The sequence below is a fragment of the Oncorhynchus mykiss genome, chromosome 3 (genome assembly GCF_057628025.1).
Source record: "Oncorhynchus mykiss isolate SJ-2025 chromosome 3, ASM5762802v1, whole genome shotgun sequence".
Taxonomy (NCBI): Eukaryota; Metazoa; Chordata; class Actinopteri; order Salmoniformes; family Salmonidae; genus Oncorhynchus; species Oncorhynchus mykiss.
Window position 1 is genome coordinate 38,513,380 of NC_143024.1, and position 141,840 is coordinate 38,655,219.

The 141,840-nt window shown below is 43.0% G+C and overlaps 10 protein-coding genes and 2 pseudogenes across 22 annotated transcripts; 5 read left to right on the forward strand and 7 right to left on the reverse strand.

The window, feature by feature from the left end:
- Positions 1-824: 824 nt before the first annotated feature.
- phldb3 (pleckstrin homology-like domain, family B, member 3) lies at positions 825-27,286 on the reverse strand. Of its 2 annotated transcripts, XM_036973700.2 has the most exons (15): positions 26,670-27,286; positions 15,115-15,263; positions 14,748-14,858; positions 14,296-14,433; positions 13,579-13,707; positions 12,337-12,519; positions 11,050-11,160; positions 9,476-9,577; positions 9,236-9,323; positions 8,359-8,536; positions 7,934-8,021; positions 6,150-6,296; positions 5,683-5,890; positions 2,469-2,554; positions 825-2,305 (listed from the first exon to the last, which is right to left on the reverse strand). In XM_036973700.2, exons 2-15 carry the CDS (start codon positions 15,259-15,261, stop codon positions 2,171-2,173), a joined length of 1,851 nt encoding a protein of 616 aa, XP_036829595.2. In that variant the 5' UTR covers positions 15,262-15,263; positions 26,670-27,286; the 3' UTR covers positions 825-2,170. The 2 variants fall into 2 exon arrangements, with proteins under 2 accessions (XP_036829595.2, XP_090085369.1); XM_090229243.1 differs by lacking the exons at positions 11,050-11,160; positions 12,337-12,519; positions 13,579-13,707; ... (2 more) ...; positions 15,115-15,263; positions 26,670-27,286 and adding an exon at positions 10,316-10,492.
- A 1,292-nt stretch (positions 27,287-28,578) lies between these two features.
- Positions 28,579-33,345, reverse strand: LOC110516644 (persulfide dioxygenase ETHE1, mitochondrial). Its single transcript, XM_036973701.2, has 7 exons — positions 32,616-33,345; positions 31,242-31,386; positions 30,876-31,024; positions 30,496-30,625; positions 29,833-29,922; positions 29,350-29,466; positions 28,579-29,012 (listed from the first exon to the last, which is right to left on the reverse strand). The coding sequence occupies exons 1-7, from the start codon at positions 32,805-32,807 to the stop codon at positions 28,966-28,968; spliced, it is 870 nt and encodes a 289-aa protein (XP_036829596.1). The 5' UTR covers positions 32,808-33,345; the 3' UTR covers positions 28,579-28,965.
- Positions 33,346-34,303: 958 nt separating this feature from the next.
- Positions 34,304-37,173, reverse strand: LOC149984536 (transmembrane protease serine 6). The gene is made up of 5 exons (XM_090229244.1): positions 37,011-37,173; positions 36,655-36,833; positions 36,066-36,161; positions 35,592-35,734; positions 34,304-34,698 (listed from the first exon to the last, which is right to left on the reverse strand). The coding sequence occupies exons 1-5, from the start codon at positions 37,127-37,129 to the stop codon at positions 34,381-34,383; spliced, it is 855 nt and encodes a 284-aa protein (XP_090085370.1). The 5' UTR covers positions 37,130-37,173; the 3' UTR covers positions 34,304-34,380.
- A 4,351-nt stretch (positions 37,174-41,524) lies between these two features.
- Positions 41,525-55,791, reverse strand: LOC110516667 (dopamine receptor D2.L). Its single transcript, XM_036973704.2, has 8 exons — positions 55,484-55,791; positions 49,195-49,582; positions 48,759-48,868; positions 47,854-47,990; positions 43,580-43,794; positions 43,336-43,419; positions 42,688-43,054; positions 41,525-42,511 (listed from the first exon to the last, which is right to left on the reverse strand). Exons 2-8 carry the CDS (start codon positions 49,549-49,551, stop codon positions 42,315-42,317), a joined length of 1,467 nt encoding a protein of 488 aa, XP_036829599.2. The 5' UTR covers positions 49,552-49,582; positions 55,484-55,791; the 3' UTR covers positions 41,525-42,314.
- Positions 55,792-58,033: 2,242 nt separating this feature from the next.
- LOC110516655 (DNA repair protein XRCC1) lies at positions 58,034-81,569 on the reverse strand. 2 transcript variants are annotated; one of them, XM_036973703.2, is made up of 17 exons: positions 81,187-81,569; positions 80,756-80,848; positions 76,588-76,695; positions 76,301-76,459; positions 72,970-73,047; positions 72,367-72,490; positions 72,063-72,175; positions 71,162-71,330; positions 70,734-70,989; positions 70,056-70,172; positions 63,611-63,683; positions 63,346-63,454; positions 61,783-61,819; positions 60,549-60,685; positions 60,168-60,258; positions 59,849-59,924; positions 58,034-59,098 (listed from the first exon to the last, which is right to left on the reverse strand). In XM_036973703.2, the coding sequence occupies exons 1-17, from the start codon at positions 81,235-81,237 to the stop codon at positions 58,991-58,993; spliced, it is 1,899 nt and encodes a 632-aa protein (XP_036829598.1). In that variant the 5' UTR covers positions 81,238-81,569; the 3' UTR covers positions 58,034-58,990. The 2 variants fall into 2 exon arrangements, with proteins under 2 accessions (XP_036829598.1, XP_021450709.2); XM_021595034.3 differs by having other exon boundaries at positions 61,783-61,822.
- Positions 81,570-84,602: 3,033 nt separating this feature from the next.
- On the reverse strand, positions 84,603-89,847 carry LOC110516678 (sialic acid-binding Ig-like lectin 13). The gene is made up of 7 exons (XM_036973705.2): positions 89,742-89,847; positions 88,461-88,859; positions 87,369-87,680; positions 86,847-87,119; positions 86,245-86,344; positions 85,787-85,952; positions 84,603-85,539 (listed from the first exon to the last, which is right to left on the reverse strand). The coding sequence occupies exons 1-7, from the start codon at positions 89,794-89,796 to the stop codon at positions 85,306-85,308; spliced, it is 1,539 nt and encodes a 512-aa protein (XP_036829600.1). The 5' UTR covers positions 89,797-89,847; the 3' UTR covers positions 84,603-85,305.
- Positions 89,848-92,352: 2,505 nt separating this feature from the next.
- Positions 92,353-95,316, forward strand: LOC149984537 (NACHT, LRR and PYD domains-containing protein 3-like; annotated as a pseudogene).
- Positions 95,317-114,020: 18,704 nt separating this feature from the next.
- Positions 114,021-115,049, forward strand: LOC110505196 (uncharacterized). Its single transcript, XM_090229246.1, has 3 exons — positions 114,021-114,214; positions 114,353-114,452; positions 114,535-115,049. The coding sequence occupies exons 1-3, from the start codon at positions 114,177-114,179 to the stop codon at positions 114,922-114,924; spliced, it is 528 nt and encodes a 175-aa protein (XP_090085372.1). The 5' UTR covers positions 114,021-114,176; the 3' UTR covers positions 114,925-115,049.
- Positions 115,050-115,241: 192 nt separating this feature from the next.
- Positions 115,242-126,764, forward strand: LOC110516690 (B-cell receptor CD22). 10 transcript variants are annotated; one of them, XM_090229250.1, is made up of 12 exons: positions 115,276-115,379; positions 117,721-117,797; positions 120,348-120,443; positions 120,994-121,353; positions 121,615-121,908; positions 122,030-122,293; positions 122,586-122,873; positions 123,788-123,875; positions 123,970-124,014; positions 124,116-124,160; positions 124,296-124,470; positions 124,725-126,764. In XM_090229250.1, the coding sequence occupies exons 3-12, from the start codon at positions 120,419-120,421 to the stop codon at positions 124,764-124,766; spliced, it is 1,626 nt and encodes a 541-aa protein (XP_090085376.1). In that variant the 5' UTR covers positions 115,276-115,379; positions 117,721-117,797; positions 120,348-120,418; the 3' UTR covers positions 124,767-126,764. The 10 variants fall into 10 exon arrangements, with proteins under 10 accessions (XP_021450736.3, XP_021450745.3, XP_090085376.1 ...); XM_021595061.3 differs by lacking the exon at positions 117,721-117,797 and having other exon boundaries at positions 115,242-115,379; XM_090229254.1 differs by lacking the exon at positions 120,994-121,353 and having other exon boundaries at positions 115,347-115,379.
- Positions 126,765-127,781: 1,017 nt separating this feature from the next.
- Positions 127,782-130,048, forward strand: LOC110504003 (free fatty acid receptor 2-like; annotated as a pseudogene).
- A 3,750-nt stretch (positions 130,049-133,798) lies between these two features.
- Positions 133,799-135,516, forward strand: LOC110505200 (free fatty acid receptor 2-like). The gene has a single exon (XM_021584265.3). It carries the CDS (start codon positions 133,799-133,801, stop codon positions 134,762-134,764), a length of 966 nt encoding a protein of 321 aa, XP_021439940.2. The 3' UTR covers positions 134,765-135,516.
- Positions 135,517-136,027: 511 nt separating this feature from the next.
- lim2.5 (lens intrinsic membrane protein 2.5) lies at positions 136,028-141,690 on the reverse strand. Of its 2 annotated transcripts, none has more exons than XM_021595082.3 (5): positions 141,426-141,690; positions 139,091-139,302; positions 138,468-138,617; positions 138,131-138,265; positions 136,028-136,304 (listed from the first exon to the last, which is right to left on the reverse strand). In XM_021595082.3, exons 2-5 carry the CDS (start codon positions 139,263-139,265, stop codon positions 136,243-136,245), a joined length of 522 nt encoding a protein of 173 aa, XP_021450757.1. In that variant the 5' UTR covers positions 139,266-139,302; positions 141,426-141,690; the 3' UTR covers positions 136,028-136,242. The 2 variants fall into 2 exon arrangements, with proteins under 2 accessions (XP_021450757.1, XP_090085381.1); XM_090229255.1 differs by lacking the exon at positions 141,426-141,690 and adding an exon at positions 140,434-140,576 and having other exon boundaries at positions 136,034-136,304; positions 139,091-139,295.
- Between the last annotated feature and the right edge of the window lie 150 nt (positions 141,691-141,840).

The window sequence follows — 141,840 nt, forward strand, 5'->3', positions numbered from 1 at the left end:
GAAACATCATGCTCTGGGGCTGTTTTTCTGCAAAGGGACCAGGTCGACTGATCCGTGTAAAGGAAAGAATTAATGGGGCCATGTATCGTGAGATTTTGAGTGAAAACCTCCTTCCATCAGCAAGGGCATTGAAGATGAAACATGGCTGGGTCTTTCAGCATGACAATGATCCGAAACACACCGCCCGGGCAACGAAGGAGTGGCTTCGTAAGAAGCATTTCAAGGTCCTGGAGTGGCCTAGCCAGTCTCCAGATCTCAACCCCATAAAAAATCTTTGGAGGGAGTTGAAAGTCCGTGTTGTCCAGCAACAGCCCCAAAACATCACTGCTCTAGAGGAGATCTGCATGGAGGAATGGGCCAAAATACCAGCAACAGTGTGTGAAAACCTTGTGAAGACTTACAGAAAACGTTTGACCTCTGTCATTTTCAATAAAGGGTACATAACAAAGTATTGAGATAAACTTTTGTTATTGACCAAATACTTATTTTCCACCATAATTTGCAAATACATTCATTTAAAATCCTACAATGTGATTTTCTGGATTTGTTTTTTTCATTTTGTCTGTCACAGTTGAAGTGTACCTATGATGAAAATTACAGGCCTCTCTCATCTTTTTAAGTGGGAGAACTTGCACAATTGGTGGCTGACTAAATACTTTTTTGCCCCACTGTATATACAATTGTGGGTGCCAGTTTGTATAGCTCTATAGCTGTCTGGCAGGAAAGTAAAGTTAAAATAATAAAAATAAAAAGCATAATTAAAAAGTTGTTTTCAAGTAGACATTGAAGTACGCAAATCAGTAAGGGAAGGTTTTCACCAAAAGTGTATGAAAAACCTTTAATGATCATAATAATAATGACAATATTAATAATACATATTTATAAGCATAGTATTTCTGTGTTTATATTGTAAAAAAAAACAACAACAAAAACAATCCATTTTAAGAACTGAACGATCGTTCAGTGTTTTGATTGACTATGAACAGCCCTTTTGACAGATGATAAATATACCAATGTTCAATACAGACATACATGTACAGGTAACTGCCAAAAGAATGGAAACACTTGAGTTAATGAGGATACAAAGTATGTTGAAAGCAGGTGCTTCCACACAGGTGTGGTCCCTGAGTTAATGAAACAATTGATATCCCATCATGCTTAGGGTCATGTATAAAAATGCTGAGCTGGCCATAATTTTGTCTATTTATTTTTTCTCCCATGGCTATGCCACCATAAGATGACAATGCCCCCATCCACAGGGCACGAGGGGTCACTAAATGATTTGATGAGCATTAATACGATGTAAAGCCATTTTCAACTCAGTTACCAGATCTCAAGCCAATTGAACACTTATGAGAGATTCTGGAGCGGAGCCTGAGACAGCGTTTTCCACCATCAAACAAAACACAAAATTATCAAATTTCTTATGGAAGAATGGTGTCGCATCCCCCCAATAGAATTCCAAACCATTGCAGAATCCATGCCAAGGTGCATTAAAGCTGTTCTTGCTCGTGGTGGCACAACGACCTATTAAGACACACTATGCTGGTGTTTCCATTATTTTGGCAGTTACCTGCATATTTCAATGGAAGCTGTAGTACTTCAATACTTTAATCTGGCCACAAGAGGGAGCTCAAACACAGCGGCTAGAGAGACACCAACCATTAAATCCTGATTTGAGACTAATAAAAAGACATCAGGTTTGTCTGTCAGTATATCATGGTTGGCACTGACTCTAAGATGTCAAATGGTTGCTCCAGCTTGCACTTCCACGTCTTTATATTCCCATGGCCTTGTCCCTCCTCCAAATGTCTCTTGTTCCACACAGAACCTGTAACAGTCTGCCACTCAGTCCCATGTCATCAAAGCTCCTAAGAAACTATCCAGAATCAAATGTCAGTTCCTTCAGGAAGAGCTTTCCTGAACGTTATGTTCTGCTCGTCACTCCTCACCTCCACCACTCATGTGACGTAAAGTTCAGGCAGCAAAATGGCAGTCTTGCTAGGTCCTACACGCATTGGAGGGTGGAGGTTGAAGATTGCAGTTTTCCCCACATAATGTAAACTGCTGAAACTGTAGCCAGGTTAGCCAGATCAGCCAGGTGAATGGAGGTTCAGTCCAAGGGGGAGGTCAGACAGACACAGGAAAGGGGACAGGTGTAAAGTCAAGGTCAGTAGCGGCTGTGCTCGTCTGTTGCTGTGACAATGACGTCCATCCAGATCCTCATGGCCTCGGCGCTGGGTGCCACCAGGAAGAAGAGGCGCTCGTACGTCTTCACACAGAACGTAAGGCTGGGCCGCGGAGACTGAGAGAGAGAGAGAGAGATGAATGGTGGGAGAGCGATAATTTTGGGGATTTGGTTTCAAGCATTGAATGCATGAATGGATCATCTCTTTAACAGTTGTGGTGATATCATGGGCACATTGTTCCCTCTCTATGGGGACAAAATACTGTATATGAGGACTCACTGAAGTGGCTGTGCGCAGGTGATCATAGTAGACTTCCTCTATAGCCTGGAAGTAGATCACCCCCTTCAGCTTCCTCTCATCACAGTCTAAAGGTAAACAATAGTCAATTTGAGGGAGAACGAGAGAAAGAAAGAGAGGGAGAGAGACAGACAGACACAAATCACATAGGCATTTAGTAGGGCTGTGGTCATTACATTTTGTCAGGTGGTTATTGTCACGCAAAAGACTGCCAGTCTCACAGTAATTGACCGGCAATTAACATAAACACATTTAGCATCTCCAGGCCTCCACGCATACAAGCCGCTGATGTGAGGCCTTTGCAACATCTACATTGAAAAAGGATTATAATAAATCAATTGAATATACACCATCACAATAAATCCATTTCAGAAGAACAGAATATGAGTTGGCCTACTGTAGGTCATCTGGCTATGCTCAATGTCATAGGCCAGGGATACTCAACTCTTATCCTACGAGGTCCGGAGCCTGCTGGTTTTCTGTTCTACCTGATAATTAATTGCACACACCTGGTGTCCCAGGTCTAAATCAGTCCCAATTAGAGGGGAACAATGAAAAAATGCAGTGGCACTGACTTGAGTTTGAGGGCCATGGGATTTAGGCTTGTTTATTGAGCTGACAAGATATGCTTCTAAGTCTTATGCCATTATTTTATATTATAAGATTTTATAGCAAGAAGAATATAATTGAACTTATCTGAATAAAATAGAAAGAATATTTTTCCCATTCCCGAGCGAGTGGGCATATGAAGTGGCTATGTTGAGCGTAAAAGTGATCATTTCGAAACAGGTCCAATATTATGCTAGATTCAGAGTTTTGCAACTTTAGTTGCGAAGCACAGCCACAGGCTGCCCAATGACACAAGCCTACCAGACGAGCTAAATAACTTCTATGCTCGCTTCGAGGCAAGTAACACTGAATCATGCATGAGAGCATCAGCTGTTCCGGACGACTGTGTGATTACGCTCTACGTATCTGATGTGAGTAAGACAAAACAGGTCAATATTCACAAGGCCGCAGGGCCAGACGGATTACCAGGACGTGTACTCTAAGCATGCACTGGCCAACTGGCAAGTGTCTTCACTGACATTTTCAACCTTTCCCTGTCTGAATCTGTAACACCAACATTTTTCATGCAGATCACGATACTGCCTGTGCCCAAGAACACTAAGGTAACCTGCCTAAATGACTACCGACCCGTAACACTCATGTCTGTAGCCATGAAGTGCTTTGAAAGGCTGGTCATGGCTCACATCACCATACTTATCCCAGAAACCCTAGACCCACCCAAATTTGCATACCGCCCCAACAGATCCACAGATGATGCAATATCTATTGCACTCCACACTGCCCTTTCAAACCTGGACAAAAGGAACACCTATGTGAGAATGCTATTAATTGACTATAGCGCAGCGTTTCATCACCATAGTGCCCTAAAAGCTTATCACTAAGCTAAGGACCCTGGGACTAAACACCTCCCTCTGCAACTGGATCCTGGACTTCCTGACGGGCCACCCTAAGGTGGTAAGGGTAGGTAACAACACATCTGCCACGCTGATCCTCAATATGGGGGCCCCTCAGGGGTGCGTGCTCAGCCCCTTCTGTACTCCCTGTTCACTCATGACTGCATGGCCAGGCATGACTCCAACACCATCATTAAGTTTGCCGATGACACAACAGTGGTAGGCCTGATCACCGACAACGACGAGACAGCCTATTGGGAGGAGATCAGAGACCTGGCCGTGTGGTGCAAGGGCAACAACCTCTCTCTCAACGTGATCAAGACAAAGGAGATGATTGTGGACTACATGAAAAGGAGGACAGAGCACACCCTCATTCTCATCAATGGGGCTGTAGTGGAGTGGGTTGAGAGCCTCAAGTTCCTTGGTGTCCACATCACTAACATTGTCAAAGCACGCCAAGACAGTCGTGAAGATGGCACTGCAATATATTTTCCCCCTCAGGAGACTGAAAAAAATTGTCATGGGTCCCCAGATCTTCAAAAAGTTCTACAGCTGCACCATCGAGAGGATCCTGACCAGTTGCATCACTGTCTGGTATGTTAACTGCTCGGCATCTGGCCGTAAGGCGCTACAGAGGGTAGTGCGTACTGCCCAGTACATCACTGGGGCCAAACTTCCTGCCATCTAGGACCTATATACTAGGTGGTGTCAGAGGAAAGACCAAACATTTTTCAAAGACACCAGTCAATCAAGTCATAGACTGTTTTCTCTGCTACCGCACAGCAAGCGGTACCGGAGCACCAAGTCTAGGACCAAAAGGCTCCTTAACAGCTTCTACCCCCAAGCCATAAAACTGCTGAACAATTAACCAAATGGCCACCGGATTATTTACATTGACAGCCCCTCCATTTGTTTTTTACACTGCTGCTACTCGCTGTTTATTCTCTATGCATAGTCACTTCACCCCTACCTACATGTACAAATTACCTCGACTAACCTGTAACCCCGCACATTGACTTGGTACCGTTACACCCTGTATATAGCCTCCTTATTGTTATTTTATAGTGTTACTTTTTATTATTTTTTACTTTAGTTTATTTGGTAAATATTTTCTTAACTCTTTCTTGAACTGCACTGTTGGTTACGGGCTTGTAAGTAAGCATTTCACGGAAAGGTCTACACAATTTGTATTCGTCGCATGTGAAAAAGAAAGTTTGATTTGATATTGATGCATAAACTATAATATGCCTATGGATGTTTTGAACTAATCCTCAACTTAGAAAGCTGTCCATTTCCTTGTTAGGTTTTGAAAGAACAACTGCAATGATCATGTTTTACACTGTTTCAAACTGCTGTTGAACTTCCTTCTTCAAATTGATCATCACAGTGAGGTTAGTTTTAAAAGCATGATGAGCATTTTGATGATAAGTGTTTGATGTGATTTTCGATGGCATTTGCCATGATGTCAGAGTGGTTAGAGGGACAATAGAGCCCTGAGTATCAGGCTGTTAAGACCTGATGGTCATTAGCAAGTTGGGTACTACCAAAGCATGTCCAGAGTGCATAACAGGAGATTACGGTGACTCCACGGTCAGGTGGAATTTTACCGCGGTCATGACTCATGACTGCCGGTGTGGCGGTAATAGGGTCACCGCAACAGCCCTAGCATTTAGGCTTATACACACCAACATCCAACACACACACAGTCTCTCTCTCTCTCTCAGCCCCCTCACCTGTGTAGTAGGCTAGCCGCCTGTGGTCCATATCGAAGAGGAACCACCTCCTCCTCCAGGTCTTGACCCGCCCGCCACGCTTGGTCAAGAAGCCGGCACAGCGGCGCGGGGACATACGCAGGCCCATGCACCCCGCCACCCCGTGACCCAGCGACTCCACGTGGGCCCGCAGGTCAAAGTTCGCAGAGAGGAAGAGAGGTAGCGAGCGCTGAGAAAAATAATGAGTATAATGTATATCATTTCACAATAGACATGTCAAATAAAACAGGTCAACATCACAAGGTTAGTGAGAAGGAGACAGAAAGAAAGACAGATTGAGAGCAATAAGCAGGGGAAAAGGAGAGGTTGGAGAAAGGATGTATAACGCTATGGAGCACACAGACAGACAGACAATACAGACAGCCAGAGCAACCAGACAGACAGACAGTACAGCCAGACAGAAAGACAGAAGAGCCAGACAGACATACCTCAGAGGAGCTGGGGACAGGACTGGTGGTTTTGGGCTTCTCCTCTGGGTCAGGGACTAGCCTGCTCTGGGACTTTACTGGTTCTGCTGCTCCTCGGCCCTCCAGCTCTCTCTGCCTCCTCTCCTCCACCACCTGCCTCCTTTCCTCCTGGATCAACACACAGGCTCCATCTCAATGATCATTTCTGTGCATCCTATCTCCTCGTGTCCTTATCAATCATATTGGAGGAGAAGGTGACTCCCTTCAAAGACCATCAATTAGTTTTTCTTTTTTAGAAAGAGGCATACTTTTATTGACAACAGGGGGATAAGATGAAGTACAATATCTAGGCTGAGGCATACTACGTATTTATTTGGACAGTAAAGCTAAAACTTCATTTGTCTCTATACTCCAGCATTTTTGGATTTGAGATTATATTTTTATATGAGGCGACAGTACAGAATGTCACCTTTTATTTGAGGGTATTTTCATACAATTTACCATTTAGAAATGAAAGCACTTTATGTATCTAGTCCCCCCATTTGAAGGTGTCATAAGTATTTGGACAAATTCCCTTGAAAGGTTGGCATGTTTTGAGGGCATGATACTTGTGCACCTAACTTTCTCATTCATCATTAATTCACAATTCATTCGTGATTATCCGTAATCATGGTAGCATCCACATGAATGTAGAAGTGTTCAGAAACATATTCTATTCTTATTTACAATAAAAGTGAGTCCAAAATGACACCATTCTAATGAGCACAACATAATCTGAAACGTAACCAAAAGAAACTGCAAATGCATCCAACATGTTTGTAGAGTCACAATCTTGATGTAGTCATTGTGTGCTAGGAATATTGGACCACATACTAAACTTTTGACTACATTTAATACACCATAAGTGAATTTGTCAAAACACTTATGACACCTTAAAAATGGGGACACTAGACAAATAAAGTGCAGTCAATTCTAAATGGTAAAACAGATATGTATGAAAATACTCTAAAATAAAATATTCTGTACTGACGCCTCATATAAAACAAGTTTTTAGCTTCTAATAAATACATAGGAGAGTATGTTCGTTTTCTATGAAGTGTTCTTCCATTTCACAGTGTTTTTTCTTCTGGTGGTAATGTTAATTATGTACGGTAATCAGTAAGTGGTCACACAACAGGGTTGTGTTCATTATTAAGCAACAAACAGAAGAAAACTGACTGAAACAAGGAGGGACTACCTGAATTAACTGTCCAATAATAAACAAATTGTTTTATTTTATACGCCCCTTTTCGTGGTATCCAATTGTTAGTAGTTACTATCTTGTCTTTTCGCTACAACTCCCGTACCGGCTCGGGAGAGACGAAGGTCGAAAGCCATACGTTCTCCGAAACACAACCCAACCAAGCCACACTGCTTTAAGACACAATGCCCATCCAACCCGGAAGCCAGACGCACCAATGCGTTGGAGGAAACACCGTGCACCTGGCGACCTGGTTAGCGTGCACTGCGCTCGGCCCGCCACAGGAGTCACTAGTGTGCGATGAGACAAGGACATCCCTACCGGCCAAAACCTCCCTAACCCGGACGACGCTAGGCCAATTGTGCGTCGCCCCATGGACCTCTCGGTCATGACCCGGCTGCGACAGAGCCTGGGCTCGAACCCAGAGTCTCTGGTGGCACAGCGCCACCCGGGAGGCCAACAAACTGTTTTTAAACGTTGTGTTATGGTATGCCCTAATGAATATGACCTGGCACGTCTAAAGCTGTGTCTGAAGTGATTAGGGATATTAATGGTGGTGACTCACCCTCTCTTTGAGAAGCCTCTCTCTCTCCGCTTTGGCCTCCCTCAGTCTCCTCTCAATCTCCACCAGGTTTAAAAGTCCCAGATTTGGGCTGGAGGGAGAAGGAAAAATACATATGTCAGCAGAGTTACTGTCATTATTGTCGTCAGAGACGCAGACGTACAAGCATACAGACACATGCACACACAGACTGAGAGCAGCATTTATATTTCACTCACACACACCTAGAAAACTCACCTGACCAGTCTATCCCACTCCACCTCACATCAACTACATCTCCACGCTGACCCAATCACCCAATCAATCTTCCACAGACAACTCATCTCTTCCCATCTGACAGCCAATCAGATACCTCCTCTTATTCACAATCACACTAACATGTTCCTTTAAACGTTGTGATTTTAGACGTTTTTTTCCCCTCCACTGACCTGGCAGCACGGGAGCTACTAGCACTGTTACAGGGGGTGAGGAGATCACTGCCATTGCTGGGCCCAGGTCTGTGCCCATTGATGTGCCCGTTGCTGTGCCCGTTGCTGTGCCGGTGGGAGGGGAGAGGGGAAGTGAAGCGCTCTGGGCTCGGACTGTCAGGTACCATTCTCACCAGCCCTGTGAAAGAGATGGAGACAGAGAGAGAGAGAGAGAAAGAGGAAGGGACACAAAAACAGTACACAGCACGTATTATATTATATAAGAGACAGGGTAAGGAGAGCATGAGAAAAGGGGAGAGAATGGAGAGTGCAGAGGAGAGAAAATAGAGGGAGAGAGAGGATGACAGCGCACACACACAAACACACACACAGTGGGTTAGAGAGAGATCGTGGAAATGGGGTATAGGCAGCAGCGGAGCAAACAAACAGAATTTCTAAAAAACAGCCATAGACTAGTAGCCCCACTGGCTCATCCAGTTCATACAGCTATATCCTGCTCACGGCATGGTAATAACACACAGCTACATCTGCTACTGACACGTCTTAGCAGAGACTGAAAAGGCAGAGTGAGAGAAAGAGAGAGAAGCAGAGAGAGAAAGAGAGAGAGAGTGAGACAGGTGGAGAGAGAGAGAGAGAGAGAAAGAAGGAGAGAGGGGGAGAGAGAGAGAGAGCGAGAGAAGGAGAGAGGGAGAGAGAGAGAAGGAGAGAGGGAGAGAGAGAGAAGCAGAGAGAGAGAGAGATGGGGTAGAACCAAACAAATAGACAGACAAAGACAGAGGATCAAATAGAAAGAGAAAGCAAATATGTAAAAATGCTCTGAGGTAAAGCAAATAAAAAAGACAAAGGAATTCATAATTAAACACCCATCATAGCTCACCTTGCGCCGAGACCGGTCTATCGGCGAGCTTATTGTTGCGGTGCGAGCTCCGTCTCCGGGGTAAACTGACGGATTCTTTGGCTTGTTCCTGAAGTTAGGGAATAACACTGTGAGTTTGTGTTTCAGTACATTACTGGGAGTAAAACAACAAGTGAATCAAATCAGTGTTTATGTACAGTATGTGTCACATACAACTGGAAAACATGATCCGTGTCAGTGGTAACGGCCCGGCAACAATACCTGAGGTGATTTGTGAATGGTCAGCGGCGAGAGTGACATCATGCAAGGGACCGAGCTTGGGATGTTGGACCAATCAGCGAGTGGCTTCTTCTCTTTCAAGACCTGATAAGAGATGGGAGTATGACCGTTATATAACCGGTTATGGCATAAACTCAGCCGTGAAGAGGAGAGTGAAAAAATAGACAAGTGAATGTTGTTGTTATAACCTAGACATGTCAGTTAGGTAGGATAGGCCGTCAGTCATAAGACCTGGATGACCACACGACACACTAAGATGGTTGTGTCAACATTTAGCCATGACACATCATGAAATGACATAGTAGGAGTGTAACAGGTAGTAAAAGACATTCTGCAACTCACTGAGAATGGAAAACGCATGCCAGCTCTCAGGCACCACTCTAATGAGTTAAAAAATGATCTCCCTCTCACTATATCTCGGTTGCCCTCCCACCCCTTCTCCCTGACTCACAGACACATAAGCAATTCGGAAGCGGTATGCATTCTCTGTTAACCCGTCTCAGTCTCTCTCTCTCTCTCTCGTGTCTGGATGAGCAATGAAATCAATTTCTCTCTGCCAAAAACAGTTCCATATGTCTTCTCATTAGTGACTCCCACCCATATGACTACCCTAGCATGTCATACAAAGTCTTATTGTATTCAGAAACAGTTGTACAGAAACACATTGTCTGTCCCTCCTTTCTCCCCCTATCTGCCACTCCCTCCCTCCCACGTCCTACTATTAACTGACACACTTAGCCTGTATTAAATCCCATTTCTGATTAACCCAATCTACAGACACTTGAAGCGTGCATATTTGATTTGTGGTGTCTCTCCACTTACCGGTGTTGCAGCGACGCTTTTTAAGTTCTCTCAGCTTATTCCCTCTCTCTCTCCCTCACAGTCACCCTCCCCTGTTCTGCTTTTCTCTTCCCTGTTTCTTCCTTCCCTCCCTTTCTTCAGTCATGCCTCTCTCTCTCTCTAAGCTCAGTTGTGCTCTTTCCCTGTCTCTAACTAGTCTCCTCCCCCTTTTCAACTCCCCCTGTCATAATTCTAATCAAAGGCATGCCATTGGTTCAACAACAAACCATATCACTGTCCAAGCAGGGAGTTGACAAATCACACGCTTTGGCACTTCAGACAACCATTATGAATATTGAATAAAAACACTGGCAACAACAGACATTCTTATCTAGCTTCCAAGCACTTCATTTACATTTTACATTGTAGTCATTTAGCATACGCAGTTTGTGCATTCATCTTAAGATAGCTAGGTGGTACAACCACATATCACAGGCATAGAAAGTAAATGTTTTCCTCAATAAAGTAGCTATCAGTAGACCAGTAGGGTGACATGAGAGAGCTTGGGAAGGTTGAAAACTAGGCGGGCTGCAGTGTTCTGGATAAGTTGCAGGGGTTTGATGGCACAAGCAGGGACAATCATTGAATGTATCATATTTATCATACTTGAACCACCGGGAATATACGACATCATCCTAATTTCCCTGACAAATAATCAATAAATTAAGTTAAAGTTCTGACATTTGCTGATCATCAGTCCCTGTTCCCTTCATTACCCTTTGAGTGGTGTGGAGCAATTCTCTCCTCTCCTTCTTGAAGGCATTCATCTCTCTGTCCTTCTCTCGCTCCATCTCCTTCAACTGCTTCTCAAGCTGCTGGACTCGGTCCTGAAGAAAGATAATGAATAAAGAAAAGAAATCGACCAATGAAACGCCAGACACTTAACATTAAACACCGCGCCATTCTGTCTCCTGTCATTCATGTTCTGTACGTCCAGTGGCATGTTAGCCAGACGGTGTTGTTGTTAGCATTATAGAGTTGTTGTGTTAAATGTGCACAGCATCTTATCTGTTATGTCTCACGACTTATGTCAATAGTCAGTTACTCTAGGGGTGTTCAATCGCACACCTTCCAACATCCACTGGAGTTATGAGAGGAGATGAGGGACGATTGACAGAGGAGAGGAGTGGGAGATGACAGGGAATAGGGAATCAGTGATGTCAGCTCAGCACAGTTAATATGTCAGAGAGGAGGAGATAAAGAGAGAGACAGAGAGAGGGTTATAGAGATGAGCTGTCAACCCAAGCAAGGCCACAGTGCAGCTGAATCAACTCTCTCTCTCTCTCTCTCTCTCTCTCTCTCTCTCTCTCTCTCTCTCTCTCTCTCTCTCTCTCTCTCTCTCTCTCTCTCTCTCTCTCTCTCTCTCTCTCTCTCTCTCTCTCTCTCTCTCTCTCTCTCTCTCTCTCTCTCTCTCTCTCTCTCTCTCTCTCTCTCTCTCTCTCTCTCTCTCTCTCTCTCTCTCTCTCATCACATGATATCCTAAGTTTATCCTCTTTCTTCTCGCTCCCTCACGATACAATCCTTCCTTTTATCCTTCAACCCCTCCCCACCGCTCTCACCATACCCCTTTTACCATCTCTCTCCATTCTCTACTTTCAGTCCCTCTCCTTTCCTCATACATTTCCTCAATTGACGAGCTCTCCCTTCATCTATACATCTTTCTCCACTTTCCCTCCCTCCCTCCCTCCCAAAGTGGCCTCTGATGCAATTGCCTAACTTGTTTGTGCAGTCATGTGACAGTGGAGGGTGATACCGTAGAGTGTGAGGAGAAGGGAGAGTTCACGCTCATGTCTCAGTTTAAGAAGAGGAGGATGGGGGGCGGGGGGTTACTTGTGAGGAGCAGTTTCCAAACAGAGAGTGACTACCGTTGGGGGGAGAGGACGGGGGCATTTAGAGAGAGTCTGTGGTGGGGGATAAGCTTCTAACCAAACTAGTAGAACCAGCTTGGAGCTGTGAGATTCTCTGAAATGTTGTCGTCTTCTTATTTGTCGACCCTGGCTTACCTGCGCTGAGTTGACAGCATTCTTTTGGCATGAGATCTCCTTCTCTTTATCTTCCTCGTTCCCTCTCTCCTTCCCTTCCATCTTTCCTTCACTCTCCTCCTCCTCTATTCCGGCCTCGCTCTCCAGGACACGGAATTCCCAGTCCTCGAACACCCGGCCGGCTGCATCCACCGTCTCTTTCTCCTGGAAGAGAGAGAGAGAGAGGGACAGAGGGGAAGAGAGAAAGAGAGCGGGATGGAGGGAGAGAGCGGGATGGAGGGAGAGAGCGGGATGGAGGGAGAGAGAGAGATGGAGGGAAAAAGAGAGTGTGATGGAGGGATGCAGAGAAAGTGATGAAAGAAAGATGCAGAAGGAGAGGAACAGACAGAAAATGGAAGATAGCTGAAAGAGTACAGAAAGAGCCTGCGGCTTAGAACACTAAACCAAAAAACAACTGGTCGGACCACTCCATTCAAGACCATTAAACCAAGTCGTAGCTCTCAAGCTTGTGTCCCAAAGGTCGTCCTATTCTATATATAGTACACTACTTTTGACCAGGCCCCATTGGGCTCTTGTTAAAAGTAGTGCACTATATAGGGAATAGGGTGCCATGTGGGACACATCCACTGTCATCAGAATGACACGCCATGTCAGTGTCACTGCCAAAACGCACAACGAACCCTTTGTCTGCCTGCCTGCATGTCTGTCTCAGATACCTCGATGACACTTTGACCTATCAGGTAGAAGAGGTACTACAAAGATAACTAGTACCGCCGACAAGAAAGAACATGCAATCCTTTATAACCATGACCAGAGAGGCTAGAATTAGAACACATGATGTTAAATGGGTTCCAACCAGAGGCAGTGTGAAACCATGCCGTCACTAGCACCTGAATTCAACTGTATATGAGGCTAGACCAAAAGCTATCTCTCCACTGCACAAAGTTGACTTCACTTCAAGTTTCAGGGCGGGTGTCACTCTGCTAGGCTACCTGTGAACTACCCTAACTACATCTAGACAGACAAACAGGTAGAAGACGCAGTGCATTCTCTTTTACACGCGGTCTAGTGGCAAGGCATGAAATCAGTTAGCTGGGTACTATTGATAAGGTACCGAACGGAAGAAAACGACCTGAAACAGGTAGGGACAACCTGGACTTAAAGAAGCTCTTTTTGTTTTTGTTTTGCAAAACGTTTTAAAACATTGCGTGTCTTAATGAATACTACCCCAGTCATTGGACTGTTCCTGGATCAGTAAATCACCTGTTGTAGTTGGATCAGTAGCTGCTCTCTCTGGTCCTCTGGCTGACTGGGGAGCAATGTCTCCTTCTCCTCCAACCTACTCCTCAGCTCCTCAACCCGGGCCCTCTCCACCTCCAGACTGGCTCGCTCCTACAGAGACAGAGACAGAGACAGAGACACAGAGAGAGAGAGAGAGAGAGACAGAGACAGAGACACAGAGAGAGAGAGAGAGAGAGAGAGAGAGAGAGAGAGAGAGAGAGAGAGAGAGAGAGAGAGAGAGAGAGAGAGAGAGAGAGAGAGAGAGAGAGAGAGAGAGAGAGAGAGAGAGAGAGAGAGAGAGAGAAAGAGAAAGAGAAAGAGAAAGAGAAAGAGAAAGAAAGAAAGAAAGAAAGAAAGAAAGAAAGAAAGAAAGAAAGAAAGAAAGAATATGAGGGATGAGAGAGGGAACAGTCATCCCTTTATATAAAGTTCCATCTGTTTGTCAGCTCATTCCACTATCACATAGCTTAGGCCTATAGTGTCACATGAAGTGATTCAGTGTCTACCTCTCTGCTATAGCTACTCATGTACAGGCCATATAACTCTCCGGTCCCAAACCATGAGATTCAAACATACCGCCTGAAGACAGGATGCTTTGGATGGTATTGAATGGAGCTCTGTCTGTGTACCGCTAACCGTCCATCCGTCAGTCTGTCTGCGTCTGTCTGTCTTTCTCCTTGTGTGTACAGCACTACTGACCTTCTGTCTGTCCGTCTGTCTGTGTGTCTCCTCCTGCCCGCCTTCCTCCTGCAGTGTCTGTAGATACAGAGTGTGTCTGCGCAGCTCGTTCCTCTCCTCCTGCAGCTCACCCTCCAACAGGGCTATCTCCAGCTGCAGCTGGAGTGGCAGACAGGAAAGAGAGAGAGACAGAGACAGAGACAGAGAGAGAGAGAGAGAGAGAGAGAGAGAGAGAGAGAGAGAGAGAGAGAGAGAGAGAGAGATGTTTAGTCCCACAATGAAGAATGTAGAATGTGCCTTTGAAGGAGACATTACAAAAAAGGAGTTGGTTTGTTGTGAACAGTTCCAGAATCAGACTTCATCAGATACATTTACTGAACACCCACCACTCTCCATAGAAATGGTTTGATATGAGACACAATCAGGCCCTTGAGGGTTTAACTTGTTCATTCATTAATCCATCAGTGTCTCACCTCTATCTTTAGCTCCTCCCTCTGTTGGTCAATCTCTGTGATTCGCTGTTGCAGCATGGAGGGCAACGGTAGTATCCTCGGTGACCGCGCCTCTAAACGTTTGGCTGGAGACTGAGAGGTAGAGAAGAGACACACAGACGATTGAAAAGAGACTATTCAACCTGGATCAAAAAGTCATTCCGATGGCTCAGTTGGTTAGAGTGCGATGACTGTGGCACCAAAGTTACTGGTTCAATTCCAGCGTTGGACACATACACTGATGTGTACGTCGAGTCGCTTTGGCTAGCAGCGTCTGACTCTGACCACATTACCAGTGTAAACAACCAACCGCCTGATGCTAGTTAACGTGAGACCCACTCCTCCTTACCCTCTCGCTCTCTGTGCTGCTGCTCTCTGTGTCTGACTCCACCCCTGAAGAGGCGGGGCTTTGCCCTCCAGACAATCGTGCGACCCACGGCGGCCGCAAGCCCTGCTCCCATCGGCTCCTCGGGGTGTCCATATTGTGGAGGGGCATTTCTGTAGGATAGAAAGAGATGGAAGGTGGGATGATGAGTGGTACCGTATAGGATCCGGGATCCTTAACCTTGAACAGCACCCTTACCTTGCCAATTTTAAATGTGAACTTCAATGGGGTATCGTCAGAGTTGGAACGTCCCAAGGACCCTGAATGTAGTGGCAATTCAATACACTGCATTGTTAAGAGCTAAATTAACCAGGTGATACTACACTATGAGCAGTACACCAGTGTGTCAGCAGCACTAAGCACTTTAAAGTACTTCCAGAAAAGTTGTTACTGGAGAAAACACCCTGGAAGAAGCGATAGTGAAAGAGAGGAGAGAACGCAGGATGTGAGAAGGTGGTTTGGCATTGTATTTCAGGACAAGGACTGGCTTTTGCTGTATGGACAGAGGGTACTGTACAGTAAACAGTAAACAATGGCGATTCACCTCCCAGCTTTGGAAGTGCATTGTGGAGAAGCATGGCACACAAATTTGAGTCAGTGCAATGATGTGGTCTTACAATAACCATACACAGATATACAGTGGGGCAAAAAAGTATTTAGTCAGCCACCAATTGTGCAAGTTCTCCCACTTAAAAAGATGAGAGAGGCCTGTAATTTTCATCATAGGTACACTTCAAAAAAAGAAAATCACATTGTAGGATTCTTTATGAATTTATTTGCAAATTATGGTGGAAAATAAGTATTTGGTCAATAACAAAAGTTTATCTCAATACTTTGTTATATACCCTTTGTTGGCAATGACAGAGGTCAAAAGTTTTCTGTAAGTCTTCTTAAGGTTTTCACACACTGTTGCTGGTATTTTGGCCCATTCCTCCATGCAGATCTCCTCTAGAGCAGTGATGTTTTGGGGCTGTTGCTGGGCAACACAGACTTTCAACTCCCTCCAAAGATTTTCTATGGGGTTGAGATCTATAGACTGGCTAGGCCACTCCAGGACCTTGAAATGCTTCTTACAAAGCCACTCCTTCGTTGCCCGGGCGGTGTGTTTGGGATCATTGTCATGTTGAAAGACCCAGCCACGTTTCATCTTTAATGCCCTTGCTGATGGAAGGAGGTTTTCACTCAAAATCTCACGATACATGGACCCATTCCAAGTGCTTGGTTTCCAAGCCGGTCACGGGTGCACCTCAGCCACGCTCAAGGTACTAAACGATATCATAACCGCCATCGATAAAAGACAGTACTGTGCAGCCGTCTTCATCGACCTTGCCAAGGCGTTCGACTCTGTCAATCACCATATTCTTATCGGCAGACTCAGTAGCCTCGGTTTTCTGATGACTGCCTTGCCTGGTTCACCAACTACTTTGCAGACAGAGTTCAGTGTGTCAAATCGGAGGGCATGCTGTCCGGTCCTCTGGCAGTCTCTATGGGGGTGCCACAGGGTTCAATTCTCGGGCCGACTCTTTTCTCTGTATATATCAATGATGTTGCTCTTGCTGCGTGCGATTCCCTGATCCACCTCTACGCAGACACCACTATGTATACTTCCGGCCCGTCCTTGGACACTGTGCTATCTAACCTCCAAACGAGCTTCAATGCCATACAACACAACACTCCTTCCGTGGCCTCCAACTGCACCCTGGATGGTTCCGACCTAGAATATGTGGACATCTATAAGTACCTAGGTGTCTGGTTAGACTGTAAACTCTCCTTCCAGACTCATATCAAACATCTCCAATCTAAAATCAAATCTAGAATCGGCTTTCTATTCCGCAACAAAGCCTCCTTCACTCACGCCGCCAAACTTACCCTAGTAAAACTGACTATCCTACCGATCCTCGACTTTGGCGATGTCATCTACAAAATAGCTTCCAATACTCTACTCAGCAAACTGGGTGCAGTTTATCACAGTGCCGTCCGTTTTGTTACTAAAGCACCTTATACCACCCACCACTGCGACCTGTATGCTCTAGTCGGCTGGCCCTCGCTACATATTTGTCGCCAGACCCACTGGCTCCAGGTCATCTACAAGTCCATGCTAGGTAAAGCTCCGCCTTATCTCAGTTCACTGGTCACGATGGCAACACCCACCCGTAGCACGCGCTCCAGCAGGTGTATCTCACTGATCATCCCTAAAGCCAACACCTCATTTGGCCGCCTTTCGTTCCAGTTCTCTGCTGCCTGTGACTGGAACGAATTGCAAAAATCGCTGAAGTTGGAGACTTTTATCTCCAACTTCAAACATCTGCTATCTGAGCAGCTAACCGATTGCTGCAGTTGTACATAGTCTATCGGTAAATAGCCCACCCAATTTTGCCTACCTCATCACCATACTGTTAATATTTATTTACTTTTCTGCTCTTTTGCACACCAATATCTCTACCTGTACATGACCATCTGATCATTTATCACTCCAGTGTTAATCTGCAAAATTTTAATTATTCGCCTACCTCCTCATGCGCTTTGCACACAATGTATATAGACTCTCTTTTTTTCTACTGTGTTATTGACTTGTTAATTGTTTACTCCATGTGTAACTCTGTGTTGTCTGTTCACACTGCTATGCTTTATCTTGGCCAGGTCGCAGTTGCAAATGAGAACTTGTTCTCAACTAGCAGCCCCAAAGCATGATGTTTCCACCCCCATGCTTCACAGTAAGTATGGTGTTCTTTGGATGCAACTCATCATTCTTTGTCCCCCAAACACGAGTTGAGTTTTTACCAAAAAGTTATATTTTGGTTTCATCTGACCATATGATATTCTCCCAATCTTCTTCTGGATCATCCAAATGCTCTCTAGCAAACTTCAGACGGGCCTGGACATGTACTGGCTTAAGCAGGGGGACACGTCTGGCACTGCAGGATTTGAGTCCCTGGCGGCGTAGTGTGTTACTGATGGTAGGCTTTGTTACTTTGGTCCCAGCTCTCTGCAGGTCATTCACTAGGTCTCCCCATGTGGTTCTGGGATTTTTGCTCACCGTTCTTGTGATCATTTTGACCCCACGGGGTGAGATCTTGCGTGGAGCCCCAGATCGAAGGAGATTATCAGTGGTCTTGTATGTCTTCCATTTCCTAATAATTGCTCCTTCAGTTAATTTTTTTCAAACCAAGCTGCTTACCTATTGCAGATTCAGTCTTCCCAGCCTGGTGCAGGTCTACAATTTTGTCATGGTTGAAGTGTACCTATGATGAAAATTACAGGCCTCTCGTCTTTTTAAGTGGGGGAACTTGCACAATTGGTGGCTGACTAAATACTTTTTTGCCCCACTGTACATAGAAACAAGGGGATTCACCTTTGAGGTACTATACACTGTACATAGTACTATACACTGCTCCCACACAACACAAAGCCACATTATGAACGATATGCATCACTGCTGAGGTCTTGGATGGGGAATTCTCAGCAATAACTAGGTTATTTAATGTCTATATGTCACTTGCTCATACGAGTGTAAGCAGTAGTAAAATAGCAGCAAATATGAAGTAACGACCGAGCAAACCGAGTGCACACACTCACAGGCAGCAACCGAGTACACACATACACAATCACATGCATGCACACACACACACACGTGGGAAAATCTGGATTCCCATTGTCCAGACCTTTCCCACCCTATCCTTTTTCCCTCTCTACTCCATCTCCCTGAACTCCTCTTTTCTCTCTCCCTTTCTCGCTCCTCTCCTCCTGCTCTCTCTCTCTCTCTCTCTCTCTCTCTCTCCCTGTACAGGCCTTATTAGGCGATGGGGCCTGGAGAAGTGGAGGCATGGAGATAAATATACAACTCTGATATGAGTGAGGGCTTCCAAACACAGACTGGCACACTGACACAGAGACAGACAGAGGAGGGAGCGAGAGAGGGACAGAGAGTGGAGGAAGAGAGGAGACGAGTGGGGGGAGAGAGGGGGGGGAAGTCGGTTCTAAAATGTCAGAGGCCAGTGTCATATTTCCAGTGAGGAGATGGGAAACAGTCCGACTGTGTGGTATATAACTTCACAGAGCTGTACACAGGACACACAATACTATGTTGTTTATAGAAGAATAGTGCATGGTTGCATGCAGGAATGATGTATATACTGTGTTTTTAATTGTGTATGTGTGTGTGCGTGTGTGGATGTACGCATGTTGAAGAGGATGGCTACCATTCATCAATACCCATAATTACACATACATTTTTGACAAAGTAATACCGTATGCCAAATTCCATATGGTGAAGTTATTATTACTTCCATTCCAGATATGACATGTAATGGACACCACATGGAGGTCGTGCTTTGGGAAGAGGGCAAAATTAGAGTGAATGCTGGTGAGGAGAAATCTTTGTTTAAACCAAGACTGACTCACATCCATATGACCCAAACGTACGTTTGCATTATCCGGTTGAGATACACTATCAACAGTAAGAGAGACTGTAGTGTTGGAGAGAGAGTCACGCAGGAGTAAAGTCCATTATTTCATGTCAACACAGATGTTATTCAAAAGCAACAAACAAAGGCTAAACAAACACACCAGGGTTGAGGCTGTAATGGCACCATATTGCCTACTTTTGACCAGGGCCCATGGACAACAATACAGAGAAAAGATTGGGAGGGAGGGAGGGAGGGAGGGAGGGAGGGAGGGAGGGAGGGAGGGAGGGAGGGAACACAAAGAGACTAATTTAAAAGGATGGAAAAGAAAGTGAGTGGAAAGGGACATAATTAAGGGGAAAGGTATGATAGAGAGGAAGAGGAAGCTGAACATGTGTGTTAATGAGCTGAAAATAGGTCTTGATTGCAGAGGAGTGGCAGGAGCGATAAGAGAGTGGAAGAATCAGAGGCGGTCCCAAGAAGTGAGTGAGTGAGTGAGTGAGTGAGTGAGTGAGTGAGTGAGTGAGTGAGTGAGTGAGTGAGTGAGTGAGTGAGTGAGTGAGTGAGTGAGTGAGTGAGTGAGTGAGTGAGTGAGTGAGTATTAAAGCTGGGCGATCCAGTTGCTCTAAATTTCCTGAATTGATGCGATACCAGTAAATAGATTGATACGTTTATAACATGAATGTGCACCAGTTGTTTTTGTATTACTCTTTAAACTACTACTACTACTAGTTTGATGGTTGTAGCATCACGTGTCCCATTAACAATCACCCAAACTAACAAAACGTATTTCATTTCAAACTTCACATTTCTCTAGTATAGGCTACTTATCGTAATGAACAATATCAGCATGGTCGGTACGGTCGTGTGGATCATTTTCAGTTTATGGCCCCAGCTCTAGTGTGTGTTATACAACTACTGTCCTATCCGGAGGTGACACAATGCATTACCCTCAAGTCCGAGGTCAGAGGACTCAATCTCTCACACTGCAGTGCTAATCTTTCCCCTCGACTCAGCAATAACCAGCAACAGTTGAAGCGTCATACAACTAGTACACACACATTACACACCCGAGAACATACACGCTCTCTCAACAGTGATCGATCATACACAAACAGAAGCAAGGATTCCACAATCTTTACTACCAATCACACAGAACTAGAGAAAGAGATAAAGAGTACACAATCAGAGTTCATTCACACCTGTCCCTTCTCCCTCTCACTGCAGGTAGTAATCTGCATCCATATCTTAAGAAGTGGAAGTCTGTTCACTCTTGACCCACCTGTGTTGACAGGATTACAGGACTGGGATTTAATTCAATCAACCTTATTCATCGCTGAGGGGCAATTACTGCCAGCAGCCATAGGATACTGATTGATTGGTGTGTGTGTGTGTGTGTGTGTGTGTGTGTGTGTGTGTGTGTGTATGTATGTATGTATGTATGTATGTGTATGTATGTGTGTGTGTGTGTGTGTCCTCTATCTCATTTGACCACTTGAGGTCAGGTTTGGATCCAGTTAAACTTCAGCTGACGGAATCATCATCAACCCCCTTACTGGGTGACAACGCTCATGTGTCGGCCTATCAGCCTTGTCTATCCGAAGAGGACAGGCTGCAGCCACAGTCATAGATATACAGTTCAACAAACTCTGTTTGATCATTTGATGGCGGCCATTTTGGTACCATAAGATCCAAGACAATTGTCTTGGGTTGGAATGTTCATGGAACGTTTTGTGTGAACATGGAGAATCATTTGACAAACTCAGCGACAACAAAGTACAGCAGTACTGCTACAATAATATCTCGCAACCGGGCCGTGCACATAACTTTTTTGGGGGGGGGGGGGAACTAAAAAAGGGGACCGCCCAATTATTTTTTTACCACAACCACTGACTCACTGAGCAATTATGACTTTGATTATAAATAAATTAAATTAAAATGAAATTAGAATAAAAATTACTGATTATTTAGTTACATTAAAGCAACAGACGGCAACATCTTAACGGGTAATTTAATGACACATATTCACAAATTGAACAACGACTTGCAGGCAGTGGATTCAGAACAACAATGACAAAAACTGTGGGGAGCCTGAATGCAGAGGGTTTGTTTTCACTATGGGCTCAATGCAAGGGCACCAGGGAAACATGCTATACACACAACACTAGAACAACTGCCCTGCTTGGGGTTGACCTGGGGCTGCCATTCAATTCAAGGGACAGTCCACACTCTCTCTGTCCCTGGTGGCCAGACCAAGTATAAACACAAACAAACAAAAATATTTACACCAATAAGTATAAGTATATTCTTTGTACATGTTTGGTCATATGTCTTATTCTTTGTTTTTTTTAAAGAAGGGTACACTAGCAAGCACGTCCAACCCCTTAGTCCTCCAGAGCATTTCAGGGTGAAAATCAAATGTATGGACTGTGCCTTTAACATTTGTCTGGCTGATATTGAGCAAGAGCTGCTCTCACCTGAGAAACATAAAAACACCTGTATTTTCTGCTTTGGTGAGCACTTTGCTGCCCTATCCTCAAGAAAGGCATCAGGTGTTACAATGTCACATACATAACCCACTAGCAGTTCAAGTAGCTAAAGTGTCTCTCTTCGTTGAGTCCAGAAGACTTAAAAAAGGAAACTTACTGTTATCAGTGTATGCCATTCTGCATATTGAGGGAGAAGTATGTAATCAACATACATACACATACAAGTTTGTGCTCCATTCAAACCCACTAGTCTGTCTAGAGTCTAGTCTGCCAGCCTCACTATGGGCTAGCACACAATATCAATAGCGGTCAACTGTAACAATGAAAGACATTTTCATCAGTAACAATAAAGGGCATTTCCATAGAATACAGGTACTGTACTGCTCAGGTCTCTAGTACTCTCCAGAGGATTACAGCTGAACTATCCAACGCTGACCTGACCTGTTAGCCATGAGCACATTGTGACATCTGACAGATCAGGTGCCCTGGAATAGGATGCGTTCAAAATGATTAATTTCACGTTTTATTTCTTTCATCACATTCCCAGTGGGTCAGAAGTTTACATACACTCAATTAGTATTTGGTAGCATTGCCTTTAAATTGTTTAACTTGGGTCACATTTTATGGGATTGAAGTTAGGGCATTGGGATGGCCACTCCAATACCTTGACTTTGTTGTCCTTAAGCCATTTTGCCACAACTTTGGAAGTATGCTTGGGGTCATTGTCCATTTGGAAGACCCATTTGCGACCAAGATTTAACTGATGTCTTGAGATGTTGCTTCAATATATCCACATAATTTTCTTTCCTCATGATGCCATCTATTTTGTGAAGTGCACCAGTCCCTCCTGCAGCAAAGCACCCCCACAACATGATGCTGCCACCCCCAGTGCTTCACGATTGGGATGGTGTTCTTCGGCTTGCAAGCCTCCCCCCTTTTCCTCCTAACATAACAATAATTATGGCCAAACAGTTATATTTTTGTTTCATCAGACCAGAGGACAAAGTACGATCTTTGTCCCCATGTGTAGTTGCAAACCGTAGTCTGGCTTTTTTATGGCGGTTTTGGAGCAGTGGCTTCTTCCTTGCTGAGCGGCCTTTCAGGTTATGTCGATATAGGACTCGTTTTACTGTGGATATAGATACTTTTGTACCTGTTTCCTCCAGCATCTTCACAAGGTCCTTTGCTGTTGTTCTGGGATTGATTTGCACTTTTCACAACAAAGTACGTTAATCTCTAGGAGCGGTATGACAGCTGTGTGGTCCCATGGTGTTTATACTTGCGTACTATTATTTGAACAGATGAACATGGTACCTTCAGGCATTTGGAAATTGCTCCCAAGGATGAACCAAACTTGAGGTCTACAATATCTTTTCGGCGGTCTTGGCTGATTTGATTTTCCCATGATGTCAAGCAAAGAGGCACTGAGTTTGAAGGTAGGCCTTGAAATACAGCCACAGGTACACCTCCAATTGTCTCAAATGATGAAATGTGACATCATTTCACATCCTCCAATTGACTCAAATGATGACATTTGACATAATTTTCTGGAATTATCCAAGCTGTTTAAAAAGGCACTGTCATGTTAGTGTATTTTTAACTTCTGACCCACTATAATTGTGATACAGTGAATTATAAGTGAAATAATCTGTCTGTAAACAATTGTTGGAAAAATGACTTGTGTCATTAACAAAGTAGATGTCCTAACCAACTTGCCAAAACTATAGTTAGTTAACAAGACATTTGTGGAGTGGTTGAAAAACGAGTTTTAATGACTCCAACTTAAGTGTATGTAAACTTCCGACTTCAACTATGTAGACAGCTACGAAAAGTACAGATGAAAGCTCTCTAGGTAGATAGTGTGGTCTAGTTTATCATGAGATACTCTACCTCAGGCGAGTAAAACCTCAAGACTTCCTTAGATATCGTGCACCAGCTGTTGTTTACAAATATACATAGACCACCACCCCTTGTCTTACCAGAGGCTGCTGTTCTATCCTGCCGATAGGGTGTATAACCTGCCAGCTGTATGTTATTCATGTCGTCGTTCAGCCACGACTCTGTGAAACACAAGAGATTACCGTTTTTAATGTCCCGTTGGTAGGATATACGTGCTTTTAGTTTGTCCCATTACTTCCCAGCGATTGTGCGTTGGCTAATAGTACGGATGGCAAAGGCAGATTAGCCACTCGTCGCCTGATCCTCACAAGGCACCCTGATCTCCTTCTGCAAGATCTCTCTCTTTTTCTCCTGCGAATGACGGGGATGAGGGTCTGTTTGGGTGTCTGGAGTAAATCACTCTCGTCAGACTCATTAAAGAAAAAGGATTAGTCCAATTCAAGGTGAGTAATCTCTGTTCTGATGTCCATAAGCTATTTTCAGTCATAAGAGACAGTAGCAGCAACATTATGTACAAAATAATTTATAAACAATGCGGAAAAAAATAAAATAGCACGGTTAGTTAAGAGCCAATAAAATGGCAGCCATCCTCTCCGGCGCCATGATACATTTGTGTATATCAGAAATGACACCCTATTCCCTGGTCAAAAGTATAGGGGATATGGTGCCATTTTGGAACCTACCTACTGGGCACAGACATCAATTCAACATCTATTCCATGTTGGATCAATGTAAATTCATTGAAATTATGTGGAAACAACGTTGATTTAACCAGTGTATGCCCAGTAGGAAGTGACCATACAAGTCTGTTTGACCTCAGAGCCCACTTAGCAATGCTTCGTTAGTCTATGGAGGGCTATCAGGAAACTGTCATCACCCCACTGTGTCTTGACACATCAGGTTCCCAGGAATACCTGGTGACCAGTCTGAGCTGTATGACAGAGCCCACTGAGATAGTCCCCCTGTATACCACCAAAGCCTATGGAGGGCTATGGGCTGAGAGAGGAAACTGTCATTATCACAAAGGGGCCTGAGCAGGAAAAGCAGGTGAGAGGGTCATATTCATTAGGGCACCCAAACACGTTTTAAACATGAGCGTTTCTTATTGGATAAGTCCAGGAGGTCCCTCCCCATTTCAGTCTGTTTTTTTTTCCGTTTGGTACCTAATGAATACAACCAAGGCTGGACAGCTCTGTGTGGCGTATGTCTGTCAGATGAGAGGTGAGATATCATGACTAACTGTCATCTAGGTGTGAGGCCAGATAGGCCTATTGTTAGACTCCTAGAATGATACTGTAGCTGGACCAACTGGCTTCTGTTGGGGAAGAAATTGTTTTTTTGTTTATAGGGGACCAAAGGGTTGAAGATTAAAATACAAGCTAGGATCATTGATTGTTAGGGAAGATGATTCATTTTATTTCCTGTAAGTTAATTAGCAAGTAAGTTACCCTATAGGCCTAATTATTTCTCCAATAAAGTAGATTATCACACTATGATACCACTGCATGAATAGAATAATTCATGCAAATGTTACTTGTGCACATTTCAACACTGCAAAACTGACTGGAATGGCTTGAAGACACCACTAATTACACAGACTTTGAATATATGCTAGTTCAACAACATTAGCAGAGATTCCAGTGGGCTGAGCAAATCTCTCCGTTCTGAGGTCAGCGAAATAACGACCCATTAATGACAGGCTAGGTCCCAGCTATAGAGCTGTCCGTACAAGTGCAGCCAAAAAGAGGGCGTGGGAGAAAAATAAACAAGGAGAGATTGAAGACAGAAGATAGATATGTGCTCTGGACTCCCCTGAAGGCAACCCTCCCAGGCAATATTTTCTCTCCACCTATTTCAGCTTCATCCTATACTCCCCCCCCCCCCCCCCCCCCCCCCCCCCCTTTGTTTACACTATGAGCCAATGGAAATGATAAACAATGATAAACAACAGATATCAGAAGAGTCTGGTAAACAAATGTGAGTTTACATAAACTGAGGAAAACAATGCCCTGGGAAAGGTGGTTTGGGACATTAAGAAAAACATGTTTGAATTAGAACCAGATATGGTCCTCTCATCGTTTCAGAATGAAAATGACACATTGAAAAGCTATAGGCCTGAGGACATTTTTTAGCCCATCTAACTACTTATGCTCAAGCACAAAAGTCCCAAATATTGGGTAATCAAATACAATGGTGTCATAGAATCTTGAGTATCTGGATGTTGATCATCATACAACCATGCATTCTGACATTTTAAAAACGAATAAACCGCCCAAAAAGTTTTTATTTAAGTTATGGTATGTACACAATTTGCAAAAATAGTTTTTTTTAAAAAAGTAGGCTTTTTGGCTTAGTGTGAACTAATAGACTAATGATAGCTGTATTATTTAATATAGTCCATTTATATAAATGGCATAGACCTATATTTTATTTATATAAATAGTTTAGAAAGTAGGCTACAGTAGCCTACCGGCTTTCTGTAAACATAAGCGATTATGTGTTCCATTTATTTACATGCTATGTCAAGTTCAAATTGACTTCATTAGTGTCATGAGATGGGATGATGTCAATTTATAAACAAACGACCACTTTCAGTAGATAAGTAACACTGTGGGTAGCTACTGTGGAAATAATAAGAATCATAGTGTTATCAAATCGCGATCATTCACCAGTTACAATGTATCAAACTACAGTGACCCAGAACAGAAACAAAGAACTCATGCCTTACCTGAGAATACGCCGCTTTCTATTCAAAAGCGTTCTTGTTGTGGGGAATGTGTATTGTTGTTCTTGAGTTTGAATAAAATAGACGCTCATAAAAACAGAGTGACTAAATAACGAAGTGATGGGTTTAAACGGGAAGCGCGCTTTCGCTTTCAGTCACTACATCCAGAGAACTTTCAGAGTTTCTGTTTGCTGTCATATAACGTCTGAAGACCTTTGGTGTCTATGTTCTCCTCTCTCTGGTTTGATTCAATCATTTCAAATCAATCCCACGATAAATGACAGATCGCAGTCGTCGTCAACAGGTAAAATAGAATGCATGTGAGGCGGGCACACTGACCAACACAAAGTTAGTGTGAAAACGCGACTGAGCGCGTCACTAACTGACTATACAGTTTCTGTGGTCTATTTGTGAGGGGGCTCCGCACCGAAATGAGAACTCTATTCTGGGATTTCCCGCGACGACATGACTTTGTAATGCCCTCGTTATAGGCTCGCTATAGGCTAACGCAAAAGCAGTTTGGCTTGGCACCCGGCCAACACACCTCGCGGGTGGTCTTGTGTCGCTGTCAATGCCAAGGGCCATTGGAAAGCGTCAATAGCTGCCACGTAAATCTCTCCACTCTCTTTACTATATCCAATGGCCTTTATCGGCCCCTGCCCCCCTAACAGTTCTGTCTCACTGAGCTGATAGGTTATTCTCTCAGTCTTCCCCTAAACAAGGGCATGTGGACAGGGTGAGAGAGAATGCCTGCAGTCAGGGTGGGTAGTAGTGCGTGAGTGGGCAAAGAAAGAGTGAATGGGGTAAAAGCAAGAGCAGATGGAAGGGGCAGGGTACAGACTGGGTGAAAGAACAGCTGCGGACTTGAAAAAAAGCACAACAAAGTCAAAGAATAGGTCATTTTTTTTCCACAGGCGAAACATTGTGCCAATTGTTTTTGTCTGTGTATGTTTTTGCTTATATATATATATATATATATATATATATAAAGTTTAAAATAAAACAATAACACATAGCTTAGGTGTGATGGCAACACTGGTTACACCCTGTGCATTTCAAAACAATGAATGCAGGTGTGTCTGTCAGTAGGTAGAGGAGAGAAGAGTTGCCTAATGTGGATGTTTTGTTTGTCTCCTGCGGTGACGGACAGTCCAAACCAAGCTGTCACTTTTGTCACAGCATCAAAGGCATGAACTGCTCAAGTAACCATCCTCAAATATTTACATACAGAAGGGTATAGAACCGTTGAGATGTGTGAGCTCACAGTACACCATTATTATGAAATGATCAGGCAGGTTCAGAAAAAGAGACATGGTTGAGTCAGAGCCAGACACTCCCATCTCCCCAAACCTGTCTCCCAGGTAGAGGCTAGTCAATGGGCCGTGGGACAAACATGAATGTAGTATGCTACTAGGCTAGATACACAGCTAAGTGGAATCCTAAGGCTAAGCCGATCATGGTGATGTGTTCAGAACATTACAACATGGTACTATATAAAGAGGGTGAGAGAATAACAGGATGATACCGGATAAATACAGAGGTAGATAGAGAAACAAGCACACAAAGGCACGGCAATGACGAGTTTCGGACTCTTGCATTGGAAACTTGGCCCACAGTGATTTCAAATGCAAATATAGGAGTTGGGTTTTCCTGGTATGCAAAAAGGCCATGGCTGGCAACAGTCAGAGTACTGTGTGTGTGTACGGTATGTGTTTGTACAGTGTGTGCGTGCGTGTGCATTGCCTTGGCTAGGAGATGCTGGAAAGGCCATGTGGAAGAGCTCAATTGTGTCAGTCCAGCATTCATGAATACTAAACCATGAATGGAACCTTCGACCAGAGCATATTCCATAAGTTACACTGCAATTCTGCAATTTATACAGGTGTAGTCAAAGAAAGAGTTAAGTCAGACATTTACATTTGAACAATTTTGATTTAATATAAAACTAGGTCATTTTACTGTTCACATTTCTCCAGGAGATTGTATTAGAAATGTCACAATGTACATGGGTATGTTTTATGATCATGTATTTGAATGCATCTTCTACTATACAATTTCAGTATCTGTACACCCACCAAATCATGAACACTGCTTTTTTTCATAGGCAAACAAGGAGGAATTTATGTTCATATTGGAAATGAAATATATACATTCTTAGATTTTTTGACAAACTTTAGTTTTGGTTACTTCTTAGATACAAAATATTGCATTTAAAACATGAAGTTGTGGGCGGGTGAAAAGAATTTCCCTCTTCCTCCCAATAGTGCTTAAAGTGAAATCCTAAAAATCGATTTGACATTCAAACCTCATGGAGTCCACACACCAGGTTTGCAGGCACCGCAATATCTGGCAGAGAGAGAAATAACAAATCAACATCTTGTTTCTATCAGTGAGTTAAGAACTTACACTAACAAGTAATCAAACTGATGCGCAAAGGACAGTTTGAAAGAGTACAGTGTGTGTAACATATTGCAATCTCGTCACGAATAGCTTTGTCATGCTCTTTCCCATGATGAGGTTTAAGCGAGGTGAAAGACCACTGATAATAACTCTATTGTAATAGAATAGCTCCATATAATCTAGATAATAATAGGCCCTATAGTAATAGAATAGTATTATATCATACACAACAACAGTTTCCATTGTAATAGAATTGCTGCAGAGGGGGGACTGTCTGAGATACCTATCTTAGCAGGCTTGGGGAGGTTCAGGTTGGTCATGATATCCACAAACTCCTCCACGCTCTTGGTCAGGCGGGGGTTAAACCTCCTCTCCTCGCCCACTGTGGAGGCCGTCTGACCTGCAGTACAGGGTTAGCAGACCTGTTAGCAATACAACACAATGATGATTCAATGACTACACTCAACTGTAGAACACAGTCTGATCTGGCTTAGGAATGACTCCGAAGAGAACACGGAGTTGAAAATGAAAGCAGACAAATGGTGAAGAGTGGTGGTACAGTACACTGGACAAGTTAACTTCGTAAAGTCTATGGAAAGGATAGTCATAGCATTGTGAGAGTATACAAGCCTTCTGGGTATGCTTGTACTAAATAGTTGGTGAGGCTATCCCCAAGAGCAGATGTAAAAAAATAAATCTTGCAAGGAAAGGGGGTCAGGGAATACACAAGGATATACACATTGCATAAAGAGGATGTCTTGTCAACCTTTGTAGTCATGTGCAGGGAAGACGAGACACTGAGGAGGTAATGTAAAGATCTTCTGGTGGACTGATTCATAGAGCCTCCTAGAGCAGCCTGGGAAGTAGAGAAACAAACAGATCAGGGTTGTTTTCATTGGACCCCAAACAAACGGACTGAAACAGGGAGGGACTACCTGGACATGTCCGATAAGAAACAATCATTCACGTTTTGCCCTATTGAACATAACTCATGAGTAGGCTACAGTACAATCACTATTTGTGATCAGAATACACTGAAAAAAGGTTACAATACTGCCACCTTGTGTCCACTAAGCATAACTACAAAACCAATGTAACAAGTGTGGGTGAGGCAAAGATCCAGAAACTTTTCATGCATTGTTTAAAATAAGTCCTGACCAAAGAATTGGGAAACAATAGTGTATAGGGATGAAAGTCTATGATATACCCTGATAATATCTCCATGGCTAGATAAATCACCACAGAGGTCAAAAATCAGAGAGAATATGACTTGAGTCACACTGTAGTACTGTGTTGGCATAGATACTTTATTTTCACTTTGTCATGTCCAGCATGGATTCAGCCTGGTGGATGCCCAACCAGGCCAACGCATTACAGTAAAATGTGTCTTGTTCTGCTCGGTTTAGCTATGTAGTGTGGAAAAGGTTACCCTGCTGGAAGTCTGTCCTTCCACAGCCCCTGATTAGCAATGTGTCCCCAGTGAAAGCCATGCTCTGGTCCCCTGTCACCAACGTCACACAGCCGTCTGTGTGTCCTGGAGTCTCCCTCACCGTCAGACACTGAGGGACGAGAGAGGCAGTAAGAGGGTTTACAGACATAAAAGCGAGGGGAAGTAAAGAGGAGAAAGGGAGTGTGAAGGAGAGATGAAGGTGAGTAAAGCCAAAGCATTTAGAGCAACAACCCTGATGCTGGAGAGTAACATTACATGATGTGTAGGCTTTTGTTCACAAATTGACCACAAATTGGGGTAGGTCCAAACCCATACTGTATTCTCTATAGCTATATGGCTGTAGGTAGGTCTGTCCTCACATGTTTGCCAAAGCTGATCTTATCTCCCTCTGATAGCAGGATGTCTGCACTGGCCCCGCTGTGCTTGGAGATGGCACTCTTCATCCCAAACAGCCTGTTCTTCAGCTGTCCCGTGCCTGTGATGTGGTCTGCATGGCAGTGAGTGTTCACTAATTCGGGGGGGGGGGGTACAGTGTGAGTTGTATGTCATCCTAAACAAGAATACGATAAACAAGTAGATCAAAATGGATGTAGGATTAGTGCGTGTGTGAGGAGTGAGTTAGTGTGTAAGTGAGTGAGTCAGTCTGTGCATCTCTATATGTGTGTGTACGTGTTAGCGAGCGCATGCTTGTGTGTTTGTCCATGTTTTAGAGACATCTAAGTTACCTGCAACTTTCAGGTTGAAACCCAGTTCCTCTATGAGTTTCAGATCCCTGTCCACTGTCTCCAGTACGGGATCAATGAGGACTGCCTCCCTGCTCTCTGTATCAGCCAGCAGATAGGTGTAGGTGCTGCTCACCGACTCAAAAAGCTGTAAAAGGTTGGAACAAGCAAGGACAAGTGAGTGAGTAACCACGGGTTATAAAAGGTGAGGGGGCAGTACAGTATGCTATTACATAACACACATCCTGCCTGTATATTAGTCATGGATGATAACATACGGGTGTGGTCTTTTATGGTGATAGGTTTGCTGTTTTCTGTGTGAAGTGTCACTGTCAGGGTGGATTTTCATACAAGAGAAGGGTGCAATTGCAGCCAGCAATTGGAGGCAGACCTGCATGTGGGCATTCCTGCATCTACAGGAACCCCCGTTTATCCTTCTATTGGTCCATTTTTAAGCTAGGACTCCCGTACGGAGGCGCTCATGTACAGTAGGTGGCGGTAATGCAGCATAAAGTTAGATGCCAAGCGCAGATAAACACCACCGAAGAAGAGGCGGGAGCTACAACCGTAGCTAGCTAGGACAACAGTAGAGCGTCCTTCGCCCCTGCTCTCCCGCATTTCTGCTAACGAGGATAGTTGTTCAGTAGACGTTTAGGACACTAACAAGCTAGGACTCCGGCACAAAGCCGGTGGGAGAGGTAGCCCCCGCGTGTCGGGCACTGGTTTCCCGCAGTTCTGCTAATGACTGCAGGTGTTCGCAAGCGAGAGTGAACGACGCTTCGGTACACAGCAGACGCCGGTAGCTAACTAGCTAGCTAGGACACCGGTAGACAGTGTCATTTGCCCCGAAAAACTCAGATAACACTTATTTCCGTTTTGACACAGAGGGTGGGGTGGATTTGAATCGCATAGACAATCAGGGGAATCCAGAATATCAAGTGTCACACAAGCATGAAGATTGTGTGCTTGTGTTATAATGTAATAGTTATCTAGTTTGGTTTGTTTAGATTTGAGTTAAATCTTAGGTGGGGTTTTTGCTGCCAGAAAATGTGTAAACATTCCCTTTTGAATACGCCCCCTCTACCGCTACAGTTCCGCTAGCTTTCCACATTGTTGTACAAACAATTGTTTGAAAACAATAAAACAAAGGATGTCTGGAAAATACGTATTACCTTAATTTTGTGAACTAAGACTCATTTGAATGAATTCTCATGTTGACCTATTGCAAAATACTTGTTTACATGCAGTGAAAAAAAGTATTGATATTTTCACTGTGCTTCCAAAAAGTCGGCGCCCAATTGAAACTTCAGCCTATAACTTGCCAAACCTTGTCCCAAAGCAAAAAATATATATACATTATTGCAGCGGCTAAATCACCTGCCTGAAGAAAGGCCCTTTTCCCAACTCCATCCTGGCGCAGTAAGGTCGTATGATGACTGATTCCAGAGGCTGCTTGCTGGTGCGTAAGCCCGGGCCCATGTGGGCTGGAACTTTACGCAAGTGCCCGGTTGTTTGGAGGCGCAGCGTGTAGGCCAGAGCAGGTTTCAGTCGGTTTACAATTGAACACATTTTTTCTCCAAGGAGATTTAACTGACACTGCGACGGGCAGGGTAGAAATCCCAGAACTGAGCCAACGAGTTTGTGTCCCAATCCTTTGTAGAGGTCCGTTGCCTTTGCAGTATATTTGGCTATAGCCTAAAACAAAATTAGCATGGTAGGCACAAATGTTGTAGCTATACTGACTTATTGTGCATGTAGCCAGGAAGTCCAAAAAATCTGATAAGGGGAGCCTACTCCTCGCGAACCTCCAAGCACTAAACAAGAGCAGTGGACATGTGCAAGATGTCAACACTTTCAACGCGCGCACACATACACATAAACTCAGCAACAACAAAAAAAGAAAGAAACGTCCCTTTTTCAGGACCCTGTCTTTCAAGGATAAATCGTAAAAATCCAAATAACTTCACAGATCTTCATTGTAAACACTGTTTCCCATGCTTGTTCAATGAACCATAAAACAATTAATGAACATGCACCAGTGGAACGGTCGTTAAGACACTAACAGCTTACAGACTGTAGGCAATTAAGGTCACAGTTCTGAAAACTTAGGACACTAAAGAGGCCTTTCCACTGACTCTGAAAAACATAAAAAGAAAGATGCCCAGGGTCCCTGCTCATCTGCGTGAACTCTGGAGCGATAAGGAGGTGGAGGGTCACAGCATCATCGGACTGAGCTTGTTGTCATTGCAGGCAATCTCAATGCTGTGCGTTACAGGGAAGACCTCCTCCTCTAATATGTGGTACCCTTCCTGCAGGCTCATCCTGACATGAACCTCCAGCATGACAATGCCACCAGCCATACTGCTCGTTCTGTGTGTGATTTTCTGCAAGACAGGAATGTCAGTGTTCTGCCATGGCCAGTGAAGAGCCCGGATCTCAATCCCATTGAGCACGTCTGGGACCTGTTGGATCGGAGGGTGAGGGCTAGGGCCATTCCCCCCCAGAAATGTCTGGGAACTTGCAATTTCCTTGGTAGAAGAGTGGGGTAACATCGCACAGCAAGAACTGGCAAATCTGGTGCAGTCCATGAGGAGAAGATGCACTGCAGTAATTAATGCAGCTGGTGGCCACACCAGATACTGACTGTTACTTTTGATTTTGATCCCCCCTTTTTTCAGGGACACATTATTCCATTTCTGTTAGTCACATTTCTGTGGAACTTTTTCAGTTTATGTTTCAGTTGTTGAATCTTATGTTCATACAAATATTTACACAAGTTATGTTTGCTGAAAATAAACACTGTTGACAGAGAGAGGACGTTTCTTTATAGGGTCAGTTTATAGGGTCAGGGTTAGTCAGAGTTCAGTGTGTCACTATGACTGTGCACATAGGTGTATTTATATAACACGTTTTCTGGCACTGCATTCTGCCCTATGTGATTATTGTCAGCAACTCCAGAAAGGCAACAAACCCAGTCCCAGCTGAATCCAACAATCCATGCATTATTATGAGTAATTAACCATAATGGTTTGAATGAGAATGTGCTTTCAATAAAATTACAAATATTGAATGTCAAGCAAAAAATACATAATTCTTTAATATTTTGCATACATGTAATTGGTCGCATTACTGCTAATAAAATCTAGCTGTCAGAGGTATAATTCATTGTTGTTGGGGTTCCAGATTCTTCAAATGTATCCATCTGTAAAAGAGTCAAAATGATGACATGGAGTGGTGCATTTTCACATTCAGAGAAGCACTGACCCAGTTCTGTGTGGCTGGTGCATCTACTGTAACTATGTACCTCTACGTATTTGTACATCCAGGGGAGCAGCTGGGTGATTCTGGTGTAGACTCCTGGTTTGTTGGGCCGACCACAGCCATCTCCCCAGCTCACTATCCCAGCCAGCCTCCAGTCCCCCTTCCCTGTCTCACACACCAGCGGGCCTCCACTGTCTCCCTTACAACCAGAGAAGACCACGTGAATTAATGCCTGCATGCATAAACCCCCACCCTCCCCCATTTTGCTCTCAGAACAGCCTCAATTCATCTGGGCATGGGCTCTACAAGGTGTCAAAATCGTTCCACAGGGATGCTGGCCCATGTTGACTCCAATGCTTCCCATAGTTGTGTCATGTTGGCTGGATGTCCTTTGGGTGGTGGATCATTCTTAATACACAGGGGAAACTGTTGAGCGTGAAAAACCCAGCAGCATTGCAGTTCTTCACACTCAAACCGGTGCGCCTGGCATCTACTACCATACCCTGTTCAAAGGCAATGCAATCATTTGTCTTGCCCATTCACCCTCAATGTCACACATACACAATCCATGTCTCAATTGTCTCAAGGCTTAAAAATCCTTCTTTAACCTGTCTCTTCGCCTTCCTCTACACTGATTGAAGTGGATTTAACAAGTGACATCAATACGGGATCATAGGTTTCATCTGGATTCAACTGGTCAGTCTACATCATGGAAAGAGCAGGTGTTCCTAATGTTTTGTACACTCAGTGTACATGCATCAATCAATCAATCTGATATTTTTTATATGCATATTGGTGCGCTGCATGCACTGTGATGTTAGTTTTCTTGTTAAGATGTGTTCTATCATATAAATCGAAAAAAATAATTACACACATCAAAATATGCCATATAGAGTATAGGTCTATTTGGTGCCAGCTAAGTGGATCTGCTTAATAGACAGGGAACCATTTTGATATGTAGAGAGCATAGCCCAGCTGAGTATAGCCATTGACATCTGGAGTAAAAGAGAGGCTTTCCTTTCTCATGGAATAAACAGATTCCTCAGCATTTTGAGTATTTTGTTTTGCAGTTCTTGGTGTGCGTGTGTGTACCTGGCACGAGTCCACCCCTCCCTCCATGGTGCCAGCACAAAGCATCCTGGGAGTGAGGTAGGAGCCGTAGACATTCGGGCGGGAACACATGGACTGGGCTATCACTTGCACCTGAGCCTGTCGCAGCTCAGATGATACAGAGCCTGAGAGTGAGAGAGAGAGACAGACAGACCGAGGTGGAGTAGAGAACGGAGGGTTAAAGACAGATGAGAGAGATGAAGGAGAGATTATACAAATAGGAGTGTATTAATGGGAAGAGAATGAAGAGACAATTGTCAGGTTACTGAATGAGATTATGGGATGGAAGGGAACATTGTCTTCATTCTGCGACAAATGTCAGGAAATTTGATGTGATTATGGAAAAAGTGGTAAAAATGGAAGACAAGTAAGGCAGAATGATTAGAGTGATCATCCAATCAGTTGAATTGAAAATTATAAGGAAGTGGTGTGGGAATATTTGTGAACATGACTCACCCCCTTCTTTAGTGAAGCCCCAGCCAGTGACCCAACAGGGAGCACCAGGAAGGAAGGACTCTCTAGGACTGGGCATACACACTGGTCGAACCCCACCTAAAGCAACACATAACCCAACACCAGGGTCATTTTCATTAGGACACACCGTAGCAAAACTTCTTGCAATGGAAAACTGGTTCCTTATTAAATAAGTTCAAATAGTACCTCCCCATTTCACTCAGTTTCTGACAGTTTTCTCCGTTTTGTGCAGCACATTGACTGTACTGCACTGACGATAAGCTCACATGTACCCAATAAATCAGTGGTTAAATCAAAAGCGATTCTGTGAGGTAGTATTTTCACATTCTACTTATTTCACATTTAATATAAAGAATCGAACCCACCATCTTAGTTTTGCAAGCACCATGCTCTACCAACTGATATTCTTTTTGTGTTGACATAGTGTTAAGTTGTCAGTTAGATTTCATCCTTGAGAGAAACCATGAACATGACAAATGCCAAACAGGAACAGGTTAAATCAGAATATGAGCATCTGTACATATAGCCATATAACCTCCGCTGAACAACTTTCATCATTAATTCCTCTCACCTCCCATGTCTATGTCAGCCACGGTGCGCAGTAGCCCCAGGTCATAGTCGTTGTTGTTTACGGAGAAGCTGGGGTGATAGAGGATCTGCAGTGCTCTGTAGCGTTGGCCCACTGATGTGTCCGTCAAACTGAGCGTGTCCACAACCACCTGCCACTCTGACTCTTGCAACATGTTGTACCTGGGTTATGGAGAATGCAGGGATATAGAAGGCACATATTATCTAATGTAATAAGTACAGTTGCCATATTAAGACAGCCTCAGAGTCAAAAGGGGTTGCTGAGGATGTCCTAAGATGGACACCGTAATGAAAATAAATCAATAGGTAAAGCATTTATTCTCTTTCCCTCCCCCTTACTGGATGAAGCAGTGGGCTGCAGTAATGATCCAACGTGGGGTGACGATGGCTCCCCCGCACACATGTTTCCCTCTCCAGTGTAAACTGCTCTGCCAGCCCCACTTGTCTTCTGCTAACATCCCCCCGACAATCCTCCAAGCCTTCCGACCAGCACCAACTGGACCTAGGCAACCTGAGGCAGAGTGGGATGGGGGTGCTTCAACAAATTAACTGTCAACACAGACATAACCTGAACACGTTATTCGGTTATGCAAGACATTGTTCAGTTTGTACAATATTGACTTGTGGGATCCGTTACTTATTGTCATTGTGTGATAGCAAGTCATTTGGCCAGTTGTCTACAGATTGCTTGTGCATTTGAATGTACCAAGAAGACCTATGCAATTCGGATGTATCAGCGGATCGGATGGCATTACCTGCACTGGCGTTACCTGTCTGGTTGATGGGTTGCTTGGGCAGCAGGACTGGCATTGGGACACTGCAGTTCCCTTTAATGCCACATGGCTGCACCATGTCTGTCAGGTTGGGTGGGAAACACAGGAACTTGACTGAGGAGGAGACAAACACGATGCGAAGGAGAGTGAGCGAGGACAAGGTAAAATGGGTGTTTGTTGAATGCTTGCATCCTTTTTTTTACTGTCAAATGCATCTTGTCTTGGGCTGCAGGTAGCCTAGCGGTTAAGAGCGTCTGTCTGCAAGCTTTCATGGTTGCCCAGGAATAGGTTGGAACATTTATACAATCAACAATGTGTATTTTATTATACAACTGAAAGGTTGCTGGTTCAAAATCCCTGACCCGACTAGGTGAAAAACCAATCGATGTGCCCTTATTGCGCCTGTAAAATCTGTCAATGTAACCCTAATTGTGCCTGCAAGTCGGTCTGGATAAGAGTGTCTGCTAAACGACTGTATATATAATAAGATATGACATTGTGTCTGTAAATGTTACTAGCCATAAAATCCTTGCTTTCTCAAAGCTTATTGGAGGAGAGGATGCAAGGGACCTCCTCCCCCAGCGAGCTTTGAGAGGAGTCGAGTGAAAAAGGCTTGTGACGTTTTCAGACAAAGCCAGAGTCGACAATGCCAAGCACTGTATTGTCAGTGAGGTTACCTAAAATGGCGAAGAAGATGAAAAGAATGGTGAAGATGGCGATGAAGGTCGTCAGCATTGTCAGGCGTGAGGGGCAAGTGCACCGCGGGGGCTCAAGATCTACAGTAAGAAGGGAATGGAATAAAGCATATGTTATTTTGAATAAACTGCTGCATTCTTTGGATACCTTGGACATTCAAGTGCTTTTAACAAGTACGTAAATAACCTTTATAGAAAAGTACAATACGTTTCAGAGAAGTATAATATCTGGCCCTGTGTGGTTGACATGTCGGCAAGCTGTCATGGTTGCCCAGGAATAGGTTGGAACATTTTCTGCAATGAACAATGTGTATTATACAACCGTGGAAAGGTTCGTGGTACAGCCAGGGAGACTGTGGTGCTTGACATGAACACAAGCTAATCAACCAAAAGCCCAGTATGACTTGGGGCATATTCAATACTCCAATTCTGTTGCATAACATTGCAAGAGTTTCATTAAATGGAAGCAAACGGAACAAAACGGGAAGGGACCTACCTGAATTTGTCCAATAGAAACTCTTGTTTTGTTCTGTTTGCTTCCATTTGGTTTTTAAACGGTAAACGGTTTCCGTAATGAATACGCCCGTGTATTCAAGTCTCTCTCTCCAATACTGCACAGTAGCCTACCTGGCTCTTCATCAGGGCAGTCTTTGGGGAGTGCTAGCCCAACAGATCCTTCATCCACTTCAGATGGCTTCCTCTGTTGGACCTCCAGAGAGCCACCATCACAGGGAGGGAGGGGCGAGGAGGTCTCTGAATTTGGGTCCTCTGAGCAGGCCATGTCCGGGGGTTGGAGGGGCGAGGGGACTACCTTTTGGGGTTGGGCCTCCATGGGTACCTCAGAGGAGGATGTAGGGGGATCAAGTCGTGCTTCAGTTCGGGGCTGTTGGGCCTTTAGATTCACCTCAGAGGGGTGAGGTGTTGGGGTTGTGTCTGTCTGATGGGCATTGGTAGGTGGTGGTGGTATGCCCATTCCCATGTGGTAAGTGGGAATTCCCATGAGTGCAAAGAGTGTAGAGAATGGTTCCTGGAATACCCCCACTGGTACACCCCCAGTTGCAACATTGAGGGAAACCGAGGGGAAGGTTCCGAGGGATGGGGTGATGGGTTCATTGCGTGGATGTTGTGCACGTGGAAGGAAAATGGAGGCCTTCATATCTATACTTGTGAGGTCTGGGTATAGGAGTTTCTGGGGGGGTGGTGTGAGTAGTGGTTGGGCGAGGGGGGTGATAGTAGACCGATGCTGTAGGGGTTGGAGGCGTGCGATAGGTGGTGGAGGATGGATCTGACCAGGGGGAGTCTGCCCTGAGTGGGATCCAGCAGAGAGGGTCTGAGGCTGGGCAGGAGAGCAGACCAGAGAGGGGAGCTCTGGGCCAATCCCAGATGAATTGGTACCACAGGTGCCCTTTAGCAGAGACATAAACAAGCTTTCAAGAACCTGTGCAATGTGTTTTGAGGGTGAATGTTAACTTCTTGATACAATCTCTGTTCTTATAAACAAGTACACACCAGATTTTTTTTGATATATCTGTATACACATTAAGTCCTCCACAAGTTGTGTGTGGTCGGTAAAATCAACAGAATTGTGCATGAATGAGAGTTATAGAAAATTATTATAAAGAGCATAATTGCTATAATAATATAATATAATAAGGAATTTGAATAAAAATGTTGAAGCTTGCTGGGAAATCAAATACCACCCACTGTAGATTAGGCAAGGACATTTTGTTTCCAAAAAATTTAGAAAATTGATTTTACCTGAATGTAAGCCATAGAGAGCTGTGTGTCTCTACTTCATCAGGGATTATTCAACTGAATCTATTATTCCTTCACTCAAAGTTGGAGTTCCAAAGTCACAAGAACAACATCATTGAAATAGTGGCAACAATTCTGTCAAATGCATTGTCTATCCCAGGCTTGGTCTTTTTCAGTTCATTTTCGCCAGACCGCTCCTCTGTTGTCTCTTCTTCTACCTGCAATCATCCTTCTGTACCCAACCCAGTTCCTTTCCTAATCTTTTCATTATCTCACCCCCCCATCATCCCTCTTCTTCTCCTCTCATGAGTTCCACCATTTTACCTCTCCTTAATCTTTCTCTCCTCCTCTGAAGAGGGGTAGCTGTAGGTAGGTGCGAGCAGGACAGGACAAGGTAGGGCTGTAACAGATATGTACACTCTTGTCATCGATCATGAAATATGCATGTGAATAATTGTGAGCCAGGGTCAGAGGTTAACAACAGAGGGTAATGTATACTGTACCCCCGAGTCATTCACTCGCAGGTACTCAGTTACACAGACACAGTATACTGAATGAAAACAAACATACTTAAGTTAATATACAATGACTCCATTTGTATTTGAAGGGCATCTCATTTTAAATGATCTCCTAGGTTGGTTTGCATACAGTATGACAAAAACACAGAAAAACTGTCCCATACAAACCATGTCTATGTTCATCGATGGGACAGGAGTTGTCAATGGGAGGCACGCACAAACGCAAAGTCATAGTGACCTAACCATGACTTACACTGACCCACTATCTTTGTGTGTGTGTGTGTGTGTGTGTGTCCTGTTTCACATCAGCAGCATTTGTTTGGCCTCTCACGTTACTGTAGCAGACAGGTGTTGGCAGACAAACATGGGGAGCATCCACACTGCTTCACCACCACAAGCACGGGGAGCATCCACACTGCTTCACCACCACAAGCACGGGGAGCATCCACACTGCTTCACCACCACAAGCACGGGGGGCATCCACACTGCTTCACCACCACAAGCACGGGGAGCATCCACACTGCTTCACCACCACAAGCACGGGGAGCATCCACACTGCTTCACCACCACAAGCACGGGGAGCATCCACACTGCTTCACCACCACAAGCACGGGGAGCATCCACACTGCTTCACCACCACAAGCACGGGGAGCATCCACACTGCTTCACCACCACAAGCACGGGGAGCATCCACACTGCTTCACCACCACAAGCACGGGGAGCATCCACACTGCTTCACCACCACAAGCACGGGGAGCATCCACACTGCTTCACCACCACAGGGTTTAAAGAAGCGATGAGAGAAGAGCCAGAGATCAACGTAGAGAGCAAATGTATTTAAACAGTTTTGAAAACAAGTTAGTCAATTAATCCATTTCTGTCCATTGTTGGACCAGTACAGTAATGCAGGGCTGGGGTCAATTTGAATTGAAGTCAGTCAATTAAGGAAGTGATCTGAATTTAAAATCCAAAACATAGATTAAGTTGTCAATGAAAACACCTTTTTTCTGCGTTATTAATCAATTGGAAAATATCTTTACTTCCAGAATTGACTGACTTCAATTCAAATTGACCCCAACCCTGCAGTACAGAAAACTTGACAGACTAGCAATATGAGTAGAACATCATTTATTACATTTATCTGTACAATAACACTAATACAGATATTTAGAGCTCACACTCTAAACAACAATATATACATATACCTCATGAACAAATCTTGATTAGTCGCTTATCATATTGCATCATATCACCATGTTATTATGGCATCATATCTTCACCAACATATTCTTAATATAATACATCTCTTACAGGCATGTTTACACTGGGACGACGCAACAAGACTGCTATTGGAGAACAATTGTGCAGATTTATTGTGTATCTCCTTAAAATATTACCTCTGTCCTGTTTTAACTCTGTTAATTAAATGACAATGTCTGCAGACAGTATACTTCAGAGGGGTATCAGAGAGTAATACACTTACTTAGTCATCCCCATTAGGAGTGGGACAGTCTTCTGCCACTGTTTGTGCCCTACCCCATCTCTTCCCATAGAACCTTCAGAATATTACTCTCTCCCTGCTATGTTTTAGATTTACAGAAGTGTACATAACCTCTTTATAATTCCCAAGTCTGTTTTGATTTGGTATATCGGTCTTGCTTCACTTGCTCTTCTGTTTGACCAGTTCAATTTTTGGGGGGGCTTTGTTTGAAATATTCTGTTGACTCTCTCTCTCTCTGTCCCCCCCTTCCCCTCCATCTCTCCTTCCATTCCCTTCTGGTCTTTGTTTTCACCCCTCTCTTTCCCTTCTTTAGTTTTATTTCAAGTCTCTGACCTTTTTTTTGCCCCTCTACACTTTTCACACTTTCTCCCACTCTCCCCCCATCCCCTTCCTCCCTGTACTCAGCAGTTTAGGATCTTGATGAAGGCCTTGCGGAACTCGATGTTGAAGGTGGTGTAGATGACGGGGTTGACGGCACTGTTGAGGTAGCCCAGCCAGGTGACAGCACTGTACAGGGAGGGGGAGATACAGCAGCTGCCACAGTGGGCCTTCAGCACGTGGGTCAGGAAGAAGGGCAGCCAGCAGATGATGAACACACCTTATGGAGAAGGGAGGAGAATGAAAGAGTGTGAGCAGGCCTCAATTCACTCTCGGCCACTTCCCTTCAGATCATCAAACATTGAAAGGCCAATGGGAAGGGGGAAGGAGTGAATTGGGACTGGCTGAAACATTCTCTATTCAGCCACCCTCATCGTCTCCTTCTGATTCTCTCACCTAGCACAATAGCCAGCATCTGGGTCGCCTTCCTCTCCTTCTGCTGCGACAGAGTCCCTTTCACCCTCTCCTTCTCCATCGCTCCCTTCTCCCTGTCTGCATTGCGCTCCCTCCATCGCTCGCGGCCACTCATGCCATCCTCGAAGGTGGCACGGCGGGGTACGAGGGCGGAGCGTGGTGCCACCGACGGTGACGGGAAGGGCGCGGGTACCACAGAGATAGAAAGGGAGATCTTGGTGGCTCGTCCGGAGGGGTGAGGGCGGTGAGAAGGGTGAGGTGGGGGGAGGCTCTGGTCTAACTGGGACAGGAAACCACACCCCACCGGCTCCTCCTCCAGGGGGTGCACCACTGCCTCCTTCACTAACGTCTAATAGGGCAGGGGGAGAGAGGCAGGGAGAGGAGGGGGTGAGAGAGAGAGAGAGAAAAAAGAGAGAGAGCTCGATAGAGAGAAAAACAAAGTGAGAGCGAGAGATACAGACAGAGAGAGAGAGAGACAAGAGACAGGAAGAAAGGATGGGAAGGGAGGGAAAGACAAATAAGAGACAGAGAAACAGCAAGCAATGTAGAGATATGTACTGTAGTTCTAAGGCTCATATTATAGGAGATTTTGTAATCCAATTTCATGGTCACAGTGTTCCAGCGACTTACCACTTTCTTGCGTTGGGGGGCGGTGGTGGGGGGCCTCGTGATCAGAGTGCACAGCTTCACATCCTCAGGGAGGGTAGACTTATTCTGAGAGGATGAAGGGAAAGATAAGAACGTTTTTCTTTTAAATCAAGCTTTTTTCACTTCCTCATCCTGCCTCTGATTTATTGGCTGGCTGTTTTATGGGGTTAATTGATTGATGACTGGCTGATTAGTTAACTGATAGATTGGTTGACTAATCATGAACCTTCCTGTGCCTGTGGCCCTCCCCAGTCTTGCCTCCTCCCTGTGGGTGCAGGCCGTGTCTGCGGGGCATGGTGCGTCGGCCCCGCCTCCGCAGCACCACACAGATCTGGGCGTACACCAGCAGGGTCACGATGAACGGAACGTAGAAGGAGGCCACGGATGAGTAGACCACGAAGGACGGGTCAGCGAAGGCACACTTGGTCTCCTCCCGACTGGCTGATGGAGTGAAGGGGATGAGAAGAGGTGGATAGAAACACAGATGTTGTTTGGGAGTGGGGACAGGTGGGAGGAGGAAGCAAGAGAGAGGTTTTCCTCTAGAGTTCTGGTCAGATAGCCAAAGATGTCAACCCTAGCTGTTAAAAATATGTCAAAGTCCACTCCGTAATGGTGTGGCAACCAAGTAAATGCCTGGTTTAGCTCCAGAGAAGACGGGTACATAAGCATCCGGCATTGGCCGTTTCTCTCCATATTCAGGCTGGATGCAACGTCTGAAAGGCATATCAAATCTGCTTCTTATAAGGCCAGGCCACGGCCTATCGCACAACACACTACAGTCTAGTTGAACCCTTTCAACAGTATACAGCTGCTAGCAAATGACTATATGCTGTACACTGTAAGTAGGTGCCTTTCTGTTGAATTGGATGTTTAGATGGTAGGTCCAATCCAATAAACGCAAGCTTCCCCATATACAGTATAACCATAGCCGTTCTATAGGACACATGGTGACCCTGAAGGCCAATCATCTCGTTTTCCCAGCGGTGTGTTGACGGGTCTCTCGAAGGTTACTGAATGTTAACAGGCAGATTAAAGGCACTGCATGGTCAATCTGATATCTGAAGTGGCCGTAGAGCATTTACTGTAAAAAAAAAAAAAAAAAAAACAACAAATAAGTTGAGAACAAGTTCTCATTTACAACTGCGACCTGGCCAAGATAAAGCAAAGCAGTGCGACAAAAACAACAGAGTTACACACAAACGTACAGTCAATAACATCATAGAAAAATCTATGTACAGTGTGTGCAAATGTAGAAGAGTAGGGAGGGTAAGGCAATAAATAGGCCATAGAAGCAAAATAATTACAAATTAGCATTAACACTGGAGTGATAGATGTGCAGATGATGATGTGCAAGTAGAGAAACTGGGGTGCAAAAGAGGAAGAGGATAAGTAACAATATGGGGATGAGGTAGTGTGATATTCGCTTCGTTTTGCACGAGCTACAGCTCCGGCGAGACAGTGCAATAATAGTTTTAAAAAAATATCTAAATAACATCTTGAGCAAAACATGATGATGTGCGTGTTATCCGACTTAAAATGTCAGCCCGCATCACTGATAAACCTTCTGTATTGTGGATGTGGACTGACAGGCCAATCAATGAGCCCCTCTTCCATTGAAACTTGTTGACTGATTAAAAGCACACAGAGCTGAAAGCTGTTAGTAAGCAGTAGTGTGTCTGTGTGTTCATGTGCGTGTGGTGTTAGTGATGGCAGTGACTGCATAGCTGTTCGTCGTGATTAAACAGGATGTAGGCCTATCTAACTGATTGTTCATTCGGTCTCTCACCAACTGGTGATACCCAGATATCCAGTAGGGCTGCAAATCTTCTTCCAGGCTGACTACAGATGGACTGGAAGATCGCAATGGTTATTTTACATAGCTAATAACATAAAGGAGTGTGGGGTTTCTGCACACGTGGGGGGCTTCCAGGGCCATGTTTATGTCTCTCCTAGACTTAAATGAGTGAATGAGACTAGAGCACGTGTGATTGAATAGATTCATCGGAGTGACTGTGGTTCCGGATTCTCTGGAACCCGACTTGCTGTTGCTAAAAATACATAGATTTCTGTGCATGAGGGATCCACTAGCCTCCTTTCAGCTGATGCTCAGTTAACCCGTGACTCCGCAGCCGCGTGTACACAAAAAAAACACAGTTCAAACAAAGGTAGTTCTTTGTCTGTTGTAACCGTGGGCTATGGCAAACATGAGCACGACACGAGGCGGTTGTCTAGCGGTTTAATGTCCTTTTCTCGACATCATTGGAAACGTTGGCTAAACAGAAGGCAGATTGCTGGCTATATGGCAGCATAACTATAAAGATTACACCATCACACACAACGTTAATTGTTTTGCCCCAATGCAATGTGTAAGACTGCGTCTTGCTTCTACGGAAATATCCATTACAACAAATCAAATGTATTTATTTGACAGACAGAGAAGGTTCCTGCCGCCATATACAGTGGGGCAAAAAAGTATTTAGTCAGCCACCAATTGTGCAAGTTCTCCCACTTAAAAAGATGAGAGAGGCCTGTAATTTTCATCATAGGTACACTTCAACTATGACAGATAAAATGAGGGGGAAAAAATCCAGAAAATCAAATTTTTTATGAATTTATTTGCAAATTATGGTGGAAAATAAGTATTTGGTCAATAACAAAAGTTTTATATACCCTTTGTTGGCAATGACAGAGGTCAAACGTTTTCTGTAAGTCTTCACAAGGTTTTCACACACAGTCGCTGGTATTTTGGCCCATTCCTCCATGCAGATCTCCTCTAGAGCAGTGATGTTTTGGGACTGTTGCTGGGCAACACGGACTTTCAACTCCCTCCAAAGATTTTCTATGGGGTTGAGATCTGGAGACTGGCTAGGCCACTCCAGGACCTTGAAATGCTTCTTACGAAGCCACTCCTTCGTTGCTTTGGCGGTGTGTTTGGGATCATTGTCATGCTGAAAGACCCAGCCAAGTTTCATCTTCAATGCCCTTCATCTTCAACTCAGCATTCTTTGTCTTCCAAACACGACGAGTTGAGTTTTTACCAAAAAGTTATATTTTGGTTTCATCTGACCATATGACATTCTCCCAATCTTCTTCTGGATCATCCAAATGCTCTCTAGCAAACTTCAGATGGGCCTGGACATGTACTGGCTTAAGCAGGGGGACACGTCTGGCACTGCAGGATTTGAGTCCCTGGCGGTGTAGTGTGTTACTGATGGTAGGCTTTGTTATTTTGGTCCCAGCTCTCTGCAGGTCATTCACTAGGTCCCCCCGTGTGGTTCTGGGATTTTTGCTCACCGTTCTTGTGATCATTTTGACCCCACGGGGTGAGATCTTGCGTGGAGCACCAGATCGAGGGAGATTATCAGTGGTCTTGTATGTCTTCCATTTCCTAATAATTGCTCCCACAGTTGATTTCTTCAAATCAAGCTGCTTACCTAATGCAGATTCAGTCTTCCCAGCCTGGTGCAGGTCTACAATTTTGTTTCTGGTGTCCTTTGACAGCTCTTTGGTCTTGGCCATAGTGGAGTTTGGAGTGTGACTGTTTGAGGTTGTGGACAGGTGTCTTTTATACGGTAACAAGTTCAAACAGGTGCCATTAATACAGGTAACGAGTGGAGGACAAAGGAGCCTCTTAAAGAAGAAGTTATAGGTCTGTGAGAGTCAAAAATGTTGCTTGTTTGTAGGTGACCAAATATTTATTTTCCACCATAATTTGCAAATAAATTCATAAAAAATCCTACAATGTGATTTTCAGGATTTTTTTGTCTGTCAAAGTTTAAGTGTACCTGTGATGAAAATTACAGGCCTCTCTCATCTTTTTAAGTGGGAGAACTTGCACAATTGGTGGCTGACTAAATACTTTTTTGCCCCACTGTATATATTTTTGGAGCATTCGTTCAAATTGCACCTATTCAGGACAGGGGGGGGAATGCTTTCTTTGTAGCCTCGGCCTAGTCATTGACATGCACACAGAATAACAGATAGTAGCTCATATCTCGCTTCAGGTCTTATCCGGGATAAGCTGTTGACATGCACCTTTGATATCCCGCTCATGAGGAACCATGAATAATCAGAATTTACCTCATTTAAATATATGGGTTAAATGGAATAGTAACTGAAATATAAACTGACTGTAGGCCTATAACCGCTCATCTGTAGCGTAATACAATATTAACTCCTGCAGAAATCTGCATTTCAAGCAGTGAAATTAAACAAATTAAAAATGTTGTCTCGGGAACAGGAGTGGAGAAATATTTCTTTCTTTCAGCATCTCTTGAGGAAAATGTGAAAGCGTGTGTAATATGTTACCTTAAGACACTTATGCAAGCATACAGTATGCACCCAAGAAAAACTGAAGTCTTATCAGAATCGTGTTTCACTTCCTCTTAAACTGATGACATTCGGACAGAAAGGACCAATCTTTTCACTGTTTTGGAGTTCTGTTTTCTCTGTGGGGGGGGGGGGGGGGGGACTGAGAGACATATACAGAGACAGACATACCTGTGTTGTTGAGTCCAAACAGCAGAGGGCTGGAGATGGCGAAGGAGAGGAACCACACAACAGCAATCATCAGAGCCACCCTCCTCCTGGAGCTGTATCTGGTGTTATACAGCATGGGCATCGCCACCGCCATGTACCTGCACACACACACATGCAGTATTTCGAGCTAACGCCTACACACGCGCACGTGTGCACAAAGAATCCCGCACACAAACACCTTGCCCACCACCGCCCACACACAGTTCAGTTGCATTGTCAGTTTGTCTCATTCACCGGTCGAACACAAACAAAAGCTGTCCAAGTCAGTTTCACGGTGCAGCAGCGTGACAAACCACTCTAAGAGCCCTCCATAGAAAGCCCGGTGTGAGGAGAGGAGACTGTCATCCCTACGAAGGGCTGGTGGTCAGGGACAGATACGAAAGAAGAACAGTACCCACACTAAGCCCTGAGACATGGCTTCACAGTCAGAGCAAATCAATCTACAATGGGACAAACTAGGCTACAACTATTGAGGCTGCTGAAATTGTCAATTTCTTTCACTGGTTTTGAAAGGGGAAGGATTTGGTGGGACAAAATGAGCTCATGTTAAGAAGATGATACTTGCGAAGTTGATGAGGGTGCACTAAAAGACAGGAAATGTTTTTCTGATGGGAAAACAACAATAACAAACCATAAAAAAATAAATTTCCCATCAGGAGACATGACCATCACCTTAAAGTATGTTTTCGCTGCAAGGGCACAATGAAATCAATCCAGAGTTCGAAGACAGTGTGAGAAGAGAGTGATGGGAGGAGGGCGAGCGAGACAGACAGACATTGTAGATAGAGCGATAGATATACTGTAGATAGATACTGTAGTTAGATAGATAGATTCTGTAGATAGATATAGAGAAAGAGTGTGAGTACCTGTCAATGCTGATGGCACAGAGGTTGAGGATGCTGGCAGTACACATCATGACGTCCAGGGTCAGGAGGATGTCACAGTGGATGAGACTGAAGCGCCACTCCCCTACCACCTAGGAAAGGGACACATACAGTATGAACAATAACACACGTGAGGGGTTTGTAATTCAGCAGGGGTTTGTAATTCATGGCCCCAATCAAAATGAGTGCCCTACATAGGGAATAGGGTACCATTAGAGACACAGCCATGCTGATGCATTATTGACTGCTACCGTGACATTATCTGAGAGGGCTTTTGAAACACCTACGAATGAACTAGTGTAGATAGCCCAGGAGAAAAAGACAGGGAACGAGACAGACAAATGAAAGAGAGACAGAAAAACACTGGCTGCCAGATGGATAGAAACACTTACGCACGAACCCACACACACCCACCCACCTCCAGGTAGACGCCCCAGGGCATGACCAGGATGGCCAGCAGCAGGTCAGACACGGCCAGGGAGACAATGAGGTAGTTGGTGGTAGTCTGGAGGGCACGCTCGCGCGACACCGCCACACAAACTAGCATGTTGCCGAACACCACACAAAAGATGAGCAGCACCAGCAGCACAGCGTAGAAGTTATAGGGAGGGGAGGAGAGCAACGGAGAGCTGGAGCAGTTGGACGGAGAGAAGGAGGAGGTAGAGAGGGAGAAGGAAGAGAAAGGGTTGGAGGTGAGGGACGGTGTGGGAGAGGAGAGGGAGTATGATGGAGAGAGGGAGGAGAAGCCTGTCTCATTGGGGAAAGTAGTCATCATGCTCCTCTGGACAGAGAGAGTCTGGAACAGTCTGAAAAAGTAACAAGAGAGACTAATAACATCAAGAGTTATAACTCATAATTAGACACACAAAGCACTTAAACTCTGTACCTTGTATATACAACACATACAGTAGATATATGTACAATTCCACAATCTCAGCTCAATGCAGATTGGAGTTGTACATCCTGTGGATGTGATACCGAACCGGTGCTGATGGCTTTATAGATTGGAGCATGGCGCTTTCAATATCAGTTGTGGTTTTGATTCCCATATGGGCCACACATATCAAATGTCTTTGTTGTTACTTCGCATCAGTCACTTTGGATAAAAGCATCTATTACATGCCCATATTCTTCTACTTTAAGTGAATTACAGTGTTTTTTTCCATTCGATTGGCAGTTTCACTCCACCTTTAGCCTATTTCTCGAACACAGCACCTCTACACTCCAATGTTTCAGATTGGCTTTGAGATACATAATTAAAGGGAGAGATCTAAAGCTCCCTCCCTGTCCCTCTAAACTACCCTACATACCTACACCAGCCTACATACAGTGCATTCGGAGAGTATTCAGACCCCTTGACCTTTTCAACATTTTTACACATTTATTGCCTCATTCTAAAATGGATCCCACAGACTCGTTTTCTGTGGGAGACAGGATAATAACATATTATTATTACATGAGAAGAATATAACCTACATCAGAAGCATACCATCTTACTAACCTACATCAGGTGATAATTTAGCCTATACCACGCTGTATGTACAGTGCATTCAGGAATGTAAAGACCTCGTGACCTCTTATTTTAGGACATGTATAAATTCAAAAAACAGAAATATCTAATTTACATACAGTACCAGTCAAAAGTTTGGATAAACCTACTCATCCCAGGGTTTTTCTTTATTTTTACTATTTTCTACATTGTAGAATAATAGTGAAGACATCAAAACTATGAAATAACACATATGGAATCATGTAGTAACCAAAACAAGTGTTAAATCAAAATATATTTTATATTTGAGATTCTTCAAAGTAGCCACCCTTTGCCTTGATGACAGCTTTGCACACTCTTGGCATTCTCTCAACCAGCTTCATGAGGAATGCTTTTCCAACAGTCTTGAAGGAGTTTCCACATATGCTGAGGACTTGTTGGCTGCTCTTCCTTCACTTTAAGGTGAAACTCATCTCAAATGGGTTGAGGTCAGGTGATTGTGGAGGCCAGGTCATCTGATGCATTCTTAAGTTTACATACACTTAGGTTGGAGTCATTAAAACTTGTTTTTCAACCACTCCACAAATTTCTTGTTAACAAACTACAGTTTTGGCAAGTCGGTTAGGACATCTACTTTGTGTATGACACAAGTAATTTTTCCAACAACTGCTTAAAGACAGATTATTTCACTTATAATTCACTCTATCACAACTCAGTGCCTCTTTGCTTGACATCATGAGAAAATCAAAAGAAATCAGCCGAGACCTCAGAAAAAAAATTGTAGACCTCCACAAGTTTGGCTCATCATTGTGAGCAATTTCCAAACGCCTGAAGGTACCACGTCCATCTGTTCAAATGATAGTACGCAAGTATAAACACCATGGGACCACACAGCCGCCATACCGCTCAGGAAGGAGACACGTTCTGTCTCCTAGAGATGAACATACTTTGGTGTGAAAAGTGCAAATCAATCCAGAACAGCAGCAAAGGACCTTGTGAAGATGCTGGAGGAAACGGGTACAAAAGTATCTATATCCACAGTAAAACGAGTCCTATATCGACATAACCTGAAAGGCCGCTCAGCAAGGAAGAAGCCACTGCTCCAAAACCGCCTTAAAAAACCAGACGACGGTTTGCAACAGCACATGGGGACAAAGATCGTACTTTTTGGAGAAATTTCCTCTGGTCTGATGAAACAAAAATAGAACTGTTTGGCCATAATGACCATTGTTATGTTTGGAGGAAAAAGGGGGAGGCTTGCAAGCTGAAGAACACCATCCCAACCGTGAAGCATGGGGGTGGCAGCATCATGTTGTGGGCATGCTTTGCTGCAGGAGGGACTGGTGCACTTCACAAAATAGATGTCATCATGAGGAAAGGAAAATGATGTGGATATATTGAAGCAACATCTCAAGACATCAGTCAGGAAGTGAAAGCTTGGTCGTAAATGGGTCTTCCAAATGGACAATGACCCCAAGCATACTTCCAAAGTTGTGGAAAAATGGCTTAAACAACAAAGTCAAGGTATTGGAATGGACATCACAAAGACCTCAATCCTATAGAAAATGTGTTGGCAGAACTGAAAAAGCGTGTGTGAGCAAGGAGGCCTACAAACCTGACTCAGTTACACCAGCTCTGTCAGGAGGAATGGGCCAAAATTCACCCAACTTATTGTGGGAAGCTTGTGGAAGGCTACCCGAACCGTTTGACCCAAGTTAAACAATTTAAAGGCAATGCTACCAAATACTAATTGAGTGCATGTAAACTTCTGACCCACTGGGAATGTGATGAAAGAAATAAAAGCTGAAATAAATCATCCTCTACTATTATTCTGACATTTCACATTCTTAAAATAAAGTGGTGATCCTAACTGATCTAAGACAGGGAATTTTTTACTAGGATTAAATGTCAAGAATTGTGAAAAACTGAGTTGAAATGTATTTGGCTAAGATGTATGTAACCGGGCCAGCCCATCTTGGTAGGAGGGCCAGCCGTTGCCCACTGATCAGCCGAAGGCTGATTATATATTACTATAAAAAAAATATTTTAGCAAAAATCATTAAATAAAGGCCAATGGGCCACTGTTCATGCCACTTTTCTTATTGTTTTATGTGTATATTAAAACAATATTTCTACTTTCTATTTCTAAAAATTGTACAAACTATTCTGGGCCCTCAGAGATTCCCGTGCCAGTGATCTCCAGACATACAGCTTTATTTGTGCAAGGGAGAAGAAGCGTTCAGGTATTGTATGATGTTTCCACAGGATATATAGTTTCAGAGCATTACATTTTCCAGGCTACGTGGTTATCGAAGGGGAGAGTGCTGGAAAGATTTTTAAAATACAAAAACAGACTTTGTTACTTTTTGTTTGAGGTGAAGAAAAAAAATGACTGAAAAGGCACAGCTTATTAGTTGTGGTTAAAAAGTTAAGACAATCAGAAATACTACAGGTACAGTAAGTGCCAATATAAAGGAAACCCCTACATAAAGTGTCTTAATAGAGTGTTGGGCCACCACGAGCCAGAACAGCTTCAGTGAGGCTTGGCATAGATTCTACAAGTGTCTGGAACTCAATTGGAGGGATGCGAACACCATTCTTCCACGAGAAATTCCATAATTTTGGTCTTTTGCTGATGATCATGGAAATCTCTGTCTCAGGAGCTGCTCCAGAATCTCTCATAAGTGTTCAATTGGGTTGAGATCTGGTGACTGAGACAGCCATGGAATATGGCTCTACATCATTTTCATCCAACCATTCAGTGACCACTTGTGCCCTGTGGATAGCCATTGTAGCCAAAATAATGGCCTGCCCAGCATTTTTATACGTGACCCTAAGCATGATGGGACGGTGATTGCTCAACTAATTCAAATCAAAATGTTATTTGTCACACTTACAGAACACAACAGGTGTCGTAGACCTTACCGCAAAATGCTTACTTACAAGCCCTTAAACAACGCAGTTAAGAAAATAGACTTAAGAAAAGATTCACTAAATAAACTAAAGTTTGAAAATAAAATAACAATAATGAGGCTACATAGGGGGTACCAGTACCGAGTCAAAGTGTGGGAGTACAGGTTAGTCAAAGTCATTTGTACATGCAGGCGTAAAGTGACTATGGATATTTAATAAACAGCGAGTAGCAGCAGTGTAAAAAAAGGGGGGGGGGGGGGGGGGGTTCAATGCAAATAGTCTGGTTGGCCATTTGATTAATTGTTCGGGAGTCTTATGGTTTGGGGGTAGAAGCTGTTAAGGAGCTTTTGGGACCTAGACTTGGTGCTCCGGTACCGCTTGCCGTGCTGTAGCAGAGAGAACAGTCTATGATTATGGTGACTGGGGTCTGACAATTTTTGTGCTGTCCTCTGACACCGCCTGGTATAGACGTCCCGGATGGCAGGAAGCTTGGCCCCAGTGATGTACTGGGCCATACACACTACCCTCTGTAGAGTATTACGGTTAGATGCCGAGCAGTTGCCATACCAGGCGGTGATGCAACCAGTCAGGTTGCTCTCGATGGTGCAGCTGTAGAACTTTGAGGATCTGGGGACCCATGCCAAATCTTTTCAGTTTCCAGGGGGGAAAAGGTGTTGTCGTGCCCTCTTCACGAGTTTCTTGGTGTGTTTGGACCATGATAGTTTGTTGGTGATGTGGGCACCAAGAAACTTTAAATTCACGACCCACTCCACTACAGCCCTGTTCATGTGAATGGGGGTGTGTTCGGCCCTCCTTTTCCTGTAGTCCACGATCATCTCCAATTCAGAAACCACACCTCTGTGGAAGCATCTGCTTTCAACCCTTACAAAAAAAGATTTCAGTCAGAGTGCAGTATAACTTCAGTACACTGCTGCATAACTGCAGTTAGAGTGCAGTATAACTTCAGTACACTGCTGCATAACTGCAGTTAGAGTGCAGTATGCTGCAAATACGGCATCCAAAATAAGTTTTTTTACTGCAGTCATTTTGCAGATATTCTGCAATTACTGTGACCAAAATAGCACAATCAACTGCAGTTTCAAAACAGCAATCTTTTTTGTAAGGGAGTATACTTTGTATCTCGTATTTACTATATATTTGTATCCTACTTCCTTTAGTCCTTTGACTGACAGGAAATCAATATGTTTAACAACAAAGGTAAACTGTCAGTACTGTTCGGCAAATGGGCTTGTGAAAAAGCTCTATAAGGCAGTGCTTATGGGAAATTATGGAAAGTGGGTACAAAGCGTGTTCTAAGGCTTGTTTCATGGATAAAAAAACAACAACCTAATTTTAGATAGAGATGAGATATGTCAAAGAGGGGAATTGAGATAACATTGTTGTTCAATACTGTATGTGTCAGCACTTCTTTAAGCCATACTTAAAGTAAATTATGCAGATGAAGACTCAAAAACTATCCTGTGAAGTAGGTAGTGCAGACTTTTCATTAAATAAGAACCCGCTCTCTTGCTCTCTTCTCAGGGAAAACATCCCATTCATCTCTCTTTCTCTGACAATCCCTAAAAATGGTTGTGTTGGAAAAATATATTGAACAGCCACCTCATTCTTTTAAGTATATGTCCCTAACTTGTAACTGTTAAATATCGGGTCTCTAAATGACAACAACCCATGTACTGGATCATCGCTCTGTCCTTCCATGCGCTCTTTCACCCCGTCTTCTCTCCCTCCTTGTCTGTCACATGGACTCTAGACAGGTCTGGCACAGCTTTGGCCTGGTTAGTCGCAACGTTTTTTTTGATCAGCCACACTCAGGTGCCTGTCTCATGTGTGGTAGTATGGTCACTTATAGCTAAAGATCCTTGGAGAGAGGGGACAGGAGATCAAGAGTTCTCATGGAAATGACATATTGCGATAAACGGTGGGAGAGAAGGATACTGAGAGACAGAATAATTGTCAGTAAGCTCAAACGGCAAGGAAGAAGAGGGGAACGAGAAGTTGAGATCAAATGGATAGTTGAGGACTTCCAGATATGTGAAGGGAAACGTCAATAAAACGTAACACCATGGACTGAAGTCACATTAAAGAGAGATCCCACTACTACTCGACATGTGGAAGTACAACATCCTCAGCATGGTTTTATTCATAGAGTGGTTATTTTAGGACCAACTACTCGTGGGCACAAGTACACACAGACACAGACATACACCAGATAACATACAAATACAGAGACAACCCAGATAGCAACAAAATGATGAGTAAAAAAGTAGGTTAAACTGCAACTTACCCTCACTCGGCTGTAGTGGTAGTCAGTCCCATACCCTCCGAACAGAGAACTGCAATAGAAAGTATGACAATGTATGCACTCACTACTCACTCTGAATAAGCAGAAAATGGAAAATGACAGTAGAGTGAATCAGTCAGTCACCACTCAATGTGCTCTGAGCCTGCTAACCCTTCTCCTGTCAGAGCTCACACCTCAACCTCTATAACATGCAACACACTCACTCCCTCTACACCTCAATGAGTGCTTCAGCAGTAAATCCCTTCTCTCCACCTCGCTCTGGTTTTCACACTCTGTCCGTTCCTCCAAGTGATTTAGCGGTACTCTCCCTCTCTCTTTCCCCCCCTCCTCTCTCGTTAGTGGTTCCTAGGATCAGATCCAGTGAGCAGTGTGTGTGTGTGTGTGTGCGCGTGCGTGCACACTCTCTTTAGGAGACGAGACGCTCACTTGTCTTGAAACCTATTCAGAAAAAAAACAGATGAAAACAAATGAACCGAGTGGGTAAAAAGCTCTCTAATTGTGCGACAAATTAAAATCATCCATATACGTTTGGCAGCGCTCGCAATGAGTAGAAGCAGTAGAGGAGATCAGAGAAATGAGACGGGGAAGACAATTCGAAAGGAAAATGTATACGCTTCATTAAAGCATACACAGGGATAGCAATGGGTGAGGGCAGGCAGTATGCGATAGGCAGTGTCATCTAACTCACTTCAAAACACAGTGAGAGTAAGAATTATATCTCCTAATTATAACATAGTTCAGTGAAGTACTGAATGAAGCCAGCTATTCACTCAGGTTGTTTTTCATCGTACAAACAGACGAGGAGTCATTTATTTTGGCCTCTGTTTTTTGTAAAAAAAAGGACTATAATCTGCAGGAATTCCTCTAAAAATAATGGAAATCTGTTCCCAAGTATTCCCACAAATAAAAAGATAGACATACAGTATGTGATTGTGTCTTTATTTTAAAATATATATTTTGGGCTTACTTGGTCAATTTGCAGTGTATGAATTATTTTGCAGGCCCCAGTCCGTCATCTCTGACAAAAGTGGGTCTGCGGCTGAATCTAGTTGCCTACCCCTGCCTTAGAAGTTAAGATAAGACAGCACACTATCTCCAATGAAGCAGACCTTTAAGCCTCTCTGTGTCTATCATGCTTCTCTGCTACTTGAACTTTGAACAAATTAGGTACAAATCAAAACCCCTTCATCCATTTACAGTATCTCAGTAAATGACTCACTTAAAATGATCATGACTGCTGATTTGTTCCATGCACAAAGCTCTCACCGGTGCCCCTCACTGGGAGCATAATGTGATCTACACAGTATAGCTGAGACCCAATTATTTACCGTTCTTCCAAAGTGTGCACACACTTTCTCGCATGGACTTCACAATGGGGTAAACTCCTTCCAGCCAATGCTTACACCATTCCTATGCGTTATTATCTGTGACAGGGAGTGTGCAAGTGTACACTTCTGGAAAAAAGTGGAGAATCGGGACATAGCCAATGAGAAAGCAAGCTTAGAGACTGTGAATAAGGTACCTCAGGTGGTCCAGACAATGGTACAGCCTACACATTGACAACTTGAGGAAGTACAGTAGAGCTTGATAAAAAAAGATTGTGTAACGCACAACTCACTAACAGGAATACTTTTTTTAAATCTTATTTTTTTTAACCTTTATTTAACTAGGCAAGACAGTTAAGAACAAATTCTTATTTTCAATGACAGCCTAGGAACTGCCTGTTCAGGGGCAGAACGACAGGGGCAGAACGACAGATTTGTACCTTGTCAGCTTGGGGGTTTGAACTTACTAGTCCAACGCTCTAACCACTAGGCTACCCTGCCGCCCCACTTGACTGGTATGATACTCAATGTACATCAGAATGTAGCCATATAGCTATAAAATGTCGATATTTGACTAAGAAATAGTCTATCAGACTAAAGAAAAACAGTATAGACAACACTATGAAGTGAAGAGGGCCTTACTTTGCACATGATAAACTCTCAAATCTACCGGTCTCTCGATTTCAAGGACATGCCAAATATGAGGGATATGAGACCATACAATGAAGAAAAGCTTTGAAATGTCTATGAATCTATCTGGTGCTCCAAATGGAATTAAGTATAAACTCCTAAAAGGATTGTAAAAAAAAGAAGGCATTTCAACTTTAACAATGTTGAGTATGTTGTGTCTGGTCAGGTAATGAATGTTTAAAACTGTATGCATTCATCTCACACCACTGATATTTCAACAACAACAAATGAAGTCTGAAAATGATTTCCCTTCAAAATAATCATGGCAGAGAATTCAAACATTTTATCTTAATTTCTCTCCTCTCCTCCCTGGCTCTTCTTCCATTACCCTAATGCCCTTGACTGGAGAGCAGAGGACCCAGACGCCCAGGGGAGGGAAACATGGGTAGAACTGAATTAGAGGGGGGGAGGGGTGCGAGATGATAGAGAATGGAGGGATGGAAACAGCATGAATAGAGGAAAGAAGGATGGGGTCCATTCAAATTAGAGGGTGTACAATTAATTTAAAAATCCATTATTTTAATTAATCAAATATTTATTTTGGGGGGGAAGAATCTGAAAGCAAAGCTAAGATGCTGTAATAAACGAGTCGAATCCAGACAGGAAAAATAAGGATGATGTGTACACATATCACATACTTACAAAAAAAACTAGCAAAAACAGGACTTATTGGATCCTCACACAATAGTTTCTGTTTACAATTCAAAAAGCATACAACATGAATAAAACAAAAGTACACGTAATTCTACATGCTACAAATTACACTACAATCCCATGCATTTGCCCAAAGCGGACTTGCTGAAAAATAAAATAGTAAGATGAGAGGAATACCAACCAATCCTTGAAGCCTATTTCATATTCCTACATAGCAACAAGGACAAAGGCCTTCTTTTCTATTCATATTTCGTGGTCATTGGCCTCGATTGTCAGTGACCTTAAATAACTAACAAACACCTTTACGCCTGTAAACGGCACCCTATTCCCTATGTAGTGCACTACTTTTGACAAGGGCCCATAGGGCTCTTTATAGAGAATAGGGTGCCATTCCGGCTACACCTAGGTCTCTTTATGTTGCTCCTAACACTCATACACTCCCCTCTATCAAAGCCAGTGGCTTTTCAGGACATGATAACTGGAGTTTCGACATGGACCCTGAGGTAGTGGAGGTGAAGCAGAGATATGTTGTTATAAAAAGCCCTGAAAGCGAGACAGATAGGAGAGTTATTCTTGTGCACCGGTGCTGATAAGTCTTTGAAGATATGCCATCTCTGGTAGGGAAACCATTTCATCCATCTCTCTGGATGGCCTCAAGTAAAGTTTGTACCAAAATGGCACGTTGCTTGGTTTCATTTACCTAGGGATCTGAGAAGAGCTAATGTCTATGGCTTCAATGTACACCTCTCCTACCCTTTGGACAGGTACAATACTGTTGTGTGTGTGTTTGTGTGTGTGAGCACGTTGGCAAATGCAAGTCTCAAGGGACAACAGTGTAGGGCTGATATGGCAGCGTCTTCTGTCGATCGTTGATGGCAAAAATCCATGTGGGTTTGACAAAGCTTAAATTACCATTCTCCATCAGCGCCTGTGGCAGAGAGAAAGCGAGAGTGGGAGAGAGAGAGGGGAAAATATATCAGGAGGTGGGAAACTGTTTAATTATAAAGGGGTAGAGACTGAACCCTTTGAGGGCATGAGGGTTCGCCAGCCAATATTCAAAAGGGGACAGCAAATAGTTCAACAACATATATATTTCAATAGCTAGTGACTTGGCAGAGGCACTTTCCATTGCAAATGAGCTTGCGTGGAATACAGATGTCCGTGTAACAGACCTACATCAAAAGGCAACTAACCACACACGTCCAATATCAGATCAAACATCAGCGATGTACAACAAATGGCCCCGGTGTAGGTAAACATCGCATCAAAATATTTTCCATGTCCTAGAATCTGATCTTTAAAAAAAATATAAATAAACCTTATCCAGGAAAAATGTACTAATTATTTCACTTAAGATAGTCATGTGGTAGCTAGAGTGTCAATGTTATTTCATTCAAGACTTTCAATGAGGAAAATATCATGATGCATTTCTGTCTCTTTTTGGGAGCAGATTATGTATTGATCACTTTACATAGATGACGAGCATTCTAACTCCCTGGAGTCATTACACTTTTTTTTTACAAAGACACCTTTATAAGTGTGTGTGTGTTACACAATCATGTTTGTGGTGTGAGTGTGCGCTTGCCTTCTCGTGTATCACTCTTATATTTGTGTGCGTCTGTGTGTATGCGTAACATCAAGAGGTCTTTCGAGGAAACAAAAGGGAGGTCACACTCACGTCTTCAAAGGAGTCGTGCCATCCCTCGCTGGTGACAACAAACTGGACCTTCTCACTCATGTAGTCCTCCACCGCCCTGAAGAGGGGGGGGGGGGGACAAAGAAAGATAGATATGGGGAGGGGTTGAGGTTGAAGAGGTTGAAGAGAGTGCCAAAGCTACCTGTCTCGTCTGAGATCCAAACACTGTTTTAGAAAAGGTACAATGACACACAAGCCCTCATCCGCTGATCACTTGTATTACCTCTAAAAGTACTAGTAAAGTACTACTGTTACAGGAAAATCTGCCCTACTCTTATTCTGGAGTCTTTCCTCTCCCTACCCGTTGAAGGCGATGATGTAACGCAGGAGTAGGCGTCTGTCATTGTTGGGGAACTTGCCGTAAAGGAAAAATCGCTTTCCAGTTAGGAAATCTAAAAAGGGTAGTAAGAAAATGAAAGATCAGCATGAGAGCAAGACTCCCTGCATAGCATTACAGTAATCATCGTTCATCACTGATGGGAAAAAAAGAGAAGAAATTGTCTGCAATTTGACAACTTGACGTTTGTGAGCGTTGTGAAAAACCAGTGTGGCTGACAGAAAAGTACTTTTTTGATTTAGAATAACATGAACAATGAGCAAGAACAAACTGACACATACAGCCAGCCAGCACAGACTGTACAGAGAGAGGCAAACAAGGTCAGACAGACAAACAGAGACAGACCTGGTAGCTCAGGGATGGGCTCGTCCTCATCGGCCTCAGCGTCAGTGTTCTCGTCAGTCGACCCTCCAAAAGGGTCCTCCTCCTCCACTCCTTTTCTCTCCTTCTCTCCTTTCTTCTGCCGATTCTCGCTCTCCACCCTGCCGACGAGAGAGAGAAAAGTTGTTTATGAAAGGGGGGTTATGAAACTACTGACTGATGCTCTGCTGGTGTCCTTGAATGAAGACACCACACCTGTTCATTGATGCTGCACAACAAATTCGACAGAACCACACATTTCTGCCCACATACAAAACAAACACCCAGGCTCTCTTCAGATTACTGAAAGAGCTCGAGGGGAATATTTGATGCAAGACCATTTCAGTTTTAGACTTGTATTGATGCTCTACAACAAAAATAACTAATGAATCAAATGATGAATCAAAATGAGAACAATCTGGGCCTCCCGGGTGGGGAGGGCCTCCCGGGCTGCATCGCAGTACTAGCTGTGCCACCGAAGACTCTGGGTTCGAGCCCAGGCTCTGTCGCGACCGGGAGGCCCATGGGGCAGCGCACAATTGGGTCAGCGTCGTTCGGGAGGGTTTGGCCGGCAGGGATATCCTTGTCTCATCACGCACTAGAGACTCCTGTGGCGGGCCGGGCACATTGCACGCTGACCAGGTCGCTAGGTGTACGGGTGTTTCCTCCGACACATTGGTGCGGCTGGCTTCCGGGTTGGATGTGTGCTGTGTTAAGAAGCAGTGCGGCTTGGTTGGGTCGTGTTTCAGAGGACGCATGGCTCTCGACCTTCGCCCCTCCCGAGTCCGTACGGGAGTTGCAGCGATGAGACAAGACAGTAACTACTAACAATTGGATACCACGAAATTGGGGAGAAAAAGGGTCTAAAATAAATAAAAAATCTCTCTCCAACCTACCTACTCCCGCCAACATGAGGATCAAGTTATCTTGGTCCCAGACCTTTGTGCTATCTGGGCAACTCCTAAATGTCACTGGGCAACTCCTACGGTCACTGGGCAACTCCTACGGTCCTACGGTCACTGGGCAACTCCTACGGTCACTGGGCAACTCCTACGGTCACTGGGCAACTCCTACGGTCACTGGGCAACTCTGATAGCACAGAGATCTGAGACCAGAGGCACTGTCAACCCAGAGGAACCGCAGTAGGAATGGCTTCGACACCCGCTACAGTCAAATCTGAATAATATCCCACTCATGTTCATTTGATGGTGTTAGTTACCTCTTCAGCTCATCCCCCGTGTCCATGCCAGTCTCATCTTCTGTGGGATACAGGAGAATAACATATTATTACATCAGAAGAACATAACCTACATCAGAAGCATACCATCTTAGCAACCTACAGCTTACCTAACTAACCTACATCGGGTCATATTAGTCTATACTATGCTGTAGAAACGTTTGTAAGTGCTTTACCCATACCGCTAAGCTTTGCTCTTCCAAAATAAAAAAGGCCTTGTATTTAGGCCCTAGTTAAAGGCTAGGTTTCCTTAATATTCTTAATATGTATTTTCCAATCAGTGCAGATGGAGACAAGGAAAATAAGCTACTTCTAGACTATTGAGATGCACCCAGTCGCAATTCATTCTTCTTCCCTCTTTCATGTTTTGAGGTACGTGATGGGTTAGTAAAGACGTTCTCGTCTCACTAATGCGCCCGGACCACTTACTCGTGGCCTTGCATTACCATAGCAATTAGAATCATACACAAGTCTCTCGGCAGCGATTGCTCTACGCAAGTGCTTCTTTCCGTTCTTTCGCTCCCCTTGTCCTCTCCACACGCATCCCTCTCTGCATGTCCTTTTTACGGCGGTGTTGTCAATCCGTCCGTCCCTCCATGCAAGTCATTAAAGCAGTCAGATCCCAACTTCCTCTGTCCATTTCACCGTCTTTCATTCCCATCCTCTTCAGTCTTTAGTGGTCTTTCTTTCTTCCTCGGCTAGCCACTTGAGCAACATGTATTAAGGCGATTGAGCGATTCCATTCACTACACGGTCGAAGAAAAACATTTACGGCAATAACGGCTCTGGCAAGAAAAGGTGACGAAACAAGTCTCTGGAAACGAGTACGGCCAGAGAGTGTATGTTCCTTTCTCCTCCCTTTCCAACGCCGTGTCAGGGTCCTTCCTTTCTGATACACGTGATTCAGCTGCTATCATTAGCTCATGAGAGCACCATTAGCTCATGAGAAAACTGGCAGCAATGATGTACTCAAGTTTATAAATAAGTGGTGAGAATAATGTCTGCCACTTAAATTAGTATCTGTTCTGTTTGTTTAAAAAGCAGTGCTGCACTGAAAATCTGAAGTGATCCTGATTGGTTTGACTACAGCCTCAATGTTTAGGATAAACTTTTTTTTTTAAAGGCATGGTGAAATCCATAGACTAGGGCCTAATGAATTCATTTAAAATCGACTGATTTCCTCATATGAACTAACTCAATGAAATTGTTTCATGTTGTGTTAATATTTTTGTTCAGTATAGAACAGTAGCTCCTTTGAACTGTATTTTTCCTGCATTAGCGTTTTGAGCAACGGTCATATGCTTGTGCTTCTCAGAATGCATCTCTCCCTCCACCATGCGCACAGTGGGAAGAGGGAGTGAGAGTCAGCAGCCGACCGCGAAACAGGGACAGGCAGATAGTTTTATAACGGGAATCAAGATAATGCATAGGCTATTTCTGTTGACCAAATGGTTTTAGAACCATCTGCAGGAACGTTGTGCAGCAAAATCACGGTCATTTGAGGTTTGTCATCCCAGCTCTAATGGAGGTGTGTAAAATGGAAACCTGGTTCATCTGCGTCTGTGGAAACACCATACAGATCCTCCTCCTCTTTCTTGATGGGGGTCTTTCTGGGAGTGGGTTGCCGTTCTTCTTTTCTCCTCTTTTGTGGAGTCTGCCAACGAGGGAGAGGGCAGTATGGGGGTGGGAATAGGACAAATACAATCATGTAAATCAGAACCATTACAATTATTTGAAGCAGTGTTTTTGTTCTTAGGCAATCATGTCACGGCATACTGCTAGGTCATGGAATGGTTTAAGAATCCCATACCCTCCTCTCTTTTTCCTCCTCACTCTCATCGTCGCTCCCCTCCGAGCTGGACTCCGCTCCGTCCATCAGGTACCTGGCAGAAAGAGAGAAATGCGGGAAGAAGAGAAAGATTGTTTAAAATACAGAAATACAAAAAAGGGGTGAGGGGAAAAGAAGCAAAACAATAAGTGTTGAAAACATCTGATTGGGTAAACAAGAAGATTCCCATTAGATGGGCAGCAAAGGAACGATCACACTGGCTGGAATTTTACGCAAAGGTTCAAATGTTGGAAGAACAACATTTGAAGGGTGCAGAAAAGTACTTCATGTTCCAGACAGACACAAAAGGTTAGCCAGAGACAGGTCACACACACACAGTACCAGAAAACAGCACCATGGACAGCACAGTCAATGCATCCACATAATTCCCTCTTCCTGTTAAGTGGATTTGTTTGACACTTGGAGGTGGTTCTGTCCCCCACAATTATGTATTTGCAGTATGTAAATTGAACTGGGTGATATGGACAAAATAAATGAACTGATGCAATACCGATAAATAGATTGACAAGTTTAACAATGTGCATCGCGTGTCCCATTAACAATCACCCATATTAACAAAACGTATTTCATTTCAAACTTCACATTTCCTTAGCATAGGCTACTTACTGTAATGAACGATATCCGCAAAATGCCTGGGATAAGTGATCGCTGTGGTCGGTTTATTTCTCCAGCTCCAAAGTAAATATATATTTTATACACTATTGTAAATGGAATTGTACATGTTGTTTTGCAAATGTTAAAGTGCTACTACGCAGACAGGGTGGAAACACATTTATGCACTACCTGGAATCTGAAGAGCTAAGTTCCGTGAGGAATTCATAAGGCAGTCAAACTAAACAAAGTATATGGATTTGACATCACGTTATTTACTGGGCCTATATCTATTCTCAACCTCTACCTCCGTACCACCAATAGAACATGACATACTGTCTACTGCAGTATCAAAGTCATGTGCAGACAAGACAAATGCCCTTTTTGAAGTGGAACCAAGCCATTCACACCAGTAAATAGGTTTTTACGACACCTATCAAGGGGTGCCAGTCCCCTCTGAGCCACCCCACAGAAAGGGACAGAGGGTCCTATGACGAGCCAGCGTGGCAGTGTGGTGCCAGTGTGGTGTCAGTGTGGTGCCAGTGTGGTGTCAGTGTGGTGGCAGTGCCCTTAAGGGAAAGCCCTTAACCTGGTCCACTCAGGCACGACTAAACCGCTAATGTGCACTATGAAAAATGTAAGTGGCTTAAATCGCATTAGATTAGGCCGTCCTTGAAGCGAATACATTACGGAATAAAACAATAAGTCTGGATGAGGAAAGAGGGAGGGGCGGCGGGGAACAGCGTGTGGCTGTGGCACCCAGATGAAATGGAGCCTCAGCCTTGACAGCGGCGTTGCTAACCCTCTCACACACACACATCATTCTCAATCAAAGATGCATTACCTTTTACACAAACACACACTCTCCAGCCCCTCAAGTCACCAAGACGACCGCTAAGACGGAAATACGGCTATCAAGGGTCATCACTACTCACACGGTTACCGCTCTATTCTGTGCTTTGATTCCTCATATCCTACAGCACTGTTTAGATTGGAAAATGAAGGAGTAGAGGGTTTCCTAACGTTGTGTAGCATGTGCACACACACACACACACACACACACACGACTGGCTATATGCTTAGCTTACAGAGACGGGGTCTGAGACTCTGAGCTTCTCAATCCTCTTAGGACACTTCACTTCATATGCAGTGTGGCGAATTACCTAAGGAAATGTATTGAATTGAGTTAAGGAATAGAATTCTCAAAGCTTTACCAGAGGGTAGGTCCTTAAGGAAAACTTATCCTCCCTCTATGGAGAGCAGTGCGCAAGAGTGATTTGTTTACCTCTGCACTCAGAGGTCTCCGGAAGGCTAAGTATTTAATCTGAATTGAGTGGGAAAAGAATTAGTCTCGATGTCAGGGCCAAAAAAAGAATCAAAGCAGATCAAAACATTTACTGTATGACCGTGAGCACATTTAATATGTTAATGTGCCTTTTTGATGAATTACTTCTACAATAAAATCAGATTGATCAATATATCTGATTGTTGATTCAGGTAAATGATGAGCCAAGGGCCGACGAAATATCAAATAATAAAAGTAGCAAAAATATAGTGGACTAACATTGTGATGTTGAATAGCTAGCCACTGTATTCAATTGGCTATTGTATTCAAATTCACCTCTACTGGTGACGTAACCGTGACGACAGCACTGGGATCCATTCATGGTCAATACGATCATAATTTTTGTAATGTTTTTTTATTTAAACTTTATTTAACTTCTCATTTAAAATGATGGCCTACCAAAAGGCCTCCTGTGGGAAATTATGCACAATCTGAGGGGAGGAATAAAGTTGTATTTTATCAGTTAAATTTTTCCTTTCATCCGAAAATTCCAATTATGAAAAGGTCAAGGGCTTTACCGGAAGAAAATGGTTATATGCACAACACTAGTTTTCATCACAATTTGTTATCTAAGGTAATAATGGTAAAGAAAAAAAAATATTTAGGGAATAGAGTGAAATTTGGGACATAGCCTAGGTCTGTGATTGCTAAAAGGGAATCTAAAAAGGTTTCCGAGGCACTTCAGATGTTACCGACGGACGGACCCTTCAATAATCTACACTAACGCAAAGTTTTCTTATTTATTCCCCATTCATTCCATTTTGTTGCCGGTTTATCTTGATGCCACTTGAGGGAAGTGTGCTAGCGTGTGCACCTCTCCTCTTTTCTGTTCCCTCCTTTCATTTTGAAGTGTTCTCGTAAGGACAAAAGGCACAGAACATTTAGATGCATAACAGTGTTTTTCTGGTTAGAGTTGGGCTGTGTGTTTGTGTATGAGCGTGTAACGACTGTCTCTGTGTTTGAGTATGCATGTGTCTACATCCCGTGTGTGTGTGTGTGTGTGTACGAGCACTAGTCTACTTCAAAAGGAAGTGGACCCTTTAATTATCCATAGCAGATGCAGCTTTTAAATAAGAAATAAATCATCAGAGCTCCGCACTCCAAACAAGAGCTGCACAATGGAGACGAGATGGCTTGGATGTATGAGGAACGAGGACAGACGAGTGGAAGGCATGAGGGATTCTCTATACAAAAAGGAGAGTGGTAGAGAGAGATGGCAAGCAGTCTCCAGCAGAGGTGGTCAGTAAACACAGCCAAATAATGGTGGTAGTGTGTGTGCGCGTCCCAATGTAGAATTCTGATGCTAACGCAGAGAAAAATACACACAATTAGCGTGTTAATAGCTCAACAGTGTTAATTGGACTTATTTCCGCAACACCCACTTACAACAGTACTTGATCAATTCGGCAAACCTCTTTCGAATTAGATGAGCCGATATTCATTTATGAGGGTCAATTAAAGAGACATGATGTCAATACTGTCAGACTAAAGAAAATTAGCGCATTGTACAGGAGTAGGGAACAGTGTAGAAAAATATGGTGGAGGTGACTGAAGCAGGCAGCATTCACTGGGACCTGACCTAGCCTAGAAAGTACCAGACCTGGGTTCAAATACATGCATATTTACACTGAACAAAAATATAAACGCAACATGTGAAGTGTTGGTCCCATGTTTCATGAGCTGAAATAAAAGATCCCCAAAAATGTTCAGACCCACAAAAAGCTTTTCCCTCTCAAATTTTGTGCACAAATTTGTTTACATCCCTGTTAGTGAGCCTTTCTCAGTTGCCAAGGTAATCCATCCACCTGGCAGGTGTGGTATATTAAGAAGCTGATTAAACAGCATGATCAATGCACAGGTGCACCTTGTGCTGGGGACAATAAAAGGCCACTAAAATGTGCAGTTGTCACAACCACGCTAGCGCAGGACGTTGGCATCTGGCTTCTTCACCTGCGAGATCGCCTGAGGGGGGTGCTGAGGAGTATTTATATCTTTAATGAACCCTTCTTAGGAAAAAAATCATTCTGATTGGCTGGGCCTGGCTCCCAAGTGGGTGGGCCTATGTCCTCCCAGGCACACCCATGGCTGCACCCCTGTCAGTGGTGAAATCCATAGATTAGGACCTAATTTATTTAAATGGACTGATTTCCATATATGAACTGTAACTCAGTAAAATCTTAGAAATTGTTGCAGCTGCGCTTATATTTTTGTTGTGTAAGTATTTGAAAATACACTTTTCTGTGTATTTCAGTAATTTGAAATACACAGTCCAAAACAACTACTTTAAATATAAGTAGTTATAAATGCATGTCAATACATTTCAAACGTATTTTCAATACATTCCAAAATTCAACTTGTATTTAATTTTTTTTTGTCAAAATACTTTGTTTGAAATGTATTTGAAATGAGGTCTTACTGAAATACAAATAGTATTTGAAACCAGGTCTGGTAACTACCCGTGGAAGCCGTGATTTCACCTCAGGCGACAGACAAGAAGTGAAGACCTTATGTGAAAGACATTTTCACTTTGAAGAGCGGTGCGGTAAGAAACCCTCAAATACCCTTTTCATATTATCTGAGGCCTTGCTTTGACTAACTCGAGAATCAATACACATAGTTTAGACTGAAGAGAGATCTTCATTGAGCCCGCTTGTAGTGACAAGAATCATTAGTGGAAGTTAGACTGATTCCATCACAGCAGGCTTCAACTCTTCAAGGTAACACTCTTCAGTGAGCTGCATAGGTACAGGTAAAGCCTTGGCAATAGGTGTTTTTATAAACACCATTAACTGACAACTTCACTTAATTCGCTGAATTCAAAGACTGTTATAATGGCTGCTTTCTGATAGAGAATGGGTCAAAGAACTCATTTATTTGAAGCAGACTTTTCAACACCACAGTCTATCTTCTCTTTCAGTTTTTATAAACACAGCAAAAAAAGAAAACATCCCTTTTTCAGGACCCTGTCTTTCAAAGAGAATTCATAAAAATCCAAATAACATCACAGATCATTGTAAAGGGTTTAAACACCGTTTCCCATGCTTGTTCAATGAACCATAAACAATTAATGAACATGCAGCTGTGGAACGGTCATTAAGACACTAACAGCTTACAGACGGTAGGCAATTAAGGTCAGTTATGAAAACTTAGGACACTAAAGAGGCCTTTCTATTGACTCTGAAAAACACCAAAAGAAAGATGCCCAGGGTCCCTGCTCATCTGCGTGAACGTGCCTTAAGCATGCTGCAAGGAGGCATGAGGACTGCAGATGTGGCCAGGGCAATACATTGCAATTTCTGTACTGTGAGACGCCAAAGACAGCACTTCAGGGAGACAGGACAGACAGATGATCGTCCTCATAGTGGCAGACCAAGTGTAACAACACCTGCACAGGATCGGTACATCCAAACATCACACCTGCGGGACAGGTACAGGATGGCAACAACAACTGCCCCGAGTTACACCAGGAACGCACAATCCCTTCATCAGTGCTCAGACTGTCGCAATAGGCTGAGAGAGGCTGGACTGAGGGCTTGCAGGCCTGTTGTAAAGGCAGGCCCTCACCAGACATCACCGGCAACAACGTCGCCTATGGGCACAAACCCACCATCGCTGGACCAGACAGAACTGGCAAAGTGCTCTTCACTGACGAGTCGCGGTTTTCTTTCACCAGGGATGATGGTCTGACTTCGCGTTTATCGATGAAGGAATGAGCGTTACACCGAGGCCTGTACTCTGGAGCGGGATCGATTTGGAGGTAGCAGGTCCGTCATGGTCTGGGGCGGTGTGTCAAAACATCATCGGACTGAGCTTGTTGTCATTGCAGGCAATCTAAACACTGTGCGTTACAGGGAAGACATCCTCCTCCCTCATGTGGTACCCTTCCTGCAGGCTCATCCTGATATGACCCTCCAGCATGACAATGCCACGAGCCATACTGCTTGTTCTGTGCGTGATTTCCTGCAAGACAGGAATGTCAGCCATGGCCAGACAAAGCGCGGATCTCAATCCCATTGAGCACGTCTGCGACCTGTTAGATCGGAGGGTGAGGGCTAGGGCCATTCCCCCCAGAAATGTCTGGGAACTTGCAGGTGCCTTGGTGGAAGGGTGGGGTAACATCTCACAGCAAGAACTGGCAAATTGGGTGCAGTCCATGAGGAGATGTACCTCAGTACTTAATGCAGCTGGTACCAGATACTGAGTGTTACTTTTGATTTTGACCCCCACTTTGTTCAGAGACACATTATTCCATTTCTGTTAGTCACATGTCTGTGAAACTTGTTCAGTTTATGTCTCAGTTGTTGAACCTTGCTATGTTCATACAAATATTTACACTTTTTTTTCCCAGCGAACTTAACATTTGACAGTGAGGACGTTTCTATTTTTGCTGAGTTGACCATCCTCCCCCCTCTCTGCCTGCCTCCCTCCCCCTCGTTCTGCCTCCCTCCGTCTCCCCCTCCCTCCCCTTACTGTTTGAAGGAGATCTTCTGCTTCCTCTTGTGACAGTCCAGCACCCACTCCTTCCGGACGATGACGCCCCCTGCTGACTTCACCTGGCTGTACTTGGGGGTGTTGGAGAAGGCACAGCTGGATGAAGCAGATGATAAACCCTTGGTTAGCACAGCAGCATCCCAGATGGCACTCTATTCCCTATATCGTACACTACTTTCGACCACAGTCCAAAGGGACCGTGGCTACATCCAAATATGGCACCCTATTCCCTGTATAGTACAATAAATAGGTTGCCCTATGGGATGCAGGCACTGGACGGAAGCCAGGGACAGCCCACTGCTACTACGGGAGAGCGTGATTAGGCCAATGTGGGTCACATGGTCTGCTTTGCTTTCCATGCTGTTATTGTAATACTCCTGTAGTTACACTAATCTTGGATGTATATGATATGGAGACTATACTTGATAATATTACTCCTAAAAATATTTCTACCACAATAATACTAGCCCCATTGTTGGTTGTATTCCACAAAATTCTTGTTGACCTGTTTCCAATATGTTCTAACCTCACTCTATTACCATTTTCATGCATCTTTAATTGACCAATATGTATTCAGATTACAATGAGAACTCAACTAAGGAGTACTTCCCAAACTACAACCTCCCAGTTCCAGCACCCTCCATCTCTTCCACTCACATGAGGTGTGTGGCGTCAGGGGTCCAGTCAGAGTGGTACTTGGCCCCCATGGCCAGGGCCTTGTCCCTCAGGTCCCCCCGGAAGGGGTTCTGGAAGCCGCTCAGCACAAACACCACCCCCTCCATGATCTTGTTGATGGGAACAGGGGCATCAGAGGAGCTGGACTGGGCTTTGGAGGGTTTGGGTCTGGACTTGGCTTCTGGTTTGGGCAGGCTCTCCTTCTTCTTAGTGTCTGGGGTATTCTGCGCAGGGGAGGCTGGGGTGAAAAGTATGACAGAGGTGAGGAGAGTGGGAAATCGTTATATATTCTATAAGGGTATTTGCATTGATTTATTAAACTTACTTTATTCACACAAGCATAGGTGAAAAAGGTGTAGAGTGAGTCAGTGAGTGGCTGGCTGACTGACTGACTTGCAGGGTGTCTTTACCTTTGTCAGTGCTGGGGCTGGGAGTACTGGCTGTGCTGGGTTTCACCTTGGGTTTCGGGGTGGTAGTGCCCAGTTCAGGGGAGCCCATAGGGCTGGGTTTCTTTGAGGGGGGCGGAGCTAGAGCAGACCGGCGCTCTTTACTGAACTCAAACTTCCTCTTCACTGGTGCCTAGGAAATAGGAGAGGATGGATAAAGCAATTTGGCCTTATGGTAAAACCATGACAGAAATGTGTCCTCAAAGAGCAAAGCTGCTTTTCAAAAACTGCTGAAACTGCTTATCATTTCTAGAAGTGGGATAATCGACAAAAATGAGCAGAGAAAAACAAACAAGCAAACAAATGCAGGTCCTAATTATGTTTACACTTATGCAAATGCATTTATAAGTGAGTAACATCGCCTCTTGCTTGAAAGAATGATCTCTCTCTGAGCCTCTGAAAAAAAAATGTGCCACAAGCAAAACATATACCTCCATACTGTGTCATCTCTTTTCATTATTGATGATTTACAATGTTTACATTAAATCTATACTACATTAGCTATGAGGGTGCAGTCTACCGAACAATCACCTTGTACCTCTTTTTAAAGTAATCAATATGGTCTGCCTCTCAAATGGCACCCTATTCCCTACTACCTTTGACCAAGGCCCATAAGGCGCTTGTCAAAACTAGTGCACTATATAGGAATATAATAAGGTGCCATTTGGGACATATAGTATCATAGTATCATAGCCTGGAGTTTCACGTCAGTTCACACTAGCCTGGAAGGACTTAATGAATGATTCACCATCAGTTCTGGTCTTAGAGAAGCCAATGATGCATCACTATGGGCTCTGATCAAAACTAGTGCACTATATAGGGATTACGGTGCCGTTTGGGGGACATACCAAGCCTTGGTCCTTACCTGTGGTGGGGGAGAGCTGGAAGACGGTGGGGCTGAGGAGTGGCCAGACCCAGACCCAGACCCAGACTGCAGGGCGGCAGATGCATAGCTGAGCTTCTCAGTCTGTGGCGAAACTGTGGGGGAGAAGAGGTGATGAGATTGTGAGAGAAGTTGGGAAATATTGTTTCACATTTCTCACCCCACCAGCAGACCTTATGGTGCTTTTCGCTCACGCACTCAATCACACCACATCAATGCGCACTAATAAACCTGCAATGTGAAATCAGCTGTAACTAGGCCTTTAGCTTGAGTACAGGAGTAGTACCCTTGAGCGCTGGGCTGCCTTTGGAGGTGCTCTCTCTGTTGAAGAAGAGGCTGCCTGGCTGAAGACTAGGGCAAGCCGAGGGGGCCTCATCCTTCACCCGAAACTGGCCAAGTTTCGTCAACTTCTGTCATGGGGCAAGAGACGTTAGTGTTGGGAGAGAGTCTGATCAAGTCAGTCATGTTAGGAAAGCACAGGACATTGTACATAAACATCATTTTTGATGGTATGAATTCAAGTTAGTTCACTCAAATCAAAGGAAGTTTTGCAAAAAAGTTGTCTACTCTCTAGATGAGTCCACAGCCTAGCCCATCTGTTGTGTGGATCCAGCTATATGCCAATCCCAAATGATTGGGGAAGACAAGCACCAACTAATAAAACAGTGCCCGTTGGAGCATATTACAGGATATGTGCAACAGATGGTTGCATTTGGACTTATATGTAAGATCACTTTAATGGTCAGAAAACATGTAATTCAACTTGAGTTAAACTCTGCAAGCATTTTGATTTTATGATATAGTTTTATAGTGAATGAGTCTATTGAGTCAGTCTCAGTGGAGAGTGGGTTATGTAGAAGGTTAAAGATGACGGCTGAGCTTCTCTTACCGGTGTTGGTGTGGTTGGTAGATCACTTTTTTCTGATGGTGAATGGAACTTCACGAAGGCCACCCCGTATGCTATGCTCTGAGGGTGGAAAATGCCATTTGTCGTCATGTCATTCCAATCGGAATCATTTTCATAAGGGTGAACAATAGGAACTGTGCTGAGACTAGGGCTGTGACAGTAACTGAATAACCGTGAGGCTGACGGTTATGGATGAAGACTGTCATTAAAACTGACGGTTATGGATGAAGACTGTCATTAAAACTGACGGTTATGGATGAAGACTGTCATTAAAACTGACGGTTATGGATGAAGACTGTCATTAAAACTGACGGTTATGGATGAAGACTGTCATTAAAACTGACGGTTATGGATGAAGACTGTCATTAAAACTGACGGTGATGGATGAAGACTGTCATTAAAACTGACGGTTATGTATGAAGACTGTCATTAAAACTGACGGTTATGGATGAAGACTGTCATTAAAACTGACGGTTATGGATGAAGACTGTCATTAAAATAACCGTCCAAACAATTTAAAAATAGGCCAACATTTATTTGAGGATTTTAAAATGTTTTATTAACTTTATTTTCTGGAGATAAACTTTACCGAATAGCGGAAACTTTTACTAATGATTATAAGCAAATGTTTTGCTAACAGTGTCTACAAAATGTTCTCCATCTCCTCTTTCCAACTTTCCTTTGATGTTTGAGCAGCTAATCTCTAGATGCACGGGGGTGGAGAGTGCTATAGGCTATGGCAAAAAAAATCATTGATGTGTGGACTTTCTTTCATAAAATGGATGTTTTCATTGCTTGCTAATAAATAAATACATTGTTATTTAAAAAAAGGTTGGATGTGTCTGACTATTCATTAATTATGCAACAGGAGTCGACAATGTTGTTCTGGCTCTGAGGCCTATAATACACTAATGTGTCGAATGGAAAATGCGCCAATCCTCTCCAATCTGGCATGGTATAATTTGATTCGGAATCTTTTCTTAATTTAAAGACTTATCTACGCTGGTCAGGCCCAGTCCTGGCTGATATGCAGCTCTAGTCGTTGTTGCTCCTGGACGTTTACACTTCACAATAACAGCACTTAGTCACCCGGAGCAGCTCTGGCAGGGCAGAAATTTGACAAACACACTTGTTGGAAAGGTGGCATCCTATGACGGTGCCACATTGAAAGTCACTGAGCTCTTCAGTAAGGCCCTTTGCCAATGTTTGTCTATGGAGATTGCATGGCTGTGTGCTCAATTTTATACACCCGCCAGCAACAGGTGTGGCTGAAATAGCTGATTCCACTAATTTGAAGGTGTCTCCACATACAAAAGTATCTATATAGTGTACTTGTCCTGCTTCTTGTAAATGTCAAATGTAGGAAAGTGCCCAGCTGGGCTTCTCAGTAAACAAAAATGTCCTTCACCTCACACAGTAGGAAGTCAACAAAGTCAGTTTTTATTTTTATTTTATTTTTTTTACATCCACTCAAATTATAGTCGCTCGCAATATTTGAACAATATTTTTTAACACTCTCCCCCTCGATAATCAGAGTCGCAGATAAATAGGCTGTTGCGTGTATTTGTTTCTATTTTAAAGATTGTCAATTTAATCTTCATACTATATCATAGCTGTCCCCTTCATACTTTACTTCATTATAGCCTACTATCAGAAAGCTTAAGGTAGGCATAGGTTTTTTAAATACGTTTTAAGGAAAGGAGAAATATTTGCTTGTGTCTGACATACGCTGGTGGTTTTGATTGACGGGTGCAGGTTGTGTTTGTGTGTGTGTGTTTTAGTTTATTCTCTTAATAGAGTACCACAGAATGAGTCAAAATACCCATGAAAGTTATCGTTTTTCCACCATTAATTTTAGAAACACTTCAAATAAGTGTTTTGTGTAGACTTACCTTGGCTTAATGTTCTGAGAAACGTGTAAAGCTCTTTAGGACAAGGTGACTTATCAATATATTTGCCGGTATTTCCCCACCCCAAAATGAAATGCTAATTAGCTGCTAATGTGGCTATCATAAAGAACTACAAATGCCATGATGACCTGGACGAGACTGACGAATTGAGGCAAAGGTAAGAATATCTGGATTAACTATCTAATGTTAGCTAAATGTAGCAATGAATAAATTGGCTACATTTCTTAAAAAGTTGTCAATTCTGTGAACTGTCTTGTGCAAGTTTTAAAATTACACAACTGTTAGCAAAGGTGTCAGCTAGAGATGACATACAGGAGCTTGCAGGGATTTGTAGTTTTGCATGATGTCTACTTTTAAATTAGAGTAAATAGAGGTGAATATATTGCTAAAAGTCACATTGTCCAAGAGAGATTTACATGGTTATCAAAACGTCACCCCAGGGTAAGCCTTCACGAAACACAGCCCTTATTTTAAGTGTTTCTAAAAAACCCTATGGGAAAAATGAATGGTGGAAAAACAATTGGAACAATTTCCCTATTTGACCACAAGGTTGTATGGACACCTCCACTGTGGGGGCTCTATAGGCCTATATGTCCATTCAGAAAGTTTCCTAAAGTAGCCTGTCTGGACTCCATCTCCTTAATAAAAAATCAAACGCTCCTGTCATGATTTAATCTTGTAAAAGGCCTATTTTCAGAAGTTTAGGGTACATCATTTCTCTCATTAGTGTACTCTCTTTGAAGGTCATATGCCAATGCCATCGAATGACAGCAGCACGGATTGTGACGTTATGCGACTATTTCGGGGGAAAGTGGTAGAAAACCCATTGGAATCCGTTGCAATGATTTTGTGTGTCGAAATAGGATCTGAATAGAATGTTTTTATATGCAGGAAAAACCAACAGAAAAGGACAAGGCAGACATACAGCTTTATTTTGACTCCACTAATAAGTAATAACCTAATAATAATAATAATGATATGCCATGATAATAACAAAGTTTAACAGCGTGTTTTAAACAGGTTTTATTGAGAAGCAGACCACCCCCCTCCTCATTATGTCCTCGACCATGTACATTGGCCTGGCCAATTACTGTAACCTCAAATTCCAAGACCGTCAAAACCCTAGCTGAGACACTGAATGTAAGAGATGCCATTTTTCAAATAACTTGACTAATACCGCATCGCCAGGGTTGTATTGATTAGGGCACAACGTAGCAAAATGTTTCGCAATGGAAAACGAAAATGGACGTTTCTTATTGGACAAGTGTAGTTAGTCCCACCCTGTTTCAGTCCTTTTGCTGCCTAATGAATATGACCCTGGTTTACAATGACTTAGGTGGCATCATATACACACCCAAAGCTCTCTGTCCACTAAAGTTCTCTCTTAGTGGTGTGCAGCTCACCTTGTTGTACGGCTGGCTACACACAATCTTCACGCGGTCCCACTTCTCCTGGGCCTGAGCCTTCACCAGCTGGGTAGGGCCAAAGAAGCGCACACGGTTGGTGTTGGTGCTGTTACGGCTCTCCGTGGGGGACATGAAGGACGACGTGGCCAGCAGAACCTGGGAGAGACAGTGAGAGGTTCTCTTAGGAATTAAGCAGCACACTATACCTAATGGTAGTGCATTCAGTGTGGTAGATATCAGCGAGGTAAACAGGTACTGCAATATACAGTAAGGGGGTGGCATACCTCATAGTCCTGGTCTTTGACAGAGGTTGAGTGTCCCACCAGCACCTCAATAAAAGCAGACCCTTCATTTCCTATGTCTATGCTGTACACCTGCTCTTCTTTCTCAAACTGAAACGATGGGGGAAAGAGCATGGGTTATTTAGTACAAACTAGGAAAAAACAAACAGGGCAATGCAATGTCACAATACATACAGTGCCTTAAGAAAAGTTCATACCCCTTGACTTATTCCACATTTTATTGTGTTACTGCCCGAATTCAAAATGGATTACATAGATTTTTTCCCCACATCCATCTACACACAATACCCCATAATGACAAAGTGAAAACATGTTTTTAGAAATGTTTGCAAATGTATTGAAAATTAAATACAGAAATCTCATTTATAAGTATTCACACCCCTGACACAATACTTTGTAGAAGCACCTTTGGCAGCGATTACAGCTGTGAGTCTTTCTGGGTGAGCTTTCCACACCTGGATTGTGCAAAAAAATTTAAATAATGTTTTCTTCAAGCTCTGTCAAATTGGTTGTTGATCATTGCTAGACAACTATTTTTCAGGTCTTGCCATAGATTTGCAAGTAGCTGTAACTCGGCCACTCAGGAACATTCACAGTCTTCTTGGTAAGCAACTCCAGTGTAGATTTGGTCTTGTGTTTGAGGTTATTAACCTGCTGAAAAGTGAATGAATCTCCCTGTGTCTGGTGGAAAGCAGAATGAACCAGGTTTTCCTCTAGAATGTTGTGTGTGCTTAGCTCCATTCCGTATCTTTTTTATAAACCCTTTATGACCATACATTATAGATTCCATAAGGCCTTTAGTTATGGCCTAGTTCCACCCCCCAACATTGTGGTCTGAAAAACATGGCTCATGGGCTATATATGCAGGGGTGTGAAGTAATTTGTCATTCCTGTTGGAATCAAGCTTTAGGGAGTAGGGATGTGACAATTGGAAATGTTTTCTTGTCAGTTAACAGACATTTATCGGTTTCCATTAAAACTATAAGAAAAATGCATCCAATTCCACGTGAATTCACAATGCAGATGGTCTACATGGCGCTTCACACGCTGCTGCTTTTCCTTTTCACGTGGCACATGTAGCTCGTTTTTGTCATCCAATCACAAGTCATCAAACCGGCACTAGGCTAAAGTCAGAGCTAGAACCTCCATGTGGCAAGTTATTAGCTCGGCATTCAACACCATAGTACCCTACAAGCTCATCACAAGCTCGAGACCCTGGGTCTCGACCCCGCCCTGTGCAACTGGGTACTGGACTTCCTGACGGGCCGCCCCCAGGTGGTGAGGGTAGGCAACAACATCTCCACCCCGCTGATCCTCAACACTGGGGCCCCACAAGGGTGCGTTCTGAGCCCTCTCCTGTACTCCCTGTTCACCCACAACTGCGTGGCCACGCACGCCTCCAACTCAATCATCAAGTTTGCGGACGACACAAGAGTGGTAGGCTTGATTACCAACAACGACGAGACGGCCTACAGGGAGGAGGTGAGGGCCCTCGGAGTGTGGTGTCAGGAAAATAACCTCACACTCAACGTCAACAAAACTAAGGAGATGATTGTGGACTTCAGGAAACAGCAGAGGGAACACCCCCCTATCCACATCGATGGAACAATAGTGGAGAGGGTAGTAAGTTTTAAGTTCCTCGGCATACACATCACAGACAAACTGAATTGGTCCACTCACACAGACAGCATCGTGAAGAAGGCGCAGCAGCGCCTCTTCAACCTCAGGAGGCTGAAGAAATTTGGCTTGTCACCAAAAGCACTCACAAACTTCTACAGATGCACAATCGAGAGCATCCTGGCGGGCTGTATCACCGCCTGGTACGGCAACTGCTCCGCCCACAACCGTAAGGCTCTCCAGAGGGTAGTGAGGTCTGCACAACGCATCACCGGGGGCAAACTACCTGCCCTCCAGGACACCTACACCACCCGATGTTACAGGAAGGCCATAAAGATCATCAAGGACAACAACCACCCGAGCCACTGCCTGTTCACCCCGCTATCATCCAGAAGGCGAGGTCAGTACAGGTGCATCAAAGCTGGGACCGAGAGACTGAAAAACAGCTTCTATCTCAAGGCCATCAGACTGTTAAACAGCCACCACTAACATTGAGTGGCTGCTGCCAACACACTGACTCAACTCCAGCCACTTTAATAATGGGAATTGATGGGAAATTATGTAAAATATATCACTAGCCACTTTAAACAATGCTACCTAATATAATGTTTACATACCCTACATTATTCATCTCATATGTATACGTATATACTGTACTCTATATCATCTACTGCATCCTTATGTAATACATGTATCACTGGCCACTTTAACTATGCCACTTTGTTTACATACTCATCTCATATGTATATACTGTACTCGATACCATCTACTGTATCTTGCCTATGCTGCTCTGTACCATCACTCATCCATATATCTTTATGTACATATTCTTTATCCCCTTACACTGTGTATAAGACAGTAGTTTTGGAATTGTTAGTTAGATTACTTGTTGGTTATTACTGCATTGTCGGAACTAGAAGCACAAGCATTTCACTACACTCGCTAACCATGTGTATGTGACAAATAAAATTTGATTTGATTTGATTTTAGCCACTGGGCTCCCGAGTGGCGCAGCGGTCTAAGGCAGTGCATCTCAGTGCTTGAGGCGTCGCTACAGACACCCTGGTTCGAATCCACGCTGTATCACAGCCGGACGTGATTGGGAGTCCCATAGGGCGGCGCACAATTGGCCCAGCGTCGTCCGGGTTTGGCCAGTGTAGGCAGTCATTGTAAATAAAAATGTGTTAACTGATTTGCCTAGTTAAATAAAGGTTAAATTATTTTTTTATTTTTTTAGTAGATATCGAGCCTAATCAATGGAAGATGGAATTAAAATGACAGAACAAGAAGCTAAATGAGAAGGACAGACTACAACACCAAGAGCCAACAGGTAAACTGCTACTTAATAATCTGAATGGAGTTGTTACTGTAAGATTAAGAAGAGGAGAAACTGTATAGTTAAAGTTAAGTAGTTTCAATTAGCTTAGCTAACATTAGCTAGCCATCTGGCTATCTTGCGTCTCTTGGTTTGATGCAGTCAATACAGGCACTATGTAATCCAGGGCTCTCCAAACCTGTTCTTGGAGAGCTACTGTCCTGTAGGCTTTCGCTCCAACTATAATCTAGAGAACCTGATGATAATAATTATCTGGTTGATAAGCCGAATCAGGTTCGTTAAAAATGGGGTTGGAGCAAAAACCTACAGGAGGATAGCTCTCCAACTGGGGTTGAAGAGCCCTGGTGTAATCAGATGAGATGATAAATAACAAGCAATAAGTAGTCTACCAGCACACGTTGACTTGGTCGCAATCTCTCTCCCCTTCCTGCTCCCCTTGTCACTCACATTTGAGCTGCTGCTCTGCTTTTTTCCCTCCTACTAACGTTACAGCATTGTTGCGTCGGGAATTTATTAAACTGTTATTTTCCCTTTATGATGACGACGATCGGGACCTGTTAGTGGTAGTTATTCAGTTAGGGAGTGTTTCCTTAAGGTTGAAGATGCCAATTTCGTTAAAAAATATGAACTTTTACACCCCTAATAGGGAAGATATTCAACAATTGATTATCTACAATCTGCATTCAGAACGACTGCTATGGTGAAGAACTCGTCAAACAAGACTACCTCAAACATCTAAACAGGAACAACCATCTCAGTACGGGTGTAATAAGTCCAACCACTTACAGATTGGAATAATTTAGGAAAATGTATGTTATTTGTCTTAGATCAATTAATTAATGTGTATGCAGAAACATACAGTATATATTAAAACAAACTATTCCAAAAATCAACATGTAACAAAGCATGCTGGGAATATAAATGGGCCACTCCCAAGTATTTTTCACCGATAGAATTAACGGAAATTAACTCCGTCGAGTAACGACAAGCGGTGTTGATTCCACTGCGATTCAAATACACTTCATTTATTCACTGCAGGTTGCGTCAATTTAAATCCAACTGGTGTTAACCCCACTAGAATCAACACTAAGATATAACACACACAACACATTTTAACACCCTCAAATTCACTGTGTGAATTGGAGTCAGTCAATTGTTAGACAATCCCATAAAAAGAGTGCAGAAGTAGCCTATTACCTGTATAATGACTGAGGTTTGTTTCTCCCCTGCCTTTGCTGCTTTCCATTTTCTATATGTGTCCGAGCTCAGCAGGTTGTCAGCCTTGTGAGTCTGCAAGGAAACAACAAGAATAGTTAGGACCCCATGAACTGCAATTGCCATCTGGTGTTGTTACCACTGGAAACAGGAGTTACTGTTTAAATTCAAGAAGATACATTTTTGACAACAACAAAAATGACTGGGAAGTGTAGCTAGCTAGCTACTTCGAATACTATACAGTACTGAAAAAAAGCAATGTGCAGACTGTATATATAAAGGGCCAGACAGTTGACATTATGCCTCAATCAGACAGCAAGCAAACCTAGCTAGCTAACATGTTTGGAAGGTAGCAAGCGGGTTAACGAATACTGTACTAGTTAATTAGTCTAGATAGTAGTTGGAAAACTTACATTGTCTTCAGTGCTGCAAGACACGATGTGCATGAGTTTTATCTCCGGCATTTTGCGCTAGTCACTTGACTTGTCAAAAAAGTAATGCCGCATTATTTGTGTTTTTTTCAGCTAATGAACAGCTCTACGCTTTCAGCTAGTTAGCAAACAATGGAACACGTTCATGGCTAGTTTATAGCAAACAAAACACCTCTAATGCTCCATAGAAGTACACTGTTTAACATTTCTGTATTTAATATATTGTATTTTACTTCCCTGTGAATTTTATTATCATGTGAAGGCGGACAGAAACACCCGGAATGTATTTGAAGATTGAACCGTGACCACTGAATTTCACCAAATCCCTCTCAATTCACAACCTCCAATGTAACTTCCGGTTGATATTTTATTTAGCCAATCAAATCAGTTGACGCTTTTCGTCTTCTTCTACTTTTTGTTCTTCGTGTGGTTTTCCGGTCGACTAGACGCTTTGTTGCGTGTTGCTGCTGTTCACAGTTCGAAAATAGATATACATATTGTTCACAAAAAAGGGAAATAGGGAAAAAATATTGTATTTGTCACATGCGCCGATCATTGAAATGCTTACTTACAAGCCCTTAACCAACAATGCAGTTTTAAGAAAATACAACAAAAAAAGTAAGATATTAGAAAAACAAATGATTAAAGAGCATCAGTAAATAACAATAGCAGGGCTATATACAGGGGGTACCTGTACAGAGTCAATGTGCGGGGGCACTGAGGAAATATGTACATGTAGGTAGAGTTATCAAAGTTACTATGCATAGATAATAACAGAGTAGCAGCAGCGTAGAGGGGGGGGGGGGGGGGGGGTGCAATGCAAATGATCTGGGTAGCCATTTGATTAGCAGTTCAGAAGTCGAATGGCTTGGGGGTAGAAGCTATTTAGGAGCCTTTTGGACCTAGATCTGGCGCTCCGGTACTGCTTGCCGAGAGAACAGTCTATGATTAGGGTGGCTGGAGTCTTTTACAATTTTTAGAGCCTTGCTCTGACACCGCCTGGTAAAGAAGTCCTGGATGGCAGCAAGCTTGGCCCTGGTGATGTACTGGGCCAAACGCACTACCCTCTGTAGTGCCTTGAGGCCGAGCAGTTGCCACACCAGGCAGTGATGAAACCTGTCAAGATGCTCTCGATGGTGCAGTTGTAAAACCTTTTGAGGATCTGAGGATCCATGACAAATATTTTCAGTCTCCTGAAGGGGAATAGGTTTTGTTGTGCCCTCTTCACAACTGTCATGGTGTGCTTGGACCATGTTACTTTGTTGGTGATGTGGACACCAAGGAACTTGAAGCTCTCAACCTGCTCCACTGCCACCCCGTCTATGAGAATGGGGTCATGCTTGGTCCTCCTTTCCTGTAGTCCACAATCATCTCCTTTGTCTTGATCACGTTGAGGGAGAGGTTGTTGTCCTAGCGCCACACAGTCAGGTCTCTGACCTCCTCCCTATAGGCTGTCTCATCATTGCCGGTGATCAGGCCTACTACTGTCATGTCATTAGCAAACTTAATGATGGTGTTGGAAACGTCCCTGGTCGTGCAGTCATGAGTGAACAGGGATTACAGGAGGGGACTGAGCACGCACCCCTGAGGGGCCCCCTTGTTGAGGATCAGCATGGCGAATGTGGAGCTACCTACCTTTACCACCTGGGGGTGGCCCGTCAGTCCAGTTGCAGAGGGAGGTGTTCAGTCCCAGGGTCCTTAGCTTAGTGATGAGCTTTGAGGGCACTATGGTGTTGAATGCTGAGCTGTAGTCAATGAATAGCTTTCTCACATAGGTATTCCTTTTGTCCAGGTGTGAAAGGGCAGTGTGGAGTGCAATAGAGATTGCATCATCTGTGGATCTGTTGGGGCGGTATGCAAATTGGTGTGGGTCTAGGGTTTCTGGGATAATGGTGTTGATGTAAGACATGATCAACCTTTCAAAGCATTTCATGTTTACAGACGTGAGTGCTACGGGTCGGTAGTCATATAGGCAGGTTACCTTAGTGTTCTTGGGCACAGGGACTATGGTGGTCTGCTTGAAACATGTTGGTATTACAGACTCAGACAGGGAGAGGTTGAAAATGTCAGTGAAGACACTTGCCAGTTGGTCAACGCATGCTTGGAGTACACGTAGGACGATTCGATCTTAGTCCTGTGTTGATGCTTTGCCTGTTTGACGGTTTGTCAGAGGGCATAACAGGATTTCTTATAAGCTTCCGGGTTAGAGTCCCGCTCCTTGAAAGCGGCAGCTCTACCTTTTAGCTCAGTGCGAATGTTGCCTGTAATCTATGGCTTCTGGTTGGGGTATGTACGTACGGTCACTGTGGGGATGACGTCATCGATGCACTTATTTTTAAAGCCAGTGACTGACATCACTGACGTGACGTTAAAGCCAGTGACTTCCCCAATGCCATCGGAAGAATCCCAGAACATATTCCAGTCTGTGCTATCAAAACAGTCCTGTAGTTTAGCATCTGCTTCATCTGACCAGTTTTTTATTAACAGAGTCACTGGTGCTTCCTGCTTTCATTTTTACTTGTAAGCAGGAATCAGGAGGATAGCATTATTGTCATATTTGCCAAATGAAGGGTGGGGGAGAGCTTTGTACACGTCTCTGTGCGTGGAGTAGAGTTGGTCTAGAATTTTAGCGGTACATATATATACAATATACAATATAATATACAAATATACAATATGTACCACTATCCCCAACACCCCTTCCCACTACTTTGGCCCCAACAGATCCTACACTAGGATGTCAGCCTGGGAGACTGGAACCTCTTCTCTCAAACCCCCCTGTTGTTCTTCTGCGATAAAATCTCTGACTCCCAAAAACGTCTCTGCTGCTGCTACTACCAATTCAATCTTCTGGGATTTCCTTTCCATCTGTGCGGTAGAATTAATGACCATAGCAATAAAGGCAAAGAAGACAACCTTACTAAAGCACAAACTGTGAGGGTCACTCTGTACTGGCTTACTACTCACAGGGATCCTCTCAGGCTCTCTCAACCTTTGCCCACCATCCTCTACTTTCTTCACTGCCTCAGCATATGACACTTTCTGCACTGCTTGCACCCTGGAAACTTCCACCTGTCTCACCCACACACAACATTTCTGATCCCTTGCAACATGGCCACCCCCACAATTGACACACTCCACTTTTCCCACTGAAACGACACACTCCTTTGTCCCATGTCTTTTTGCACACTTTTCATACCTCGGAATCTCCCTCCTACATACTGTTGCAACATGACCATAAACTTGGCACCTGAAACACCATAGTGGGTTCGGAACAAAAGCTCTCAAGGGATGATGTATGATACTGTATATTGCAACCAGTATGGGGGTATACTCTACCACTTACTGGATTGTATTTCATGTTGGTGGTAGAACAAAATAATAAAATAGAGAGATCATTTCTTATCAACATTAAAAGCACAGAAAAAAAGCTTTATTTTGTCACATGAATATAGAACCAGAACATACATATGGCAGCATATGAAATATCTTGTTAGTGTAGTGACAAATTGCTTTTTTGCTTTAGTAACCATCAATCCTCTCGAGTACAGGGTCAGGCTGGGAGGTGAAGAAGGGCACATTTATATAAAACATATACAAAAGTGATTGTTTTATAAGAGAGGTGTGTCCAACACCTTTATCATCATTACATCATACAATCCTGTTCATCCCATCTAGAATATCATTATACAGACATTATATGTGTAATGATGCTAAATGTACTGCATGAAATAGGTGAATAATGTGTGTGGACCATTATCTTCAAGTATATGCACTGATGAAGTAGCTAGGGATATTAAGTCTACAATTATGCACACAAAAGTTATATATATATATATATATATATATATCATTAAAAAGGAGAGAAGGATAATCTAAATGTGCCACATAACTACTTGGTACTGTATGTATAATCATGCAAAATTATATCAAGCGGATACCATATCATTGTGCCATTATCAGTCAAGCAGTATGTTCATGCTTGTCTTGTTATACAATGTAAGAGCTCTCTTCCACTCCATGACATAACGCTGATCCAAGCCATTAGTGCTAATGATCTGGACCAGAGCTATCCATGACATACCACACTGAGAGATGAACTCAGATGATCTCCAAGTAGATAGCTGTTTCAGTGTTATTGTCATTGTAGGCAGGGCTTTGTCTGTCTCTTGTTCCTCTGTCCACCGTGCCCCCTTGACTCTCTCCTCCTCTTCTCTCCCCTCCTCGTCTCTCACCTCCTCTTCTCTCTCCCCCTCTTCTCTCTCCCCCTCTCCTCTCTCCCCCTCTCCTCTCTCCACCTCGTCTCTCCCCACCTCGCCTCCCGATAGGATGTGTCTGAAACACAACATAATGTGGTTAATCAACCATTCAATTGGATATTTATGTTTCAATGGATAATAAAGCTATTGTATTGTAATATACCCAATTACAAGCAAAATTATATTTTTGGTACAGAACCTGTTTGGCATATTTTTAGGATGTATAGGGGCTACTTTAAAACACTGAGCCCACTGCAAATTCATTACAAAAGAAAACTTTATTGGCAACACAAAAACCGTTTGAACATAACCCAAACAGGTACCTGTTTGGTCCGGACGAAAAGAGGGGTGCAGTTCTGGTAAACCAGCTGGTAACTGCCATTGGTGTAGATGTTGTTGACCTCAGTGCAGTTGATGTAGAGGGGCATCCGATCCTGGTAGATACCCATGTCCCCAGGATACACCGGAGGTCTGCAGGTCAGCACACGTCTTTAAGGAATGAAGGCGAAGACAAGAGTTTGGATTAGAGAGGACATCATCATGAAACATCTACTTTTAAGATGTAAGATGTCTCCTCTTGGAACGGTTTTACATGTGAATGAATAGTTCCTCTTTCATTATTCTATTCAATGTTATCTTAAATGAAACAACATATGTTTGATGTACTGGTGTGTAATTTGGTCATTCCAAGTTTGCAAAACATCTGAAGTAATTGAGGCACAATGGTGGCAGACGTTAGAGAAGTCAGAGACAAGCAACTCTCAGAAAATATGTTTCTTACTTTCCTGAACTCTTTCGACAGCAGAACAGGAGAAGTAGAGAGAGGAGGAAGGTGACCAAAGAGATGCATACTGCAGGTATCACTTTCCACAGCAGAGAACCTGTCAATCAACAACAAAAACATTGCTATGTAAACTAAAGATACCACTTTTGTTTGCTCTTCAACCTTCAGCAAACAGATTATCTTCTTATCTTATATTACACTGTATTATTATACTGTATTATTGGAACAGGTCAACCAACCAGTGAAATTACAGGAACCAGTCATACATTTGTAAAGATCATCTAAAAGAATAGGCCTTAGTGACCTTGAACGATTCATGCTTAGTATTTCACCCTCATGTTTTACTCACAGTACAGATGCTGCCTAAAGTACACCATGTAAAATGTGTGTGCATCTCAATTGTGTGTTCCCTGTTTCCACATGTCCTCGCCTTCTTCTCAAAATATGTTGGAGGAGAAGGTCAGAGGTTCCTTTCCTCTGACCTTCTCCTCCAATGAGTTTTGAGAAGGAAGCGAGGAGAGAGGACGTGAGGAGTCAAGGAAGTACAATTTAGATGCACCCATGTATTTCTCTTGTGGGCGTGGTGTCCTGATGCTTACCGTCCTCTGCCTGAAGCAGTGTGTGGGAGTCGTTGCCCAGTGCATTAATGGCGAAGCAGACTATCCTCAGTGGAGTGTCCATGTGGCCCCTCAGCATGGCTGTTAGTGTACCGTTCTCTGAGCCTACTGATGTGTTGTAACTGTATGGTGGAACACTACCGTTGACACTCCAGGTTACGCCTGGCCGGGGGTTGGAGTCCACAGAACAGCGACACAGAACCTCCAACCCCTTCACAACACAGTAGGAGGAGAGTTGGAGGATGACAGGCTTGTCTGGGGGATATAAGAAGGGAGGGTGTGAGAGAAAGAGCATCATGGAAGGATCAGGGACTTTAGAGTACGTGGGATCTACTGGAAAGGGGTCCGCCCCCACCCCCCCCCCCCCACCTATATAGGGGCCCACCTATATAAATACACTATATAAGTAGAATCTGATCCTAGATCAGCACTCTGAAACACTATGAATATGGGCCCTGGCTTAGCATTACGAACAATCATAACTTTATATAGAAAAGTACTTACATGTCACATGGAGCACCTTTACGGTGTATACTCTTCTTCCTCCTGGATATACTGCCTCACACCTCATTCTGGGTTTGATGCGATACGATGCGATAAAGGTGAGAGAGGTCCGTAATGTAGGCCCCTGGCCCTGGGGCTGGAGTACCTGCAGCTCCCCGTACTCGCTGCTTTTCTCCTGAACTCCTCTCCCCCACCGCCACTGGAGGGTGGGGGCCTGGGAGGGACAGGAGTAACTGATGCTGCAGTTTAGTGACACCATCTGTCCTTCTGTTGCTGCCCCCACACCGCTGATCACTGGGAGCTCTGGGGACTCTTGTCAGTGAGGGGGACAAAGAAAGATAAGAACTGACTTGATGAACATAGTCTAAATGGGGATAAAGTAAATGTTTAGTCCATTAGCATTAGGGATAATTCAACTCAGGTTGAGTAAACATTGGTAGATTGGTGTATTAACATGAGCCATATAAAATAACTATCTTATCACTTATATAACATGTTAACGACGAAAAGGATAGCAGTTACTTTATCTCTATATAATAAGAGATGAGACACAGATATTCTGTTAAATAACAAGAGATATACTAAAGTGTATAAAATATTAAGAACAACTACTCTTTCCATGGACTGACCAGGTGAATCCAGAATTTCACCTGTTAAATCCACTTCAATCAGTGTAGATGAAGGGGAGGAAGGGGATTTTTATGCCCTGAGACATAGATTGTGTATGTGTGCCATTCAGAGGGTGAATGGGCAAGACAAAAGTTTTATGTGCCTTTGAACGGGATATGTTAGTAGGTGCCAGGCGGTTTGTGTGAAGAACTGCAACGCTGCTGGGTTTTTCACGCTCAACAGTTTCCTGTGTGTATCAAGAATGGTCCACCACCCAAACGACATCCAGCCAACTTGACACAACTGTGGGAAGCATTGAAGTCAACACGGGCCAGCATCCCTATGGAATGCTTTTGACACCTTGTAGAGTCCATGCCAGACAAATTCAGACTGTTCAGAGGACAAAAGGGATTGCCACTCAATATTAGGATGGTGTTTGGTATACTCAGTGTATGTAATTATGTGCGATGAAATCCCTCTCACCTGACGCAACGATGTTGACCCTACTCGCATTCCCCCAGTCATTCTGTCCATGGCCCTTCAACGCCAGCTCATAAACATTGGAGTCAGCCAGGTGGACCCTGTCAATCATTACAGAGCAGTCTCCATCGTCCGTGTTTCCCTGTAGGGATGTCCGGCCCAGGAACTCCCTGCTGACTGTGGATTTGTCCTCCGTACTGAAAGCTGTACGCTGCAGGATGGAGATGTGACTAGTCTTGTAGCGCAACCTCACGCCGACCACTCTCCCCTGCCTGCCCAGGGCGGAATGAGAGGCTGAAGGAGTGAAGGAGCAGGGGATGACCACGCAGGAGCCTACCAAGGCAGGGACACGGTTTGGAATGGAGGGCACGGGGGACACAGCATGGGTGTCCCTCCAGAAGCCTGTTGAGATGAAGTAGTAGAGAGACAATAGCTATATCAAAAGTTAAAGCCCTGTAGTGCAACAATGTGACTGTGCAACTGTGTCACTGTCTGGTAGATGTGAAGAAGATACTGTACAAGTCAAAATAGTAGCACCACACTAAAACAGAACAGAAGTAACACGTAGCATCCAACAGATAACCACTCCTGGCTAAAACTACATCCTAAAGTAATACTATGAAGGAAGAACTTTGCGTTCACATTACATTCAATCATCAATTGAATCAATTGTAAAAAAAGGTGTACAGAGGCCCATTATCAGCAACCATCACTCCTGTGTTCCAATGGCACATTGTGTTAGCTAATCCAAGTTTACTGTTTTAAAAGGCTAATTGATCATTAGAAAACCCTTTTGCAATTATGTTAGCACAGCTGAAAACTGTTGTTCTGTTTAAAGAAGCAACAAAACAATAAATATCTGGAGCATCAGCATTTGTGGGTTAAATTACAGGCTTAAAATGGCCACAAACAAAGAACTTTCTTCTGAAACTTGTCAGTCTATTCTTGTTCTGAGAAATGAAAGCTATTCCATTCGAGAAATTGCCAAGAAACTTAAGATCTCATACAACGCTGTGTACTACTCCCTTCACAGAACAGTGCAAACGGTCTCTAACCAGAATAGAAAGAGGATTGGGAGGCCCTGGTGCACAACTGAGCAAGAGGACAGTACATTAGAGTGTCTAGTTTGAGAAACAGACGCCTCACAAGTCCTCAACTGGCAGCTTCATTAAGTAGTACCCGCAAAACACCAGTCTCAACGTCAACAGTGAAGAGGCGACTCCGGGATGCTGGCCTTCTAGGCACATTTTAAAACATTTAAATATAACATCATAAGCAACTCACCAAAGATCACAGTACACAGCAGGAGCATTCTGTCCAGACACATGACTAGAAGCATGCTCAACAGACACAACAGAGGGAAGGAAGGTGTGATGGAAGAAGAGGCGAGGAGGAAGTTGTTTTGGTTTCACAATGTCACGGTGTCATGAATTTATTTTAAGACCACTAAGAATTTCCCCAATAGTTTGCAGTACTATACAGTTAAGCTAACACATTTCAAATACAGTACATCTCATATTATATCATAATTTGTAATGGCATTAATGTAATACATAGGCCTATAATACACCCATTGGCTTACGATACATTGTGTGTCTGCGCAGTGCACTGGCCAAGGTGAAAATGCAGTAAGTGATGATCCTACACTCGTGTGAGAAGGATAACTGTTAATTAAAATCAGCTTTTTTAAAACAGGCCCATCACCCCTGAAGTCGGAGGATTCCATTGCCTAAGTGACATATAAAGGAAAGAGAGACATCAGCAGTTATGTGTGTGAGGAGATGCATGAGGACATGTGTGACTCAGACTCATGCTGTTAGCCGTTTCCTCATACCAGTAATTCTCTTCTCATTGACTCCCACTCATTATTAGCTGTAAGGCCGTTGCATTTCTCTTCTCATTGACTCCCACTCATTATTAGCTGTAAGGCCGTTGCATTTCTCTTCTCATTGACTCCCACTCATTATTAGCTGTAAGGCCGTTGCATTCGTGCAGGGAAAACAATCTTAATTTGGCATAAATGGAGGTTGATAATGTAGATAGTAAAATTCAATAGAACGTTAGTAATTAATAAGATAAATAAAGAGTGTGACCTGAACTTTATCCACTGACATTTCAGAGGTGGGCTACAGAACAGTATTTTGAACCTTCCAGCAAAGTTCCTATTACTCGTTTTAAAGAAATAGACTGAATAATGTCGGTGCACAAGCCAGGATCACAACATGGAATGTCCTTCACGTAAAAGCTGCAGATATGAAAAGAACTATGAAAAACAACGTGTAGAGAGGTCAAGATCAAGGTGAATAAAATGAATACATGTCAGCATGACTGAAGATCAAGAGGGGAGGGGGTTCAACCCATGTAAATATGCAAAATAAGCAGTTACTTGGAAAATGAAGCAGTTCAAGCTCATTATGCAGGAGCAAAAACTTGTCAATGTTGTGTTGGAAAGGTAAACAGCAGCCAGACTGCAGACAAAATTAAAAGAAAGTAAAAGATCACTATTTTATTTGTTTATCTTTATTGTGCATATGGAGTGAGATTGTAGACTGGAGCACATGATATGGTTGGTTCCTCTCTAGGTTTCTTCCTAGGTTTTGGCCTTTCTAGGGAGTTTTTCCTAGCCACCGTGCTTCTACACCTGCATTGCTTGCTGTTTGGGGTTTTAGGCTGGGTTTCTGTACAGCACTTTGAGATATCAGCTGATGTACGAAGGGCTATATAAATAAATTTGATTTGATTTGATATCACTCTAAGCGCAGTACAATCAGTTTTGGGAAAGGGGCCAAAATCAGAGGAGGCTTTCACAATCAATGCCGTTGCGCAGGCCCAAGAATGATGTCAGATTGACTTATTGAACTATAGGACGTTACGGGGAAATGATTAACGTAGTCAATTCGGGCTAGTAGTATTCAACTGAAGTGCAATTCACTGAACTGTGGCAAAGCCTCTAATGTCTTTCCAAGCAAGGTCTTAACTATTGCAGATTGGACTGGCAAGCGGTTTGCGTACATGCTCATCCTTGCACGGCGATAGAAAAGGAACTCATCGTAGCCTGTATATAGTAGTCAATAAAATACTCTGTCAATGTGATAAGACATTCTGTTGAGTTTCCATCTGAGATTGCATTTGCACAACAATGGCTAACTGTGAACTTTAACATCTTCTCACAAAGAAACTATGCATTTTTTTTCTCTCATCTCTGCAGAGAAGAAAAAGGCAAAAAGACCCATTTCAAAACTGTTCAAAGGCAAGAGTAAATTCACTGTGACCCCTGAGGTCAAAGGTAATGAATTCCATTATCATCCACCATCAATATTAAAGACATGAGATGATTAATCAATTATCACTAACATGCTTTCTAGTGTGCCCAACTTACACACATCAGTAATATAACACCATTTAATGTATTCAATCCCCAGGTGGGGAAAATGTATCTTTCAAATGAGTCAAATGTATCATTTAAATCGTTGTCTTGATAATTTAGTTGAGGAAGAGTTGAAACCTTGGCGGAGTGTAAAATCTTCTCATATCAGAGGTAGGTTGATAACATTAAAGTTGGGCCAAACTGTGTAACACTGACATTGAATTAAATGTTGAATCAATATTTGATTATAAAGACATCATGATACACAAATTGCAGCAACATTTCTCCTAGATATGACTTGAGAATCTTATTGTAATGTGTTGCGTGTAATTTACTTGTCTCTCTTCTATTGCAGTTCACCTTTCAGCTCACAGAAATACCCTTCGGGAACGTACAGAATGACTTACATCTTACGCAGAAAGGGGAGGGCAGGCCTCCAACTCCAATCCGATACACTGATCTCTTCGTGACTGTGGACAACGAGTCATTTGACAGCAGCCAGCATGAGTACTTCGCCCTGGCCAGTCGATGGGCACGCATCTACGCCCACCAGGCCTGCTAACGCATCTGCCCTCGCCACCTCCTGAGCCCCCAAGGCACCACAGGGTGGACAAAGACAACCTCTATGTGCTCTCCTTCATCCCTCTCTATTGCTATATCATCTATATTGCCTTGGCTGAGTTCTTCTCCAGTCAGGAAGATAGTGACTCACGGTCTCTAGAGTTGAACCCACTTAGGACAAACGAGGTTTACTACTGTTTACAGCAAGCAAAGCACCATGCACTAAAAGGGAAGGTGGAGAGGAACACCCCCATATTTCAGGTACTTTCTCTAGTTAGGCAACAGCTGACAAACCTGGGGAGATTAGCTTACGAAAACCTTCTAAAGAGTATGATCATGTTCGACATACAGGAGCTGGAATGTTATGGTCTCACGCCAGTAGATATACAGAGCACCTTACTCAGTCAGATCCTGGTGCCTCTGAAAGAGGAGAGGGTGGAGATGTTTTCCTTCTTCCACTTGACCGTCCAGAAGCATCTGGCCGCTCTGTATTGTGCGATCAACCTCTCAAAGTAGGGGCACATCATCAAGGCTCTGGACTTCTGGTGCTTTGGTGAGATCCCCCCACTTTCTACCTCCCCAACTCCCTTACTGAGCCAAGAGCTCCACCTGGACCAGACTAGGGTGGAGAACCTGCAGATGTTCACTCACTTCTTCACAGTGCTTCTCCGGACCAGGCTGGGGGGGACAGTTGGATGGGCTGGTGCTGGCCCCTATGGAGGTGGGATTGGAAGGGGAGGATATCCGCACCAGGCTGAGTATCTGGTTCTAGAAGCCGGTTAAGGGTAGGCAGCTAGCCAATCAGACAGCGCAGAACCTGCTCCACTGTTTGATGGAGCTGCACATGAAGGAAGTCACCAGCAGGGCGGCACCAGAGATCCGGATTCTGAACCTGTTCAAGATTAAGCTGAGTGGTTGACTGTGCAGTGTAACACTATGTGTTGCAATTCTGACCACATAGGTTCAAGGAGCTCAACCTGGGATACTCCAACATCGGAAACAGAGGTCTTAGCAGGCTAGCTCTGATATTACACCTCTGTGAATCTCTTTAGTGAGTATTCATTGCATTTGTATTGTGTGACACAGCTCTGCACCACCTGTTGCAAATGTTTGATCATTAACAGGGACTAACTGATGAGAAGAATAGCAATTAACTCATTCATGTAGGTAACTATTATTTGTATTTTTTCTCAGTCTGCGATATACTGTAACTGCCTGGAAAGGGAGGCAGCCATCCTGGAATCTGAGGTGTTGAAATCAAATGAGTGTCAGGTGAAAAAGCTGTTGTAAGTGACTCTGAAAAAAAACATTTCTGAAAATAACAATTGCATCTCTAACACTGTTTCATAGTTCCTCTATCTCACACTTGAACTCCTCTATTTTGTACAGTATGTGTGTTAACAACTTGGGTTCGGAAGGGTTTCTGGAGATGTAGAATGCCCTGGAGCAGAACACTATGCTTCAGGAACTCTACCTGGACACCACTGGCATCACAGAGAGAGGAACAGAGAACATTGTCAACTGCCTAGCAAGAACACCTCTCTGAAAACGCTGACGTAAGAGAAAGGGGGGAGAGAGAGATGTGTTATCTTTTTTTGTAATATTTATTTTATCTGACTTAGTATTACTGCTTTGTTGAGGAAAAGCTTGCAAGTATGCATTCCACTGTACTGTTTATATCTGCTGTATGCTGTGCAAGTGACAAATACACTTTGATTTGAGGTTGACAGTTTTCTCTGAAGTTACAATGGGTGTTGACATACTGCCATCTAGTGTATTTCACAGTTGTTGCTATGATAATATCCTGTCTGACCTGTTATGATCTTCTCCTTCCCAGCATCGTGGGGAATGACATTGGGGAGGTGGGGAAGAGGAGGCTTAGAGAGCTAGAGCATCGACAGCCGGGGCTCCGGATCATTGGGAACTTTGTGGACGACCTGGGACTGGGTAGAGGAGATATGGGATGACCGGGACCAGATGGACTCAGTGAAGATTGCAGATGCCCTACAGTCCATCTTGAAGGGGCTGAGGGTGGGAGCAGGTGGGGAGAATGGGGAGAGAGGGGAAGGAGAGAACACAGCCAAAGCCTTGGAACTGGAGACCAAGATCTTGGAGCTTTTGAACGCCCTCACTCACCTGACTAGAGTGAGATGACTTCACTTAACCTTTTGCTCCGTGAGGAGCATAGGTTATCCACAAAGTGAGATGGCTGATCAAGTCTACAGCAAATGGGCCAAATAAATTCAACCGCACCTTTGCATCATCACAAAACCAGAGAGCAACCTCTGTCTGGTGAAGTCCACAAACCAAGCATATTACATGCAACAAACCGTTACATTACCTACAGCAGGGTCAAGCAAGTGAATGTTTCCAAAATTTTCTGACCACTAAACAACTATTGATTTAGAACCACGGAGAGTTACCACAAGTCGCAAAGAAAACAGGAGCTGCCTCCACTATTCCAGCACCATTTCAACTTCAACATTTCAACCTCATCAAATCATCTATTCTTAGTCTAATACAGTGACAAGTAAAAGATAACCAAAAACTATTTAGTCCAATCAACGTAAGCTAAATCTGATGTGGCTGTCCATGGTTCTGATTTGTGTGTGTGTGTGTGTGTGTGTGTGTGTGTGTGTGTCGGTGCATGCTATTTCAAGTAGTTAAATATGTTGACTCACCCTACTTGTTGATGAAACAGTCAACACTTTTATTCTTTGTTGTCCTAGACTACCTGGCTAAAATGTTTTCTCGCTAGCCTGACTTCCATTCATGGTCAACATTAGCAAGTTAACATTAGCCTTCTATATCAGCTATATATTTAACTTCCATCCTCTCAGGCCAAGGAAACAACAATGTATGAATTAATGGTTGGATCGGAATCACTGTTATAATCATTGGCAAGTATGGAGAATTAAGTAAAAGTCCAAATCTTTATCTCTATCCATGTCTAATTCAGCAAAGGGACAACTTTAGCTATCTAGCCACCGGAGGACAACACAACAAGATGCAACAATTTAAGTTTCTGTGAATGACGTATGCTCTCAATGTGATTTGATAGGAGTGACGCCAAAATCCAAGCTGGCTTCCCTAAACACTTTTTTTTGATGCGCCAGGACCATTCACAATTGAACTCGCAGTTTAGCTCAACGCTGATTAGCACATTTTTGGTATACTTTTTTCTTAATCAAGGGAGGCCAAATTCTTGCTGGCTTCCCTTGCATTCCATGCAATGCTACATGCGGCAATAATGTCATACTCGTTTGGACCAGACAGATGGAGGGGCGCTGTTTTGCTCGCTAGGATGCTTTGTCTGGTGAGATACATTCAGCCTCTTGCGAATTGTAGGAAAATTATAAAACAGAGAGACGAAAGATAAGTTCTAACTATTTTATTGGTAAAACATTTTTGGGAAGCCTGGCTTCCCTTGGCATCCATGAATACACATCACTAACTATATCACTAAATCCTAGCCCTTTTATACTTTTCTAATTGGCCCGTAGTGATTCTGTTGCCATTGCTGTAAAAGCAGAACGTGTAAAAAAGCTCCTTTGTGGTAGTATTTGCCGTGGGATTTTAGAAACATTGTTTCAGTTAAATTATTTATCAGCTGAGCAGCACGAATACTGAGAGCAATGATTAAGAAACTGGATGGAAGTTAGTGTGTCAAAATACATTTGGGTGGAACAGTGTTACATCAGATACATTTACAGTCATTTGTGTCATGCTGAATGTAACTTGTGAATTAACACATACAGCTCTGAAAGTTCCTAATTTTCTCAGACAGACAAATAAAAACAAAAATAAAAAGACAAACCCAGCATGGTTAAAGAGCTCTGTTTTCATGCCGTTCAACAAATGTAAATGCCTGGAGATTGCTCATTGGCATTTGGCTTAGAACCGGTGCTTTGGTTTGATTACATAAACATTGAGCTCTTGGCATCAACATGAGAGTGCATAAGCAGAAAATGACCCCATACCTACTGTCATATATGTAGGATATTTGTTATGGCCTATTTTGCTTCCACTGGTCCTGGGGCCCATGTTAAAGCCAACAACATCATGAACTTTACCCAGGATATTTTAGCCAAAAACCTAGCTGCTTCTGCCAGGACTCAGGAGGCTCAAACTTGGCCGCAAGTGGATCTTCCAGCAAGAGAATGACCTCAAGCACACATCAAAATCCACAAAGAAATGGTTCGTTGGCCACACAATCAACAGTTTGCAATGGCCATCTCAGTCTCTGGACTTGAAACTAGAGGTCGACCGATTAATTGGAATGGCCGATTAATTAAGGCCGATTTCAAGTTTTTATAACAATCGGTAATCAGCATTTTTGGACAACGATCATGGCTGATTACATTGCTTTCCACGAGGAGACTGCGTGGCAGGCTGACTACCTGTTATGCGAGTGCAGCAAGGAGCCAAGGTAAGGTGCTAGCTAGCATTAAACGTATCTTAACATATAAAAACAATCAATCTTAACATAATCACTAGTTACCTACACATGGTTGATGATATTACTAGTTTATCTAGCTTGTCCTGTGTTGCATATAATCGATGCGGTGCCTGTTAATCACCCAAATGGGTGATTTAACAAGCGCATTCACGAAAAAAACACTGACGTTGCACCAATGTGTACCTAACCATAAACATCAATGCCTTTCTTAAAATCAATACACAAGTATATATTTTTAAACCTGCATATTTAGTTAAAATTGAATTTCTTTTAACTAGGGGAATTGTGTCACTAAATCTATGATTTGATAGAGCAGTCTGACTGAGCGGTGGTAGGCAGTAGCAGGCTCATAAGCATTCATTCCAACAGCACTTTACTGCGCTTGCCAGCAGCTCTTCGCAATGCTTCAAGCATTGCGCTGTTTATGACTTCAAGCCTATCAACTCCTGAGATTAGGCAGGCAATACTAAAGTACCTATTAGAACATCCAATAGGCAAAAGTATATGAAATACAAATGGTATAAAGAGAAATAGTCCTATAATAACTACAACCTAAAACTTCTTACCTGGGAATATTGAAGACTCACGTTAAAAGGAACCACCAGCTTTCATATGTTCTCCTGTTCTGAGCAAGGAACTCAAACATTAGCTTTTTTACATGGCACATATTGCACTTTTACTTTCTTCTCCAACACTTTGTTTTTGCATTATTTAAACCAAATTGAACATGTTTCATTATTTGAGAATAAATACATTTTATTGATGTATTATGTTAAGTTAAAATTAAAGTGTTCATTGTTCATTCAGTATTGTTGTAATTTTCATTACAAATATATATATCCATAAATAAAAATCGGCCAATTAGTCGGTATCAGCTTTTTTTGGTCCTCCAATAATCATACATCATGATCATAATCGGTCAACCTCTACTTGAAACCTATTGAAAACCGGTCGTTTAAATTGAAGCGGGACGTCCATAAGTGCGTATATCAAGGATTGGACGGATTCTATATGGATGAATGATCTAAATCCCCTACCAAGGTGTTCTCCAACTCAACCATTGTAGAAAAAGGCTCAATGCTGTTATCCTTGCAAAGTGAAGTCTTGATTACAAGGTTGTCAATCATTTTGAGCCCTATTACTTGTTAAACAATCTCCTTCTCTGTGCAATTGTATTAGTATAAAATAAAAACATGTGGTGCATACAATCAAGCTCAGTATTTCAATTTATTTTATATATTACATTTTTGATGATCTTTTTCAAGGGTGTCAATTTCAGACTGTACACTATTGCTATGTGTTACTATCATGATCGTCGTATGGAGTAGACCAAAGCGCAGCGTGGTTAGAATACTTTCTTCTTTATTAAATGAACACGAAGAACACTAAACAAAAAAACGAATAAGACGACCGTGACCGCTATATAAACAATGTGCTAATGTGCAACATAACATAGACAATATATATATATATATATGTATGTATATGTGTATATATATATGTATGTATGTATATATGTATATGTATGTATATGTGTATATATATATATATATATGTGTGTGTATATATGTATGTATATGTATATATATGTGTATATGTATATATATGTATATGTGTATATGTATATATATGTATATATGTATATATATATGTATATATATATATATGTATGTGTATATATATATATATGTGTGTGTGTACGTTAAAAACCATGGACACTTACCAAGCCGCGTCTTGGTCTGATCCTACACCTCTTCAGAGGAAGAGGAGGAAATCTGCCGTGACATGGATAGAAACAACATTTAAAAATTAAGGTCTGGGTTATTTTGTTTTAGATACTTTGCACAAAAGTAGTGTTCAAATCAAATGTTATTTGTCACACGCGCCAAATACAGCAGGTGTAGACCTTACAGTGAAATTCTTACTTACAAGCCCTTAACCAACGACGCATTTTCAAGAAAATACCACCCCAAAAAGTAAGATATGAATAACAAATAATTAAAGAGCAGCAGTAAATAACAATAGTGGGGCTATTAAATATATCCAATAGTAAACATATTTAGGGATGACCTTTAAGTAATATCAAACCAAATATTGAGTTTCTTTTAAAAACATTGCTCATTTACCCCTATCACTTCCAATGATTGGTAGCTAGCTCCTAGTGGTTGCTAAAGTTAGCTGAAGTTTGGAGTGTCTGTTTATAGAACCATTTGCTGTTTCTCCTGGGCCATAGACTACTTTTAGGGTGAGAAACCATCAAGTTGTAAAATACTGAACTTCCCATTGAAGCCATGTTGATGAAACCATGAAGCACCAATATACAGGAACAGTGCAGGACTTGGCGAGAAAGATAAACATATTTACAGCAGTGATACTATGAATTAGTTAATACATATTGATGTGATTCAATATATTGATTTGTGTATTTACAATATTCATAAACTTCCTGTCTGAATTTGTACAATCCAACCCCAAAAGTTATGATGTACAGGCAAACCATTGCCAGAATAATTATTTAATCAGTCAGTTTTTCACTTCCTGAAAAAGAACATAACAGTAATTTAGTGCTAAAAGGTTACCATAGAAATATCTCTCCCATATCAAAGAAACCTCCTTGTGGTTTTAATCATTCTCAAAAATAATATTGACTGTTGCACTTTGTGCAAAGAAGCCCATCCATTTAAATACTCAAGTTAAAACTGAAATTACTTCATTTGAGACGGCCCTGCAGCTTTCATATAAGATGTTCTGTGTGTTTACATCACAAACATGTTAGTGATATACTAACAGTCTTTACAGATGGTACTTTGAGTTAGCATTAAAGCACACATCAGTCCTTTTATTAATGCAGAAACACATGTCCCAGTGATAAAGAGTGGTAAGGACACTTGACCTAAATTTGAACAGAAAAAGGATCGGTGTCTAATGTGATTAGCATGAGGTTGTAAGTAACAAGAACATTTCCCAGGACACAGACATATCTGATATTGGCAGAAAGCTTCCATTCTTGTTAATCTAACTGCACTGTCCATTTTACAGTAGCAATTACAGTGAAATAATACCATGCTATTGTTTGAGGAGAGTGCACAATTATGAACTTGAAACTGTATTAATAAAACAATTAGGCACATTTGGGCATTCTTGAGACAACATTTTGAACAGATAGGCAATGGTTCATTAGATCAGTCTAAAACTTTGCACATAAGCTACTGCCATCTAGTGGCCAAAATCTAAATTGCGCCAGGGCTGGAATAATACATTATAGCCTTTCTCTTGCATTTCAAAGATGGTACAAAAAAACACAATGATCTTTTACCAGATCTAATGTGTTATATTCTCCAACACTAATTTCACAAACTTCAAAGTGTTTCCTTTCAAATGGTATCAAGAATATGCATATCCTTGCTTTCAGATCCTGGGGGCACTATGGCACAGGGCACTATGGTGTTGAACGCTGAGCTGTAGTCAATGAATATCATTCTCAAGTAGGTGTTCCTTTTGTCCAAGTGGGAGAGGGCAGTGTGGAGTGCAATAGAGATTGTATCATCTGCGTATCTGTTTGGGCAGTATGCAAATTGGAGTGGGTCTAGGGTTTCTGGGATAATGGTGTTGATGTAAGCCATGACCAGCCTTTCAAACCATTTCATTGCTACAGACGTGAGTGCTACAGGTCACTAGTCATTTAGGCAGGTTAATTTAGTGTTCTGGGGCACAGGGACTATGATGGTCTGCTTGAAACATGTTAGTGCTGAAATGAAAATGTCTAGGAAAAAGTGGTAGGTCACACAAGCTAACAGAATGGGATCACCAAGTGCTGAAGTGCATAGCACACAATAACCGTCTGTCCTGCGTTGCAACACTCACTACCCGAGTTCCAAACTGCCTCTGGAAGCAACGACAGCACAACAACTGTTCGTCAGGAGCTTCAAGAAAATGGGTTTCCATGGCCAAGCAGCCGCAATCAAGCCTAAGATCACCATGTGCAATGCCAAGCGTGGCTAGAGTGGAGTAAAGCTTTCCGCCATTGGACTCTGGCGCAGTGGAAACGCATTCTCTGGAGTGATGAATTATACTTCACCAGTTCGACGGACAAATCTGGCTTTGCCCGGATGTCAGAAGAACGCTACCTGCCTGAATGCATAGTGACAAATGTAAAGTTTGGTGGAGGAGGAATAATGTTCTGGGGCTGTTGTTCATGGTTTGGGCTAGGCCCCTTAGTTCCAGTGAAAGGAAATCTTAATGCCTCAGCATACAATGACATTCCAGACAATTCTGTGCTTCCAACTTTGTGGCAAGAGTTTGGGGAAGGGCCTTTCCTCTTTCAGCATGACAATGCCCCTGTGCGCAAAGCAAGGTCCATACAGAAATTGTTTATCGAGATCGATGTGGTAGAACTTGACTGGCCTGTACAGAGCCCTGACCTCAACCCCATCGAACACCTTTGGGATGAATTGAAATGCCGACTGCATCAATGCCCAACCTCAGTAATGCTCTTGTGGCCGAATGGAAGCAAGTCCCCACAGCAAGGTTCCAACTTCTAGCGGAAAGTCTTCCCAGAAAAGTGGAGGCTGATGTAGCAGCAAAAGTTGGACCAACTCCATATTAATGCCCATGATTTTGGAATGAGTTGTTCGACGAGCAGGTGTCCACAAACATTTGGTCATGTAGTGTATATTATTGCAGGATCCTGCTGCGCCAGAAGAAGACATCTACGCCAACAGCAGTGTACCGAGTTAGGACAGGAGACAGGGACACATTGCGGCCCCCAATACGAGCTTCCTCCAAAGCCATCTCTGAGACAGACCGAACCAGCCTGCCCAGTCCCATCGCTGACACTGCTACAGTTCCAGGAGAAGGCACAGCAGTGATTTGGAAGAAGAAGAGGTGGATGAAGAAGGAGAATGAGGGGTCTGTGGATGGGGGAAGGGATTTGTCTAGCGGTTCCTACCTGCAGGAAGAGAGGTGTGTGCTGGGAAATGTAGGCAGACGCAGCATGAGTAAGGCACTGGAGATGGAGAACCTGTATGATGAGCTGTAGACTAGAAATGACATAGACATGTTAGATGGTGAGTATGCACAGGTACACTTTAAAAACATGGATACCACACGCAAGTAAGCAGTGCATCCTTTGTAAATAAGCTAAGCAGTGAATGGTCTAGTGAGGGGTCTAAAGTTTATTGTTACATTTGACATTTTCACTCATTTTTCTCACCTTATATGCTTTTACATTTTGTAAATGCTATTTGATTTTGTGGTATTTTGGTATTGTGGTATTGATATTTTTAGCAGTTTTGCAAGTTTCTCAAGCTTTTTTATAGTTTTACCATAGATTTTTGCAGTTTAGAGTCTCATGCATTTGAAGACTTTTGTGTAGATATTTAGCCATTTCTCAAGTTTCTCATGCATTGTTGTGTTTTGGTATAGATGTTAAGCAGTTTCTCATGTATTTTGAGATTTTGATCTAGATCTTTTGCAGTTTCTCGAGTTTCCTTGCATTTTTGTATTTCTATGAATTTACTGCAGGCCTTTACTTTAACAGAGACATATTACTTTTCATGAAAGTATAGTTATTTTCTTTCAACAAATAAAGCCCACCTTATTGTTCTTTATTGTAGCCTTTGTAATTGTTCATACCATAATGATGACCTTTAACATTTTCAAAACATTGAATGCAGCAATACTATTGTGGGAGAAAGATGTACATATAGGGAGAAACATAATACTGTACCACAAGAGAAAGATACACTTAGAGTGCATTTGCCATTCTGGTCAAATGCATTGTCTATTGTATAGGACAGGAAGCCAAAGTAAGGCCATGAGAGCATAAGACAGCTGGACATACCAAGGTCAGAGGGACATACAAAGGAGGGTGTCAGCCAAATGACCAACTGATGGACTATAGAGACAGGGCATATATTTTTAGGACATGAAGAGACACATAGTCTACTAGTCCTAATAAGGACAGACATACCAAAGACCACACCAAGCTGAACATAAGGGGCCCATAGGATAAGATGGGCATGTATTATTTTTGGGACATGAAGAGGTCCTGTCACCATTATAACTTGACTGAAAGCAGATATGGGCGTTATTGGGCGTGAACAAGCAGGATGCACAGATTGGGATATAATGGTGGCAGATGGACTGAGGGAAATAACTTCATTTGCATGTGGGATGGACTCATATGTTGTATGTGTATAAATCAGAGCCAGTGCTCTGGAAAAGTGTGTGTTCCGCGGACCATCTAGGCTTCTGATATGTTTGCATTAAAAGCCTATATTGAATTCACAAGTTCTTGTAAGTGTTATATTTTGTAACAATTCTCCACGACACTATTAACATAAAAATGGAAACAAAAATAAACGAAAGTGCATTTGAAAGTATTGGCCAAGTAGGCTCAGTCAGACTCAGTGAGTTTCCTGTTTGAAAATAACAAAGGGGAAGATGATGTAGTGGGTTGTGCTTTGTGACAGAAAACAGAGGACCAACACAGACAGACAGAGTGTTGCTGTTCTTTACACTTTACAGTAGCGTACTGTTGAACCAAAGTTTATTTTGAATTTATAGTAACATACTGTAGCTTTTTTACAGTAACTTACAGGTTACTGCCAGATACTGTAAAAACAACAGGATTTTCTTTAGTGTACACATGCAGCACTTTCTACTGTAGACCAGGGAGACTGTGATGCATTTCCAGTAAACTCTACCCACAAGTCCCACCACATCTGCTATAGACTATCCATCTTGATATAATTTTCAATTTGTTACCTAATTTCATTTCACTAGGGGTAATGTGTAAGAAACTGTCCATCTGCATCCTGTTTTATCAAACCAAAATTAAATTGGCAAGAGGTTAGTAACCTTATTGCAGTTTCGCATTACTTTTCACATCAGCATATGTTTGTTTGGTCAAATATATCCTTTGCTTACTGCAGTATAGCCTACAGTATAGCCTACAGTATAGCCTACAGAGCTGCAGTTTAGTGAAATGTTTTCAGTAGAAAGTGTAAAAAACAATGCACATATATACAGTGCCTTGCGAAAGTATTCGGCCCCCTTGAACTTTGCGACCTTTTGCCACATTTCAGGCTTCAAACATAAAGATATAAAACTGTATTTTTTTGTGAAGAATCAACAACAAGTGGGACACAATCATGAAGTGGAACGACATTTATTGGATATTTCAAACTTTTTTAACAAATCAAAAACTGAAAAATTGGGCGTGCAAAATTATTCAGCCCCTTTACTTTCAGTGCAGCAAACTCTCTCCAAAAGTTCAGTGAGGATCTCTGAATGATCCAATGTTGACCTAAATGACTAATGATGATAAATACAATCCACCTGTGTGTAATCAAGTCTCCGTATAAATGCACTGTGATAGTCTCAGAGGTCCGTTAAAAGCGTAGAGAGCATCATGAAGAACAAGGAACACACCAGGCAGGTCCGAGATACTGTTGTGAAGAAGTTTAAAGCCGGATTTGGATACAAAAAGATTTCCCAAGCTTTAAACATCCCAAGGAGCACTGTGCAAGCGATAATATTGAAATGGAAGGAGTATCAGACCACTGCAAATCTACCAAGACCTGGCCGTCCCTCTAAACTTTCAGCTCATACAAGGAGAAGACCGATCAGAGATGCAGCCAAGAGGCCCATGATCACTCTGGATGAATTGCAGAGATCTACAGATGAGGTGGGAGACTATGTCCATAGGACAACAATCAGTTGTATATTGCACAAATCTGGCCTTTATGGAAGAGTGGCAAGAAGAAAGCCATTTCTTAAAGATATTCATAAAAAGTGTCCTTTAAAGTTTGCCACAAGCCACCTGGGAGACACACCAAACATGTGGAAGAAGGTGCTCTGGTCAGATGAAACCAAAATTGAACTTTTTGGCAACAATGCAAAACGTTATGTTTGGCGTAAAAGCAACACAGCTCATCACCCTGAACACACCATTCCCACTGTCAAACATGTTGGTGGCAGCATCATGGTTTGGGCCTGCTTTTCTTCAGCAGGGACAGGGAAGATGGTTAAAATTGATGGGAAGATGGATGGAGCCAAATACAGGACCATTCTGGAAGAAAACCTGATGGAGTCTGCAAAAGACCTGAGACTGGGACGGAGATTTGTCTTCCAACAAGACAATGATCCAAAACATAAAGCAAAATCTACAATGGAATGGTTCAAAAATAAACATATCCAGGTGTTAGAATGGCCAAGTCAAAGTCCAGACCTGAATCCAATCAAGAATCTGTGGAAAGAACTGAAAACTGCTGTTCACAAATGCTCTCCATCCAAAATCACTGAGCGCGAGCTGTTTTGCAAGGAGGAATGGGAAAACATTTCAGTCTCTCGATGTGCAAAACTGATAGAGACATACCCCAAGCGACTTACAGCTGTAATCGCAGCAAAAGGTGGCGCTACAAGGTATTAACTTAAGGGGGCTGAATAATTTTGCACGCCCAATTTTTCAGTTTTTGATTTGTTAAAAAAGTTTGAAATATCCAATAAATGTCGTTCCACTTCATGATTGTGTCCCACTTGTTGTTGATTCTTCACAAAAAAATACAGTTTTATATCTTTATGTTTGAAGCCTGAAATGTGGCAAAAGGTCGCAAAGTTCAAGGGGACCGAATACTTTCGCAAGGCACTGTATAATATTCTGAATGTATTTATATTGTGATTCAATGTATAGTTGAAACTGAAATGTAATAAAAATGACTTAATTGACATAATTGGTTGATTGTTTTATACACTTCAACAGCCTAACCGTCACTCGCGTCTATACCCTATCAGACACATAGACACATTAGACCCTTCTCATGAACATCAAAAGACTGTTTGGGCATTATCCGCTTCATCACTAGTAAAATAATGTATGCACATCTAATTATATGACATTTGTTGGCATGGTAAACCTTTATTTTTCCATCAACATGTGCATGATCTGACTAGCGTTCAATCCATTATGTAGATAAATGCAGTATGTACAGTAAATGCTACTTATTTTTGCTTTGGACAAGCTTGTGCTACAGAAACTGATGAAGCTTTTATAATGGAACCCAATTATTGACTCTGGTTATTGTTAGCAATGGTCTTTGCTGAAAGTGCTACATGTATGAAGAAAGACAACGACAGAACCACATGCAGTATTTTCTACCTGTGGTCACATAATGTGAGAGATGTGCTTACTGGCTACATACATCTAATTTCGTTCAGTGTTAATGTAGTTTCAATTACATATTTAGCCTGTTTGTGTTTTCTGTTTCTGTAAGGGGTGCGTAACTGGTGGCAGCAAAGTCAGACGCAGGAGAGTAGAACTAGGTAATAGCCGGAGCAGTTTAATTGCAAAACCAATGGCATCATGAATAACAAAAACATTGGTACAAAAAAACCCGTCGCTCACCAGTCAACATGTGCACTTACAACAAACAATTCCACACAAAGACATGGGGGAAACAGAGGGTTAAATACACAACAATAAATGAGGGAAATGAAAACCAGGTGTGTAGGAAAACAAGACAAAGCAAATGGAAAACGAAAAGTGGATCGACGATGGCTAGAAGACCGGTGACGCTGACCGCCGAACGTCGCCTGAACAAGAAGAGGAACCGACTTCGGTGGAAGTCGTGACAGTTTCTATTCCAATTTCTGATTTCTCTGTGTGGATGTCAATAAATATGTTTATATTTACTGAAAAGCAATTATTAATATGCAACAAATTTGTTTAACCTTTAAAAGATTTTGGAGATTTCTTAGAGATTATATGTGGATTTTGTATAATTAAAAAAATGTTTTGTAAAAATGGAGCTGGGATTTGTAGGGGTGGTTTATGCGAAAATATTGGCTGTTCATGTTCAGATATTCAAAATATCTGTAAAAATGAAATAGATACTGTATATTTATGGCAATCAGTGTTAATTCCATCATCTCTGTTGATATAATGTTGCTACCATTTTTTCAATTACTTTTGTAATAAGAATAAACATTACTTGGTGAAAATACAATCTAGAATACCACCAGTTCAAATATTAATCGTCTAAACAGCACTGACACTCAACAGCAGTGATCAAGAAAACGACATGGAAGTAAGTATATTAAAATATACACATTTGGGTGGAACAGTGTAACAGTATATCTGAGACCCACGGTTGCAAAATTGCATCCTGCACAGGTCCCAAACCAGCCTCTGAAACATTAGAAATCGGTCCACTCGTCTGAGACCACACTGGTCCCCTGCACATGCATATGTTGTGGCCATGCCCCCACCCAGTCGCACAGTGCAGGGTTCAGTCCCAGGGCCTCCAGCTTAATGATGAGCTTAGAAGGTACTATGGTGTTGAATGCTGAGCTATAGTCAATAAACAGCATTCTTACATAGGTATTCCTCTTGTCCAGATGGGATAGGGCAGTGTGCAGAGTGAGGGTGATTGCATCGTCTGTGGATCTATTGGGGCAAATTGAAGTGGATCTAGGGTGGCAGGTAAATTAGACGTGATATGATCCTTGACTCTCAAAGCACTTCATGATGACAGAGGTGAGCGCTACGGGGCGATTGTCATTAAGTTCAGTTACCTTTGCTTTCTTGCGTACAGGAAATATTGTGGCCATCTTGAAGTATGTGGGGACAGCAGACTGGGATAGGGAGAGATTGAATATGCCCATAAACACACCAGCCAGCTTGTCTGCGCATGCTCTGAGGACACGGCTAGGGATGCCGTCTGGACTGGCAGCCGTGCAAGTGTTAATATATTTAAATGTTTTACTTACGTCAGCCACGGAGAAGGAGAGCCCACAGTCCTTGGTAGCGGGCTGGGTCCTTGGTAGCGGGCTGGGTCGGTGGCACAGTGTTATGTTCAAAGCGTACGAAGAATGGTTTTAGCCTGTCCAGAAGCAAGACGTCGGTCTCAGCGACGTGGCTGGTTTTCCTTTTGTAGTCCCTGCCACATACATCTTGTGTCTGAGCCGTCAAATTGAGACTCCATTTTATCTCCATACCGACGTTTAGCTTGTTTGATTGCCTTGCGGAGTGAATAATTACACTGTTTATATTCTGCCATATTACCAGTCGCCTTGCCATTGTTAAATGCTGTGGTTCGCGCTTTCTGTTTCACTCGAATGCTCCCATCTATCCACGGTTTATGGTTTGGGTAGGTTTTAATAGTCACAGTGGGTACTACATCTCCTATACACTTCATTATGAACTCAGTCACCGTATCCGTGTATGCGTCTAGATTATTTTTGCATGCTACGCGGAACATATCCCAGTCCATGTGATCAAAACAATCCTGAAGTGTGGATTCTGATTGGTCAGACCAGCGTTAAATAGTATGAAGCACGGGCACTTCCTGTTTGAGTTCCTGCCTATAGGACGGGAGGAGCAAGATGGATTCGTGGTCAGATTTGCTGAAGTCAGGTGCAGGAGAGCAGATTGTAGTGAACAAGCACACTTTTATTCCAGTCAAAATGACAGCACAAAATAACATAAAATGTGCCCAAAACACGGAACATAGACAAAAAGTAATGCACATAACAATATCCACAATATCAAAATACACGAAACACAAAACAATCCTACACAAAGACATGATGGGGAACAGAGGAATAAATACATATGAATTGATTGGGGAATGAAAACCAGGTGTGCAGGGAACAAGACAAAACAAATGGATACATGAAAAATGGAGTGGCGATGGCTAGAAAGGTTTGAGGTGGAATGTAAACAGCCATGGTGATGACAGAGGAGAATTATCTTGAGAGATAATATGGTCGGCGTTTAAAATTGAGGTATTCCAGTTCGGGATGAACAAAATGACTTGAGTTCCTGTAGGTTCCTAGAATTACACCATAAGTCGTTAATCATGAAACACACCCCTCTGCCCTTATGCTTCCCAGAGAGATATTTATTCCTGTCTGCGCGATGTACTGAGAATCCTGCTGGCTTTACTGACTCCGATAGAGTATCCCGAGAGAGCCATGTTCCATGAAACAAAGTATGTTACAGGCCCCGATGTCTCTCTGGAAAGAAATCCTTGCTTGTAGCTCATCAACTTTGTTATCCAAAGACTGAACATTAGCGAGTAATATACACGGAAGCGGTGGGTGGTGTGCGCGCCTCCTAAGTCAAACCATCAGGTCGCCTCCAGCACCTCTTCTCCGCCGGCGATGTTTTGGATCGGCCTCTGGAATAGGTTCCATTGCTCTGGGAGAGTGAACAAAGGAAATTATCCAGGGAAGTCGTATTCCTGGTCGTAATACTGATAGTTCTGGTGAGTTACTGCCGCTCTAATATCCAATAGTTCTTCCCGGCTGTATGTAATGACACAAAACATTTCCTGAGCTAATAATATAAAAAATAATACATAAAAAACAAAATACGGTACAGTTTTCTAAGAGCTAGTCGCGATGCTGCCATGTCCGTTGGCACCATCAAATGTCGCCATTAATGTCTGACTCAATTCCTACACTTAGTACTTCAAAGTAAGTCTCAGCTCTGTTAAAATTACACAGAAGGAAAATTATATTTATCATAGTGATTCAGGAGCAACATTAAAACATAATAATACCAACATTAGACAACAATACAGAAAACCCTCAAATTGCTGAATTAAGTAAATGAAATCAATGATGACAGAATAGTCAGATTAACTATTTTGCTAAATTTATTTATTTAACTAGGTAAACCAGTTAAGAACAAATTCTTATTTACAATGACGGCCTACCCCGGCCAACCACTAACCCGGACGACGGCCTACCCCGGCCAATTGCGCGCCGCCCTATGGGACTCCCAATTACGGCAGGTTGTGATACAGCCTGGAATAAAACCAGGGTCTGTAGTGACGCCTCTAGCACTGAGATGCAATGCCTTAGACCGCTGTGCCACTCGGGAGCAGAGATGTATTATAGGTAATGAATATGTAGAGGACTTCTGAGCTTACTACAGACTTTGTGGGGCAGCAGAAAGATCAGCAAATGCAAACACAGAGGTTGTGAGTTCAAATCTCAGGGTCCAGTTTCACATTTTTTAATCTGGATCAGAATGATTTGGATTCTGTAATCCGCTTTTTTGCAATCCAGGATCAGATTGATCGGGCTGTTTTTGAGCAGTTTTTTCTGTGATCATTGATCCCATTCTAAATCCAGATGAATCAATTTGAAAAACTGGCCCCTGATGACAGGTAAAACAAATGTCCTAAACAATGGTTCATACGAGGCTATACGATTTAGGCTATGTGTTGTATGGAGGTTAATACAGTTCCACCGTGATGCTGGTGCGTTTTGTAATTCTAACTAACCCCTGTTAAACATTGCGTGTTTGAGCTACAGAATGCTGGACGTTGATGCTCACAAGCCACACAGGAGTTGTTATAATCAACAAAGTTTCCAGGACATAGTGTCTACAATACTGTAGTAAGCTAGCATAGTTGTTGTCACAAACTCCAAATTCCACACAGTTTTCACTGACTAGTTGGATATTATTTCCAACTGAGCAAACAATTTCTGTACCTACTGCATTCTTATAAATACATTTTTTTATTGACATTTGTCAAATCAAGTTCCATTTCATGTAGTACACAATCAGCTCCTTTGTTGAGGGAGAGGTTGTTGTCCTGGCACCACACTGCCAGGTCTCTGATCCCCTACCTAATAGGCTTTCTTATTGTCGTTGGTGATCAGGCCTACCACCGTTGTGTCGTCAGCAAACTTAATGATGGTGTTGGATTTGTGTGCAGCCACGCAGTTGTGGGGGATTAGGGAGTAGAGGAGGGGGACTACGCATGCACCCCTGAGGGGCCCCAGTGTTGAGGGTCAGCATGGCGGATGTGTTGTTGCCTACCCTCACCACCTGGGGGTGGCCCGTCAGGAGTGGCGGTACTATTGCGAAGCAGAGAACAAGCATGGGGTCGACAACTCAACAACTACTAACATAGATGTGACATGTAAGTTGTTACACTTCCACATCCTGTGAATATACTTTAAAGGGGCAGTGCAGTCAAAAAACGTGATCTGTAAAAAGTAATATGATATTTCCACACACTGGGGTCAAAATAACACTCTGAAATTGTGAAAATGATACCCTTTTAGTGTAAGAGCAAAACATTAAAAAAAATATATATATATATACAGTATGTCACAAAAGTGAGTCCACCTGTCACGCCCTGGCCTTAGTTATCTTTGTTTTTTTTATTATTTTGGTTAGGCCAGGGTGTGACATGGGTGATTTATTGTGTTTCGTCTTGTCTAGGGGTTTATTAGATTAATGGGGTTGTGTTCAGTTTAGTTGTCTAGGTTAGTCTATGGTTGCCTAGAGTGGTTCTCAATCAGAGGCAGGTGTTTCTCGTTGTCTCTGATTGGCAACCATATTTAGGCAGCCATATTCTTTGGGTATTTTGTGGATGATTGTTTCCTGTGTCAGTGTTTGTGCAACACTGTACTGTTTTCACGGTTTGTAGTTGTGTTCATATTTAGTGTCTCTTAATAAAGAACCATGAACTATAACCACGCTGCGTTTTGGTCCGCCTCTCCTTCCCAGGAAGAAAGCCGTGACACCACCCCTCACATTTTTGTAAATATTTGAGTATATCTTTTCATGTGACAACACTGAAGAAATGACACTTTGCTACAATGTAAAGTAGTGAGTATACAACTGGTTTAACAGTGTAAATTTGCTGTCCCCTCAAAATAACTCAACACACAGACATTAATGTCTAAACTGCTGGCAACAAAAGTGAGTACAAATTGGGCCCAAAGTGTCAATATTTTGTGTGGCCACCATAATTTTCCAGCACTGCCTCACAGGTTGCCACTGCTCTGTGATGACAACATCACAGAGCTGGTGGATGTTAGAGACCTTGCACCTTCCGTTTGAGGATGCCCCACAGATGCTCAATATGGTTTAGGCCTGGAGACGTGCTTGGCCAGTCCATCACCTTAAACCTCAGCTTCTTTAGCAAGGCAGTGGTCGTCTTGGAGGTGTGTTTGGGGTCGTTATCATGTTGGAATACTGCCCTGCGGCCCAGTCTCCGAAGGGAGGGGATTATGTTCTGCTTCAGTATGTCACAGTACATGTTGGCATTCATGGTTCCCTCAATGAACTGTAGCTTCCCAGTGCCGGCAGCACTCATGCAGCCCCAGACCATGACACTCCCACCACCATGCTTGACTGTAGGCAAAACACACTTGTCTTTATACTCCTCACCTGGTTGCCGCCACACACGCTTGACACCATCTGAACCAAAAAGGTTTCTCTTGGTCTCATCAGACCGCAGGACATGGTTCCAATAATCCATGTCCTTAGTCTGCTTGTCTTCAGCAAACTGTTTGCGGGCTTTCTTGTGCATCATCTTTAGAAGAGGCTTCCTTCTGGGATGACAGCCATGCAGACCAATTTGATGCAGTGTACGGCGTATGGTCTGAGGACTGACAGGCTGACTCCCACCCCTTCAACCTCTGCAGCAATGCTGGCAGCACTCATATGTCTATTTCCCAAAGACAATCTCTGGATATGACGCTGAGCACGTGCACTCAACTTCTTTGGTCGACCATGGCGAGGCCTGTTCTGAGTGGAACCTATCCAGTTAAACCGCTGTATGGTCTTGGCCACCGTGCTCCAGCTCAGTTTCAGGGTCTTGGCAATCTTCTTATAGCCCAGGCCATCTTTATGTAGAGCAACAATTATTTTTTTCAGATCCTCAGAGAGTTCTTTGCCATGAGGTGCCATGTTGAACTTCCAGTGACCAGTCAGTATGAGGGAGTGTGAGAGCGATAACACCAAATTTAACACAGTTGGCACCCGAATGCATAGTGCCAACTGTAAGGTTTGGTGGAAGAGGAATAATGGTCTAGGGCTGTTTTTCATGGTTCAAGCTAGGCCCCTTAGATCCAGTGAAGGGGAATCTTAACGCTACAGCATACAGACATTCTAGACAATTCTGTGCTTCCAACTTTGTGGAAACAGTTTGGGGAAGGCCCTTTCCTGTTTCATAATGACAATGCCCCTGTGCACAAAGCGAGGTTTATACAGAAATGGTTTGTTGAGATTGGTCTGGAAGAACTTGCCTGTCCTACACATAGCCTTGACCTCAACCCCATCGAACACCTTTGGGATCAATTGGAATGCCGATTGCGAGCCAGGCCTAATCGCCCAACATCAGTGCCCAACCTCACTAATACTCTTGTGGCTGAATGGAAGCAAGTCCCCGCAACAATGCTCCAACATCTCGTGGAAAGCCTTCGCAGAAGAGTGGAGACTGTTACAGCAGCAAAGGGGGGACCAACTGCATATTAATGCCCATGATATTGGAATGAGATGTTCGACGAACAGGTGTCCACTTGAGCCAGCTATTTGCTCTTTCAAGTGGGGACACTTCCGGCTGAGGAGTAAGTTTCACACATACCGATGTGCTAAATTCACCCCTCAAACTTATTCAACAGTGACCCAGCGTTGAGCTGAGCTCAGCTGTAGATCTGAGTCACTAGTCACCACTGTAAAGGATGACACACTGCTTGCTTAGCGAGTTCCACTTCCACCTGATTTGGCTAACACCAAGCCTGATCTCAATGCAGTTTTCGGTTCCCAAAACTAGAATCTGTTATGAACAGAGTGCACTAAGTTCTGTAAATGTGACCCTTTGTCAAAGTTTCTAAAAGTTGTGTTGTTTACAAGGACTGCAATGGCAAATTGAGTTATTGCACACGCACACTTCACAGCGAAGGTGTTCCCTAACGGAAATATGTAAATACATGCTAGAACCCACCAATAGGATCTTGCTAGCTCTTGCTTGGCTCTACCCACTTCCTTGCTCGTTCTACCCACTATGCTTAATTTTCTCTCATTGAAAACGACACAGATGAACTATCTCGGGTTAGTTACAAATATCTTTGACTTAACTGTCTTCCTCCTCTGTTGTCTATAGTTGCTCCACATATCCTGCCCTCCTCTAGCTGCATCAGAACTGCAGATCAGATCAACAAGTTCTTCCAGACCAGAGTCATGGGAACCTCTCTCCCAAAGTGTAGGGGTGATTGTCTGGAACGCCTGTCAATCAGTTTACTAACACTGTCATCAGGGAGCCAATGGGCAGCACAGGCCTGAGAAGCTCCCTCACCACCCATCAATCACAGGAGGAAGACACACCCACTCTGGTCTGCCTCAGAACCAGCTCTGTAGGATCTCATTCACAAGAGGTTTGGACACCATAATTGACTATGATGAATGATGATCTTGATAACCTTGATAATAACTTTTGCAAGTGTATCGATTAAAGCTTTTTCTGTTCACGCCTAGGTCAACTTGACAATCTTCATCACTGCAATATTTGTTTCGACATTAATGACAGCACTGATATGTGCTTTACTGTTTCTCCTAAGGTAAAATGTTCCGGAAATACTGCACATATTTGTGTCTTTACACTTTTCGTGCTCTACATTAACTTAGTTCCTGATTCTGAAGTGCATACTTATTTATAGTTATTTGATTTGACCCGTTTGTTGTCGATGATTTCACAGGGTTTGGGATCCTTGTTTTACAGTACTCAGAGGTCAATACAAATATTACGACTGTGAAGTGGTGATGAACCTAGTTCCGACCAGTAGTGAGAGGACACAGGTAAGCATCATCAGATTTATCCTAGAAATATTTTCATAATGAAAGAAGTCTGTTAAATGTCTATAAATGTATGTTATTGCAGGATCCTCCTGTGCCAGAAGAAGACATATACACCAACAGCATGATTCCATGTCAGGCCAGGAGACAGGGACGCAAACAAGACCTAGAGGCCACCAATCCGGGTCCCAAACCCCTGCCTTCCTCCAAAGCCATCTCTGAGACAGACCGAACCAGCCTGCCCAGTCCCATCGCTGACACTGCTACAGTTCCAGAAGAAATCACTGCAAAGAAGGATGGAGATGGTTTGTTGTATGCCAGTGTGATTTGGGAGAAGAAGAAGTGGATGAAGAAGGAGAACGAGCGGTCCATGGACGGGGGAAAGGAGGCGTCTAGCGGTTCCTACCTGCAGGAAGAGAGGTGTGTGCTGGGAAATGTAGGCAGACAGAATGAGAAAGGTACTGGAGGTGGATAACCTGCGTGTTCTCAAGTTTTTCATGAATTTACTGAAGGCCTATTGTACTTTCACAAAGATATATTGCTCTTAATGAAAGTATAACGCTGTTTTTTTTCACCACAAAACAAATAAACACATTAAATGTCCATCTTATTGTTCTTTATTGTAGCCTATGTAATTGTTCACAGCATTATGATGTTAATGTTTTCAAGGTATTTAAAACTCTTAAACTCACCATAATATCACTGAATGCACCAATAGTATTTCACACAAAAAACTAGAAAATACGAAGGTGCGTTTGAAAGCTAACATTGGAACAAACTGTTCGCCAATTGGAAAGCAGGCTCTGAGAGATTCAGTGAGTTTCCTGTTTGAAAAGAACAAGGGGAGGATGATGTGCAGTAGTGGTTTTCGCTTTATGACAGAGAACAGAGGGCCAACTCAGACAGACACGCTCACCACCTCCTCTGAAGGTAAGGCATGATGTTAATCTCTGGTTTTATGGGGATTTGTGAGAACATTTCAATGACAGTGATAGGTTGAACAAACCATTTTGGGAAATGTAAATATGATGGTATGTCTGTACACTCTTAGAAAAAAAGGGTTCCAGGTAAAAATATTTTAGGTTATATTTAGGGTATGTGTGTTCAAAGAAACCAACATATTTCCTGAGCTATCTTATATCTCCTAGATATAGGACAGAGACATCAAAATCCTATTCCTTATAATATCTTTTTTGAGTGTCTTTTTTGCCATTTATTAATGTTAGAAACAGTGTTTTCATTGGTTGACATAGGTCATCATACATGGATCTGCTGTCTAATTATGGTTTATAATGTCATTTTGCAGCCTCCAGGTAGACTGGGATTTATTTCCAGAAACCTCTTCCCATAGGACCTACCACATAATATACTATAGATATAATATACATCTTGATATTGTTTTCAATTTGTTATCTCATTTTAATTCACCGGGGGTGATGTCTAAGAAACTGTCCATCCACATCCTCTTTTATCAAACCAAAATTATATTGGCAGAAGTAGAAACAAGGAAGGGTCTCTGGCCATGGCAGTTTCACATCCTGTAGTATATCAGGAAGTAATGTATTTGTCTGGTCAAACATAGTCATTGGTTACTTAAAGTACATACATTTTAACAGACACTCTTAACCAGAGCGACTTGAATACATTTTCAACCTTGTCCCCCATGGGAATCGAACCCAAAACCCTGGCATTGCAAGTGCCATGCTCTACCAACTGAGCCCCACAGGACCTAGTATTAGGTATTTCTTAGGATCCTCATAAGGCAGCAGCTTCTCTTCCTGTGGTACAAACAGGAAATAAATCATTACGTCTCAACAAAACCACAGCCTACATCATAAATAAAACAATACATCATACAAGACATTACATTAATACTCTATTATTACAAATATACTATATAAAATGTAAAATACTACAATAATACAATATTACAATATTAAAATGTGTGTGTGTTAGTGTTTGTGTGCATGCGTGTTTGTGTGTGTCAAATAAAATACATATGTAAACTACAGGTGTAGACTAACATTGAAATAGTTACTTACAGGCCCTTCCCAACAATTTAATAATAATAATAATAATAATAATAATAATAATATTAATAATAATAATTGTAACACAAGGAATAAATACACAATGAGCAATGATAGCTTGGCTATATACACGGGGTACTAGTACAGAGTCGATATGCAGGGGTAGGAAGTAATGGAGATATATATGTACATATAGGTAGGGGTAAAGTGACTAGGCAACTAGCAGCACCGTATGTGATGAGTGTTTAAGTGTGTGTGTGGCAGTGGAGGCTGCTGAGGGGAGGACGGCTCATAATAATGTCTGGAGCGGAGCGAATGGATTGGCATCGAACACATAGAAACCATGTGTTTGTTGTATTTGATACCATTCCACTGATTCCGCTCCAGCCATGACCATGAGCCCGTCCTCCCCAATTAAGGTGGCACCAAAATCCTGTGGTGTGTGGTGAATGTGTGCCTGTGTGTACGTACATGTTGTGTGTGAGTGATTATGTGTGTGTATGTGTTGGAGTGTCAGTGTAAGAATGTGTGAGTGTGTGGGTAGAGTCCGGTGTGTGTGCATAGTGTTTCTTCACTGTCCGCGTTGTGAGTCGTTTAAAAAAAATCAGATTTAGCTTTTGAGCGGCGAGACGTTCTTTACCATTCAACCATCAGATTTTGCTTTGTGTGATCTATTGTTGTCTCTACCTTCTTGACCTTTGTGCTTTTGACTGTGCCCAATAATGTTTGTACCATGTTTTGTGCTGCTACCATGTTGTGTTGCTACCATGTTGTTGTTATGTTGTGTTGCTACCATGATGTGTTGTTGTCTTAGGTCTCTCTTTATCTAGTGTTGTGTTGTCTCTCTTGTTGTGTTTTGTCCTGTATTTATATTGTATTTAATATTTTTTTTAAATCCCAGGCCCCCGTCCCCGCAGGAGGCCTTTTGCCTTTTGGTAGGCAGTCATTGTAAATAAGAATTTGTTCTTAACGGACTTGCCTAGTTAAATAAAGGTTAAATTACAAAAAATAAAAGCTGCACAGCGGAGGTACTGCAGGGGGTCCACGAAAATACTGTATAGATACACGACCATTCAAAGATTTGGGGTCACCTAGAAATGTCCTCGTTTTTGAAAGAAAAGCACATTTTTTGTCCATTAAAATAACATCAAATTGATCAGAAATACAGTTTATACATTGTTAATGTTGTAAATGACTATTGTAGCTGGAAATGGCTGATTTTTAATGGAATATCTACATAGGTGTACAGAGGCCCATAGGTGTACAGAGGCAACCATCACTCCTGTGTTCCAATGGCACGTTGTGTTAGCTAATCCAAGTATGTAATTTTAAAAGTCTAACTGATCATTAGAAAACCATTTTGCAATTATGTTAGCACAGCTTAAAACTGTTGTTCTGATTAAAGAAGCAATAAAAATATTCTTTAGACTACTTGAGTATCTTGAGCATCAGCATTTGTGGGTTTGATTACAGGCTCAAAATGGGCACAAACAAATAACTTTCTTTTGAAACTCGTCAGTCTATTCTTGTTCTGAAAAATGAAGGCTATTCCATGTGAGAAATTGCCAAGAAACTGAAGATCTCGAACAATGCTGTGTACTGTTCACAGAACAGCGCAAACTGGCTCTAACCAGAATAGAAAGAGGAGTGGTAGCAAGAGGACAAGTACATTGGAGTGTCTAGTTTGAGAAACAGATGCCTCACAAGTCCTCAATTGGTAGCTTCATTAAATAGTACCCGCAATACACCAGTCTCAACGTCAACAGTGAAGAGGCGACTCCGGCATGCTGGCCTTCTACCTGGATAGCTTGCTATCATCGACGGAAAAAACTAATTCCCAAGTTTATCAAGACATTTTGCAGGAGAATGTAAGGCTATCTGTCTGCCAATTGAAGCTCAACAGAAGATGGGTGATGCAACAGGACAACGACCCAAAACCCAGAAGTAAGTAAACAACAGAATGGCTCCAACAGAAGAAAATACGCCTTCTGGAGTGGCCCAGTTAGAGTCCTGACCTCAACCCAATTGAGATGCTGTGGCATGACCTCAAGAGAGCGGTTCACACCAGACATCCCAAGAATATTGCTGAACTGAAATAGTTTTGTAAAGAGGAATGGTCCAAAATTCCTCCTGACCGTTGTGCAGGTCTGCTCCCCAACTACAGAAAATGTTTGGTTGAGGTTATTGCTGACAAAGGAGGGTCAACCAGTTATTAAATCCAAGGGTTCACATACCTTTTCCACCCTGCACTGTGAATGTTTACACAGTGTGTCCAGTAAAGACAAGAAAACCTATAATTGTTTGTGTGTTATTAGTTTAAGCAGACTGTGTTTGTCTATTGTTGTGACTTAGATGAAGATCAGATCAAATTTTATGACCAATTTATGCAGAAATCCAGGTATTTCCATAGGGTTCACATAGTTTTTCTTGCCACTGTAATTGGTAGATTATCAGACACTCAACAAGAAGGTTGATCCCCCACGATGGGGAGGCCCATGAGGCAGAGCACAATTGGCCCAGCGTCGTCCGGGTTAGGGGAGGGTTTGGCCGGCCAGGATGTCCTTGTCCCATCGCGCTCTAGTGACTACTGTGGCTCATGCACACTGACTCCGGTTGCCAGCTGTAAGGTGTTAACTCCATACAGCTTGCCTTAGGAAACTATTCACACCCCTTGACTTTTTCCACATGGCAGGGAGACTAGTCAGGGTCGAGGCAAAGATAAACGAAGCAAAGTACAGAGAGATCCTTGATGAAAACCTGCTCCAGAGCACTCAGGACCACAGACTGGGGTGAAGGTTCACCTTCCAATAGGACAATGACCCTAAGCACACAGCCAAGTGGCTTTGGGACAAGTCTCTGAATATCCTTGAGTGTCACAGCCAGAGCCCGGACTTGAACCAGATCGAACTTCTCTGGCGAGACCTGAAAATAGCTGTGCATCGACGCTCCCCAACCAACCTGGCAGGGCTTGAGAGGATCTGCAGAGAGGAAATGGGAGAAACTCCCCAAATACAGGTGTGCCAAGCTTGTAGCATCATACCCTAGAATACTCAAGGCTGTAATCGCTGCCAAAGGTGCTTCAACAAAGTACTGAGTAAAGGGTCTGAATACTTATTTACATTTATTTCTGTTTTCTATTTTTAACACATTTTCCAAAAAAATGAAAACCAGTTTTTGCTTTGTCATTATGGGGTATTGTGTGTAGATTGTTAAGGAAAATGAATGTATGTACAGTATCAGTCAAAAGTTCGGACAAACCTACAAGAGTGTGCAAAGCTGTCATCAAGGCAAAGGGAGCTACTTTGAAGAATATAAAATATATTTAGATGTATTTACTACTTTTTTGGTTACTACATTATTCCACATGTGTTTTGTCATAGTTTTGATGTCTTCACTATTATTCTGCAATGTAGAACATATTTAAAATAAAGTTAAACTCTGGAATGAGTAGGCGTGTCCAAACGTTTGACTGGTGCTGCATATACATGCATATTTAAAAAATACATATATGGGGGATTGGAAATGATGCAGACAATTACATTGATGGAAGCTACAATCTCTCTGCAATATTAAAGGTGATCTACCCCCTAAAAAATATTATACAAATAAATACAAATAAAAAAGGTTCCACCCAAAAACGATCTATTGGTATTTGCTTCATTAGTCCATTGTTGATATAGTCCAAAATGTTTTGCTTGTCAGCAAACAAGTCTTCAAGATATGTCACTTTCAAAATATTGCTGACAAGCAAAACATTTTGGGAGTATGTCAACAATGGACTAATGAAACAAATACCAAAATATTGTTTTGGGGGTGGAGTTTATCTTTAATGAATTGATTGGGTGATTATTTTTTGGGGGTTTTATAGCTATAAACGTCAGTATCCTAAGCATCACATGGTATCAGGACCCTAATAGACTAAAGACACCACGGACTCTAATGGACATCCTCAGCTTCATCACAGGTATGTTATACACATCTTATTATATGACATTTGCTTGCTTGGTAAAACTTTATGTTTGCATCAAAATTATCTGAATTGAACTTTCTAGCTTTAAGCCGTTAAATGTCACTGTTTGTTAAATACTGTATGTGGACAGTATATAGAGAAATACAGTACGTACAGTAAATGCTCATTATTTTTGCTTATAATGGAACCCAATTATTGACTCTGATTATTGTTAGCAATGGTCTTTGCTGAAAGTGCTACATGTATATGAAGAAAGTCAACGTCAGAACCACATGCAGTATTTTTAACCTGTGGTCACATAATGTGTGAGATGTGCTTACTGGCTCTGTCAAGCTAATTCAGTTTAGATGCAGTTTCAATGCAGCTGTTGTATTTGTCCTGCAGTGCAACACTTTCTGTTGCACTGGGAAAACACTTCTGCGGATCAACCCTATTCGATTCCTCTAATTGGGGGCGTTAATTCAATCTCCACTTAATATGGCCGGCAAAGTAATAAAGGAGAACTGATGCAATGTGAACTGACTTGTTAGGCCTTCTTCCTCAGGGTGCACACTTGTCTCGCTTGGTCACTGTTGGATGGTGAAGGTGCCCAATACTGTGAAGGCAGTAGATGGCAGCTGTGTAGAAGTGTCCTGTCACACCGCCCCCCACAAAAGGGTCATCTGGTACCAGTATCATAGCGTTCACTATCCTAAGCTTTATGATGGCAAGGAACCGACCAGTGTGGGGGCCAGTTTTAGAGGGCGTACATCAGTGCCAGGCAATTCAGCAGAGGGGGACTGTACACTGAGGTTTGAGAGTGTGACGTGGGGAGACAATAACCTCAAGCTCTACGTGTGGATCAACCCTGATGAGTCCGCTCCACAAAAGTTCCATCATCAGATCGTAACAATTACAATTGAAAGTAAGCACACTCATGGAGAGGTGTATTAGATTGAATATTGGTTGTAGTTGAACAACTGAAAACCGAACAGATTGTGATTAGATGAACAGCACTTCATTCATTTGACATCTATATTTAGGAGTGACAGTGGTCGGTAGTTAAAGCACTATGTTAAAACTGAATGAGAATTGCAGACAGGGTGTTAAATCATTAGTCACGGGGAACTGGTAATGCCTTGTTTGCCTTTGGTTCCCGCTAATAATCATTTATTTGAACTTGCAGATAGAAAAGCTCCTGCGTTATCCATGCCGAATGCAATGGTGGATGGAGCCTTATTCCAGGCCAACTGTAGTGTCTGGCATTCCTGCCCATCCTCTCCTCCATCCCTTCACTGGAGCCGCTTGCCTGTAAATTCTACAGCGGTGACGTCAATGGAGGAAAAGGGAGGGCTGTGGGTGTCCACTGAGACAATACAAGGAAGAGGAACGTGCCAACTGCACAAAAAAGAGATGAAATGCACAGCTCAATTCGCTACAGTCCAAACTGAGAGTCAACCAGTCATTCTTAACATCTCGTGTACGTTTTTGGTCTTTCTTGTTTGTACTCAGTTGTGTAATTATTCTGTTCACATCATATACCATATTACAGAACAAACAACTACATAGCACCAATACATGTCTGTCTACTTCATTAACAGATGCCCCTGTAGGTGTGAAGATGATGGCGGATGAACAGCCAGTCAGTGAAGGTCATAGTGTCAATCTGGAGTGTGTTGCTGACAGCAACCCCCAGCCAGGCCTGTATGTGTGGATCAGACGACAGGGAGGCCAAAGCATCCAAACGAATTCCACTCAGGGAAAAATGTCCTATCCCAACATTAGCCGAGACTCTTCATTCTCCTGCATTGTCCAAAACAATATTGGATCAAGTCAGTCAGCCTGGCTGTTTCTGGATGTCAACTGTAAGTATCTCATTGTATGTGTCTATTTTTTTTTTTCACCTTTATTTAACCAGGTAGGCAAGTTGAGAACAAGTTCTCATTTACAATTGCGACCTGGCCATTGTCTGGTTGCACAGTTTCCAATGGAACTAGCATTACATTTGTACACTGAAATGCTAATTCTAGCAGCAGGTTATGGGTGTAAAATAGAAGAACAGACTCCTTCCCACCCTAATGTAATTCTATTGTCATTGTTTCTCACTTACAATTGTAAAAAATTAAATCACCACTTTGTGTCATTCTGTCGCTCCAGTCCCCCCAGCAATCCTCTCGGACTCCACTTGCTCCTTGAAGGGTGGGATTCTGACCTGTGTGTGTAGAGCAGAAGCCCGACCTAATGCCACTCTGCACTGGACGATCAGCGGAAGCAGCACTCTCCCATCCTCCTTCACTTCCATCACCATATACAGAGATAATACTGTGTCAGCAGAACTCACTGGGCCTGTGGAAAGTCGACCAAATGTCTCCTGCGTAGCCAGTAACTCACTGGCCACTGACATCCAGCAGCTGCCCCTTGACACAAAATTCACAGCTGGACAGTGTAAGCAAGCTTTCAGTACAGAATGTCTGTTCTTAATCTTCTGATGTCATTAGAATCTGCACACGGTGACAGTCTTTCTTCCTCCTCTGCCTCCCCATTTGTCCCCCCTCCCCACTCTCTCTCTCTGTTTCTCTGTTTCTCTGTCTGTCTCTCTCTCTCTCCGTATCTCTCTGTCTCTCTCTCTCTCTGTCTCTCTGTCTCTCTCTGTCTCTCTGTCTCTCCGTCTCTCTCTCTCCATCTCTCTCTCTCTCTCTCTCTCTGTCTCTCTGTTTCTCTGTCTCTGTTTCTCTGTTTCTCTGTCTGTCTCTCTCTCTCTCTGTCTCTCTCCGTCTCTCTCTGTCTCTCTCTCTCTCTGTCTCTCTCTGTCTCTCTCTCTCTCTCTCTCGCTCTCTCTCTCTCTCTCTCTCTCTCTGTTTCTCTGTTTCTCTGTTTCTCTGTCTCTCTGTCATTCTGTCTCTCCGTCTCTCTCTCTCTCCATCTCTCTCTCTCTGTCTCCCTGTCTCTCTCTCTCCATCTCTCTCTCTCCGTCTCTCTCTCTCTCTGTCTCTCTCTCTCTCTGTCTCTCTGTCTCCCCGTCTCTCTCTCTCCATCTCTCTCTCTCTCTCTCTGTCTCTCTGTCTCTCTGTCTCTCTGTCTCTCTGTTTCTCTGTTTCTCTGTCTGTCTCTCTCTCTCTCCGTCTCTCTCTGTCTCTCTCTCTCTCTCTGTCTCTCTGTCTCTCTCTGTCTCTCTCTCTCTCTCTCTCTCTCTCTCTCTGTTTCTCTGTTTCTCTGTTTCTCTGTCTCTCTCTGTCTCTCTGTCTCTCTCTCTCCATCTCTCTCTCTCTGTCTCTGTCTCCCTGTCTCTCTCTCTCCATCTCTCTCTCTCCGTCTCTCTCTCTCTCTGTCTCTCTCTCTCTGTCTTTCTTTGAACACAGTTCTGCCATGGATGCTGACTGCTCTGGCAGTTGGAAGTGTCTTTCTGGGATGTGTAATGTTTGTATGCAGAAGACGTTGCAGAGAGAGGTTTGTATGGTTCTTGATGATGAGAAGATGTCACACATTCAACCATTTTAGGTGTGTCATTTTGAATGATGTCTCCCCTCTACATTATCTGTAGACCAAAGGCCAGCTCTAATCTCCACACGTTGGATATCCCTCTAAGGTACTGTCATTTTTGCATCTTTACATACAACATTTTTACATACAACAAATAATAATGTTCAAGCTCATTGACATTGAGATGGGGTTTTTTTTGTCAATAAGGCAAGGTGATATGTCAGAGTCCCTAAGGTACAGCAATCCCCAAAAGTAAGAAAAAGTTTAACAATGATATAGCATGGAAATTCATTTGCTTCTGTAGAGGGTGGTTGGAGAATAAAACATTTAAATAGTAAAAATGGTACTGAACTATAATCAGGTTCCACATTCTCTTCTCCTTCACAGACCACCGCAAAAGCCTGAGAGGACCAAGCCTAAGGCCATGCCCATGGCCATACCCAAGGAGAAAGCACAGGCGGATAGCCAATCGTCAGTCTACGAAAATGACTTTGTGCCAAAGAAGCCTAGTCAAAACCCAGCAAAGAACGACGAGAAGATCAAATTACAAGATAGCACAAAGGTAAACTTTATGTAACCTCACTGCAGGCACAATTTGGCTGGTGCAGAGTTTGATAAAAATGTAAATACCACATACTTTTTCACCCACACTTTCATATTTCAGACACTGTTATGACAAGAGAGTGATTTCCACTAAACCTCAATCACATACTTTCACACCCCTTTAGCCCTCAGACCAAATATATTTGTGAAGCAATTTTGGTGGCCTATGCATGTAAAAAGATAGGGTAAAACGTTCTTATTTTTTCCCCATAGGCTATGTGTTCAGACATGGATGATATTTACCAAAATTATTGAACTACCAGTGCACACAACGTTTGCTTCAGAGTACATAACAATAATGCTATCCAATTGTTATAATCTGACGATTGAGTCGTGTAGCCTACTGTTAAAAGTCTAAAGTTGTTGTGTTTGTGCACCTGTCTGGGCTGTGTGGATTGTGTTTTTTTGTGTTTAAGTGATGAATGTAACCTATGTTTTGTATTGTAACTTTTGTATCAACTTAATTTGTGTGTCAAATTGCTTTTAAAAATGTGTTATGTGAACATAATTATAACTGAAATAAAATACATACATGTTCACTTTTTATACCAAACATTAGGAAAAGTTTCCTAATATTGAGATGATGCACGGAACAGTTCAATTAGTCTGGGCATGGACTCCACAAGGTATTCCACAGGGATGCTGGCCCATGTTGACTCCAGTGCTTCCCACTATTGTGTTAAGTTGGATGGATGTCCTTTGGGTGGTGGACCATTCTTGATACTCACAGGAAGCTGTTGAGCATGAAAAACCCAGCAGCGTTGCAGTTCTTGACACAAACCTGTTGGCCTGGCTAGGGCTGTGGTGGTCACAACATTTTGTCAGCCGGGTGATTGCCAAGCAAATAACTGCCGGTCTCACGGTAATTAGCCATTCATTAATATAAACACATTTAGCATCTCCTGGCTTCCGCACATAGCCTACAAGCCACTGATGCAGACCTTTGGAACATCTACATTTTGAAAAGTCAAATAAATCCATAATATAATCCACTATTTATTTTAAACAAGTCTAAAGAAACATGATATGAAGAAAATGTAGTCTATTTAAGATGAACAGAACAGCATACTCTGAGTTGTCCTTATGTTAGGTTCTGATCTGGCTATGCAATATGACTATGGGCTACACTAGTTAATTTAGCAGACAAGATTTGCTTAGAATTCTATGGCATTATTCTGTGTTGAGCAGTTAACAAAGAAACAGTTACTCCTATATAATTCATTTAGAGTTATTTATGTACCTTTTGTTGTGGCACAAATGTTGGGCTATATGTTTTGACGTTTAATACATTCTAAGGATGCAAGATGCGACTCTAATGATTTGAAAAAGGTTGCATGAAAGGCATGAGCTCTCTTTGTTTTTTGTGCAGGTGGCACATCAGTCTCTCATTCACAATTTGACAAGCACTTGATAATGCCTCGATTTTCCTGGCGGCATCCTCTTTGTGTGGCCGTAATGCTCCCTAAAAAAATCCATGCCTTTTGCGGCCAGTAGCCGTGGTGCCCTTGGGCTGAATATAATAATTTCATTCCCTTCTACCTGCATGCTGCGTGCTCCGTAGCATGGCTCTCATCACAAAATCAGGTCATAGGCTACAAGTGAAGACAGACACATCGGGGATGCAACTGCGCCTGTCCTTTTCCAATTTGAGGCGCATATTGAAGATATTGGAATAACTGTCCAAATTTACTTTACAGCCAACAAGATGAGTAGGCCTAATGAACAGTAAAGGCACTAGCCTTTGTCAATCTACTATCCCCCATAGTACAAAAGTTGATCTATTCTATTCTGTGCTAGAAACAAATATTCCAAACATAGTTTAGGACAGTTGTGGGATGTGATAGATCCCAAATTAATATAACCACTAGCATCAACAAAAAACTTTTTACGCAATGAGGCTGACACAACAGATCAGAACATTTAGCTTAGGCTATTTCGTCACATTATGTCACGTCCTGACCTTAGTTCCTTTTGTATTTTCTATTTTAGGTTCGTCAGGGCGTGAGTTGGGGTGGGCATTCTATGTTTTGTTCTTATGTTTATATTTCTATGTGTTTGGCCTGGTATGGTTCCCAATCAGAGGCAGCTGTCATGTTGTCTCTGATTGAGAACCATACTTAGGTAGCCTGTTTTCCCACTCTTGTTTGTGGGTCGTTATTTTCCTTTTCAGTGTTTTTCATCATTCGGGGCTGTTTCAGTTTTTCTTTATTCGCTTGTTTTCTGTGTTCATTAAATAAATATGACGAACACTTACCACGATGCAAATTGGTCCGATATTTCCTACTCCTCCTCAGAAGAGGAGGACGACAACTGTTACACATTGTAAGCGCAGCAATGCGGCCAGGGCAGTAGGCTATAAGCGCTGATTAGCAGGAAAACACCATTATCAAAAGTGATGGCAAATGTGATTATGCATGCAATTGATTGATGTAACGCTTATATTGTTAAGGTACATTTTTATGGTGAAAATGATCTTCCCCAAATGTGAAACTCACGCGCTGCATATGTATGTCAGTTAGGCTCTACACCCATTGTAAAACGGATTAATGTGCTTCATTTTAAGATGTTATTTGGCCACTTTAGTTGTGCTACAAACCTTGTAAAAAAGCATGTAGGCCTATGGGCTGGGCTACATGAGGTGTGGGACTATGATTTGAAAAAGTCGCATAAAAAAGGTATGCATTGTTTTTGCATCATTCACAAGTGATAATATTGTCACCCATCAGACTATTCTTGATTGAATCATGTCTTTACATATACTACATAATAGGAGTGGAATTTAGATTTTTCTTTTTATTAGAATGGACCATTATCATACACCTGTCTGGAAACAGGGAAAAAAAACATGACATCTATGCACTTAAATAGCGAATGGAGGACGCTTTCGTGGCTCATTTTCATGCCAGCCAGGTAGGCTATACTCCTGTTGTGAAGAGAAACAATGTGCTTAATATTAGGATATTTGAGAAATAAATACAGTAGGCTAGCCTATTGAAAGCTGATTGGACCCTCCTTTTTTAAATAATAGAGGCCATCAATTACACAATTGCATAACCTATATAAATGTTGGGCAACAAGCTCATGGACTCTCATGAAGTGTTTGATTAGATTTTCGGTTGCATTGATGTAAAAGTGATTAGAAGGACAATAGAGTGCTGAGTACCAGGCAGTTAGCAAGTTTGGTAGGCTACTAATGACCATCAGCAGCATTAGAGCTTGGAGAAGTCTATTTACTGTGAATAAACGGTCACGTGGAATTTGACTGCCTTCATGACTCGTGACCGCAGGTGTGAGGTAATATGGGCACCATAACAGCCCTTGGTCTGGCACCTATTACCATACCCCGTTCAAAGGCAGTTACATCGTTTGTCTTGCCCATTCACTCTCTCATGTCTCAATTGTCTTCCCCTTCATCTATACTGATTTAAGTGGATTTAAAAAGTGACATCAATAACGGATTATAGCTTTCACCTGGATTCACCTGGTCAGAAAGTCATGGAAAGAGCAGGTGATCATAATGTTTTGTATACTCAGTGTATATTGATTATTCAATCAGGGTCCACCCCAAAGCACCAAAACAAAGAAGCATTGATTGGGTAGAACAGTGCATTCTTAGAAAAAAAGGTGCTATCTAGAACCTAAAATGGTTCTTTGGCTGTCCCCATAGGAGAACCCTTTCAAGAACCCTTTTGGTTCCATGTATATAGAACCCAAAAGGATTCTACCTGGAATCCAAAAGGGTTCTAACTGGAACCAAATAGGGTTTTCCTATGGGGACAGCTGAAGAACCCTTTAGGAACCCTTTTTTCTAAGTGTAGCACCTTAATTAACCCCTTAGTCGAAGGCACACCTTATGTTGACAGTTATGCAAAACTTCAATGATTTAGTCCCAGTGATGGCTGTTACACTTGGTTTATTACACCGTTTCTTATCTCATTATATACAAATCACCCATTTATTGACTGCTTACTTGTTCTGCTAAAATGAGCTAGAGAGAAAATATTTTTTCAAGTAAAATTAGGAGCATGCAGTTAGAAAGAGGTGGACAGTCCTCCCAAACAGAGCTGAGGAGAGAAGTGACATTAATCCAAAATCGATGACAATCGCTCTGCACTAACACCTTTCCGTGAAGCCTGTGTGGCGGACAGCCTTGGACTTTCCACCATATCCTCTGTTTGATGAACCGTTGATAGCGTGAGTAATACTTCAAAGTTCATGATTTTTTATTTAAGATTTGTTCCTGACAGCACACTGCCAATGTATGTAGTTAAATAGCCTACTGATGGGAGCTGACAATTCATCTCAAACAACAATTTTAAAAAATCTACATTCTATCATGATGCTTTTATTTCCACATGGCGGAGCTTGGGTTTGAAATATAAAAAATGGAATCGGAGATGATTTCATGGATGGTTTCATTTTTATTTCATCTTTTCCTCAGCAAGCTGCATCCATTACATCATAATTTGAGATAATGGTTGATCTTAATTTAAAGTTGACCATTTTTCATCTTACACTGAGTGCTACATGATCAAATATAGATAATAGTTGCTGTCGTTCTCTGCTTGTCCTCAGTTGAGAGTCATTGTGGTGAGGAGTGAGGTGATTCTGTCCGTCTACATCACCTTCCTGATTGGCCTACCTGCCAACATCCTGGCACTCTACGCCTTCAGCGTCAAGATCCACAAAAAGCCCACTCCCACAGACATCCTCCTGCTCAACCTGATCGTGTCCGACCTTATCTTCCTGCTGTTCCTGCCCCTCAAGATGCACGAGGCAGCCTCTGGCATGGTCTGGACTCTCCCCAGCCCTCTCTGCAACATGACCTCTTTTGTCGTCTTCTCCTTCATCTACACCAGCTCCCTCCTGCTGACGGTGGTCAGTGTTGACCGCTACCTGTGTGTGGCCTTCCCTGTCCCGTGCAGGCTCCGCCGCAAGCTCTTGTACGGAGTGGTGAGCAGCCTGGTGGTGTGGGTCTTCAGCTCGGTCCACCTCTGCTTCATCTACATCATGCTGAACCAGACCTCATCTGATCTCTATATCTGCTATGACAACTTCACCCAGGAGCAGCTGAAGGTGGTGCTCCCATGCGCTTGGACCTGTGTGTGGTTCTATATATCGTGACACTGCTGGCCTGTGTGTTCTGCTACCTGAACTTCATCCTCATCCTCAATAGGACCCCTAACCTTTGTGCAGAGAAAAGGAAGAGAGCCATTGGAATGGCTATCGGGACCCTACTGGTTTTTGTTGTCTGCTTCCTGCCCTATAATGTCACCCATGTACAGGGGTTCATCATCCAAGACAATGTGGAGGGGCGGCTCTACGCTCTGCACCTGACCACGGTCAACACCGTCCTGGCTCCTATGACGTTCTACTTCTCCTCCTCCATGTTCCAGACCACCATGAAGAGGATCCTGACTGGGAAGTGAATGAACAGCTCCTCTGGCATCTTCATGACAGCTCAAAACAACACTAGAGACATATAGGGACAAAGTAACCCACCCACAACTGAGGGAGTTTTGTCTGACCACTGACAGAGATTTTTCTGACAATTGAAGACTTCCTAATATGGATGCCATATCACGGGGCAAACAGTCACCAGTTCACAGACAATGATGTAGACTAGAGAGAGACCTGCCAGCAGCATACCTGCCAGCAGCATACCACCCTGCATCCCACTGCTCACTTCAAATCAAATCAAAGTTTATTTGTCACGTGCGCTGAATACAACAGGTGTAGACCTTACAGTGAAATGCTTACTTACAGGCTCTAACCAATAGTGCAAAAAAGGTATTAGGTGAACAATAGGATAGTAAAGAAATAAAACAGTAAAAAGACAGGCTATATACAGTAGAGAGGCTATAAAAGTAGAGAGGCTACATACAGACACCGGTTAGTCAGGCTGATTGAGGTATGGATGGCAGGCAGCTTAGCCCCAGTAATGTACTGGGCCGTACACACTACTCTCTGTAGTGCCTTGTGGTCAGAGGCCAAGCAATTGCCGTACCAGGCAATAATGCATCCAGTCAGGATGCTCTCAATGTTGCAGCTGTATAACCTTTTGAGGATCTGACCCATGCCAAAACGTTTCAGTTTCCTGAGGGGGAATAGGCTTTGTTTGGCCCTCTTCAAGACAGTCTTGGTGTGTTTGGACCATTCTAGTTTGTTGTTGATGTGGACAACAAGGAATTTGAAGCTCTCAACCTGCTCCACTAAAGCCCCGTCGAAGAGAATGGGGACATGCTCGGTCCTCCTTTTCCTGTAGTCCACAATCATCTCCTTAGTCTTGGATACGTTGAGGGATAGGTTGCTATTCTGTCACCACCCGGCAAGGTCTCTGACCTCCTCCCTATAGGCTGTCTCGTTGTTGTCAGTGATCAGGAACATCAACACACTGTTGTATTGTCTGCAAACTTAATGATGGTGTTGGAGTCGTGCCTGGTCATGCAGTCGTGGGTGAACAGGGAGTACAGGAAGGGACTGAGCATGCACCCATGGGAAGCTCCAGTGTTGAGGATCAGCGTGGCAGATGTGTTTCTACCTACCCTCACCACCTGGGGGCGGCGCGTCAGGTAGTCCAGGATCCAGTTGCAGAGGGAGGTGTTAAGTCCCAGGATCCTTAGCTTAGTGGTGAGCTTTGAGGGTACTAAGGTGTTGAACGCTGACTTACAGTCAATGAATAGCATTCTCACATAGGTGTTCCTTTTGTCCACGTGGGAAAGGGCAGTGTGGAGTGCAATAGAGATTGCATTATCTGTGGATCTGTTTGGGTGGTATGCAAATTGGAGTGGGTCTAGGGTTTCTAGGATAATGTTGTTGATGTGAGCCATTAACAACCTTTCAAAGCACTTCATGGCTACGGATGTGAGTGCTACTCGTCTGTAGTCATTTAGACAGGTTGCCTTTGTGCTCTTGGGCACAGAGACTATGGTGGTCTGGTTGAAACATGTTAGTATTACAGACTCAATCAGGGACATTGACAATTTCAGTAAAGACACCTGCCAGTTGGTCATCATATACCCGGAGCACAAGTCCTGGTAATCCATCTGGCCCCCGCAGCCGTGTGAATGTTGACCTGTTTAAAGGTCTTACTCACGTCGGCTACGGAGAGTGTAATCACACAGTCGTCCGGAACAGCTGATGCTCTCATGCATTCCCGTTACTTGCCTCGAAGCGAGCATAGAAGTGATTTAGCTTGTCTGCTAGGCTCGCATCACTGGGCAGCTCGCGGCTGTGCGTCCCTTTGTAGTCTGTAATAGTTTGCAAGCCCTGTCACATAAGACAAGAGTCAGAGCCGGTGTAGTATGCTTCAATCTTAGTTCTGTATTGACGCTTTGCCTGTTTGATGGTTCGTCACAGGGCATAGCAGGATTTCTTGTAAGCTTCCGGGTTAGGGTCTAGCACCTTGAAAGCGGCAGCTCTAGTCTTTAGCTCAGTGCGAATGTTGCCTATAATCCATGGCTTCTGGTTTGGGTATGTATGTACAGTCACTGTGGGGACGACGTCCTCAATGCACTTATTGATGAAGCCAGTGACTGATGTGGTGTACTCCTCAATGCCATCGGAAGAATCCAGGAACATGTTCCAGTCTGTGATAGCAAAACAGTCCTGTAGTTTAGCATCTGCTTCATATGACCACTTTTTTATAGACCGAGTCACGGGTGCTTCCTGCTTTAATTTTAGCTTGTAAGCAGGAATCAGGATAGAGTTGTGGTCGGATTGACCAAATGGACGGCGAGGGAGAGCTTTGTACGCATCTCTGTGTGTGGAGTGCAGGTGATCTAGATTTTTTTCCCTCTGGTTGCACATTTAACATGTTGATAGAAATTTGGTAGAACTGATTTAAGTGTTCCTGCATAAGTCTCTGGCAACTAGGAGCGCCGCCTCTGGGTTAGTGGTTTCCTGTTGGCTTATTTCCTTATACAGCTGAGTGCGGTCTTAGTGCCAGCATCTGTCTGTAGTGGTAAATAAACAGCCACGAAAAGTATAGCTGAAAACTATACTTAACTAAACTCACTTGACTCTGAAGCTAAGCAGGGTTGGTCCTAGTTGGTCCCTGGATGGGAGACCAGATGCTACTGGAAGTGGTGTTGGAGGGCTAGTAGAAAGCACTCTTTCCTCTTGTCTAAAAAAAACATCACAATGCCCCAGGGCAGTGATTGGGGATATTGTCCTGTGTTGCGAGCTGTCTTTCGGATGGGATGTTAAACGGGTGTCATGGCTCTCTGTGGTCACTAAAGATCCCATAAGAGTAGGGGTGCTAACCCGGTGTCCTGGCTAAATTCCCAATCTGGCCCACATACTATCTTGACCACCAAATTATCCCCAGGTTTCAATTGGCTCATTCATCCCCCTCCTCTCCCCTGTAACTTTCCCCAGGTTGTTGCTGTAAATGAGAATGTGTTCTCAGTCAACATACCTGGTAAAATACGGGTAAAATGAAAACCTGAAAGGTTCATTGTGAAGCTGCCAATCTTTACATAACTGTTCTCTTTGTAAGAGTACTGCTTTTCAGCCCATTAATATTTGTAACTTGTTATTATATAGTAGTTATTGATGAAGTGGCATCAAAATGCTAATAGATTATTCCAAACCTGAGCCACAACCACATGAACTCATACAGTAACAATTAGAGTTTTGTTGCTACAGTTCTCATCAAGTCTTAGCAAAATGCTAATACACATATGATGTTATATCAACCTTGGGCACATGGGAAAATAAATCGTAGGATTACAGTACCCTGTTATCATTGACATGACTGTTCTCTTGGGAAGGCAATGTCTGTTTGTACACTATTTACAAAAAAAGATATTGAAATTAGACGTTGGTATGTCACTCCCTCCTACACATATATAATATCAAATGTAAACACAGCGATGTTTTGCATTTTAGTTAACCGTTACCATGTAGTCTCACCTCCTCATGTTTGCAGACCACTGTTCAATGCGTCTGCTGTACACTCAGACAGGTCTGCTTGACTACTATATATGCTGGCACGTAACAGATCTTACATTACTAGCCTTGGCTGAGCTCTCCAATTCCCGATTAAAAAGAAATACACATCTACAGCCAGGTAGGTTATGACCATTTGGAATTAAGAATGTGTTTTCCTTCTCCCTTTAAGGTTTTCACTGTTGAGCTGCAAGTGTACTGTGGGGAGGATGTAGCTATTAGCAGATTGGGATTCCTTCATTGGTAATAAGAAGTTGGCTGAGATAGTGTAACAAAAATACATTGAAAACAACCAAATTTGTATAATTTGAAAACATGATTATTGGGCACCCTGAATGTGTTCTTTTTGGATTTGTTTATCTTATCTCAAGGCCATGGTGTGGGTGAAAAGTGAGGTGATTCTGTCCGTCTACATCATCACTTTCCTGATTGGCCTGCCTGCCAACATCCTGGCACTCTACGCCTTCAGCATCAAGATCCACAAAAAGCCCACTCCCACAGACATCCTCCTGCTCAACCTGATCGTGTCCGACCTCCTCTTTCTTCTTTTCCTGCCTCTCAAGATGTACGAGGCGGCCTCCGGCATGCAGTGGTACCTGCCCGAGTTCCTCTGCTCCATCACTTCCTACACCTTCTTCTCCACTATCTACACCAGTTCTCTCCTGTTGATGGCTGTCAGTGTGGTCCGGTACCTGGCGGTTGCCTTCCCCATCACCTACCGCCAACTCAGCAAACCTTTCTATTCTGTGGTTTCCAGCACAATCATCTGGCTTCTCACCACTGCCCACTGCAGCATCGTGTTCATCATCCAGCACCACCAGGACCTCTCCCAAAGCAACACCTCCGTCTGCTATGAGAACTTTACCAAACAACAGCTGACCATCCTCCTCCCGGTGCGTCTGGAGTTCTTTGTCATGCTCTGCTTGGTTCCTCTCATGGTTTGCATCTTCTGCTACCTCCGCTGTATCTGGATCCTGTACATGCTCCCCAGGATCAGCCCGGGCCAGAAGCAGAAGGCCATCGGGATGGCGCTGGGTACTCTGGCCGTCTTCCTTGTGTGTGTCTTTCCCTACAACTTCTCCCATGTGCTGGGTTTCTTAACAGGGCACAGCCCCCCGTGGAGGTACTACACCCTGCTGCTCAGCGCCTTCAACACCTGCCTGGACCCTATCATCTTCTACTTCTCCTCCTCCACCTTCCGCATCACTATCAAGATGTCCATCTGCAAGATGCTGGGACTGCGACATGGTCAGGCTGCGATCCAAAGGGAAAGCACAATAGCCGATATTGGCCAAGAGTAGAAAATGTAGTCACCTTACTCCAAGTGCCCTTTGGGTAATTTTGTCAACAATAACTATTCATTTCACCAAATGTTTTAATTCTGTCATAGAGATCAAACGTTCAACTTCATAAAAAAACATGTTTTCCCATCTCAAGATGTTCAATTAAGAAGAATAACTATGCAAATTCAAATTAAAGTGACAGGATTGACTGCAATAGGGTTAACAACATCTTAAATCAGCCATAACTTCCTTTGTGACGGGGAATGGAAGCATTTCTAGTAACTTGTTAAAAACATTTCTAGCCTATCTATCTATGGGTAACACAGGGTTGATGGGTAATGCTTGACGCGCTCAGTTTCCCAGCACAAAACACCAGAAAATGGCCTAAAATAGAAAGAACCAGCTCACCTGCTTTTACACAATGATATGGCTATATTACTAGATGGTACATTTTTCTTTTGATTCAATCATTTAAAAATGAATAGTTTTACCATATTTAAACGAGAGTTCAGTTCATGTTGTAACATGTTTAAATATGGTAAAACTATTCATTTTTAAATGATTGAATCAAAAGAAAAATGGGTTAACATAAACCCGAGGGACAAATGTAAAGGAATCATGAAATAAGTCAGAATCGTCTGATATTACTTTCCTAGAGTAACAAAATAACTCGGACTTGTAATTAAGTAGATATATGTCTTCGTAGAAGGTGAACAAACATGACGTTGGAGAAGCCAAAACGGGGATTTTCAGAGAAAACAAAAACCTTACTTTAATGAAAACACACTGCTATTAGAATGTGTAAATGAAAAATGAAAAAGGCTTAGCTTAGTTAGACCATAGATGTATGTGATCCTGACGTTAAATTGAGTGTTTTATCGAAATGACCAAAGGCACTCTATTCGTGGAACGACCCAGCTCTATATTTAAGATATTTCATTTAAGTATATTTCAAGATAATATGTAGTTTCTGTTTTAAACATTTCTGTGAACTGTACCTTTTTTTTTTTGCCAAAGTCATTCATATTTAAATGTTTAAATGTTTACATTCCATTTACAAAAGTGAGCACTCCATACATGATTCATTTGTTTCATCACAGTAGCTTCTGTTACCCTTTTGAGTTGCACACTATGTGAAAGCTTGGGTGTTATCCTTTAAATTATTAATTTGTCTGGTTAGAGGTATGTTCTGTGTGACCCATTTGAATTGAAACATAATGCTACATGTTTTCTTTCTGTGTTCAAGAGTTCCAAGGCCGAATGCAAGAAAGAGTATAAATGTTTTACTGTTAGAGTTATAGCTTTATTAAAATGACACGTAAACTGCTCAGGCATGACCAAACATTTGTATTAATCTTTGGTTCTCAATTACCTAGTACTGTTTCTATATTTCAGTGATATGTCTATTGGTGTAAGCTTGATTCTTTCATCGTGTTGGAATTGTGTGGCCAAAATGTCCCGGATTTGCAATCTTTTCACTGGCTTTCCTCTCTCTTTTAGCGTGGGCCCACCACTCTCCTGCATTCATGCATTCTGTAGGCACACATGTAAAATATTCCTGCAAAATAAAAACATGTAAATCAACAACTGTCCAGCACCAGTCGGAAGTTTACATACACCTTAGCCAAATACATTTAAACTCAGTTTTTCACAATTCCTGACATTTAATCCTAGTAAAGATTCCCTGTCTTAGGTCAGTTAGGATCACCACTTTATTTTAAGAATGTGAAATGTCAGAATAATAGCAGAGAATGATTTACTTAAGCTTTTATTTATTTCATCACATTCCCAGTGGGTCAGAAGTTTACATACACTCAATTAGTATTTGGTAGCATTGCCTTTAAATTGTTTAACTTGGGTCAAACATTTCAGGTAGCCTTCCACAAGCTTCCCACAATAAGTTGAATTTTGACCCATTCCTCCTGACAGAGCTAGTGTAACTGAGTCAGGTTTGTAGGCCTCCTTGCTCGAACACGCTTTTTCAGTCTGCCCACACATTTTCTATGGGATTGAGGTCAGGGCTTTGTGATGGCCACTCCAATACCTTGACTTTGTTGTCCTTAAGCCATTTTGCCACAACTTTGGAAGTATGCTTGGGGTCATTTGCAACCAAGCTTTAACTTCCTGACTGATGTCTTGAGATGTTGCTTCAATATATTCACATAATTTTCCATCCTTATGGATGCCATCTATTTTATGAGGTGCACAAGTCCCTCCTGCAGCAAAGCACCCCCACAACATGATGCTGCTTCACGGTTGGGATGGTGTTCTTCGGCTTGCAAGTCTCCCCCTTTTTCCTCCAAACATAACGATGGTCATTATGGCCCAGCAATTGGCCCAGAAGTCTTGGATGATTTCTTTTGATTTTCCCATGAAAAAGCAAAGAGGCACTGAGTTTGAAGGTAGGCCTTGAAATACATCCACAGGTACACCTACAATTGACTCTTTAATGATGTTAATTAGCCCTAATTAGCTTCTAAAGCCATGACATAATTTTCTGGGAGTTTCCAAGCTGTTTAAAGGCACAGTCAACTTAGTGTTTGTAAACTTCTGACCCACTGGAATTGTGATACAGTGAATTATAAGTGAAATAATATGTCTGTAAACAATTGTTGGGAAAATGACTTGTGTCATGCACAAAGCAGATGTCCTAACCAACTTGACAAAACTATAGTTTGTTAAGAAGAAATTTGTAGAGTGGTTGAAAAACGAGTTTTAATGACTCCAACCTAAGTGTATGTAAACTTCCGACTTCAACTATATATAAAGAATAGTATATGATCTGTTATCAATTAATACCAGCATTATCTGCATGTTTCATCAATAAAACTGCAACAATTGATGATATTCAGCAGTGTTTGGTTTGACTCGATTCGACTAGCATTTGGGGATTTTAAATAATGACTTAGGAGATGAGAAGAACATATACCATCTGATTCTATTTCTGCTCATCCATAGAGAACAAAAGAGGGCACACTCCTATATTTGCCATTGATGCTTCTGTGACAGCATTGGCAGCTCCTCCATTTTTGTACTTGAATATTATCTTCTTCTATACATTTATCGACAATCTTTAAACAAACGGAAAAGGTGCATACCGCCACCTACTGTGCAGGATTGTGTTTTTTGTCAAAACATCCGTACAGCCAAGTTGGTGATTTACTGCCACCTGCAGTGTTGGAATGTTTGTTCAGGAGTATAATTCTTTGGCTGATCCCTCCCACTGACCTGGATGGAATTCTATGATCATTCCTTAACCTACAGGAAGTCCCACCCAGTTGACACCTTTTAAATTGTGTAAGCTTGTAATGGTGCTGCCTATGCTCAAACATAATTTCTGGCAAGTGGGCCCTCCATCCATATTTGTGTCTTTATCATTTTTACCTGCAAAGAAGGTCATGAGCAGTGCCACCCAGCCCAGTATGTAGGACCAAGAGAAGCGCCAGTCACCGAAGCGCTTCCCCAGGAAGTTCACCGTCACTCCAGTGTAGATGGCCATTGCAAGCAGAACAAAGAGAGCTGGCGGATAGTAAGATAGGATAAGTTCAAATTCTGACTCCCAATTTACAGTAAGACAGAACTGTAGGCAAAATAGCGGTCGAGTCAGTAAACATAGACATGATGATTTTTCCTGAAATCATTTACATTTGTGTATTGTGGCTGTGCGTATTTGTGTATTGTGTCTAGCTCTGTTAGCTTCGCAATGTCCAGTGGAACTCACTGGAGACGAAGAACATGATCCCTGCAGCGAAGGAGCGGTTGAACCTCTCGAAGGCGGAGAAATGGGCAAAGGAGAGAATGCCTGCGATGATGCCCGCGAAGCACGACATGGCTGACAGGATCATGAAGGCACGGGTGGCATTCCAGTAGGCTAAGGACAAAGAGAGGGAGAGAAATAAAACAAGAAAAAGAGAGGGCAGATACAATTTCAAAGATTAGAGAAAGTCGCAAGCCCACACACCAGTGAAAACCATGTCTTGATCCATTCATTCAGTCTAATGCTCCAAATGTTATTTTTCACCTACACTAGTGCCAGCCAATTAGGGCCAACGGGTGCATGATTTGCCTCCATAGTTAACTGTAAAAACATATTGAGTCTAAAACACGTATTGATTCTATTGAGTCTGAGTCTGATGGCACATGTTGCTATTTCAGTCAGTCAGTCATCCCCTTCATTACAGTCAACCTTGGTAGTCTGGAACATAGGTAAAACAGGCATACAACATTCATATTAGGAAGTCCTTCAACTAAGGGAGTTTCGTCTGACAACTGAGGGACTTCCTAATATGGATGCCGTACAGGCAGTCCCAGTGGTGCTATGGGTCCCCAGTGCGCCCCACTCACCGATGCTGTCCGTCTGCATGTAGCACTTGCCCGACATGCAGTACCTCCACAGGCCCTGGTGGGCGAAGCTCCCCGACAAGCGGTACTGCATCCAGTAGTCTGTCGCAGTTGAGACCACCAGCAGGATGTTCCCCACTATGGCGCAAAACAGGCCCCCTCCCATAAAGCTGTGCATCCTGAGTGACACTGCGACGGTGGCGAGGCTCTACGCACTGCAGCGCACAGAAAGGCAGAGGGACAGGGTCAATGGCACAGTCAATACAGGGAAAAATCAGCTACAGGCAACACAGTCAACCATGGGGCGCGGACAACACAGTCAACCATAGGGCACAGGCAACACAGTCAACTATGGGGCACAGGCAACACGGTCAACCGTGAGGCACAGACAACACAGTCAACCGTGGGGCACAGGCAACACCGTCAACTATGGGGCACAGACAACACAGTCAACTATGGGGCACACGCAACACGGTCAACTATGGGGTACAGACAACACAGTCAACCATGGGGCGCAGACAACACAGTCAACCATGGGGCACAGGCAAAACAGTCAACTATGGGGCACAGACAGCACAGTCAACCATGGGGCACAGGCAACATAGTCAACCATGGGGCACAGGCAATAGAGTCAACCATGGGGCACAGGCAATAGAGTCAGCCATTGGACGGTTTACGGATGCCTTTAAGGTCCTACTACACAAAGTTGCAGGCAGCCAGGGTTGGGGTCAATTCCATTTTACTTCAGTGAATTCAGGAAGTGAATTGCATGTCCAGAATTACAAATAGCTGCTTATCGTTATCATTATTTTATTTTTCTTTCACATCCTGGATTGACTGAATTGAAATAGACCTGACCCCAGGCCTGAAGGCCACAATGGCACACACTGTGCCCACACACTGAACACAACACAGAGACGTAGCCTAGACAGGTGCATCAATGGTGCATAGAACCAGGCAATGCTTCACTCAGCAACAGTGCAGAGACGTGACACACTCAGCACAAACCAGATGAAGCAACACAGTATCACTTCCTTATTTACAGAGACACATGTGAACATGTGTCATATTCAATAGCACAGGACGGCAAAGTGTCTCTGTAGCTGCACAGAGACAGTATGGACCCTATTTTGAGCTGAAATGTTCGATTTCTGTATCACTGTCAACACTGTGCAATCCACTTATGCTATCTACTACCCACATGCAATGTAGAAATGTCAACTCAGTAACCTCAAACACATACAAAAATACTCCAACACTCCACAAGCGTGGTTATACTGAAATATGGAAGTGTTACATTTCAAAGTGAGAGTGGAGGAGGGGCAGTGGTGTAAGTATTTCCCGGCTCCAAAAAAATGCTCATGTAGAACTAACCCACAACAAATGATGGATATTAAAGCTGGATGGTATTTCCTGAGACAGTGATTCATGACCATCCAGCCAACAGTCATAACACCTCTGGAACAGAAGATAAAACGTCCATAGAGGTTCCTTTAGGGTTGAGGAAACGAAGAGCTAACGGTCTCACTCATTGATCTTGCACCCGAGGCACTAGGAAATAAACATTCAGTTCAGTGGTTCAATGCAAAGTGAATACTATTTGTAACACAGAACAATCACCAAGGTACTGCAGAGATTAATGGATGCCTCACAACTTCTGCATCCATCTTGGCCATTTAACCTTTATTTAGTCAGTTAAGAACAAATTCTTATTTACAATGACGGCTTACACCGGCCAAACCCGTACAATGCTAGGCCAATTGTACACAGACGGTTGTGATGCAGCGTGGATTTGAACCAGGGTGTCAGGGTGTCTGTGTCTCCTCTAGCACTGAGATGCAGTGCCTTAAAGCGCTGTGCCACTCGGGAGCCCAACCACAATCAAATGACATTCAACATGCTGGCATTGAACGTTACTTGAGGTCAAGCGTTGAAGTCAATACCTGTAGAATGCTGAATGGGTTACGACTGCATTTAAAAAAAAAAAAGCATGCTTTGTAATAAAATGAAATGACAAATGACAGTTATTTACTCATTTCACTTTAGAGACTAAAGCATTATCATATTCTGATTAGTACTGAATGATTTCAATGTAATTAGCCCTTAACCCTTTAATTGCACGTCAGACCAAGTCTTAGAAAAATATGATTTCATTCAGTAGCTCTGCTATTTTTCTCAGTGGACAGAAGTGTCCCTCTTTGCCCACCTGTGCCCCACATGGCTTTACTCCACACAGATTTACTGTATACACTTGCTTATTAGTCCAATCAGTCCAAACGGTCCAATCTGGCAACACAGCATAACAGCACCGGGGCTAAAGTACCAGGATGCATCTTACCTGAGTTCTTCAGGAAAAATAACCCCTCTTAAGTGTCAACCTTTCCGCAGGGAAAGACTGAGAGAGAAAGAGAGAGAGTGGAAGCCCGGAGTGAGCAAAAGGTCGAAGAGGACCCCCTAGGCCGAATTCCAAAAAGTTATCCGCTCCGCTTTTCTGTCTATGGAGGCAAATCCTTTACAGCAACCATCAGCGAGAACAAATGCTCTTGAGCTGGTGGGCGCAGAGGCACGTGGCTCTTTCCCATTGAGCGACCATGGGGACTAATGGAGGGGGGATTGGGTTGATAGTATGGGATAGTAGTGGATGGGTGGGTGGGTGGGGGGGTGGGGGGGGGGGGGTGAGGCCGCCGCAGGTGTGCCGTGGTCCGCTTTTGTTGTTGTATCTGGTGTTCTGGAACTGTGGATGTGCAGAGGCT

Excerpts from the sequence above, each read along its gene's own strand:
- LOC110505196 (XM_090229246.1), top strand. The coding sequence starts at position 114,177 with ATGACAGCACTGATATGTGCTTTACTGTTTCTCCTAAG. Across the intron at positions 114,215-114,352 it reads GCTTTACTGTTTCTCCTAAG|GGTTTGGGATCCTTGTTTTA; the intron begins GTAAAATGTTCC and ends ATGATTTCACAG. Across the intron at positions 114,453-114,534 it reads CCAGTAGTGAGAGGACACAG|GATCCTCCTGTGCCAGAAGA; the intron begins GTAAGCATCATC and ends ATGTTATTGCAG.
- LOC110516678 (XM_036973705.2), bottom strand. The coding sequence starts at position 89,796 with ATGCTTCTAGTCATGTGTCTGGACAGAATGCTCCTGCTGTGTACTGTG. Across the intron at positions 87,681-88,460 it reads GGTCAACATCGTTGCGTCAG|AGTCCCCAGAGCTCCCAGTG; the intron begins GTGAGAGGGATT and ends CTCACTGACAAG. Across the intron at positions 87,120-87,368 it reads AAAGGTGCTCCATGTGACAT|ACAAGCCTGTCATCCTCCAA; the intron begins GTAAGTACTTTT and ends TATATCCCCCAG.
- LOC110505200 (XM_021584265.3), top strand. The coding sequence starts at position 133,799 with ATGTGTTCTTTTTGGATTTGTTTATCTTATCTCAAGGCCATGGTGTGG.
- LOC110516690 (XM_090229247.1), top strand. The coding sequence starts at position 117,704 with ATGGAATATCTACATAGGTGTACAGAGGCCCATAGGTGTACAGAGGCA. Across the intron at positions 121,354-121,614 it reads CGTAACAATTACAATTGAAA|ATAGAAAAGCTCCTGCGTTA; the intron begins GTAAGCACACTC and ends TTGAACTTGCAG. Across the intron at positions 123,876-123,969 it reads AGAAGACGTTGCAGAGAGAG|ACCAAAGGCCAGCTCTAATC; the intron begins GTTTGTATGGTT and ends CATTATCTGTAG.
- phldb3 (XM_036973700.2), bottom strand. The coding sequence starts at position 15,261 with ATGCCCCTCCACAATATGGACACCCCGAGGAGCCGATGGGAGCAGGGC. Across the intron at positions 14,434-14,747 it reads GGGAGGAGCTAAAGATAGAG|CTGCAGCTGGAGATAGCCCT; the intron begins GTGAGACACTGA and ends CTGCCACTCCAG. Across the intron at positions 2,306-2,468 it reads ACCTGCGCACAGCCACTTCA|TCTCCGCGGCCCAGCCTTAC; the intron begins GTGAGTCCTCAT and ends TCTCTCTCTCAG.
- LOC110516655 (XM_021595034.3), bottom strand. The coding sequence starts at position 81,237 with ATGCCGGAGATAAAACTCATGCACATCGTGTCTTGCAGCACTGAAGAC. Across the intron at positions 80,849-81,186 it reads CTTGCAGCACTGAAGACAAT|ACTCACAAGGCTGACAACCT; the intron begins GTAAGTTTTCCA and ends GTTTCCTTGCAG. Across the intron at positions 60,259-60,548 it reads GCCCATCCCTGAGCTACCAG|ATTTCCTAACTGGAAAGCGA; the intron begins GTCTGTCTCTGT and ends TACCCTTTTTAG.
- lim2.5 (XM_090229255.1), bottom strand. The coding sequence starts at position 140,538 with ATGACTGTTGGCTGGATGGTCATGAATCACTGTCTCAGGAAATACCAT. Across the intron at positions 138,618-139,090 it reads CATGCAGACGGACAGCATCG|CCTACTGGAATGCCACCCGT; the intron begins GTGAGTGGGGCG and ends CTTTGTCCTTAG. Across the intron at positions 138,266-138,467 it reads GATCATGTTCTTCGTCTCCA|CTCTCTTTGTTCTGCTTGCA; the intron begins GTGAGTTCCACT and ends ACTATCCGCCAG.
- LOC110516667 (XM_036973704.2), bottom strand. The coding sequence starts at position 49,551 with ATGATGACTACTTTCCCCAATGAGACAGGCTTCTCCTCCCTCTCTCCA. Across the intron at positions 43,420-43,579 it reads AGGGCCACAGGCACAGGAAG|AATAAGTCTACCCTCCCTGA; the intron begins GTTCATGATTAG and ends TCATCCTCTCAG. Across the intron at positions 42,512-42,687 it reads GATGCTGGCTATTGTGCTAG|GTGTGTTCATCATCTGCTGG; the intron begins GTGAGAGAATCA and ends CTTCTCCATAAG.
- LOC110516644 (XM_036973701.2), bottom strand. The coding sequence starts at position 32,807 with ATGTGTTCAATTGTAAACCGACTGAAACCTGCTCTGGCCTACACGCTG. Across the intron at positions 31,025-31,241 it reads TTTCAACCTGAAAGTTGCAG|TGAACACTCACTGCCATGCA; the intron begins GTAACTTAGATG and ends CCCCCGAATTAG. Across the intron at positions 30,626-30,875 it reads AGATCAGCTTTGGCAAACAT|TGTCTGACGGTGAGGGAGAC; the intron begins GTGAGGACAGAC and ends CTCGTCCCTCAG.
- LOC149984536 (XM_090229244.1), bottom strand. The coding sequence starts at position 37,129 with ATGTTAGCAGAAGACAAGTGGGGCTGGCAGAGCAGTTTACACTGGAGA. Across the intron at positions 36,162-36,654 it reads GGCTGACATAGACATGGGAG|GTGGGGTTCGACCAGTGTGT; the intron begins GTGAGAGGAATT and ends GTGTTGCTTTAG. Across the intron at positions 35,735-36,065 it reads GGGCTTCACTAAAGAAGGGG|GCTCTGTATCATCTGAGCTG; the intron begins GTGAGTCATGTT and ends TCTCACTCTCAG.